The sequence below is a fragment of the Scyliorhinus torazame genome, chromosome 25, assembly GCF_047496885.1.
Source record: "Scyliorhinus torazame isolate Kashiwa2021f chromosome 25, sScyTor2.1, whole genome shotgun sequence".
In the NCBI taxonomy this organism is placed as follows: domain Eukaryota; kingdom Metazoa; phylum Chordata; class Chondrichthyes; order Carcharhiniformes; family Scyliorhinidae; genus Scyliorhinus; species Scyliorhinus torazame.
In genome coordinates, this window is record NC_092731.1 from 43,929,634 (window position 1) to 44,072,638 (window position 143,005).

General features: G+C 45.3%; 37 non-coding genes across 37 annotated transcripts; all 37 read right to left on the reverse strand.

Moving 5' to 3' along the window:
* Positions 1-13,064: 13,064 nt before the first annotated feature.
* Positions 13,065-13,136, reverse strand: trnad-guc (transfer RNA aspartic acid (anticodon GUC)). Its single transcript has one exon. It is a non-coding gene; the product is annotated as a tRNA-Asp (tRNA).
* A 3,981-nt stretch (positions 13,137-17,117) lies between these two features.
* trnad-guc (transfer RNA aspartic acid (anticodon GUC)) lies at positions 17,118-17,191 on the reverse strand. The gene has a single exon. It is a non-coding gene; the product is annotated as a tRNA-Asp (tRNA).
* A 1,292-nt stretch (positions 17,192-18,483) lies between these two features.
* On the reverse strand, positions 18,484-18,555 carry trnad-guc (transfer RNA aspartic acid (anticodon GUC)). The gene has a single exon. It is a non-coding gene; the product is annotated as a tRNA-Asp (tRNA).
* Positions 18,556-19,848: 1,293 nt separating this feature from the next.
* Positions 19,849-19,920, reverse strand: trnad-guc (transfer RNA aspartic acid (anticodon GUC)). Its single transcript has one exon. It is a non-coding gene; the product is annotated as a tRNA-Asp (tRNA).
* Positions 19,921-21,210: 1,290 nt separating this feature from the next.
* Positions 21,211-21,284, reverse strand: trnad-guc (transfer RNA aspartic acid (anticodon GUC)). Its single transcript has one exon. It is a non-coding gene; the product is annotated as a tRNA-Asp (tRNA).
* A 2,639-nt stretch (positions 21,285-23,923) lies between these two features.
* trnad-guc (transfer RNA aspartic acid (anticodon GUC)) lies at positions 23,924-23,995 on the reverse strand. Its single transcript has one exon. It is a non-coding gene; the product is annotated as a tRNA-Asp (tRNA).
* Positions 23,996-25,286: 1,291 nt separating this feature from the next.
* trnad-guc (transfer RNA aspartic acid (anticodon GUC)) lies at positions 25,287-25,358 on the reverse strand. The gene has a single exon. It is a non-coding gene; the product is annotated as a tRNA-Asp (tRNA).
* Positions 25,359-28,009: 2,651 nt separating this feature from the next.
* On the reverse strand, positions 28,010-28,081 carry trnad-guc (transfer RNA aspartic acid (anticodon GUC)). The gene has a single exon. It is a non-coding gene; the product is annotated as a tRNA-Asp (tRNA).
* Positions 28,082-29,373: 1,292 nt separating this feature from the next.
* trnad-guc (transfer RNA aspartic acid (anticodon GUC)) lies at positions 29,374-29,445 on the reverse strand. Its single transcript has one exon. It is a non-coding gene; the product is annotated as a tRNA-Asp (tRNA).
* A 1,291-nt stretch (positions 29,446-30,736) lies between these two features.
* trnad-guc (transfer RNA aspartic acid (anticodon GUC)) lies at positions 30,737-30,808 on the reverse strand. The gene has a single exon. It is a non-coding gene; the product is annotated as a tRNA-Asp (tRNA).
* Positions 30,809-32,100: 1,292 nt separating this feature from the next.
* Positions 32,101-32,172, reverse strand: trnad-guc (transfer RNA aspartic acid (anticodon GUC)). The gene has a single exon. It is a non-coding gene; the product is annotated as a tRNA-Asp (tRNA).
* A 20,420-nt stretch (positions 32,173-52,592) lies between these two features.
* On the reverse strand, positions 52,593-52,664 carry trnad-guc (transfer RNA aspartic acid (anticodon GUC)). The gene has a single exon. It is a non-coding gene; the product is annotated as a tRNA-Asp (tRNA).
* Positions 52,665-56,255: 3,591 nt separating this feature from the next.
* trnad-guc (transfer RNA aspartic acid (anticodon GUC)) lies at positions 56,256-56,327 on the reverse strand. Its single transcript has one exon. It is a non-coding gene; the product is annotated as a tRNA-Asp (tRNA).
* Positions 56,328-57,619: 1,292 nt separating this feature from the next.
* trnad-guc (transfer RNA aspartic acid (anticodon GUC)) lies at positions 57,620-57,691 on the reverse strand. The gene has a single exon. It is a non-coding gene; the product is annotated as a tRNA-Asp (tRNA).
* Positions 57,692-58,983: 1,292 nt separating this feature from the next.
* Positions 58,984-59,055, reverse strand: trnad-auc (transfer RNA aspartic acid (anticodon AUC)). Its single transcript has one exon. It is a non-coding gene; the product is annotated as a tRNA-Asp (tRNA).
* A 1,292-nt stretch (positions 59,056-60,347) lies between these two features.
* On the reverse strand, positions 60,348-60,419 carry trnad-guc (transfer RNA aspartic acid (anticodon GUC)). Its single transcript has one exon. It is a non-coding gene; the product is annotated as a tRNA-Asp (tRNA).
* Positions 60,420-61,064: 645 nt separating this feature from the next.
* trnad-guc (transfer RNA aspartic acid (anticodon GUC)) lies at positions 61,065-61,136 on the reverse strand. Its single transcript has one exon. It is a non-coding gene; the product is annotated as a tRNA-Asp (tRNA).
* Positions 61,137-62,429: 1,293 nt separating this feature from the next.
* trnad-guc (transfer RNA aspartic acid (anticodon GUC)) lies at positions 62,430-62,501 on the reverse strand. Its single transcript has one exon. It is a non-coding gene; the product is annotated as a tRNA-Asp (tRNA).
* Positions 62,502-65,148: 2,647 nt separating this feature from the next.
* On the reverse strand, positions 65,149-65,220 carry trnad-guc (transfer RNA aspartic acid (anticodon GUC)). Its single transcript has one exon. It is a non-coding gene; the product is annotated as a tRNA-Asp (tRNA).
* A 1,292-nt stretch (positions 65,221-66,512) lies between these two features.
* trnad-guc (transfer RNA aspartic acid (anticodon GUC)) lies at positions 66,513-66,584 on the reverse strand. Its single transcript has one exon. It is a non-coding gene; the product is annotated as a tRNA-Asp (tRNA).
* Positions 66,585-70,535: 3,951 nt separating this feature from the next.
* trnad-guc (transfer RNA aspartic acid (anticodon GUC)) lies at positions 70,536-70,607 on the reverse strand. Its single transcript has one exon. It is a non-coding gene; the product is annotated as a tRNA-Asp (tRNA).
* Positions 70,608-71,580: 973 nt separating this feature from the next.
* trnad-guc (transfer RNA aspartic acid (anticodon GUC)) lies at positions 71,581-71,652 on the reverse strand. The gene has a single exon. It is a non-coding gene; the product is annotated as a tRNA-Asp (tRNA).
* A 1,290-nt stretch (positions 71,653-72,942) lies between these two features.
* On the reverse strand, positions 72,943-73,014 carry trnad-guc (transfer RNA aspartic acid (anticodon GUC)). The gene has a single exon. It is a non-coding gene; the product is annotated as a tRNA-Asp (tRNA).
* A 2,335-nt stretch (positions 73,015-75,349) lies between these two features.
* Positions 75,350-75,421, reverse strand: trnad-guc (transfer RNA aspartic acid (anticodon GUC)). Its single transcript has one exon. It is a non-coding gene; the product is annotated as a tRNA-Asp (tRNA).
* A 1,292-nt stretch (positions 75,422-76,713) lies between these two features.
* On the reverse strand, positions 76,714-76,785 carry trnad-guc (transfer RNA aspartic acid (anticodon GUC)). Its single transcript has one exon. It is a non-coding gene; the product is annotated as a tRNA-Asp (tRNA).
* A 1,291-nt stretch (positions 76,786-78,076) lies between these two features.
* Positions 78,077-78,148, reverse strand: trnad-guc (transfer RNA aspartic acid (anticodon GUC)). Its single transcript has one exon. It is a non-coding gene; the product is annotated as a tRNA-Asp (tRNA).
* Positions 78,149-80,804: 2,656 nt separating this feature from the next.
* trnad-guc (transfer RNA aspartic acid (anticodon GUC)) lies at positions 80,805-80,876 on the reverse strand. The gene has a single exon. It is a non-coding gene; the product is annotated as a tRNA-Asp (tRNA).
* A 1,292-nt stretch (positions 80,877-82,168) lies between these two features.
* trnad-guc (transfer RNA aspartic acid (anticodon GUC)) lies at positions 82,169-82,240 on the reverse strand. The gene has a single exon. It is a non-coding gene; the product is annotated as a tRNA-Asp (tRNA).
* A 4,956-nt stretch (positions 82,241-87,196) lies between these two features.
* On the reverse strand, positions 87,197-87,268 carry trnad-guc (transfer RNA aspartic acid (anticodon GUC)). Its single transcript has one exon. It is a non-coding gene; the product is annotated as a tRNA-Asp (tRNA).
* A 2,637-nt stretch (positions 87,269-89,905) lies between these two features.
* On the reverse strand, positions 89,906-89,977 carry trnad-guc (transfer RNA aspartic acid (anticodon GUC)). Its single transcript has one exon. It is a non-coding gene; the product is annotated as a tRNA-Asp (tRNA).
* A 1,291-nt stretch (positions 89,978-91,268) lies between these two features.
* trnad-guc (transfer RNA aspartic acid (anticodon GUC)) lies at positions 91,269-91,340 on the reverse strand. Its single transcript has one exon. It is a non-coding gene; the product is annotated as a tRNA-Asp (tRNA).
* A 2,478-nt stretch (positions 91,341-93,818) lies between these two features.
* Positions 93,819-93,890, reverse strand: trnad-guc (transfer RNA aspartic acid (anticodon GUC)). Its single transcript has one exon. It is a non-coding gene; the product is annotated as a tRNA-Asp (tRNA).
* Positions 93,891-111,235: 17,345 nt separating this feature from the next.
* On the reverse strand, positions 111,236-111,307 carry trnad-guc (transfer RNA aspartic acid (anticodon GUC)). Its single transcript has one exon. It is a non-coding gene; the product is annotated as a tRNA-Asp (tRNA).
* Positions 111,308-112,580: 1,273 nt separating this feature from the next.
* trnad-guc (transfer RNA aspartic acid (anticodon GUC)) lies at positions 112,581-112,652 on the reverse strand. Its single transcript has one exon. It is a non-coding gene; the product is annotated as a tRNA-Asp (tRNA).
* Positions 112,653-115,272: 2,620 nt separating this feature from the next.
* Positions 115,273-115,344, reverse strand: trnad-guc (transfer RNA aspartic acid (anticodon GUC)). Its single transcript has one exon. It is a non-coding gene; the product is annotated as a tRNA-Asp (tRNA).
* Positions 115,345-140,054: 24,710 nt separating this feature from the next.
* On the reverse strand, positions 140,055-140,126 carry trnad-guc (transfer RNA aspartic acid (anticodon GUC)). Its single transcript has one exon. It is a non-coding gene; the product is annotated as a tRNA-Asp (tRNA).
* A 1,273-nt stretch (positions 140,127-141,399) lies between these two features.
* On the reverse strand, positions 141,400-141,471 carry trnad-guc (transfer RNA aspartic acid (anticodon GUC)). The gene has a single exon. It is a non-coding gene; the product is annotated as a tRNA-Asp (tRNA).
* Between the last annotated feature and the right edge of the window lie 1,534 nt (positions 141,472-143,005).

Sequence of the window (143,005 nt, forward strand, 5' to 3'; positions counted from 1 at the left end):
TCAGAACCATTTTTCTCTGGGTTGGAGATTAAGATGAAAGAAGAGGAAACAGCAGCATTAGAAAGTGTTGCCGTTTTGTTCAATTGGGGGTGATTAAAGCTTGTCAACTGCGGACATCACCATATCCAAGCGGAGTCTCTGATTGTTTGGGATTTCAGTTAGTCAGTGTTCTGAACTTGCCGATTGGCTCAGGGGGCATCATTCTGTGGTTGGACCTCCTGATTGGCTGAAAGGCTGTCCGGCAGCGGCTGGAGATCCTGATTGGCTGAGGGGCTGTAGGTCAGTTTTATTTATTGGTTAATTTGATAATTGTTGTAACCGGATATTTCACCGCGATCTTGATCTGCTCCCTGAACCTGGACTGAGTCACCACATAAATAAATGTGTTTGTGCAGCAATTTAAATCCCGCATCATAAATCCGACTTCTTGTAAATTATATTGTGGAATGGTGAGGTAATATAATCCTCTCAAATCAATATAGAAAAATTTAATAACAAACACAGTCCAGAGGAGAATGAAAGCTCCGGAGATGCTGAAGAGTAAAATCATTGACTTCCTTCTGCTCTCCATCTCTGGGTCTTTACGATTGTCTCCCTGACTCTGAGCCCTCAGTGCCTTCCGGCTTCGACTTGTGATTAAAATGTGTCTGACTGTCAGAGTGTTGATCAACAGGATTAAAAAGAATGGGATCAATGGAGTTAAAATCTGATCAAACCAGTTGTATACAACCCATCCGGGATCAGTGTAATAGCTGCTCTTTGTCTGACAGAACCACGGCACATTGTCGATTATCTGTACAGGTTTATTTGTAAAGTACCGTGGGATGTTTTTTATACAGAGCAAGAGGCCGCTTGTTGACAGGACCACAGCCGCTGTTTTCCCGGTGCAATAGTGTCTTTTCAGTTTCTGGCAGCGAATGGCCACAAATCGATCAAAGGAGAATGTGAGGGTGAACCAGACAGAACAGTCCGCGGCTGCAGGCATCAGGACACCGTTAACACGGCACACATAAGTAAGGTCCAGGAAATTCCAGGGGAAATAATAGCGATTGATCTTGTTCAGTATGGGACGAGTGATCATAAACATCAGATCTGCCGCCGCCATGGCCACCAGGTAGCGAGTGGTGCAGGTAGCGAGGCCACACTTGCCCCGACTCAGAATCGCAATTCCCAGTAAATTCGCTGTCAGAGAGAAGGAAGAAGTGTCTGGAAATTACTGATGAAACATTCTCTGTGTCTGAACCGGGACAGGATTTCAGTTTCAATATAATGGGCAGTGGGTGGGTGGGAGTGTTGGCAGCGGAGTGGGCACAGAGATTAACATTGCAGAGAGGGAAGTAACAGCAAATGTACCCCGAGTGTTTAAGACATGGGACGGGGAAAAATGTGAGTTGCCACCCTGTCAGATTGATGGCAGTGGGAGGAAAATGCTCAGAATTCAAATAGCTTTGGAAGAGGTTACATTTCTCATTTATTCTGAAATATATGATTAACTCAGACTGAGCGGGTTTCCAAAATCGGACACAAATATATCAGAGATTGTCATCCCTCCTCACTCCCAATTATTGCAACACACCCTGATTCGACTGTTCCCTGTGCTAAATTCCTGAAGTAGTTTGACACCACTCCTGGATTATTGCAATCCTCCACGATCAATCGAAAAAATTAAACCAGCGCAGGTCCTCCCTCGTTTATAATTATGAGACGCATAAAGATTGTTCAGTGTCCAGGAAATTCGCCCGGCAAACCCTTTCCATGCTCAGTCGTTGGTAATGCACCCTCTCCCAGGAATACTCCATTGTCATGTTCCAAACACCCACAGATCACATTATTCTCAGGGGTGCATGCTCTCCCGGTTTGGAAAGAATTCCGGACAAGCATTTCTCAGGAATTTTCCCTCTCTGCCATTGGACATTGCCCAGGATTCACTTGCCAGAAATATAATCTCTCCAGACTGCATTTGCTTAAAAAGATGGATTCAAAAGTTCCACGTCTAAAGTTGCTGAGCTTTAAGTTGAGGCCTGAGGGCCGTAACATCCTAATTGGAAGATGCGATGCTGCTCCTGCAGCTTGCGTTGTGCTTCACTGGATCCTTGCAGCAGGCCATGGACAAACATGTGGATATGATGGCAAGGTGCTGAGTTAAAATGGCCGCAACAGAAAGGCTGGGGTCATGCTTGTGGTCAGAGTAAAGGTGTCCTGCAAAACGGTCTCCCAGTCTATGTTTAGACTCCCGAATGTAGTGGAGACGGTATTGGGCGCAGTGAAGTCTGCAGACCAAATTGAAGAAACACAAGTGAAAAGCTGCTTCACCAGAAAGGACAGTTTGCTGCCAAGAATTATGAGACGGGAGGACGTAAAGCGACAAATATTTCACGCTCTGTGAATGCAAAGGTAGGTGCCGTAGGGAGAACATAGAACATAGAGGGCAGAAGGAGGTCATTCGGCCCATCGAGACTGCACTGACCCACTTAAGCTATCACTTCCAACCTATCCCCGGAACGCAATAACCCCTCCTAACCTTAACCTTGGTCACTAAGGGCAATTTAGCATGGCCAATCCACGTAACCTGCACATCTTTGGACTGTGGGAGGAAACCGGAGCACCCGGAGGAAACCCACGCAGATACGGGGAGAACGTGCAGACTCCACACAGACAGTGACCCAGCGGGGAATCGAAGCTGGGACCCTAGCGCTGTGAAGCCACAGTGCTATCCACTTGTGCTACCGGCTGTAAGAGGATGGGGTGTTGTTGTGATGGAGAAGTGGACAACGGTGACAAAGAGGGAGCAGTATCTGAGGAATGCAAAACAATGTCGTGTTGGCGAGAGAACAAGAACAAAGAACAATCCAGCACAAGGAACTGGCCCTTCTGCCTTCCAAGCAGTACCAACTTTTGCCAAAACCCTTAGCACTTCCTTGTGCCGTATCCCTCTATACCCATTCTATCCATGTGTTTCTCAAGATGCCTTTTGAACACCATTAATATATCTGCTTCCACTACCTTCCCTGGCAACGCATTCCAGGCACTCACTATCCTCAGCGTAAACAAACCTGCCTCGCACATATCCTCTAAACGTTGCCCCACGGACTTTAAACTATGCCCCCTGGTGACTGGCCCCTCCACCCTGGGAAAGAATGCCTACCCATCCACTATATCCAAGCCCCACATAATTATGTAGACCTCTATCAGGTCACCCCTCAACCTCCGTCTTTCAAATGACAACAGTCCAGGTCTATTCAGTCTCTCCACATAGCTAACACCCTCCAGGCCAGGCAACATCCTGGTAAATGTCCTCTGCGCCCTCTCCAAAGATTCCACATCCTTCTGGTGGTGTGGCGACCAAGATTGTGCGCAATATTCCAAGTGCGGCCTTGCCAAGGTTCTATACAACTGCAGCATAACATGCCAGTTTTTGTGCTCGATTTCCAGTCCAATGAAGGCAAGCATTCTGCATGCTTTATTGACTACCTTGTCCACTTGTGCTGCCACCTTCAAAGATCTGTGGACCTGCACGACCAGATCTCTCTGACTTTATATATTCCTGACAGTTTTATCATTTACCATATATTTCGACTCACCAAAATGCATTTCCTCACATTGGTCCGGATTAAACTCCTGTTGCCATTTTGCTGCCCAAGTCTCCAACCAATCAATGTTCTGTTGTATCTTCTGACAATCCTCATCACTAGTTGCCACTCCACCAACCCTGGTATCATTCGCGAAATTACGAATCAAACCGGCTACATTTTCCTCCAAATCGTTTATGTACATCACAAACAACAGAGGCCCAAGCAAAGAGCCCTACGGAACACCACTAGTCACAACCTTCCATTCAAAAAACTCCCGTCTCCTGCTACTCTTTGCCTTCTGTGACTGAGCCAGTTCAGTATCCATCTTACCATCTCACCTCTGATCCCGTGTGACTCCACCTTTCGTACCAGTCTGCCATGAGGCATCTTGTCAAATGCTTTACTAAAGTCCATGTAAACAACATCCACCGCCCCCCCCTAATGAATCATCTTCTTTACCTCCTCAAAAATCTTGATCAAGTAATTGAGGCACGACATTCCCTTCGCAAAACCACGCCGTCTATCGTTTATGAATCCACTTGTTTCTAAATGGGTATCAAGCCTGTCCCTGAGAATTCTCTGCAATAATTTACCTGCTACCGACGTGAGGCTCACCGGCCTATATTTTCCAGGATTATCCCTGCTTCCCTTCTAAAACAGGGTACCGCATTAGTTATTCTACAGTCATCTGGGATCTCACCTGGGGTAAACATGTGTTTTGTGGCAGCATCATGCTGGAGGTTGCACAACCGGTGGAGTTTGGTCCTTTGAATGCGGAGGCCGATGGTGTGGAAGGTGAGGATAGGGGAATCCAGTTATATTTCCGGGAGAGAAGGGAATGTGTGAGGGGGCATAGGTGCCAGAAATGAAGTGAATACGGTTGAGAGTCCTGGTATTGGAAAAGGAAGACATGCCGGAAGGGTTACTTTCAAACATGGCATCGTGAGAACGATGGAGAGACTGCGGGAATGGGATTCCGTATCAGAGGAGGCTACAAGGTAACTTCGGATTCGGTGGGCTTTCCTTATTTGTTCTTGAAATGTGTCTGCTGCTGCATGAGTCAGCATTTGTTACTCATCCCTAATTGCCCTTGATCTTAGTGGTTCCTCAGATCGTTTCCGAGGGGGGTGGGGGAGCAGTTACGAGTTACATTCTTCGCGGTATGTTTCTGCAGTCATGCAGGCCATTGCTTGATGGGTGATCCAGACCGGCTTTTACTTTTGATTTCAATTGTCACCATCTGCCATGGGGAGATTCGAACCCAGGACACTATCATTACTCTGGGTCACTGGATTGCTATTCTCATGACAATACCGCTACTCCACCGCCTACCCTAATTGCGTCATAAGAAATAGTCAGGTGAAGAAAGGCTTGGGAATTGTCGGAAATGGACCCTGTAAAGGTGAAAGAGGGTTGCAAATTGGAAGGAAAGTCGAATTATAATTGCACAGTTTGCAGACTAAAACAAATTGGAGTGACAGTGAATACAGAGAAAGAATACAACCTTGCAAAGTGGGTATTTTTATGTGAATTTAATTTCCCTACAGCTCATAGAACATAGAACATAGAAAATACAGCACAGAACAGGCCCTTCGGCCCACAATGTTGTGCCGAACCGTTGTCCTAGATTAATCATAGATTATCATTGAATTTACGGTGCAGAAGGAGGCCATTCGGCCCCCTGAGTCTGCACCGGCTCTTGGAAAGAGCACCCTACCCAAACTCAACACCTCCACCCAACACCAAGGGCAATTTTGGACACTAAGGGCAATTTATCATGGCCAATCCACCTACCCTGCACATCTTTGGAATTCAAGCTCACTGTCCGTTGCTGGAATTTCAACAGACATTCTTGGAAAACAAGTGTTTAAAACAACTGGTGGGGTGTCTGTGTTCAGTTAACATGTTCACAATTGTTTGTAACAGGAACACTTTAAAAACAGCCAGAAAAATTGAACAAACATTGGATTTCATATCAGGATTAATACAAATGCGAGAAATGTCACACGATGGCACAATAGTTAGCACTGTGCCATCACAGCTCCAGGGTTCCAGGTTCGCTTCCCGGCTTGGGTCACTGTCTGTGCGTAGTCTGCACGTCCTCCCCGTGTCTGCGTGAGTTTCATCCGGGTTCACCAGTTTCCTCCCACAGTCCAAAGATGTGCAGGTTAGGTGGATTGGCCATGTTACATTTACCCTTAGTGACCAAAAGGTTTAGGAGGGGTTACTGTGTTACGGGGAAAGGGTGCTTAAGTGGGATGGTCTTTCCAGGGGTTGGTGCAGACTTGATGGGCCAAATGGCCTCCTTCTGCACTGTAAATTTCTCTGTTTCTACCTATTAGAATACTGTACTGTTCTGGGTTTAAAGAAATGTCAGACGTTGGGTGATATCTGTTTCTGTTGGAACAGTTCAATGGAAAACAGAGATATCGAGATATTTCACTTCACACAATAGATATCAAACATTTTCAACGCACAGCTAAACTATTCCTGCCTTTAATCTATTCCAACGATATAATCGTGAGAGAGAGAGAGAGTTCCATAGAATGAAGCGAGTACTCAACACCACAATACATTATTTCAAAATAGAATCACCTTATTTCAGTCAAGTACCTGTCCCAATACAATCCGACTCGTATAGGTAGTCCTAGTAATAGATGGATAATTGGATCAAATATCACACTCTGGTGAGAGACCCACATTCAGTACAATTCTACACTGACAGATACTTCCAACAATCCTTGTTCACTCTCTCATATTCCACTGCGGTTAGAGACCCTCATTCAGTGTGATTTCTTTCTGACTCCCATTAAATCCTCCTTCAGAGAGATTGTATTCACTGAGATCCAATCCAACATTATACAAGATTCCACTGAATGTAATAACTGTATTGATCGGAGTTACAAACAGAGGTTTAGTGTTAGATGAATAATGAGTTGGAAACCATAGACATTTGCCTTATCCTTCATCAGTTGACTGTAGAATAGTGAGCACGAGATCAGCATTACACTTTTTCAATCTGTTTAATATCACAGAGCCACTCACACACAAATTAGGACAACAATGGAGATCATAACTTACCGTTAACGCCAACAATTGTTAGAATTGGGTAGAATATTTTCTCAGATGTATCAATTGGAAGAACCATATTCAATGTGAAGTCACCTGCTCCTTCGTGCTGTTGACAGTCTCTCTGTCTTAAACTCTGAAGTCATATATTTCCAAAGCCTTTAATTTATACCATGAGGGACTACCTCAGGGATATTGAGGTTGCAACATCGTTTAACTTATTGAATTAATATAGAGGAGCAAACAGATTACGACATTGAGTTCAGTGAAAGGAAATATTACTTTTGGAGTGAATGACCTCTTTCCAAACACTGGACTATGTTGATCACATTGATCAACAAATAATAACAGAAAGGAGGGAGTCCACTCATACACCAACAGTCCCCTCTCCAGATCTCAGATTGTTTCAGTGATATTCGTCACTCGACTGTGACCACTGGGTGCTTCAGTTCCAATTGTCAGTGTGTTTCTCTGGGTGGTCCCACTGCACTCTGGGGTGTAGCTCCTTCTTTAACTGTGACATAAACATAGAACTTACAGTGCAGAGGGTGGCCATTGGACCCATCGAATCTGCACTGGCCCTTGGAATGAGCATCCTAACTAAGCCCACACCCTCACCCTGTCCCCAGTAACCCCACCAAACGTAAGGGCAATTTACCATGGCCAATCTACCTAACCTACACATGTTTGGACTGTGGGAGGAAACCGGAGCACCCAGAGGAAACCCACGCAGACACTGGGAGAACGGGTAGACTGCGCAAAGGCAATGAGCCAAGTCGGGAATTGTACCTCGGACCCTGGAGCTGTGACGCAAATGTGCTAGCCATTGTGCTACCATGACCATTCAATGATTCAGCTGCAATTTCCAGCGTGCTTCTCTGAGTGGTTCTAGTGCACTCAGGAATGCCGCTAGATGTAAGAAGTCTTAAAACACCAGGGTAAAGTCCTGATGTGGAGATGCCGGCTTTGGACTGGGGTGAGAACAGTAAGAAGTCTTACAACACCAGGTTAATGCCCAATAGGTTTGTTTTGAATCACTAGCTTTCGGAGCACCTGAGGAAGGAGCAGTGCTCCGAAAGCTAGTGATTCGAAACAAACCTGTTTGACTTTAACCTGGGGTTGTAAGACTTCTTACTGAGGTTAAAGTCCAACAGGTTTGTTTCGAATCACTAGCTTTCTGAGCACTGCTCCTTCCTCCGGCGGCATCTCCATATCATCACTAACTGTGACCATTCAGTGAATCAGTCCCAATACTCAGTGTGTTTTTCTGGGTGGTTCCATTACACTCTGGGGTTAGCTGCACCTTTAACTGTGACCACCCAGTGATTCAGTTTCAATTGTTATTTTGTTTCTCCGGATGGGTTTCGACTGCACTCTTGGTGTAGGTGCACTTTAACTGTGACGGTTCTGTTCCAATTGTTAGTGTGTTTCCAACGTTGTTCCACTGCAAACTGAGGTCTTGCTGCCTCTTTAACTGCAACCATTCAGTGATTCAATTCCAATTGTTAATTTGTTTATCTGGGTAGGTCTACTGCACTGTGGGCTGCAGCAGCCTCTCTAACTTCGAACAATTCCTTTATTTGATTATAGTGTGTTCATAAAGTGCGCATTCCAGTGAATTAAATATCCAAACTGTTTAAACGCCAAAGAAAATTATTGCAACAGTAAATTTAATGCAGCTCCTCAAACCGAGACAATGAATTGCAACATTGGAACACATCAGAAGAGTGAGAGCCTGCAGCTGATGCAAAAAACAACACGTTGTCGAGCAGCAAAAGCAAATCAAGCGATGAAAACTAATACAGCGCCTCGAACGGATGCTGCCCCTCCAGCTGACAACACACTAAAACTATGATGTGCTGGCACAAGAAAGGGCGTACCAACCTCCCCGAACAGGCGCCGGAATGTGGCGACTAGGGGCTTTTCACAGTAACTTCATTTGAAGCCTACTTGTGACAATAAGCGATTTTCATTATTTTTCATTTCAGATAAATGTCATTAGAGAAAGAGAGAGTGGAATATGAAGAGGGCGAAAGAGAAAGTGGGTGGAGTAACAGAGCATGAGAGAAAAGATGGTGAGAGAGAAAGAGTGTGAGGAGAAAGATGATGAGAGAGCAATAACGAGGTAAAGAGAGAGTGTGAGAGGAAGAGGACAAGAGAGAATGAGGGTAAGGGCGTAAAGGGGTGGTAAAGAAATAGGGCGAGAGATAGAGAAATTGAGAGAGAATGAGGCTGAGACCGAAAGGGGATGAGCGCGAAAGAGAATGAGAGAGTAAGAGCGTGAGAGAAAGTGAGTGAGAGACAAAGAGGGTGGGGGAGAAAGAGGATGGAGAAATAAAGAGTAAAACGACAGAAGGAGTTTCATTTTTTCTCTCTCTCTCTTTCTGTACCTATCTATCTACCCTATCCATTTATCTATCATCTATTTATCTATCTATCTATCTGTCCACCTATCTATCTATCTGTCTGTCTGTCTGTCTGTCTATCTACCTATCTATCATCTATTTCTCTCTCTCTCTCTCTCTCTCCCAGTCATAGTAGCTTTGTGATTGGAAAATCATGTGTCACGAATTTGATTCAGTATTTTGAAGGGGTAACCAAGAAGGTAGATGAGGGCAGTGCATTCGACGTTATCTGTATGGATTTTAGCAAGGCCTTTAACAAGATACTGTATGGTAGGTTGTTGCAAAAGTTTAAATCGCACGGTATCCAGTGTGGGGTAGCCAATAGGGTGAAACGCTTGGCTTGACGATAGAAGACAAAGGGTGGTTGTAGAGGGTTGTTTTTCAAACTGGATGTCTGTAACCAGCGGTGTGCCTCATGCATCAGTGCTGGGCCTGCTGTTATTTGCTTCTTTTATTAAGTATTTGGATCAGTGCTGGGTCTACTGTTATTTGTTTGTTTTATTAAGTATTTGGATGAGGATTTAGGACGCATGGTTCGTAGGTTTTCAGATGACATTAATATTGGTGACATAGTGGAGAGTGAAGAAGGTTATCTAGTATTGTAACGTGGTATAGACCAATGGGCCAGTGGGCCAATGAATGGCAGATGGAGTTTAATTTAGAAATATGTGAAGTGATGCATTTTGGTTGATCGAATCGGGGCGGGATCTACTCAGTTAATGATAGAGTGCCTTGAAGAAGACATGAAAGACAAATTCAGGAACCACGGTTCAGAAGGGTCCACTATGCGTCACTTTACAAGACATTTCTTGGAATGAGGCTGATGCGTGTTGAGAGATGATCCGGTTCATCAAATTTATACATTTTGTGTACAGTTTCTGCATTTTCATCGCGGTTCGAAGGCCGTTGTTTAATATCGCGGGGTGCAGGTCATCTGTATCGGCGAATCTGTTCCTAACCAATAGCTGCGAGTCACTGTCCGATCCTGCTTGATTGTCTTATTATTCACGAGTTGGTTGAGTTGACCGTTGGAGAAATCTCTTTGAATTGTATCGTTTTTGCGAGTGCATATCGTGTGCGACAAATGGCGCACGTTGAAGGCAGCGTATTTCTTTTACAGGGGCAAATGTGGGAAATGAAGAAGGTATGTGTCCGGTTCGCTGACCCACGCGTTGCACAAAAATATTGGCGTGGGCGGTTTTGATGAGCGGTCTCAATTCCGCCCTGTTGATTGCATCTCTGGGGCGCTGTGCCTTGGCGGTTTCGACAGGCGATGTACCAATTGTAAAAAAGGATTTCCAATTTTTTTCTGGTAAGCTACAAACTCTCCCCGGTCTCCCGCGTGACAGGCGGGGATACGAACCACTATACTAACGAGGAAATTAGGTTTGATGAGCCACGATTGGCCAACTGAGGGTTTCTACACCTCTGAAATCACTCCATTTACTGAAGATGCTCTATTTGTCTGTGAAATCAGTAAAATAACGGCAACTCAATACCATGTGGAAAGGAAGATCGTCCCATGTTAATTTTGGAAGACTGGATGCAGGATCACCCAAACTCTTCCGCGTGTATTGAGCTGTAAATATTGAGGCGGGTGTTCACTTCAGACCCTGACATCTGCAGGCGGGCTAATGGCAGCAATATCCACGCGATCAGTTCCAGTGGCATGAGATTCCGCAGAAATTTGATCGGAAATTATATTTGGCTCCATGTAAATTAAAAACTATTTCAATTAACCAGTTGCCTAAAGAGGGCCACAACTTATATAGTCTGCAAGCAACATTATACATCAGACTTTTGTGCAAATCAGGAGATGTGTATTTTTGCTTTTCCCAGAAAACACATTGAATTCAACTGTCTTGTTCACCATCACGACACAGTATGAAGAGAGATGGGATCGGCAGGTTCCAAAATCACGAATCACGTCGACGGTGGTTACATTCGTGTCAGAAGTGTGTCGGCCAAGGGCACAGTGTTTGCGGGACTGGGTCTGCGTGGGGCAATTATGATATTCAGTACACTGTCAATGAGATTTCGCCTCCCTTTACTTCGTAATAATAGACAGAGTAGTGAAGCAAAGAAGACATGAAAGACAAATTCAGGAACCACGGTTCAGAAGGGTCCACTATGCGTCACTTTACAAGACATTTCTTGGAATGAGGCTGATGCGTGTTGAGAGATGATCCGGTTCATCAAATTTATACATTTTGCGTACAGTTTTTGCATTTTCATCGCGGTTCGAAGGCCGTTGTTTAATATCGCGGGGTGCAGGTCATCTGTATCGGCGAATCTGTTCCTAACCAGTAGCTGCGAGTCACTGTCCGATCCTGCCTGACTTGGTTGAGTTGAGCGTTGGAGAAATCTCTTTGAATTGTATCGTTTTTGCGAGTGCATATCGTGTGCGACAAATGGCGCATGTTGAAGGCAGCGTTTTTCTTTTACTGGGGCAAATGAGGGAAATGAAGAAGGTAATGTGTCCGTTTCGCTGACCCACGCATTGCACAGAAATATTGGTGCGGGCGGTTTTGATGAGCGGTCTCAATTCCGCACTGTTGATTGCATCTCTGGGGCGGTATGCCTTGGCGGATTCGACAGCTGATGTACCAATTCTAAAAAAAAATGACCACTTTATTTCTGGCAAAGAACAAGCTCTCCTCCTCGGGGAATTGAACCCCGGTCTCCCGCGTGACAGGTGGGGATACTAACCACTATACTAACGAGGAACTTTGAGTTTGTGAGCCCCGCTTGGCCAACTGAGGGTTTCTGCGCCTCTGAAATCACTCCATTGACTGAAGATGCTCGATTTGTCTGTGAAATCAGTAAAATCGCGTCAGCTCAATACCATGTGGAAAGGAAGATCGTCCCATGTTAATTTTGGAAGACTGGTTGCAGGATCACCCAAACTCTTCCGCGTGTATTGAGCTGTACATATTGAGGCGGTTCTTCACTTCAGACCCTGACATCTGCAGGCGGGCTAATGGCAGCAATATTCACGCGATCAGTTCCAGTGGCATGAGATTCCGTAAAAATTATATCGAAAATTATGTTTGGCTCCATGTAAAGTAAAAACGATTTCAATTAACCAGTTGCCTAAACAGGGCCACTACTTATATAGTCAGCAAGCAACATTATACATCAGACTTTTGTGCAAATCAGGAGATGCGTATTTTTGCTTTTCCCAGAAAACACATTGAATTAAACTGTCTTGTTCACCATCACGACACAGTATGAAGAGAGATGGGATCGGCAGATTCCAAAATCACGAATCACGTCGACGCTGGTTACATTCGTGTCAGAAGTGTGTCGGCCCAGGGCACAGTGTCTGAGGGACTGGGTCTTCGTGGGGCAATTATGATATTCAGTACACTGCCAATGAGATTTTGTTCCCCTTTACTTCGTAATAATAGACAGAGTAGTGAAGAAAAGAAGACATGAAAGACAAATTCAGGAACCACGGTTCAGAAGGGTCCACTATGCGTCACTTTACAAGACATTTCTTGGAATGAGGCTGATGCGTGTTGAGAGATGATCCGGTTCATCAAATTTATACATTTTGTGTCCCGTTTTTGCATTTTCATCGCGGTTCGAAGGCCGTTGTTTAATATCGCGGGGTGCAGGTCATCTGTATCGGCGAATCTGTTCCTAACCAGTAGCTGCGAGTCACTGTCCGATCCTGCTTGATTGTCTTATTATTCACGAGTTGGTTGAGTTGACCGTTGGAGAAATCTCTTTGAATTGTATCGTTTTTGCGAGTGCATATCGTGTGCGACAAATGGCGCATGTTGAAGGCAGCGTTTTTCTTTTACAGGGGCAAATATGGGAAATGAAGAAGGTAATGTGTCCGTTTCGCTGACCCACGCATTGCACAGAAATATTGGTGCGGGCGGTTTTGATGAGCGGTCTCAATTCCGCCCTGTTGATTGCATCTTTGGGGCGGTGTGCCTTGGCGGATTCGACAGCCGATGTACCAATTCTAAAAAATTGTTCCCAATTTTTCTCTGGTAAGGTACAAACACTCCCCGTTGGGGAATTGAACCCCAGTCTCCCGCGTGACAGGCGGGGATACTAACCACTATACTAACAAGGAACTTCAATTTTGCGACCCCCGCTTGGCCAACTGAGGGTTTCTGCGCCTCTGAATTCACTCCATTTACTGAAGATGCTCTATTTGTCTGTGAAATCAGTAAAATCGCGGCAAATCAATACCATGTGGAAAGGAAGATCGTCCCATGTTAATTTTGGAAGACTGGATGCAGGATCACCCAAACACTTCCGCGTGTATTGATCTGTAAATATTGAGGCGGTTGTTCACTTCAGACCCTGACATCTGCAGGCGGGCTAATGGCAGCAATATTCACGCGATCAGTTCCAGTGGCATGAGATTCCGCAAAAATTATATCGGAAATTATGTTTGGCTCCATGTAAAGTAAAAACGATTTCAATTAACCAGTTGCCTAAACAGGGCCACTACTTATATAGTCAGCAAGCAACATTATACATCAGACTTTTGTGCAAATGAGGAGATGTGTATTTTTGCTTTTCCCAGAAAACACATTGAATTAAAATGTCTTGTTCACCATCAGGACACAGTATGAAGAGAGATGGGATCGGCAGGTTCCAAAATCACGAATCACGTCGACGCTGGTTACATTCGTGTCAGAAGTGTGTCGGCCCAGGGCACAGTGTCTGAGGGACTGGGTCTGCGTGGGGCAATTATGATATTCAGTACACTGTCAATGAGATTTTGTTCCCCTTTACTTCGTAATAATAGACAGAGTAGTGAAGCAAAGAAGACATGAAAGACAAATTCAGGAACCACGGTTCAGAAGGGTCCACTATGCGTCACTTTACAAGACATTTCTTGGAATGAGGCTGATGCGTGTTGAGGGATGATCCCGTTCGTCAAATTTATACATTTTGTGTCCAGTTTTTGCATTTTCATCGCGGTTCGAAGGCCGTTGTTTAATATCGCGGGGTGCAGGTCATCTGTATCGGCGAATCTGTTCCTAACCAGTAGCTGCGAGTCACTGTCCGATCCTGCTTGATTGTCTTATTATTCACGAGTTGGTTGAGTTGACCGTTGGAGAAATCTCTTTGAATTGTATCGTTTTTGCGAGTGCATATCGTGTGCGACAAATGGCGCACGTTGAAGGCAGCGTATTTCTTTTACAGGGGCAAATGTGGGAAATGAAGAAGGTATGTGTCCGGTTCGCTGACCCACGCGTTGCACAAAAATATTGGCGTGGGCGGTTTTGATGAGCGGTCTCAATTCCGCCCTGTTGATTGCATCTCTGGGGCGCTGTGCCTTGGCGGTTTCGACAGGCGATGTACCAATTGTAAAAAAGGATTTCCAATTTTTTTCTGGTAAGCTACAAACTCTCCCCGGTCTCCCGCGTGACAGGCGGGGATACGAACCACTATACTAACGAGGAAATTAGGTTTGATGAGCCACGCTTGGCCAACTGAGGGTTTCTGCACCTCTGAAATCACTCCATTGACTGAAGATGCTCTATTTGTCTGTGAAATCAGTAAAATAACGGCAACTCAATGCCATGTGGAAAGGAAGATCGTCCCATGTTAATTTTGGAAGACTGGATGCAGGATCACCCAAACTCTTCCGCGTGTATTGAGCTGTAAATATTGAGGCGGGTGTTCACTTCAGACCCTGACATCTGCAGGCGGGCTAATGGCAGCAATATCCACGCGATCAGTTCCAGTGGCATGAGATTCCGCAGAAATTTGATCGGAAATTATATTTGGCTCCATGTAAATTAAAAACTATTTCAATTAACCAGTTGCCTAAAGAGGGCCACAACTTATATAGTCTGCAAGCAACATTATACATCAGACTTTTGTGCAAATCAGGAGATGTGTATTTTTGCTTTTCGCAGAAAACACATTGAATTAAACTGTCTTGTTCACCATCACGACACAGCATGAAGAGAGGTGGGATCGGCAGGTTCCAAAATCACGAATCACGTCGACGGTGGTTACATTCGTGTCAGAAGTGTGTCGGCCCAGGGCACAGTGTTTGCGGGACTGGGTCTGCGTGGGGCAATTATGATATTCAGTACACTGTCAATGAGATTTCGCCTCCCTTTACTTCGTAATAATAGACAGAGTAGTGAAGCAAAGAAGACATGAAAGACAAATTCAGGAACCACGGTTCAGAAGGGTCCATTATGCGTCACTTTACAAGACATTTCTTGGAATGAGGCTGATGCGTGTTGAGAGATGATCCGGTTCATCAAATTTATACATTTTGCGTACAGTTTTTGCATTTTCATCGCGGTTCGAAGGCCGTTGTTTAATATCGCGGGGTGCAGGTCATCTGTATCGGCGAATCTGTTCCTAACCAGTAGCTGCGAGTCACTGTCCGATCCTGCCTGAGTTGGTTGAGTTGAGCGTTGGAGAAATCTCTTTGAATTGTATCGCTTTTGCGAGTGCATATCGTGTGCGACAAATGGCGCATGTTGAAGGCAGTGTTTTTCTTTTACTGGGGCAAATGAGGGAAATGAAGAAGGTAATGTGTCCGTTTCGCTGACCCACGCATTGCACAGAAATATTGGTGCGGGCGGTTTTGATGAGCGGTCTCAATTCCGCACTGTTGATTGCATCTCTGGGGCGGTGTGCCTTGGCGGATTCGACAGCCGATGTACCAATTCTAAAAAAAAATGACCAATTTATTTCTGGCAAAGAACAAACTCTCCTCCTCGGGGAATTGAATCCCGGTCTCCCGCGTGACAGGTGGGGATACTAACCACTATACTAACGAGGAACTTTGAATTTGTGAGCCCCGCTTGGCCAACTGAGGGTTTCTGCGTCTCTGAAATCACTCCATTGACTGAAGATGCTCGATTTGTCTGTGAAATCAGTAAAATCGCGGCAACTCAATACCATGTGGAAAGGAAGATCGTCCCATGTTAATTTTGGAAGACTGGTTGCAGGATCACCCAAACTCTTCCGCGTGTATTGAGCTGTACATATTGAGGCGGTTCTTCACTTCAGACCCTGACATCTGCAGGCGGGCTAATGGCAGCAATATTCACGCGATCAGTTCCAGTGGCATGAGATTCCGTAAAAATTATATCGAAAATTATGTTTGGCTCCATGTAAAGTAAAAACGATTTCAATTAACCAGTTGCCTAAACAGGGCCACTACTTATATAGTCAGCAAGCAACATTATACATCAGACTTTTGTGCAAATCAGGAGATGTGTATTGTTGCTTTTCCCAGAAAACACATTGAATTAAACTGTCTTGTTCACCATCACGACACAGTATGAAGAGAGATGGGATCGGCAGGTTCCAAAATCACGAATCACGTCGACGCTGGTTACATTCGTGTCAGAAGTGTGTCGGCCAAGGGCACAGTGTCTGAGGGAATGGGTCTGCGTGGGGCAATTATGATATTCAGTACACTGTCAATGAGATTTCGTTCCCCTTCACTTCGTAATAATAGACAGAGTAGTGAAGCAAAGAAGACATGAAAGACAAATTCAGGAACCACGGTTCAGAAGGGTCCACTATGCGTCACTTTACAAGACATTTCTTGGAATGAGGCTGATGCGTGTTGGGAGATGATCCGGTTCATCAAATTTATACATTTTGTGTCCAGTTTTTGCATTTTCATCGCGATTCGAAGGCCGTTGTTTAATATCGCGGGGTGCAGGTCATCTGTATCGGCGAATCTGTTCCTAACCAGTAGCTGAGAGTCACTGTCCGATCCTGCTTGATTGTCTTATTATTCACGAGTTGGTTGAGTTGACCGTTGGCGAAATCTCTTTTAATTGTATCATTTTTGCGAGTGCATATCGTGTGCGACAAATGGCGCATGTTGAAGGCAGCGTTTTTCTTTTACAGGGGCAAATATGGGAAATGAAGAAGGTAATGTGTCCGTTTCGCTGACCCATGCATTGCACAGATATATTGGTGCGGGCGGTTTTGATGAGCGGTCTCAATTCCGCACTGTTGATTGCATCTCTGGGGCGGTGTGTCTTGGCGGATTCGACAGCCGATGTACCAATTCTAAAAAATCATTCCCAATTTTTTTCTGGTAAGGGACAAACTCTGCCCGTCGGGGAATTGAACCCCGGTCTCCCGCGTGACAGGCGGGGATACTAACCACTATACTAACGAGGAACTTCAGTTTGGTGAGACATGCTTGGCCAACTGAGGGTTTCTGCGCTTCTGAAATCACTCCATTTACTGAAGATGCTTGATTTGTCTGTGAAATCAGTAAAATCACGGCAACTCAATACCATGTGGAAAGGAAGATCGTCCCATGTTAATTTTGGAAGACTGGATGCAGGATCACCCAAACACTTCCGCGTGTATTGAGCTGTAAATATTGAGGCGGTTGTTCACTTCAGACCCTGACATCTGCAGGCGGGCTAATGGCAGCAATATTCACGCGATCAGTTCCAGTGGCATGAGATTCCGCAAAAATTATATCGGAAATTATGTTTGGCTCCATGTAAAGTAAAAACGATTTCAATTAACCAGTTGCCTAAACAGGGCCACTACTTATATAGTCAGCAAGCAACATTATACATCAGACTTTTGTGCAAATCAGGAGATGTGATTTTTGCTTTTCCCAGAAAACACATTGAATTAAACTGTCTTGTTCACCATCACGACACAGTATGAAGAGAGATGGGATCGGCAGGTTCCAAAATCACGAATCACGTCGACGATGGTTACATTCGTGTCAGAAGTGTGTCGGCCCAGCGCACAGTGTCTGAGGGACTGGGTCTGCGTGGGGCAATTATGATATTCAGTACACTGTCAATGAGATTTCGTTCCCCTTTACTTCGGAATAATAGACAAGAGTAGTGAAGCAAAGAAGACATGAAAGACAAATCCAGGAACCACGGTTCAGAAGGGTCCACTATGCGTCACTTTACAAGACATTTCTTGGAATGAGGCTGATGCGTGTTGAGAGATGATCCGGTTCATCAAATTTATACATTTTGTGTCCAGTTTTTGCATTTTCATCGCGGTTCGAAGGCCGTTGTTTAATATCGCGGGGTGCAGGTCATCTGTATCGGCGAATCTGTTCCTAACCAGTAGCTGCGAGTCACTGTCCGATCCTGCTTGATTGTCTTATTATTCACGAGTTGGTTGAGTTGACCGTTGGAGAAATCTCTTTGGATTGTATCGTTTTTGCGAGTGCATATCGTGTGCGACAAATGGCGCCTGTTGAAGGCAGCGTTTTTCTTTTACAGGGGCAAATATGGGAAATGAAGAAGGTAATGTGTACGTTTCGCTGACCCACGCATTGCACAGAAATATTGATGTGGGCGGTTTTGATGAGCGGTCTCAATTCCGCACTGTTGATTGCATCTCTGGGGCGGTGTGTCTTGGCGGATTCGACAGCCGATGTTCCAATTCTAAAAAATCACTCGCAATTTTTTTCTGGTAAGGTACAAACTCTCCCAGTCGGGGAATTGAACCCCGGACTCCCGCGTGACAGGCGGGGATACTAACCACTATACTAACGAGGAACTACGGTTTGGCGGGACACGCTTGGCCAACTGAGGGTTTCTGCGCTTCTGAAATCACTCCATTTACTGAAGATGCTCGATTTGTCTGTGAAATCAGTAAAATCACGGCAACTCAATACCATGTGGAAAGGAAGATCGTCCCATGTTAATTTTGGAAGACTGATTGCAGGATCACCCAAACACTTCCGCGTGTATTGAGCTGTAAATATTGAGGCGGTTGTTCACTTCAGACCCTGACATCTGCAGGCGGGCTAATGGCAGCAATATTCACGCGATCAGTTCTTAGTGGCATGAGATTCCGCAAAAATTATATCGGAAATTATGTTTGGCTCCATGTAAAGTAAAAACGATTTCAATTAACCAGTTGCCTAAACAAGGCCACTACTTATATAGTCAGCAAGCAACATTATACATCAGACTTTTGTGCAAATCCGGAGATGTGTATTGTTGCTTTTCCCAGAAAACACATTGAATTAAACTGTCTTGTTCACCATCACGACACAGTATGAAGAGAGATGGGATCGGCAGGTTCCAAAATCACGAATCACGTCGACGCTGGTTACATTCGTGTCAGAAGTGTGTCGGCCAAGGGCACAGTGTCTGAGGGACTGGGTCTGCGTGGGGCAATTATGATATTCAGTACACTGTCAATGAGATTTCGTTCCCCTTCACTTCGTAATAATAGACAGAGTAGTGAAGCAAAGAAGACATGAAAGACAAATTCAGGAACCACGGTTCAGAAGGGTCCACTATGCGTCACTTTACAAGACATTTCTTGGAATGAGGCTGATGCGAGTTGGGAGATGATCCGGTTCATCAAATTTATACATTTTGTGTTCAGTTTTTGCATTTTCATCGCGGTTCGAAGGCCGTTGTTTAATATCGCGGGGTGCAGGTCATCTGTATCGGCGAATCTGTTCCTAACCAGTCGCTGAGAGTCACTGTCCGATCCTGCTTGATTGTCTTATTATTCACGAGTTGGTTGAGTTGACCGTTGGAGAAATCTCTTTTAATTGTATCATTTTTGCGAGTGCATATCGTGTGCGACAAATGGCGCATGTTGAAGGCAGCGTTTTTCTTTTACAGGGGCAAATATGGGAAATGAAGAAGGTAATGTGTCCGTTTCGCTGACCCATGCATTGCACAGAAATATTGGTGCAGGCGGTTTTGATGAGCGGTCTCAATTCCGCACTGTTGATTGCATCTCTGGGGCGGTGTGTCTTGGCGGATTCGACAGCCGATGTTCCAATTCTAAAAAATCACTCCCAATTTTTTTCTGGTAAGGTATAAACTCTCCCCGTCGGGGAATTGAACCCCGGACTCCCGCGTGACAGGCGGGGATACTAACCACTATACTAACGAGGAACTTCAGTTTGGCGGGACAAGCTTGGCCAACTGAGGGTTTCTGCGCTTCTGAAATCACTCCATTTACTGAAGATGCTCGATTTGTCTGTGAAATCAGTAAAATCACGGCAACTCAATACCATGTGGAAAGGAAGATCGTCCCATGTTAATTTTGGAAGACTGGATGCAGGATCACCCAAACTCTTCCGCGTGTATTGAGCTGTAAATATTGAGGCGGTTCTTCACTTCAGACCCTGACATCTGCAGGCGGGCTAATGGCAGCAATATTCACGCGATCAGTTCCAGTGGCATGAGATTCCGCAAAAATTATATCGGAAATTATGTTTGGCTCCATGTAAAGTAAAAACGATTTCAATTAACCAGTTGCCTAAACAAGGCCACTACTTATATAGTCAGCAAGCAACATTATACATCAGACTTTTGTGCAAATCCGGAGATGTGTATTGTTGCTTTTCCCAGAAAACACATTGAATTAAACTGTCTTGTTCACCATCACGACACAGTATGAAGAGAGATGGGATCGGCAGGTTCCAAAATCACGAATCACGTCGACGCTGGTTACATTCGTGTCAGAAGTGTGTCGGCCAAGGGCACAGTGTCTGAGGGAATGGGTCTGCGTGGGGCAATTATGATATTCAGTACACTGTCAATGAGATTTCGTTCCCCTTCACTTCGTAATAATAGACAGAGTAGTGAAGCAAAGAAGACATGAAAGACAAATTCAGGAACCACGGTTCAGAAGGGTCCACTATGCGCCACTTTACAAGACATTTCTTGGAATGAGGCTGATGCGAGTTGGGAGATGATCCGGTTCATCAAATTTATACATTTTGTGTCCAGTTTTTGCATTTTCATCGCGATTCGAAGGCCGTTGTTTAATATCGCGGGGTGCAGGTCATCTGTATCGGCGAATCTGTTCCTAACCAGTCGCTGAGAGTCACTGTCCGATCCTGCTTGATTGTCTTATTATTCACGAGTTGGTTGAGTTGACCGTTGGAGAAATCTCTTTTAATTGTATCATTTTTGCGAGTGCATATCGTGTGCGACAAATGGCGCCTGTTGAAGGCAGCGTTTTTCTTTTACAGGGGCAAATATGGGAAATGAAGAAGGTAATGTGTACGTTTCGCTGACCCACGCATTGCACAGAAATATTGGTGCAGGCGGTTTTGATGAGCGGTCTCAATTCCGCACTGTTGATTGCATCTCTGGGGCGGTGTGTCTTGGCGGATTCGACCGCCGATGTACCAATTCTAAAAAATCATTCCCAATTTTTTTCTGGTAAGGGACAAACTCTACCCGTCGGGGAATTGAACCCCGGTCTCCCGCGTGACAGGCGGGGATACTAACCACTATACTAACGAGGAACTTCGGTTTGCTGGGACACGCTTTGCCAACTGAGGGTTTCTGCGCTTCTGAAATCACTCCATTTACTGAAGATGCTTGATTTGTCTGTGAAATCAGTAAAATCACGGCAACTCAATACCATGTGGAAAGGAAGATCGTCCCATGTTAATTTTGGAAGACTGGATGCAGGATCACCCAAACACTTCCGCGTGTATTGAGCTGTAAATATTGAGGCGGTTCTTCACTTCAGACCCTGACATCTGCAGGCGGGCTAATGGCAGCAATATTCACGCGATCAGTTCCAGTGGCATGAGATTCCGCAAAAATTATATCGGAAATTATGTTTGGCTCCATGTAAAGTAAAAATGATTTCAATTAACCAGTTGCCTAAACAGGGCCACTACTTATATAGTCAGCAAGCAACATTATACATCAGACTTTTGTGCAAATCAGGAGATGTGTATTTTTGCTTTTCCCAGAAAACACATTGAATTAAACTGTCTTGTTCACGATCACGACACAGTATGAAGAGAGATGGGATTTGGCAGGTTCCAAAATCACGAATCACGTCGACGATGGTTACATTCGTGTCAGAAGTGTGTCAGCCCAGGGCACAGTGTCTGAGGGACTGGGTCTGCGTGGGGCAATTATGATATTCAGTACACTGTCAATGAGATTTCGTTCCCCTTGACTTCGTAATAATAGACAGAGTAGTGAAGCAAAGAAGACATGAAAGACAAATTCAGGAACCACGGTTCAGAAGGGTCCACTATGCGTCACTTTACAAGACATTTCTTGGAATGAGGCTGATGCGTGTTGGGAGATGATCCGGTTCATCAAATTTATACATTTTGTGTCCAGTTTTTATATTTTCATCGCGGTTCGAAGGCCGTTGTTTAATATCGCCGCGTGCAGGTCATCTGTATCGGCAATCTGTTCTTAACCAGTAGCTGCGAGTCACTGTCCGATCCTGCCTGAGTTGGTTGAGTTGACCGTTGGAGAAATCTCTTTGAATTGTATCGTTTATGCGAGTGCATATCGTGTGCGACAAATGGCGCATGTTGAAGGCAGCGTTTTTCTTTCACGGGGGCAAATGTGGGAAATGAAGAAGGTAATGTGTCCGTTTCGCTGACCCACGCATTGCACAGAAATATTGGTGCGGGCGGTTTTGACGAGCGGTCTCAATTCCGCCCTGTTGATTGCATCTCTGGGGCGCTGTGCCTTGGCGGATTTGACAGCCGATGTACCAATTCTAAAAAAGCATTCCCAATTTTTTTTCTGTTAAGGTACAAACTCTCCCCGTCGTGGAATTGAACCCCGGTCTCCCGCGTGACAGGCGGGGATACTAACCACTATACTAATGAGGAACTTCGGTTTGGTGAGCCACGCTTGGCCAACTGAGGGTTTCTGCGCCTCTGAAATCACTCCATTTACTGAAGATGCTCGATTTGTCTGTGAAATCAGTAAAATCGCGGCAACTCAATAACATGTGGAAAGGAAGATCGTCCCATGTTAATTTTGGAAGACTGGATGCAGGATGACCCAAACACTTCCACGTGTATTGAGCTGTAAATATTGAGGCGGTTGTTCACTTCAGACCATGACATCTGCAGGCGGGCTAATGGCAGCAATATTCACGCGATCAGTTCCAGTGGCATGAGATTCCGCAAAAATTAGATCGGAAATTATGTTTGGCTCCATGTAAAGTAAAAACGATTTCAATTAACCAGTTGCCTAAAGAGGGCCGCTACTTATATAGTCAGCAAGCAACATTATACATCAGACTTTTGTGCAAATCAGGAGATGTGTATTTTTGCTTTTCCCAGAAAACACATTGAATTAAACTGTCTTGTTCACCATCAAGACACAGTATGAAGAGAGATGGGATCGGCAGGTTCCAAAATCACGAATCACGTCGACGATGGTTACATTCGTGTCAGAAGTGTGTCGGCCCAGGGCACAGTGTCTGAGGGACTGGGTCTGCGTGGGGCAATTATGATATTCAGTACACTGTCAATGAGATTTCGTTCCCCTTTACTTCGTAATAATAGACAGAGTAGTGAAGCAAAGAAGACATGAAAGACAAATTCAGGAACCACGGTTCAGAAGGGTCCACTATGCGTCACTTTACAAGACATTTCTTGGAATGAGGCTGATGCGTGTTGGGAGATGATCCGGTTCATCAAATTTATACATTTTGTGTCCAGTTTTTGCATTTTCATCGCGGTTCGAAGGCCGTTGTTTAATATCGCGGGGTGCAGGTCATCTGTATCGGCGAATCTGTTCCCAACCAGTAGCTGCGAGTCACTGTCCGATCCTGCTTGATTGTCTTACTATTCACGAGTTGGTTGAGTTGACCGTTGGAGAAATCTCTTTGAATTGCATCGTTTATGCGAGTGCATATCGTGTGCGACAAATGGCGCATGTTGAAGGCAGCGTTTTTCTTTTACAGGGGCAAATGTGGGAAATGAAGAAGGTAATATGTCCGTTTCGCAGACCCACGCATTGCACAGAAATATTGGTGCGGGCGGTTTTGATGAGCGGTCTCAATTCCACACTGTTGATTGCATCTCTGGGGCGGTGTGCCTTGGCGGATTCGACAGCCGATGGACCAATTCTAAAAAATCATTCCCTATTTTTTCCTGGTAAGGTACAAACTCTCCCCGTCGGGGAATTGAACCCCGGTCTCCCGCGTGACAGGCGGGGATACTAACCACTATACTAACGAGGAACTTCAATTTGGTGAGCCACGCTTGGCCAACTGAGGGTTTCTGCGCCTCTGAAATCACTCCATTTACTGAAGATGCTCGATTTGTCTGTGAAATCAGTAAAATCGCGGCAACTCAATACCATGTGGAAAGGAAGATCGTCCCATGTTAATTTTGGAAGACTGGATGCAGGATCACCCAAACACTTCCGCGTGTATTGAGCTGTAAATATTGAGGCGGTTGTTCACTTCAGACCCTGACATCTGCAGGCGGGCTAATGGCAGCAATATTCACGCGATCAGTTCCAGTGGCATGAGATTCCGCAAAAATTATATCGGAAATTATGTTTGGCTCCATGTAAAGTAAAAACGATTTCAATTAACCAGTTGCCTAAACAGGGCCACTACTTATATAGTCAGCAAGCAACATTATACATCAGACTTTTGTGCAAATCAGGAGATGTGATTTTTGCTTTTCCCAGAAAACACATTGAATTCAACTGTCTTGTTCACCATCACGACACAGTATGAAGAGAGATGGGATCGGCAGGTTCCAAAATCACGAATCACGTCGACGGTGGTTACATTCGTGTCAGAAGTGTGTCGGCCCAGGGCACAGTGTCTGAGGGACTGGGTCTGCGTGGGGCAATTATGATATTCAGTACACTGTCAATGAGATTTTGTTCCCCTTTTCTTCGTAATAATAGACAGAGTAGTGAAGCAAAGAAGACATGAAAGACAAATTCAGGAACCACGGTTCAGAAGGGTCCACTATGCGTCACTTTACAAGACATTTCTTGGAATGAGGCTGATGCGTGTTGAGAGATGATCCGGTTCATCAAATTTATACATTTTGTGTCCAGTTTTTGCATTTTCATCGCGGTTCGAAGGCCGTTGTTTAATATCGCGGGGTGCAGGTCATCTGTATCGGCGAATCTGTTCCTAACCAGTAGCTGCGAGTCACTGTCCGATCCTGCTTGATTGTCTTATTATTCACGAGTTGGTTGAGTTGACCGTTGGAGAAATCTCTTTGAATTGTATCGTTTTTGCGAGTGCATATCGTGTGCGACAAACGGCGCCTGTTGAAGGCAGCGTTTTTCTTTTACAGGGGCAAATATGGGAAATGAAGAAGGTAATGTGTACGTTTCGCTGACCCACGCATTGCACAGAAATATTGATGTGGGCGGTTTTGATGAGCAGTCTCAATTCCGCACTGTTGATTGCATCTCTGGGGCGGTGTGCCTTGGCGGATTCGACAGCCGATGTACCAATTCTAAAAAACCATTCCCAATTTTGTTCTGGTAAGGTACAAACTCTCCCCGTCGGGGAATTGAACCCCGGTCTCCCACGTGACAGGCGGGGATACTAACCACTATACTAACGAGGAACTACGGTTTGGTGAGCCACGCTTGGCCAACTGAGGGTTTCTGCGCCTCTGAAATCACTCCATTTACTGAAGATGCTCGATTTGTCTGTGAAATCAGTAAAATCGCGGCAACTCAATACCATGTGGAAAGGAAGATCGTCCCATGTTAATTTTGGAAGACTGGATGCAGGATCACCCAAACACTTCCACGTGTATTGAGCTGTAAATATTGAGGCTGTTGTTCACTTCAGACCCTGACATCTGCAGGTGGGCTAATGGCAGCAATATTCACGCGATCAGTTCCAGTGGCATGAGATTCCGCAAAAATTAGATCGGAAAATATGTTCGGCTCCATGTAAAGTAAAAACGATTTCAATTAACCTGTTGCCTAAACAGGGCCACTACTTATATACTCAGCAAGCAACATTATACATCAGACTTTTGTGCAAATGAGGAGATGTGTATTTTTGCTTTTCCCAGAAAACACATTGAATTAAACTGTCTTGTTCACCATCACGACACAGTATGAAGAGAGATGGGATCGGCAGGTTCCAAAATCACGAATCACGTCGACGGTGGTTACATTCGTGTCAGAAGTGTGTCGGCCAAGGGCACAGTGTCTGAGGGACTGGGTCTGCCTGGGGCAATTATGATATTCAGTACACTGTCAATGAGACTTTGTTCCCCTTTACTTCGTAATAATAGACAGAGTAGTGAAGCAAAGAAGACATGAAAGACAAATTCAGGAACCACGGTTCAGAAGGGTCCACTATGCGTCACTTTACAAGACATTTCTTGGAATGAGGCTGATGCGTGTTGAGAGATGATCCGGTTCATCAGATTTATACATTTTTTGTCCAGTTTCTGCATTTTCATCGCGGTTCGAAGGCCGTTGTTTAATATCGCGGGGTGCAGGTCATCTGTATCGGCGAATCTGTTCCTAACCAGTAGCTGCGAGTCACTCTCCGATCCTGCTTGATTGTCTTATTGTTCACGAGTTGGTTGAGTTGACCGTTGGAGAAATCTCTTTGAATTGTATCGTTTTTGCAAGTGCATATCGTGTGCGACAAATGACGCATGTTGAAGGCAGCGTTTTTCTTTTACCGGGGCAAATAAGGGAAATGAAGAAGGTAATGTGTCTGTTTCGCTGACCCACGCATTGCACAGAAATATTTGTGCGGGCGGTTTTGATGAGCGGTCTCAATTCCGCACTGTTCATTTCATCTCTGGGGCGGTGTGCCTTGGCGGATTCGACAGCCGATGTACCAATTCTAAAAAATCATCCCTAATTTTTTTCTAGTAAGGTACAAACTCTCCCCGTCGGGGAATTGAATATCTCCCGCGTGACAGGCGGGGATACTAACCACTATACTAACGAGGAAGTTCGGTTTGGTGAGCCACGCTGGGCCAACTGAGGGTTTCTGCGCCTCTGAAATCACTCCATTTACTGAAGATGCTCGATTTGTCTGTGAAATCAGTAAAATCGCGGCAACTCAATACCATGTGGAAAGGAAGATCGTCCCATGTTAATTTTGGAAGACTGGATGCAGGATCACCCAAACTCTTCCGCGTGTATTGAGCTGTAAATATTGAGGCGGTTCTTCACTTCAGACCCTGACATCTGCAGGCGGGCTAATGGCAGTAATATTCACGCGATCGGTTCCAGTGGCATGAGATTCCGCAAAAATTATATCAGAAATTATGTTTGGCTCCATGTAAAGTAAAAATATTTCAATTAACCAGTTGCATAAACAGGGCCACTTCTTATATAGTCAGCAAGCAACATTATACATCAGACTTTTGTGCAAATCAGGAGATGTGTATTTTTGCTTTTCCCAGAAAACACATTGAATTAAACTGTCTTGTTAACCATCACGACACAGTATGAAGAGAGATGGGATCGGCAGGTTCCAAAATCACGAATCACGTCGACGCTGGTTACATTCGTGTCAGAAGTGTGTCGGCCAAGGGCACAGTGTCTGAGGGAATGGGTCTGCGTGGGGCAATTATGATATTCAGTACACTGTCAATGAGATTTCGTTCCCCTTCACTTCGTAATAATAGACAGAGTAGTGAAGCAAAGAAGACATGAAAGACAAATTCAGGAACCACGGTTCAGAAGGGTCCACTATGCGTCACTTTACAAGACATTTCTTGGAATGAGGCTGATGCGAGTTGGGAGATGATCCGGTTCATCAAATTTATACATTTTGTGTCCAGTTTTTGCATTTTCATCGCGATTCGAAGGCCGTTGTTTAATATCGCGGGGTGCAGGTCATCTGTATCGGCGAATCTGTTCCTAACCAGTCGCTGAGAGTCACTGTCCGATCCTGCTTGATTGTCTTATTATTCACGAGTTGGTTGAGTTGACCGTTGGAGAAATCTCTTTTAATTGTATCATTTTTGCGAGTGCATATCGTGTGCGACAAATGGCGCCTGTTGAAGGCAGCGTTTTTCTTTTACAGGGGCAAATATGGGAAATGAAGAAGGTAATGTGTACGTTTCGCTGACCCACGCATTGCACAGAAATATTGGTGCAGGCGGTTTTGATGAGCGGTCTCAATTCCGCACTGTTGATTGCATCTCTGGGGCGGTGTGTCTTGGCGGATTCGACCGCCGATGTACCAATTCTAAAAAATCATTCCCAATTTTTTTCTGGTAAGGGACAGACTCTCCCCGTCGGGGAATTGAACCCCGGTCTCCCGCGTGACAGGCGGGGATACTAACCACTATACTAACGAGGAACTTCGGTTTGCTTGGACACGCTTGGCCAACTGAGGGTTTCTGCGCTTCTGAAATCACTCCATTTACTGAAGATGCTTGATTTGTCTGTGAAATCAGTAAAATCACGGCAACTCAATACCATGTGGAAAGGAAGATCGTCCCATGTTAATTTTGGAAGACTGGATGCAGGATCACCCAAACACTTCCGCGTGTATTGAGCTGTAAATATTGAGGCGGTTCTTCACTTCAGACCCTGACATCTGCAGGCGGGCTAATGGCAGCAATATTCACGCGATCAGTTCCAGTGGCATGAGATTCCGCAAAAATTATATCGGAAATTATGTTTGGCTCCATGTAAAGTAAAAATGATTTCAATTAACCAGTTGCCTAAACAGGGCCACTACTTATATAGTCAGCAAGCAACATTATACATCAGACTTTTGTGCAAATCAGGAGATGTGTATTTTTGCTTTTCCCAGAAAACACATTGAATTAAACTGTCTTGTTCACCATCAAGACACAGTATGAAGAGAGATGGGATCGGCAGGTTCCAAAATCACGAATCACGTCGACGATGGTTACATTCGTGTCAGAAGTGTGTCGGCCCAGGGCACAGTGTCTGAGGGACTGGGTCTGCGTGGGGCAATTATGATATTCAGTACACTGTCAATGAGATTTCGTTCCCCTTTACTTCGTAATAATAGACAGAGTAGTGAAGCAAAGAAGACATGAAAGACAAATTCAGGAACCACGGTTCAGAAGGGTCCACTATGCGTCACTTTACAAGACATTTCTTGGAATGAGGCTGATGCGTGTTGGGAGATGATCCGGTTCATCAAATTTATACATTTTGTGTCCAGTTTTTGCATTTTCATCGCGGTTCGAAGGCCGTTGTTTAATATCGCGGGGTGCAGGTCATCTGTATCGGCGAATCTGTTCCCAACCAGTAGCTGCGAGTCACTGTCCGATCCTGCTTGATTGTCTTACTATTCACGAGTTGGTTGAGTTGACCGTTGGAGAAATCTCTTTGAATTGCATCGTTTATGCGAGTGCATATCGTGTGCGACAAATGGCGCATGTTGAAGGCAGCGTTTTTCTTTTACAGGGGCAAATGTGGGAAATGAAGAAGGTAATATGTCCGTTTCGCAGACCCACGCATTGCACAGAAATATTGGTGCGGGCGGTTTTGATGAGCGGTCTCAATTCCACACTGTTGATTGCATCTCTGGGGCGGTGTGCCTTGGCGGATTCGACAGCCGATGGACCAATTCTAAAAAATCATTCCCTATTTTTTCCTGGTAAGGTACAAACTCTCCCCGTCGGGGAATTGAACCCCGGTCTCCCGCGTGACAGGCGGGGATACTAACCACTATACTAACGAGGAACTTCAATTTGGTGAGCCACGCTTGGCCAACTGAGGGTTTCTGCGCCTCTGAAATCACTCCATTTACTGAAGATGCTCGATTTGTCTGTGAAATCAGTAAAATCGCGGCAACTCAATACCATGTGGAAAGGAAGATCGTCCCATGTTAATTTTGGAAGACTGGATGCAGGATCACCCAAACACTTCCGCGTGTATTGAGCTGTAAATATTGAGGCGGTTGTTCACTTCAGACCCTGACATCTGCAGGCGGGCTAATGGCAGCAATATTCACGCGATCAGTTCCAGTGGCATGAGATTCCGCAAAAATTATATCGGAAATTATGTTTGGCTCCATGTAAAGTAAAAACGATTTCAATTAACCAGTTGCCTAAACAGGGCCACTACTTATATAGTCAGCAAGCAACATTATACATCAGACTTTTGTGCAAATCAGGAGATGTGATTTTTGCTTTTCCCAGAAAACACATTGAATTCAACTGTCTTGTTCACCATCACGACACAGTATGAAGAGAGATGGGATCGGCAGGTTCCAAAATCACGAATCACGTCGACGGTGGTTACATTCGTGTCAGAAGTGTGTCGGCCCAGGGCACAGTGTCTGAGGGACTGGGTCTGCGTGGGGCAATTATGATATTCAGTACACTGTCAATGAGATTTCGTTCCCCTTTTCTTCGTAATAATAGACAGAGTAGTGAAGCAAAGAAGACATGAAAGACAAATTCAGGAACCACGGTTCAGAAGGGTCCACTATGCGTCACTTTACAAGACATTTCTTGGAATGAGGCTGATGCGTGTTGAGAGATGATCCGGTTCATCAAATTTATACATTTTGTGTCCAGTTTTTGCATTTTCATCGCGGTTCGAAGGCCGTTGTTTAATATCGCGGGGTGCAGGTCATCTGTATCGGCGAATCTGTTCCTAACCAGTAGCTGCGAGTCACTGTCCGATCCTGCTTGATTGTCTTATTATTCACGAGTTGGTTGAGTTGACCGTTGGAGAAATCTCTTTGAATTGTATCGTTTTTGCGAGTGCATATCGTGTGCGACAAACGGCGCCTGTTGAAGGCAGCGTTTTTCTTTTACAGGGGCAAATATGGGAAATGAAGAAGGTAATGTGTACGTTTCGCTGACCCACGCATTGCACAGAAATATTGATGTGGGCGGTTTTGATGAGCAGTCTCAATTCCGCACTGTTGATTGCATCTCTGGGGCGGTGTGCCTTGGCGGATTCGACAGCCGATGTACCAATTCTAAAAAACCATTCCCAATTTTGTTCTGGTAAGGTACAAACTCTCCCCGTCGGGGAATTGAACCCCGGTCTCCCACGTGACAGGCGGGGATACTAACCACTATACTAACGAGGAACTACGGTTTGGTGAGCCACGCTTGGCCAACTGAGGGTTTCTGCGCCTCTGAAATCACTCCATTTACTGAAGATGCTCGATTTGTCTGTGAAATCAGTAAAATCGCGGCAACTCAATACCATGTGGAAAGGAAGATCGTCCCATGTTAATTTTGGAAGACTGGATGCAGGATCACCCAAACACTTCCACGTGTATTGAGCTGTAAATATTGAGGCTGTTGTTCACTTCAGACCCTGACATCTGCAGGTGGGCTAATGGCAGCAATATTCACGCGATCAGTTCCAGTGGCATGAGATTCCGCAAAAATTATGTCGGAAATTATGTTTGGCTCCATGTAAAGTAAAAACAATTTCAATTAACCAGTTGCCTAAACAAGGCCACTACTTATATAGTCAGCAAGCAACATTATACATCAGACTTTTGTGCAAATCAGGAGATGTGTATTTTTGCTTTTCCCAGAAAACACATTGAATTAAACTGTCTTGTTCACCATCACGACACAGTATGAAGAGAGATGGGATCGGCAGGTTCCAAAATCACGAATCACGTCGACGCTGGTTACATTCGTGTCAGAAGTGTGTCGGCCAAGGGCACAGTGTCTGAGGGACTGGGTCTGCCTGGGGCAATTATGATATTCAGTACACTGTCAATGAGACTTTGTTCCCCTTTACTTCGTAATAATAGACAGAGTAGTGAAGCAAAGAAGACATGAAAGACAAATTCAGGAACCACGGTTCAGAAGGGTCCACTATGCGTCACTTTACAAGACATTTCTTGGAATGAGGCTGATGCGTGTTGAGAGATGATCCGGTTCATCAGATTTATACATTTTTTGTCCAGTTTCTGCATTTTCATCGCGGTTCGAAGGCCGTTGTTTAATATCGCGGGGTGCAGGTCATCTGTATCGGCGAATCTGTTCCTAACCAGTAGCTGCGAGTCACTGTCCGCTCCTGCTTGATTGTCTTATTGTTCACGAGTTGGTTGAGTTGACCGTTGGTGAAATCTCTTTGAATTGTATCGTTTTTGCGAGTGCATAACGTGTGCGACAAATGGCGCATGTTGAAGGCAGCGTTTTTCTTTTACAGGGGCAAATAAGGGAAATGAAGAAGGTAATGTGTCTGTTTCGCCGACCCACGCATTGCACAGAAATATTGGTGCGGGCGGTTTTGAAGAGCGGTCTCAATTCCGCACTGTTGATTGCATCTCTGGGGCGGTGTGCCTTGGCGGATTCGACAGCCGATGTACCAATTCTAAAAAATCACTCCCAATTTCTTTCTGGTAAGGTATAAACTCTCCCCGTCGGGGAATTGAACCCCGGTCACCCGCGTGACAGGCGGGGATACTAACCACTATACTAACGAGGAACTTCGATTTGGCGAGCCACGCTTGGCCAACTGAGGGTTTCTGCGCATCTGAAATCACTCCATTTACTGAAGATGCTCGATTTGTCTGTGAAATCAGTAAAATCGCGGCAACTCAATACCATGTGGAAAGGAAGATCGTCCCATGTTAATTTTGGAAGACTGGATGCAGGATCACCCAAACACTTCCGCGTGTATTGAGCTGTAAATATTGAGGCGGTTCTTCACTTCAGACCCTGACATCTGCAGGCGGGCTAATGGCAGCAATATTCACGCGATCAGTTCCAGTGGCATGAGATTCCGCAAAAATTATATCGGAAATTATTTTTGGCTCCATGTAAAGTAAAAACGATTTCAATTAACCAGTTGCCTAAACAGGGCCACTACTTATATAGTCAGCAAGCAACATGATACATCAGACTTTTGTGCAAATCAGGAGATGTGTATTTTTGCTTTTCCCAGAAAACACATTGAATTAAACGGTCTTGTTCACCATCACGACACAGTATGAAGAGAGATGGGATTGGCAGGTTCCAAAATCACGAATCACGTCGACGATGGTTACATTCGTGTCAGAAGTGTGTCAGCCCAGGGCACAGTGTCTGAGGGACTGGGTCTGCGTGGGGCAATTATGATATTCAGTACACTGTCAATGAGATTTCGTTCCCCTTTACTTCGTAATAATAGACAGAGTAGTGAAGCAAAGAAGTCATGAAAGACAAATTCAGGAACCACGGTTCAGAAGGGTCCACTATGCGTCACTTTACAAGACATTTCTTGGAATGAGGCTGATGCGTGTTGAGAGATGATCCGGTTCATCAAATTTATACATTTTGTGTTCAGTTTTTATATTTTCATCGCGGTTCGAAGGCCGTTGTTTAATATCGCGGGGTGCAGGTCATCTGTATCGGCGAATCTGTTCCTAACCAGTAGCTGCGAGTCACTGTCCGATCCTGCTTGATTGTCTTACTATTCACGAGTTGGTTGAGTTGACCGTTGGAGAGATCTCTTTGAATTGCATCGTTTATGCGAGTGCATATCGTGTGCGACAAATGGCGCATGTTTAAGGCAGCGTTTTTCTTTTACAGGGGCAAATGTGGGAAATGAAGAAGGTAATGTGTCCGTTTCGCAGACCCACGCATTGCACAGAAATATTGGTGCGGGCGGTTTTGATGAGCGGTCTCAATTCCACACTGTTGATTGCATCTCTGGGGCGGTGTGCCTTGGCGGATTCGACAGCCGATGGACCAATTCTAAAAAATCATTCCCAATTTTTTCCTGGTAAGGTACAAACTCTACCCGTCGGGGAATTGAACCCCGGTCTCCCGCGTGACAGGCGGGGATACTAACCACTATACTAATGAGGAACTTTGGTTTGGCGAGACACGCTTGGCCAACTGAGGGTTTCTGCGCATCTGAAATCACTCCATTTACTGAAGATGCTCGATTTGTCTGTGAAATCAGTAAAATCGCGGCAACGCAATACCATGTGGAAAGGAAGATCGTCCCATGTTAATTTTGGAAGACTGGATGCAGGATCCCCCAAACTCTTCCGCGTGTATTGAGCTGTAAATATTGAGGCGGTTGTTCACTTCAGAATTTGACATCTGCAGGCGGGCTAATGGCAGCAATATTCACGCGATCAGTTCCAGTGGCATGAGATTCCGCAAAAATTATATCGAATTTATGTTTGGCTCCATGTAAAGTAAAAACGATTTCAATTAACCAGTTGCCTAAAGAGGGCCACTACTTATATAGTCAGCAAGCAACATTATACATCTGACTTTAGTGCAAATCAGGAGATGTGTATTTTTGCTTTTCCCAGAAAACACATTGAATTAAACTGTCTTGTTCACCATCAAGACACAGTATGAAGAGAGATGGGATCGGCAGGTTCCAAAATCACGAATCACGTTGACGATGGTTACATTCGTATCAGAAGTGTGTCGGCCCAGGGCACAGTGTTTGAGGGACTGGGTCTGCGTGGGGCAATTATGATATTCAGGACACTGTCAATGAGATTTCGTTCCCCTTTACTTCGTAATAATAGACAGAGTAGTGAAGCAAAGAAGACATGAAAGACAAATTCAGGAACCACGGTTCAGAAGGGTCCACTATGCGTCACTTTACAAGACATTTCTTGGAATGAGGCTGATGCGTGTTGGGAGATGATCCGGTTCATCAAATTTATACATTTTGTGTCCAGTTTTTGCATTTTCATCGCGGTTCGAAGGCCGTTGTTTAATATCGCGGGGTGCAGGTCATCTGTATCGTCGAATCTGTTCCTAACCAGTAGCTGCGAGTCACTGTCCGATCCTGCCTGAGTTGGTTGAGTTGACCGTTGGAGAAATCTCTTTGAATTGTATCGTTTTTGCGAGTGCATATCGTGTGCGACAAATGGCGCATGTTGAAGGCAGCGTTTTTCTTTTACGGGGCAAATATGGGAAATGAAGAAGGTAATGTGTCCATTTCGCTGACCCACGCATTGCACAGAAATATTGGTGCGGGCGGTTTTGATGAGCGGTCTCAATTCCGCACTGTTGATTGCATCTCTGGGGCGGTGTGCCTTGGCGGATTCGACAGCCGATGTACCAATTCTAAAAAATCATTCACAACTTTTTTCTGGTAAGGTACAAACTCTCCCCGTCGGGGAATTGAACCCCGGTCTCTGGCGTGACAGGCGGGGATACTAACCACTATACTAACGAGGAACTTCGGTTTGGCGAGACACGCTTGGCCAACTGAGGGTTTCTGCGCCTCTGAAATCACTCCATTTACTGAAGATGCTCGATTTGTCTGTGAAATCAGTAAAATCGCGGCAACTCAATACCATGTGGAAAGGAAGATCGTCCCATGTTAATTTTGGAAGACTGGATGCAGGATCACCCAAACACTTCCGCGTGTATTGAGCTGTAAATATTGAGGCGGTTCTTCACTTCAGACCCTGACATCTGCAGGCGGGCTAATGGCAGCAATATTCACGCGATCAGTTCCAGTGGCATGAGATTCCTCAAAAATTATATCGGAAATTATGTTTGGCTCCATGTAAAGTAAAAACAATTTCAATTAACCTGTTGCCTAAACAGGGCCGCTACTTATATAGTCAGCAAGCAACATTATACATCAGACTTTTGTACAAATCAGGAGATGTGTATTTTTGCTTTTCCCAGAAAACACATTGAATTCAACTGTATTGTTCACCATCACGACACAGTATGAAGAGAGATGGGATCGGCAGGTTCCAAAATCACGAATCACGTCGACGGTGGTTACATTCGTGTCAGAAGTGTGTCGGCCCAGGGCACAGTGTCTGAGGGACTGGGTCTGCGTGGGGCAATTATGATATTCAGTACACTGTCAATGAGATTTTGTTCCCCTTTACTTCGTAATAATAGACAGAGTAGTGAAGCAAAGAAGACATGAAAGACAAATTCAGGAACCACGGTTCAGAAGGGTCCACTATGCGTCACTTTACAAGACATTTCTTGGAATGAGGCTGATGCGAGTTGAGAGATGATCCGGTTCATCAAATTTATACATTTTATGTCCAGTTTTTGCATTTTCATCGCGTTTCGAAGGCCGTTGTTTAATATCGCGGGGTGCAGGTCATCTGTATCGGCGAATCTGTTCCTAACCAGTAGCTGCGAGTCACTGTCCGATCCTGCTTGATTGTCTTATTATTCACGAGTTGGTTGAGTTGACCGTTGGAGAAATCTCTTTGAATTGCATCGTTTTTGCGAGTGCATATCGTGTGCGACAAATGGCGCATGTTGAAGGCAGCGTTTTTCTTTTACAGGTGCAAATGTGGGAAATGAAGAAGGTAATGTGTCCGTTTCGCTGACCCACGCATTGCACAGAAATATTGGTGCAGGCGTTTTTGATGAGCGGTCTCAATTCCGCACTGTTGATTGCATCTCTGGGGCGCTGTGCCTTGGTGGATTCGACAGCCGATGTACCAATTCTAAAAAATCACTACCAATTTTTTTCTGGTAAGGTACAAACTCTCCCTGTCGGGGAATTGAACCCCGGTCGCCCGCGTGACAGGTGGGGATACTAACCACTATACTAACGAGGAACTTCTGTTTGGCGAGACACGCTTGGCCAACTGAGGGTTTCTGCGCCTCTGAAATCACTCCATTTACTGAAGATGCTCGATTTGTCTGTGAAATCAGTAAAATCGCGGCAACTCAATACCATGTGGAAAGGAAGATCGTCCCATGTTAATTTTGGAAGACTGGATGCAGGATCACCCAAACACTTCCGCGTGTATTGAGCTGTAAATATTGAGGCGGTTGTTCACTTCAGACCCTGACATCTGCAGGCGGGCTAATGGCAGCAATATTCATGCGATCAGTTCCAGTGGCATGAGATTCCGCAAAAATTATATCGGAAATTATGTTTGGCTCCATGTAAAGTAAAAACAATTTCAATTAACCAGTTGCCTAAACAGGGCCACTACTTATATAGTCAGCAAGCAACATTAGACTTTAGTGCAAATCAGGAGATGCGTATTTTTGCTTTTCCCAGAAAACACATTGAATTAACCTGTCTTGTTCACCATCACGACACAGTATGAAGAGAGATGGGACCGGCAGGCTCCAAAATCACGAATCACGTCGACGGTGGTTACATTCGTGTCAGAAGTGTGTCGGCCCAGGGCGCAGTGTCTGCGGGACTGGGTCTGCGTGGGGCAATTATGATATTCAGTACACTGTCAATGAGATTTCGTTCCCCTTTACTTCGTAACAATAGACAGAGTAGTGAAGCAAAGAAGACATGAAAGACAAATTCAGGAACCACGGTTCAGAAGGGTCCACTATGCGTCACTTTACAAGACATTTCTTGGAATGAGGCTGATGCGTGTTGGGAGATGATCCGGTTCATCAAATTTATACATTTTGTGTCCAGTTTTTGCATTTTCATCGCGGTTCGAAGGCCGTTGTTTAATATCGCGGGGTGCAGGTCATCTGTATCGGCGAATCTGTTCCTAACCAGTAGCTGCGAGTCACTGTCCGATCCTGCCTGAGTTGGTTGAGTTGACCGTTGGAGAAATCTCTTTGAATTGTATCGTTTTTGCGAGTACATATCGTGTGCGACAAATGGCGCATGTTGAAGGCAGCGTTTTTCTTTTACAGGGGCAAATGTGGGAAATGAAGAAGGTAATGTGTCCGTTTCGCTGACCCACGCATTGCACAGAAATATTGGTGTGGGCGGTTTTGATGAGCGGTCTCAATTCCGCACTGTTGATTGCATCTCTGGGGTGGTGTGCCTTGGCGGATTCGACAGCCGATGTACCAATTCTAAAAAGTCATTCCCAATTTTATTCTGGTAAGGTATAAACTCTGCCCATCGGGGAATTGAACCCCTGTCTCCCACATGACAGGCAGGGATGCTAACCACTATACTAATGAGGAACTTTGGTTTGGCGAGACACGCTTGGCCAACTGAGGGTTTCTGCGCATCTGAAATCACTCCATTTACTGAAGATGCTCGATTTGTCTGTGAAATCAGTAAAATCGCGGCAACGCAATACCATGTGGAAAGGAAGATCGTCCCATGTTAATTTTGGAAGACTGGATGCAGGATCACCCAAACTCTTCCGCGTGTATTGAGCTGTAAATATTGAGGCGGTTGTTCACTTCAGACCCTGACATCTGCAGGCGGGCTAATGGCAGCAATATTCACGCGATCAGTTCCAGTGGCATGAGATTCCGCAAAAATTATATCGGAATTTATGTTTGGCTCCATGTAAAGTAAAAACGATTTCAATTAACCAGTTGCCTAAAGAGGGCCACTACTTATATAGTCAGCAAGCAACATTATACATCTGACTTTAGTGCAAAATCAGGAGATGTGTATTTTTGCTTTTCCCAGAAAACACATTGAATTAAACTGTCTTGTTCACCATCAAGACACAGTATGAAGAGAGATGGGATCGGCAGTTTCCAAAATCACGAATCACGTTGACGATGGTTACATTCGTATCAGAAGTGTGTCGGCCCAGGGCACAGTGTTTGAGGGACTGGGTCTGCGTGGGGCAATTATGATATTCAGTACACTGTCAATGAGATTTCGTTCCCCTTTACTTCGTAATAATAGACAGAATATTGAAGCAAAGAAGACATGAAAGACAAATTCAGGAACCACGGTTCAGAAGGGTCCACTATGCGTCAGTTTACAAGACATTTCTTGGAATGAGGTGATGCGTGTTGAGAGATGATCCGGTTCATCAAATTTCTACATTTTGTGTCCAGTTTTTGCATTTTCATCGCGGTTCGAAGGCCGTTGTTTAATATCGCGGGGTGCAGGTCATCTGTATCGGCGAATCTGTTCCTAACCAGTAGCTGCGAGTCACTGTCCGATCCTGCCTGAGTTGGTTGAGTTGACCGTTGGAGAAATCTCTTTGAATTGTATCGTTTTTGCGAGTGCATATCGTGTGCGACAAATGGCGCATGTTGAAGGCAGCGTTTTTCTTTTACGGGGCAAATATGGGAAATGAAGAAGGTAATGTGTCCGTTTCGCTGACCCACGCATTGCACAGAAATATTGGTGCGGGCGGTTTTGATGAGCGGTCTCAATTCCGCACTGTTGATTGCATCTCTGGGGCGGTGTGCCTTGGCGGATTCGACAGCCGATGTACCAATTCTAAAAAATCATTCACAACTTTTTTCTGGTAAGGTACAAACTCTCCCCGTCGGGGAATTGAACCCCGGTCTCTGGCGTGACAGGCGGGGATACTAACCACTATACTAACGAGGCACTTCGGTTTGGCGAGACACGCTTGGCCAACTGAGGGTTTCTGCGCCTCTGAAATCACTCCATTTACTGAAGATGCTCGATTTGTCTGTGAAATCAGTAAAATCGCGGCAACTCAATACCATGTAGAAAGGAAGATCGTCCCATGTTAATTTTGGAAGACTGGATGCAGGATCACCCAAACACTTCCGCGTGTATTGAGCTGTAAATATTGAGGCGGTTCTTCACTTCAGACCCTGACATCTGCAGGCGGGCTAATGGCAGCAATATTCACGCGATCAGTTCCAGTGGCATGAGATTCCTCAAAAATTATATCGGAAATTATGTTTGGCTCCATGTAAAGTAAAAACAATTTCAATTAACCTGTTGCCTAAACAGGGCCGCTACTTATATAGTCAGCAAGCAACATTATACATCAGACTTTTGTACAAATCAGGAGATGTGTATTTTTGCTTTTCCCAGAAAACACATTGAATTCAACTGTCTTGTTCACCATCACGACACAGTATGAAGAGAGATGGGATCGGCAGGTTCCAAAATCACGAATCACGTCGACGGTGGTTACATTCGTGTCAGAAGTGTGTCGGCCCAGGGCACAGTGTCTGAGGGACTGGGTCTGCGTGGGGCAATTATGATATTCAGTACACTGTCAATGAGATTTTGTTCCCCTTTACTTCGTAATAATAGACAGAGTAGTGAAGCAAAGAAGACATGAAAGACAAATTCAGGAACCACGGTTCAGAAGGGTCCACTATGCGTCACTTTACAAGACATTTCTTGGAATGAGGCTGATGCGTGTTGAGAGATGATCCGGTTCATCAAATTTATACATTTTGTGCCCAGTTTTTGCATTTTCATCGCGGTTCGAAGACCGTTGTTTAATATCGCGGGGTGCAGGTCATCTGTATCGGCGAATCTGTTCCTAACCAGTAGCTGAGAGTCACTGTCCGATCCTGCTTCATTGTCTTATTATTCACGAGTTGGTTGAGTTGACCGTTGGAGAAATCTCTTTGAATTGTATCGTTTTTGCGAGTGCATATCGTGTGCGACAAATGGCGCATGTTGAAGGCAGCGTTTTTCTTTTACGGGGCAAATATGGGAAATGAAGAAGGTAATGTGTCCGTTTCGCTGACCCACGCATTGCACAGAAATATTGGTGCTGGCGGTTTTGATGAGCGGTCTCAATTCCGCACTGTTGATTGCATCTCTGGGGCGGTGTGTCTTGGCGGATTCGACAGCCGATGTACCTATTCTAAAAAATCATTCCCCATTTTTTCCTGGTAAGGTACAAACTCTCCACGTCGTGGAATTGAACCCCGGTCTCCCGCGTGACAGGCGGGGATACTAACCACTATACTAACGAGGAACTTCGGTTTGGCCAGACACGCTTGGCCAACTGAGGGTTTCTGCGCCTCTGAAATCACTCCATTTACTGAAGATGCTCGATTTGTCTGTGAAATCAGTAAAATCGCGGCAACTCAATACCATGTGGAAAGGAAGATCGTCCCGTGTTAATTTTGGAAGACTGGACGCAGGATCACCCAAACACTTCCGCGTGTATTGAGCTGTAAATATTGAGGCGGTTCTTCACTTCAGACCCTGACATCTGCAGGCGGGCTAATGGCAGCAATATTCACGCGATCAGTTCCAGTAGCATGAGATTCCGCAAAAATTAGATCGCAAATTATGTTTGGCTCCATGTAAAGTAAAAACAATTTCAATTAACCAGTTGCCTAAACAGGGCCACTACTTAGACAGTCAGCAAGCAACATCATACATCAGACTTTTGTGCAAATCAGGAGATGTGTATTTTTGCTTTTCCCAGAAAACACTTTGAGTTAAACTGTCTTGTTCACCATCACGACACAGTATGAAGAGAGATGGGATCGGCAGGTTCCAAAATCACGAATCACGTCGACGATGGTTACATTCGTGTCAGAAGTGTGTCGGCCCAGCGCACAGTGTCTGAGGGACTGGGTCTGCGTGGGGCAATTATGATATTCAGTACACTGTCAATGAGATTTCGTTCCCCTTTACTTCGTAATAATAGACAGAGTAGTGAAGCAAAGAAGACATGAAAGACAAATTCAGGAACCACGGTTCAGAAGGGTCCACTATGCGTCACTTTACAAGACATTTCTTGGAATGAGGCTGATGCGTGTTGAGAGATGATCCGGTTCATCAAATTTATACATTTTATGTCCAGTTTTTGCATTTTCATTGCGGTTCGAAGGCCATTGTTTAATATCGCGGGGTGCAGGTCATCTGTATCGGCGAATCTGTTCCTAACCAGTAGCTGCGAGTCACTGTCCGATCCTGCCTGAGTTGGTTGAGTTGACCGTTGGAGAAATCTCTTTGAATTGTATCGTTTTTGCGAGTACATATCGTGTGCGACAAATGGCGCATGTTGAAGGCAGCGTTTTTCTTTTACAGGGGCAAATGTGGGAAATGAAGAAGGTAATGTGTCCGTTTCGCTGACCCACGCATTGCACAGAAATATTGGTGTGGGCGGTTTTGCTGAGCGGTCTCAATTCCGCACTGTTGATTGCATCTCTGGGGTGGTGTGCCTTGGCGGATTCGACAGCCGATGTACCAATTCTAAAAAGTCATTCCCAATTTTATTCTGGTAAGGTATAAACTCTGCCCATCGGGGAATTAAACCCCGGTCTCCCACATGACAGGCAGGGATACTAACCACTATACTAATGAGGAACTTTGGTTTGGCGAGACACGCTTGGCCAACTGAGGGTTTCTGCGCATCTGAAATCACTCCATTTACTGAAGATGCTCGATTTGTCTGTGAAATCAGTAAAATCGCGGCAACGCAATACCATGTGGAAAGGAAGATCGTCCCATGTTAATTTTGGAAGACTGGATGCAGGATCACCCAAACTCTTCCGCGTGTATTGAGCTGTAAATATTGAGGCGGTTGTTCACTTCAGACCCTGACATCTGCAGGCGGGCTAATGGCAGCAATATTCACGCGATCAGTTCCAGTGGCATGAGATTCCGCAAAAATTATATCGGAATTTATGTTTGGCTCCATGTAAAGTAAAAACGATTTCAATTAACCAGTTGCCTAAAGAGGGCCACTACTTATATAGTCAGCAAGCAACATTATACATCTGACTTTAGTGCAAATCAGGAGATGTGTATTTTTGCTTTTCCCAGAAAACACATTGAATTAAACTGTCTTGTTCACCATCAAGACACAGTATGAAGAGTGATGGGATCGGCAGGTTCCAAAATCACGAATCACGTTGACGATGGTTACATTCGTATCAGAAGTGTGTCGGCCCAGGGCACAGTGTTTGAGGGACTGGGTCTGCGTGGGGCAATTATGATATTCAGTACACTGTCAATGAGATTTCGTTCCCCTTTACTTCGTAATAATAGACAGAATATTGAAGCAAAGAAGACATGAAAGACAAATTCAGGAACCACGGTTCAGAAGGGTCCACTATGCGTCAGTTTACAAGACATTTCTTGGAATGAGGTGATGCGTGTTGAGAGATGATCCGGTTCATCAAATTTCTACATTTTGTGTCCAGTTTTTGCATTTTCATCGCGGTTCGAAGGCCGTTGTTTAATATCGCGGGGTGCAGGTCATCTGTATCGGCGAATCTGTTCCTAACCAGTAGCTGCGAGTCACTGTCCGATCCTGCCTGAGTTGGTTGAGTTGACCGTTGGAGAAATCTCTTTGAATTGTATCGTTTTTGCGAGTGCATATCGTGTGCGACAAATGGCGCATGTTGAAGGCAGCGTTTTTCTTTTACGGGGCAAATATGGGAAATGAAGAAGGTAATGTGTCCGTTTCGCTGACCCACGCATTGCACAGAAATATTGGTGCGGGCGGTTTTGATGAGCGGTCTCAATTCCGCACTGTTGATTGCATCTTTGGGGCGGTGTGCCTTGGCGGATTCGACAGCCGATGTACCTATTCTAAAAAATCATTCCCCATTTTTTCCTGGTAAGGTACAAACTCTCCACGTCGTGGAATTGAACCCCGGTCTCCCGCGTGACAGGCGGGGATACTAACCACTATACTAACGAGGAACTTCGGTTTGGCCAGACACGCTTGGCCAACTGAGGGTTTCTGCGCCTCTGAAATCACTCCATTTACTGAAGATGCTCGATTTGTCTGTGAAATCAGTAAAATCGCGGCAACTCAATACCATGTGGAAAGGAAGATCGTCCCGTGTTAATTTTGGAAGACTGGACGCAGGATCACCCAAACACTTCCGCGTGTATTGAGCTGTAAATATTGAGGCGGTTCTTCACTTCAGACCCTGACATCTGCAGGCGGGCTAATGGCAGCAATATTCACGCGATCAGTTCCAGTAGCATGAGATTCCGCAAAAATTAGATCGCAAATTATGTTTGGCTCCATGTAAAGTAAAAACAATTTCAATTAACCAGTTGCCTAAAAAGGGCCACTACTTAGACAGTCAGCAAGCAACATCATACATCAGACTTTTGTGCAAATCAGGAGATGTGTATTTTTGCTTTTCCCAGAAAACACTTTGAGTTAAACTGTCTTGTTCACCATCACGACACAGTATGAAGAGAGATGGGATCGGCAGGTTCCAAAATCACGAATCACGTCGACGATGGTTACATTCGTGTCAGAAGTGTGTCGGCCCAGGGCACAGTGTCTGCGGGACTGGGTCTGCGTGGGGCAATTATGATATTCAGCACACTGTCAATGAGATTTCGTTCCCCTTTACTTCGTAATAATAGACAGAGTAGTGAAGCAAAGAAGACATGAAAGACAAATTCAGGAACCACGGTTCAGAAGGGTCCACTATGCGTCACTTTACAAGACATTTCTTGGAATGAGGCTGATGCGTGTTGAGAGATGATCCGGTTCATCAAATTTATACATTTTATGTCCAGTTTTTGCATTTTCATTGCGGTTCGAAGGCCATTGTTTAATATCGCGGGGTGCAGGTCATCTGTATCGGCGAATCTGTTCCTAACCAGTAGCTGCGAGTCACTGTCCGATCCTGCTTGATTGTCTTATTATTCACGAGTTGGTTGAGTTGACCGTTGGAGAAATCTCTTTGAATTGCATCGTTTTTGCGAGTGCATATCGTGTGCGACAAATGGCGCATGTTGAAGGCAGCGTTTTTCTTTTACAGGTGCAAATGTGGGAAATGAAGAAGGTAATGTGTCCGTTTCGCTGACCCACGCATTGCACAGAAATATTGGTGCAGGCGGTTTTGATGAGCGGTCTCAATTCCGCACTGTTGATTGCATCTCTGGGGCGCTGTGCCTTGGTGGATTCGACAGCCGATGTACCAATTCTAAAAAATCACTACCAATTTTTTTCTGGTAAGGTACAAACTCTCCCTGTCGGGGAATTGAACCCCGGTCGCCCGCGTGACAGGTGGGGATACTAACCACTATACTAACGAGGAACTTCTGTTTGGCGAGACACGCTTGGCCAACTGAGGGTTTCTGCGCCTCTGAAATCACTCCATTTACTGAAGATGCTCGATTTGTCTGTGAAATCAGTAAAATCGCGGCAACTCAATACCATGTGGAAAGGAAGATCGTCCCATGTTAATTTTGGAAGACTGGATGCAGGATCACCCAAACACTTCCGCGTGTATTGAGCTGTAAATATTGAGGCGGTTGTTCACTTCAGACCCTGACATCTGCAGGGGGGCTAATGGCAGCAATATTCATGCGATCAGTTCCAGTGGCATGAGATTCCGTAAAAATTATATCGGAAATTATGTTTGGCTCCATGTAAAGTAAAAACAATTTCAATTAACCAGTTGCCTAAACAGGGCCACTACTTATATAGTCAGCAAGCAACATTAGACTTTAGTGCAAATCAGGAGATGCGTATTTTTGCTTTTCCCAGAAAACACATTGAATTAAACTGTCTTGTTCACCATCACGACACAGTATGAAGAGAGATGGGACCGGCAGGCTCCAAAATCACGAATCACGTCGACGGTGGTTACATTCGTGTCAGAAGTGTGTCGGCCCAGGGCGCAGTGTCTGCGGGACTGGGTCTGCGTGGGGCAATTATGATATTCAGTACACTGTCAATGAGATTTCGTTCCCCTTTACTTCGTAACAATAGACAGAGTAGTGAAGCAAAGAAGACATGAAAGACAAATTCAGGAACCACGGTTCAGAAGGGTCCACTATGCGTCACTTTACAAGACATTTCTTGGAATGAGGCTGATGCGTGTTGAGAGATGATCCGGTTCATCAAATTTATACATTTTGTGTCCAGTTTTTGCATTTTCATCGCGGTTCGAAGGCCGTTGTTTAATATCGCGGGGTGCAGGTCATCTGTATCGGCGAATCTGTTCCTAACCAGTAGCTGCGAGTCACTGTCCGATCCTGCCTGAGTTGGTTGAGTTGACCGTTGGAGAAATCTCTTTGAATTGTATCGTTTTTGCGAGTACATATCGTGTGCGACAAATGGCGCATGTTGAAGGCAGCGTTTTTCTTTTACAGGGGCAAATGTGGGAAATGAAGAAGGTAATGTGTCCGTTTCGCTGACCCACGCATTGCACAGAAATATTGGTGTGGGCGGTTTTGATGAGCGGTCTCAATTCCGCACTGTTGATTGCATCTCTGGGGTGGTGTGCCTTGGCGGATTCGACAGCCGATGTACCAATTCTAAAAAGTCATTCCCAATTTTATTCTGGTAAGGTATAAACTCTGCCCATCGGGGAATTGAATCCCGGTCTCCCGCATGACAGGCAGGGATACTAACCACTATACTAATGAGGAACTTTGGTTTGGCGAGACACGCTTGGCCAACTGAGGGTTTCTGCGCATCTGAAATCACTCCATTTACTGAAGATGCTCGATTTGTCTGTGAAATCAGTAAAATCGCGGCAACGCAATACCATGTGGAAAGGAAGATCGTCCCATGTTAATTTTGGAAGACTGGATGCAGGATCACCCAAACTCTTCCGCGTGTATTGAGCTGTAAATATTGAGGCGGTTGTTCACTTCAGACCCTGACATCTGCAGGCGGGCTAATGGCAGCAATATTCACGCGATCAGTTCCAGTGGCATGAGATTCCGCAAAAATTATATCGGAATTTATGTTTGGCTCCATGTAAAGTAAAAACGATTTCAATTAACCAGTTGCCTAAAGAGGGCCACTACTTATATAGTCAGCAAGCAACATTATACATCTGACTTTAGTGCAAATCAGGAGATGTGTATTTTTGCTTTTCCCAGAAAACACATTGAATTAAACTGTCTTGTTCACCATCAAGACACAGTATGAAGAGAGATGGGATCGGCAGGTTCCAAAATCACGAATCACGTCGACGATGGTTACATTCGTATCAGAAGTGTGTCGGCCCAGGGCACAGTGTTTGAGGGACTGGGTCTGCGTGGAGCAATTATGATATTCAGTACACTGTCAATGAGATTTCGTTCCCCTTTACTTCGTAATAATAGACAGAATATTGAAGCAAAGAAGACATGAAAGACAAATTCAGGAACCACGGTTCAGAAGGGTCCACTATGCGTCACTTTACAAGACATTTCTTGGAATGAGGTGATGCGTGTTGAGAGATGATCCGGTTCATCAAATTTATACATTTTGTGTCCAGTTTTTGCATTTTCATCGCGGTTCGAAGGCCGTTGTTTAATATCGCGGGGTGCAGGTCATCTGTATCGGCGAATCTGTTCCTAACCAGTAGCTGCGAGTCACTGTCTGATCCTGCCTGAGTTGGTTGAGTTGACCGTTGGAGAAATCTCTTTGAATTGTATCGTTTTTGCGAGTGCATATCGTGTGCGACAAATGGCGCATGTTGAAGGCAGCGTTTTTCTTTTACGGGGCAAATATGGGAAATGAAGAAGGTAATGTGTCCGTTTCGCTGACCCACGCATTGCACAGAAATATTGGTGCGGGCGGTTTTGATGAGCGGTCTCAATTCCGCACTGTTGATTGCATCTCTGGGGCGGTGTGCCTTGGCGGATTCGACAGCCGATGTCCCAATTCTAAAAAATCATTCACAACTTTTTTCTGGTAAGGTACAAACTCTCCCCGTCGGGGAATTGAACCCCGGTCTCTGGCGTGACAGGCGGGGATACTAACCACTATACTAACGAGGCACTTCGGTTTGGCGAGACACGCTTGGCCAACTGAGGGTTTCTGCGCCTCTGAAATCACTCCATTTACTGAAGATGCTCGATTTGTCTGTGAAATCAGTAAAATCGCGGCAACTCAATACCATGTAGAAAGGAAGATCGTCCCATGTTAATTTTGGAAGACTGGATGCAGGATCACCCAAACACTTCCGCGTGTATTGAGCTGTAAATATTGAGGCGGTTCTTCACTTCAGACCCTGACATCTGCAGGCGGGCTAATGGCAGCAATATTCACGCGATCAGTTCCAGTGGCATGAGATTCCGCAAAAATTATATCGGAAATTATGTTTGGCTCCATGTAAAGTAAAAACAATTTCAATTAACCAGTTGCCTAAACAGGGCCGCTACTTATATAGTCAGCAAGCAACATTATACATCAGACTTTTGTACAAATCAGGAGATGTGTATTTTTGCTTTTCCCAGAAAACACATTGAATTCAACTGTCTTGTTCACCATCACGACACAGTATGAAGAGAGATGGGATCGGCAGGTTCCAAAATCACGAATCACGTCGACGGTGGTTACATTCGTGTCAGAAGTGTGTCGGCCCAGGGCACAGTGTCTGAGGGACTGGGTCTGCGTGGGGCAATTATGATATTCAGTACACTGTCAATGAGATTTTGTTCCCCTTTACTTCGTAATAATAGACAGAGTAGTGAAGCAAAGAAGACATGAAAGACAAATTCAGGAACCACGGTTCAGAAGGGTCCACTATGCGTCACTTTACAAGACATTTCTTGGAATGAGGCTGATGCGTGTTGAGAGATGATCCGGTTCATCAAATTTATACATTTTGTGTCCAGTTTTTGCATTTTCATCGCGGTTCGAAGGCCGTTGTTTAATATCGCGGGGTGCAGGTCATCTGTATCGGCGAATCTGTTCCTAACCAGTAGCTGCGAGTCACTGTCCGATCCTGCTTCATTGTCTTATTATTCACGAGTTGGTTGAGTTGACCGTTGGAGAAATCTCTTTGAATTGTATCGTTTTTGCGAGTGCATATCGTGTGCGACAAATGGCGCATGTTGAAGGCAGCGTTTTTCTTTTACGGGGCAAATATGGGAAATGAAGAAGGTAATGTGTCCGTTTCGCTGACCCACGCATTGCACAGAAATATTGGTGCGGGCGGTTTTGATGAGCGGTCTCAATTCCGCACTGTTGATTGCATCTCTGGGGCGGTGTGCCTTGGCGGATTCGACAGCCGATGTACCTATTCTAAAAAATCATTCCCCATTTTTTCCTGGTAAGGTACAAACTCTCCACGTCGTGGAATTGAACCCCGGTCTCCCGCGTGACAGGCGGGGATACTAACCACTATACTAACGAGGAACTTTGGTTTGGCCAGACACGCTTGGCCAACTGAGGGTTTCTGCGCCTCTGAAATCACTCCATTTACTGAAGATGCTCGATTTGTCTGTGAAATCAGTAAAATCGCGGCAACTCAATACCATGTGGAAAGGAAGATCGTCCCGTGTTAATTTTGGAAGACTGGACGCAGGATCACCCAAACACTTCCGCGTGTATTGAGCTGTAAATATTGAGGCGGTTGTTCACTTCAGACCCTGACATCTTCAGGCGGGCTAATGGCAGCAATATTCACGCGATCAGTTCCAGTGCCATGAGATTCCGCAAAAATTATATCGCAAATTATGTTTGGCTCCATGTAAAGTAAAAACCATTTCAATTAACCAGTTGCCTAAACAGGGCCACTACTTAGACAGTCAGCAAGCAACATCATACATCAGACTTTTGTGCAAATCAGGAGATGTGATTCATGCGATTATTCATGCGATCAGTTCCAGTGGCATGAGATTCCGCAAAAATTATATCGGAAATTATGTTTGGCTCCATGTAAAGGAAAAACGATTTCAATTAACCACTTGCCTAAACAGGGCCCCTACTTATATAGTCAGCAAGCAACATTAGACTTTAGTTCAAATTAGGAGATGCGTATTTTTGCTTTTCCCAGAAAACACATTGAATTAAACTGTCTTGTTCACCATCACGACACAGTATGAAGAGAGATGGGATCGTCAGGTTCCAAAATCACGAATCACGTCGACGGTGGTTACATTCGTGTCAGAAGTGTGTCGGCCCAGGGCACAGTGTCTGTGGGACTGGGTCTGCGTGGGGCAATTATGATATTCAGTACACTGTCAATGAGATTACGTTCCCCTTCACTTCGTAATAATAGACAGAGTAGTGAAGCAAAGAAGACATGAAAGACAAATTCAGGAACCACGGTTCAGAAGGGTCCACTATGCGTCACTTTACAAGACATTTCTTGGAATGAGGCTGATGCGTGTTGAGAGATGATCCGGTTCATCAAATTTATACATTTTGCGTACAGTTTTTGCATTTTCATCGCGGTTCGAAGGCCGTTGTTTAATATCGCGGGGTGCAGGTCATCTGTATCGGCGAATCTGTTCCTAACCAGTAGCTGCGAGTCACTGTCCGATCCTGCTTGATTGTCTTATTATTCACGAGTTGGTTGAGTTGACCGTTGGAGAAATCTCTTTTAATTGTATCGTTTTTGCGAGTGCATATCGTGTGCGACAAATAGCGCATGTTGAAGGCAGCGTTTTTCTTTTACAGGGGCAAATATGGGAAATGAAGAAGGTAATGTGTCCGTTTCACTGACCCACGCATTGCAGAGAAATATTGGTGCGGACGGTTTTAATGAGCGGTCTCAATTCCGCACTGTTGATTGCATCTCTGGGGCGGTGTGCCTTGGCTGATTCGACAGCCGATGTACCAATTCGAAAAAATCATTCCCAATTTTTTTCTGGTAAGGTACAAACTCTCCCCGTCGGGGAATTGAACCCTGGTCTCCCGCGTGACAAGCGGGGATACTAACCACTAAAATAACGAGGAACTTCAGTATTGCGAGACACGCTTGGCCAACTGAGGGTTTCTGCGCCTCTGAAATCACTCCATTTACTGAAGATGCTCGATTTGTCTGTGAAATCAGTAAAATCGCGGCAACTCTATGCCATGTGGAAAGGAAGATCGTCCCATGTTAATTTTGGAAGACTGGATGCAGGATCACCCAAACACTTCCGCGTGTATTGAGCTGTAAATATTGAGGTGGTTGTTCACTTCAGACCCTGACATCTGCAGGCGGGCTAATGGCAGCAATATTCACGCGATCAGTTCCAGTGGCATGAGATTCCGCAAAAATTAGATCCGGAATTATGTTTGGCTCCATATAAAGTAAAAACGATTTCAATTAACCAGTTGCCTAAACAGGGCCACTACTTATATAGTCAGCTAGCAACATTATACATCAGACTTTTGTGCAAATCAGGAGATGTGTATTTTTGCTTTTCCCAGAAAACACATTGAATTAAACGGTCTTGTTCACCATCACGACACAGTATGAAGAGAGATGGGATCGGCAGTTTCCAAAATCACGAATCACGTCGACGCTGGTTACATTCGTGTCAGAAGTGTGTCGGCCCAGGGCACAGTGTCTGAGGGACTGGGTCTGCGTGGGGCAATTATGATATTCAGTACACTGTCAATGAGATTTCGTTCCCCTTTACTTCGTAATAATAGACAGAGTAGTGAAGCAAAGAAGACATGAAAGACAAATTCAGGAACCACGGTTCAGAAGGGTCCACTATGCGTCACTTTACAAGACATTTCTTGGAATGAGGCTGATGCGTGTTGAGAGATGATCCGGTTCAGCAAATTTATACATTTTGTGTACAGTTTTTGCATTTTCATCGCGGTTCGAAGGCCGTTGTTTAATATCGCGGGGTGCAGGTCATCTGTATCGGCGAATGTGTTCCTAACCAGTAGCTGAGAATCACTGTCCGATCCTGCTTGATTGTCTTATTATTCACGAGTTGGTTGAGTTGACCGTTGGAGAAATCTCTTTGAATTGTATCATTTTTGCGAGTGCATATCGTGTGCGACAAATGGCGCATGTTGAAGGCAGCGTTTTTCTTTTACAGGGGCAAATATGGGAAATGAAGAAGGTAATGTGTCCGCTTCGCTGACCCATGCATTGCACAGAAATATTGGTGCAGGCGGTTTTGATGAGCGGTCTCAATTCCGCACTGTTGATTGCATCTCTGGGGCGGTGTGTCTTGGCGGATTCGACAGCCGATGTACCAATTCTAAAAAATCATTCCCAATTTTTTTCTGGTAAGGTACAAACCCTCCCCGTCGGGGAATTGAACCCCGGTCTCCCACGTGACAGGCGGGGATACTAACCACTATACTAACGACGAACTTCGGTTTGGCCAGATACGCTTGGCCAACTGAGGGTTTCTGCGCTTCTGAAATCACTCCATTTACTGAAGATGCTCGATTTGTCTGTGAAATCAGTAAAATCGCGGCAACTCAATACCATGTGGAAAGGAAGATCGTCCCATGTTAATTTTGGAAGACTGGATGCAGGATCACCCAAACACTTCCGCGTGTATTGAGCTGTAAATATTGAGGCGGTTGTTCACTTCAGACCCTGACATCTGCAGGCGGGCTAATGGCAGCAATATTCACGCGATCAGTTCCAGTGGCATGAGATTCCGCAAAAATTATATCGGAAATTATGTTTGACTCCATGTAAAGTAAAAACGATTTCAATTAACCAGTTGCCTAAACAGGGCCACTACTTATATTGTCAGCAAGCAACATTATACATCAGACTTTTGTGCAAATCAGGAGATGTGTATTTTTGCTTTTCCCAGAAAACACATTGAATGAAACTGTCTTGTTCACCATCACGACACAGTATGAAGAGAGATGGGATCGGCAGGTTCCAAAATCACGAATCACGTCGACGATGGTTACATTCGTGTCAGAAGTGTGTCGGCCCAGCGCACAGTGTCTGAGGGGCTGGGTCTGCGTGGGGCAATTATGATATTCAGTACACTGTCAATGAGATTTCGTACCCCTTTACTTCGTAATAATGGACAGAGTAGTGAAGCAAAGAAGACATGAAAGACAAATTCAGGAACCACGGTTCAGAAGGGTCCACTATGCGTCACTTTACAAGACATTTCTTGGAATGAGGCTGATGCGAGTTGGGAGATGATCCAGTTCATCAAATTTATACATTTTGTGTCCAGTTTTTGCATTTTCATCGCGGTTCGAAGGCCGTTGTTTAATATCTCGGGGTGCAGGTCATCTGTATCGGCGAATCTGTTCCTAACCAGTAGCTGCGAGTCACTGTCCGATCCTGCTTGATTGTCTTATCATTCACGAGTTGGTTGAGTTGACCGTTGGAGAAATCTCTTTGAATTGTATCGTTTTTGCGAGTGCATATCGTGTGCGACAAACGGCGCATGTTGAAGGCAGCGTTTTTCTTTTACAGGGGCAAATATGGGAAATGAAGAAGGTAATGCGTGCGTTTCACTGACCCACGCATTGCACAGAAATATTGATGCGGGCGGTTTTGATGAGCGGTCTCAATTCCGCACTTTTGATTGCATCTCTGGGGCGGTGTGCCTTGGCGGATTCGACAGCCGATGTACCAATTCTAAAAAACCATTTTCAATTTTGTTCTGGTAAGGTACAAACTCTCCCCGTCGGGGAATTGAACCCCGGTCTCCCACGTGACAGGCGGGGATACTAACCACTATACTAACGAGGAACTCCGATTCGGTGTGCCATGCTTGGCCAACTGAGGGTTTCTGCGCCTCTGAAATCACTCCATTTACTGAAGATGCTCGATTTGTCTGTGAAATCAGTAAAATCGCGGCAACTCAATACCATGTGGAAAGGAAGATCGTCCCATGTTAATTTTGGAAGACTGGATGCAGGATCACCCAAACACTTCCACGTGTATTGAGCTGTAAATATTGAGGCTGTTGTTCACTTCAGACCCTGACATCTGCAGGTGGGCTAATGGCAGCAATATTCACACGATCAGTTCCAGTGGCATGAAATTTGGCAAAAATTAGATCGGAAATTATGTTTGGCTCCATATAAAGTAAAAACGATTTCAATTAACCTGTTGCCTAAACAGGGCCACTACTTATATAGTCAGCAAGCAACATTATACATCAGACTTTTGTGCAAATGAGGAGATGTGTATTTTTGCTTTTCCCAGAAAACACATTGAATTAAACTGTCTTGTTCACGATCACGACACAGTATGAAGAGAGATGGGATCGGCAGGTTCCAAAATCACGAATCACGTCGACGCTGGTTACATTCGTATCAGAAGTGTGTCGGCCCAGGGCACAGTGTCTGAGGGACTGGGTCTGCGTGGGGCAATTATGATATTCAGTACACTGTCAATGAGATTTTGTTCCCCTTTACTTCGTAATAATAGACAGAGTAGTGAAGCAAAGAAGACATAGAACATAGAACAATACAGCGCAGTACAGGCCCTTCGGCCCACGATGTTGCACCGAAACAAAAGCCATCCAACCTACACTATGCCATTATCATCCATATGTTTATCCAATAAACTTTTAAATGCCCTCAATGTTGGCGAGTTCACCACTGTAGCAGGTAGGGCATTCCACGGCCTCACTACTCTTTGCGTAAAGAACCTACCTCTGACCTCTGTCCTATATCTATTACCCCTCAGTTTAAAGTTATGTCCCCTCGTGCCAGCCATATCCATCCGCGGGATAAGGCTCTCACTGTCCACCCTATCCAACCCCCTGATCATTTTGTATGCCTCTATTAAGTCTCCTCTCAACCTTCTTCTCTCCAACGAAAACAACCTCAAGTCCATCAGCCTTTCCTCATAAGATTTTCCCTCCATACCAGGCAACATCCTGGTAAATCTCCTCTGCACCCGCTACAAAGCCTCCACGTCCTTCCTATAATGCGGTGACCAGAACTGTACGCAATACTCCAAATGCGGCCGTACCAGAGTTCTGTACAGCTGCAACATGACCTCCCGACTCCGGAACTCAATCCCTCTACCAATAAAGGCCAACACTCCATAGGCCTTCTTCAAAACCCTATCAACCTGGGTGGCAACTTTCAGGGATCTATGTACATGGACACCTAGATCCCTCTGCTCATCCACACTTTCAAGAACTTTACCATTAGCCAAATATTCCGCATTCCTGTTATTCCTTCCAAAGTGAATCACCTCACACTTCTCTACATTAAACTCCATTTGCCACCTCTCGGCCCAGCTCTGCAGCTTATCTATATCCCTCTGTAATCTGCTACATCCTTCCACACTATCGACAACACCACCGACTTTAGTATCGTCTGCAAATTTACTCACCCACCCTTCTGCGCCTTCCTCTAGGTCATTGATAAAAATGACAAACAGCAACGGCCCCAGAACAGATCCTTGTGGTACTCCACTTGTGACTGTACTCCATTCTGAACATTTCCCATCAACCACCATCCTCTGTCTTCTTTCAGCTAGCCAATTTCTGATCCACATCTCTAAATCACCCTCAATCCCCAGCCTCCGTATTTTTTGCAATAGCCTACCGTGGGGAACCTTATCAAACGCTTTGCTGAAATCCATATACACCACATCAACTGCTCTACCCTCGTCTACCTGTTCAGTCACCTTCTCAAAGAACTCAATAAGGTTTGTGAGGCATGACCTACCCTTCACAAAGCCATGCTGACTATCCCTGATCATATTATTCCTATCTAGATGATTATAAATCTTGTCTCTTATAATCCCCTCCAAGACTTTACCCACTACAGACGTGAGGCTCACCGGCCTATAGTTGCCGGGGTTGTCTCTGCTCCCCTTTTTGAACAAAGGGACCACATTTGCTGTCCTCCAGTCCTCTGGCACTATTCCTGTAGCCAATGATGACATAAAAATCAAAGCCAAAGGTCCAGCAATCTCTTCCCTGGCCTCCCATAGAATCCTAGGATAAATCCCATCAGGTCCCGGGGACTTATCTATTTTCAGCCTGTCCAGAATTGCCAACACCTCTTCCCTACGTACCTCAATGCCTATTATTATTCTATTCGCCTGGGGCTCAGCATTCTCCTCCACAACATTATCTTTTTCCTGAGTGAATACTGACGAAAAATATTCATTTAGTATCTCGCCTATCTCTTCAGAGTCCACACACAATTTCCCATCCCTGTCCTTGACTGGTCCTACTCTTTCCCTAGTCATTCGCTTATTCCTGACATACCTATAGAAAGCTTTTGGGTTTTCCTTGATCCTTCCTGCCAAATACTTCTCATGTCCCCTCCTTGCTCGTCTTAGCTCTCTCTTTAGATCCTTCCTCGCTACCTTGTAACTATCCATCGCCCCAACCGAAACTTCACACTTCATCTTCACATAGGCCTCCTTCTTCCTCTTAACAAGAGATTCCACTTCCTTGGTAAACCACGGTTCCCTCGCTCGACGCCTTCCTCCCTGTCTGACCGGTACATACTTATCAAGAACACGCAGTAGCTGATCCTTGAACAAGCCCCACTTATCCAGTGTGCCCAACACTTGCAGCCTACTTCTCCACCTTATCCCCCCCAAGTCACGTCTAATGGCATCATAATTGCCCTTCCCCCAGCTATAACTCTTGCCCTGCGGTGTATACTTATCCCTTCCCATCATTAACGTAAACGTCACCGAATTGTGGTCACTGTCTCCAAAGTGCTCTCCTACCTCCAAATCCAACACCTGGCCTGGTTCATTACCCAAAACCAAATCCATGAAAGACAAATTCAGGAACCACGGTTCAGAAGGGTCCACTATGCGTCACTTTACAAGACATTTCTTGGAATGAGGCTGATGCGTGTTGGGAGATGATCCGGTTCATCAAATTTATACATTTTGTGTCCAGTTTTTGCATTTTCATCGCGGTTCGAAGGCCGTTGTTTAATATCGCGGGGTGCAGGTCATCTGTATCGGCGAATGTGTTCCTAACCAGTAGCTGAGAGTCACTGTCCGATCCTGCTTGATTGTCTTATTATTCACGAGTTGGTTGAGTTTACCGTTGGAGAAATCTCTTTGAATTGTATCATTTTTGCGAGTGCATATCGTGTGCGACAAATGGCGCATGTTGAAGGCAGCGTTTTTCTTTTACAGGGGCAAATATGGGAAATGAAGAAGGTAATGTGTCCGTTTCGCTGACCCATGCATTGCACAGAAATATTGGTGCAGGCGGTTTTGATGAGCGGTCTCAATTCCGCACTGTTGATTGCATCTCTGGGGCGGTGTGTCTTGGCGGATTCGACAGCCGATGTACCAATTCTAAAAAATCATACCCAATTTTTTTCTGGTAAGGTACAAACTCTCCCCGTCGGGGAATTGAACCCCGGTCTCCCGCGTGACAGGCGGGTATACTAACCACTATACTAACGAGGAACGTCGGTTTGGCGAGACACGCTTGGCCAACTGAGGGTTTCTGCGCCTCTGAAATCACTCCATTTACTGAAGATGCTCGATTTGTCTGTGAAATCAGTAAAATCGCGGCAACTCAATACCATGTGGAAAGGAAGATCGTCCCATGTTAATTTTGGAAGACTGGATGCAGGATCACCCAAACACTTCCGCGTGTATAGAGCTGTAAATATTGAGGCGGTTGTTCACTTCAGACCCTGACATCTGCAGGCGGGCGAATGGCAGCAATATTCACGCGATCAGTTCCAGTGGCATGAGATTCCGCAAAAATTATATCGGAAATTATGTTTGGCTCCATGTAAAGTAAAAACAATTTCAATTAACCAGTTGCCTAAACAGGGCCACTACTTATATAGTCAGCAAGCAACATTATACATCAGACTTTTGTGCAAAACAGGAGATGTGTATTTTTGCTTTTCCCAGAAAACACATTGAATTAAACTGTCTTGTTCACCATCACGACACAGTATGAAGAGAGATGGGATCGGCAGGTTCCAAAATCACGAATCACGTCGACGGTGGTTACATTCGTGTCAGAAGTGTGTCGGCCCAGGGCACAGTGTCTGAGGGACTGGGTCTGCGTGGGGCAATTATGATATTCAGTCCACTGTCAATGAGATTTCGTTCCCCTTTACTTCGTAATAATAGACAGAGTAGTGAAGCAAAGAAGACATGAAAGACAAATTCAGGAACCACGGTTCAGAAGGGTCCACTATGCGTCACTTTACAAGACATTTCTTGGAATGAGGCTGATGCGTGTTGGGAGATGATCCGGTTCATCAAATTTATACATTTTGTGTCCAGTTTTTGCATTTTCATCGCGGTTCGAAGGCCGTTGTTTAATATCGCGGGGTGCAGGTCATCTGTATCGGCGAATGTGTTCCTAACCAGTAGCTGAGAGTCACTGCCCGATCCTGCTTGATTGTCTTATTATTCACGAGTTGGTTGAGTTGACCGGTGGAGAAATCTCTTTGAATTGTATCATTTTTGCGAGTGCATATCGTGTGCGACAAATGGCGAATGTTGAAGGCAGCGTTTTTCTTTTACAGGGGCAAATATGGGAAATGAAGAAGGTAATGTGTCCGCTTCGCTGACCCATGCATTGCACAGAAATATTGGTGCAGGCGGTTTTGATGAGCGGTCTCAATTCCGCACTGTTGATTGCATCTCTGGGGCGATGTGTCTTGGCGGATTCGACAGCCGATGTACCAATTCTAAAAAATCATTCCCAATTTTTTTCTGGTAAGGTACAAACTCTCCCCGTCGGGGAATTGAACCCCGGTCTCCCGCGTGACAGGCGGGGATACTAACCACTATACTAACGAGGAACTTCGGTTTGGCACGATACGCTTGGCCAACTGAGGGTTTCTGCGCTTCTGAAATCACTCCATTTACTGAAGATGCTCGATTTGTCTGTGAAATCAGTAAAATCGCGGCAACTCAATACCATGTGGAAAGGAAGATCGTCCCATGTTAATTTTGGAAGACTGGATGCAGGATCACCCAAACACTTCCGCGTGTATTGAGCTGTAAATATTGAGGCGGTTGTTCACTTCAGACCCTGACATCTGCAGGCGGGCTAATGGCAGCAATATTCACGCGATCAGTTCCAGTGGCATGAGATTCCGCAAAAATTATATCGGAAATTATGTTTGGCTCCATGTAAAGTAAAAACGATTTCAATTAACCAGTTGCCTAAACAGGGCCACTACTTATATAGTCAGCAAGCAACATTATACATCAGACTTTTGTGCAAATCAGGAGATGTGTATTTTTGCTTTTCCCAGAAAACACATTGAATTAAACTGTCTTGTTCACCATCCCGACACAGTATGAAGAGAGATGGGATCGGCAGGTTCCAAAATCACGAATCACGTCGACGATGGTTACATTCGTGTCAGAAGAGTGTCGGCCCAGCGCACAGTGTCTGAGGGACTGGGTCTGCGTGGGGCAATTATGATATTCAGTACACTGTCAATGAGATTTCGTTCCCCTTTACTTCGTATTAATAGATAGAGTAGTGAAGCAAAGAAGACATGAAAGACAAATTCAGGAACCACGGTTCAGAAGGGTCCACTATGCGTCACTTTACAAGACATTTCTTGGAATGAGGCTGATGCGTGTTGGGAGATGATCCGGTTCATCAAATTTATACATTTTGTGTCCAGTTTTTGCATTTTCATCGCGGTTCGAAGGCCGTTGTTTAATATCGCGGGGTGCAGGTCATCTGTATCGGCGAATGTGTTCCTAACCAGTAGCTGAGAGTCACTGTCCGATCCTGCTTGATTGTCTTATTATTCACGAGTTGGTTGAGTTGACCGGTGGAGAAATCTCTTTGAATTGTATCATTTTTGCGAGTGCATATCGTGTGCGACAAATGGCGCATGTTGAAGGCAGCGTTTTTCTTTTACAGGGGCAACTATGGGAAATGAAGAAGGTAATGTGTCCGCTTCGCTGACCCATGCATTGCACAGAAATATTGGTGCGGGCGGTTTTGATGAGCGGTCTCAATTCCACACTGTTGATTGCATCTCTGGGGCGATGTGTCTTGGCGGATTCGACAGCCGATGTACCAATTCTAAAAAATCGTCCCCAATTTTTTTCTGGTAAGGTACAAACTCTCCCCGTCGGGGAATTGAACCCCGGTCTCCCGCATGATAGGCGGGGATACTAACCACTATACTAACGAGGAACTTCGGTTTGGCACGATACGCTTGGCCAACTGAGGGTTTCTGCGCTTCTGAAATCACTCCATTTACTGAAGATGCTCGATTTGTCTGTGAAATCAGTAAAATCGCGGCAACTCAATACCATGTGGAAAGGAAGATCGTCCCATGTTAATTTTGGAAGACTGGATGCAGGATCACCCAAACACTTCCACGTGTATTGAGCTGTAAATATTGAGGCGGTTGTTCACTTCAGACCCTGACATCTGCAGGCGGGCTAATGGCAGCAATATTCACGCGATCAGTTCCAGTGGCATGAGATTCCGCAAAAATTATATCGGAAATTATGTTTGGCTCCATGTAAAGTAAAAACGATTTCAATTAACCAGTTGCCTAAACAGGGCCACTACTTATATAGTCAGCAAGCAACATTATACATCAGACTTTTGTGCAAATCAGGAGATGTGTATTTTTGCTTTTTCCAGAAAACACATTGAATTAAACTGTCTTGTTCACCATCACGACACAGTATGAAGAGAGGTGGGATCGGCAGGTTCCAAAATCACGAACCACGTCGACGGTGGTTACATTCGTGTCGGAAGTGTGTCGGCCCAGGGCACAGTGTCTGAGGGACTGGGTCTGCCTGGGGCAATTATGATATTCAGTACACTGTCAATGAGATTTCGTTCCCCTTTACTTCGTAATAATAGACAGAGTAGTGAAGCAAAGAAGACATGAAAGACAAATTCAGGAACCACGGTTCAGAAGGGTCCACTATGCGTCACTTTACAAGACATTTCTTGGAATGAGGCTGATGCGTGTTGGGAGATGATCCGGTTCATCAAATTTATACATTTTGTGTCCAGTTTTTGCATTTTCATCGCGATTCGAAGGTCGTTGTTTAATATCGCGGGGTGCAGGTCATCTGTATCGGCGAATGTGTTCCTAACCAGTAGCTGCGAGTCACTGTCCGATCCTGCTTGATTGTCTTATTATTCACGAGTTGGTTGAGTTGACCGGTGGAGAAATCTCTTTGAATTGTATCATTTTTGCGAGTGCATATCGTGTGCGACAAATGGCGCATGTTGAAGGCAGCGTTTTTCTTTTACAGGGGCAAATATGGGAAATGAAGAAGGTAATGTGTCCGCTTCGCTGACCCACGCATTGCACAGAAATATTGGTGCAGGCGGTTTTGATGAGCGGTCTCAATTCCGCACTGTTGATTGCATCTCTGGGGCGATGTGTCTTGGCGGATTCGACAGCCGATGTACCAATTCTAAAAAATCATTCCCAATTTTTTTCTGGTAAGGTACAAACTCTCCCCGTCGGGGAATTGAACCCCGGTCTCCCGCGTGACAGGCGGGGATACTAACCACTATACTAACAAGGAACTTCGGTTTGGCACGATACGCTTGGCCAACTGAGGGTTTCTGCGCTTCTGAAATCACTCCATTTACTGAAGATGCTCGATTTGTCTGTGAAATCAGTAAAATCGCGGCAACTCAATACCATGTGGAAAGGAAGATCGTCCCATGTTAATTTTGGAAGACTGGATGCAGGATCACCCAAACACTTCCGCGTGTATTGAGCTGTAAATATTGAGGCGGTTGTTCACTTCAGACCCTGACATCTGCAGGCGGGCTAATGGCAGCAATATTCACGCGATCAGTTCCAGTGGCATGAGATGGCGTTTGTTTCGGTGCAACTTATTATTCATGAGTTGGTTGAGTTGACCGGTGGAGAAATCTCTTTGAATTGTATCATTTTTGCGAGTGCATATCGTGTGCGACAAATGGCGCATGTTGAAGGCAGCGTTTTTCTTTTACAGGGGCAAATATGGGAAATGAAGAAGGTAATGTGTCCGCTTCGCTGACCCATGCATTGCACAGAAATATTGGTGCAGGCGGTTTTGATGAGCGGTCTCAATTCCGCACTGTTGATTGCATCTCTGGGGCGATGTGTCTTGGCGGATTCGACAGCCGATGTACCAATTCTAAAAAATCATTCCCAATTTTTTTCTGGTAAGGTACAAACTCTCCCCGTCGGGGAATTGAACCCCGGTCTCCCGCGTGACAGGCGGGGATACTAACCACTATACTAACGAGGAACTTCGGTTTGGCACGATACGCTTGGCCAACTGAGGGTTTCTGCGCTTCTGAAAACACTCCATTTACTGAAGATGCTCGATTTGTCTGTGAAATCAGTAAAATCGCGGCAACTCAATACCATGTGGAAAGGAAGATCGTCCCATTATAAATTTTGGAAGACTGGATGCAGGATCACCCAAACACTTCCGCGTGTATTGAGCTGTAAATATTGAGGCGGTTGTTCACTTCAGACCCTGACATCTGCAGGCGGGCTAATGGCAGCAATATTCACGCGATCAGTTCCAGTGGCATGAGATTCCGCAAAAATTATATCGGAAATTATGTTTGGCTCCATGTAAAGTAAAAACGATTTCAATTAACCAGTTGCCTAAACAGGGCCACTACTTATATAGTCAGCAAGCAACATTATACATCAGACTTTTGTGCAAATCAGGAGATGTGTATTTTTGCTTTTCCCAGAAAACACATTGAATTAAACTGTCTTGTTCACCATCACGACACAGTATGAAGAGAGATGGGATCGGCAGGTTCCAAAATCACGAATCACGTCGACGATGGTTACATTCGTGTCAGAAGTGTGTCGGCCCAGCGCACAGTGTCTGAGGGACTGGGTCTGCGTGGGGCAATTATGATATTCAGTCCACTGTCAATGAGATTTCGTTCCCCTTTACTTCGTATTAATAGATAGAGTAGTAAAGCAAAGAAGACATGAAAGACAAATTCAGGAACCACGGTTCAGAAGGGTCCACTATGCGTCACTTTACAAGACATTTCTTGGAATGAGGCTGATGCGTGTTGAGAGATGATCCGGTTCATCAAATTTATACATTTTGTGTCCAGTTTTTGCATTTTCATCGCGGTTCGAAGGCCGTTGTTTAATATCGCGGGGTGCAGGTCATCTGTATCGGCGAATGTGTTCCTAACCAGTAGCTGAGAGTCACTGTCCGATCCTGCTTGATTGTCTTATTATTCACGAGTTGGTTGAGTTGACCGTTGGAGAAATCTCTTTGAATTGTATCATTTTTGCGAGTGCATATCGTGTGCGACAAATGGCGCATGTTGAAGACAGCGTTTTTCTTTTACAGGGGCAAATATGGGAAATGAAGAAGGCAATGTGTCCGCTTCGCTGACCCATGCATTGCACAGAAATATTGGTGCAGGCGGTTTTGATGAGCGGTCTCAATTCCGCACTGTTGATTGCATCTCTGGGGCGATGTGTCTTGGCGGATTCGACAGCCGATGTACCAATTCTAAAAAACCATTCCCAATTCTTTTCTGGTAAGGTACAAACTCTCCCCGTCGGGGAATTGAACCCCGGTCTCCCACGTGACAGGCGGGGATACTAACCACTATACTAACGAGGAACTCCGATTTGGTGAGCCACGCTTGGCCAACTGAGGGTTTCTGCGCCTCTGAAATCACTCCATTTACTGAAGATGCACGATTTGTCTGTGAAATCAGTAAAATCGCGGCAACTCAATACCATGTGGAAAGGAAGATCGTCCCATGTTAATTTTGGAAGACTGGATGCAGGATCACCCAAACACTTCCACGCTTATTGAGCTGTAAATATTGAGGCTGTTGTTCACTTCAGACCCTGACATCTGCAGGTGGGCCAATGGCAGCAATATTCACACGAGCAGTTCCAGTGGCATGAAATTTGGCAAAAATTAGATCGGAAATTATGTTTGGCTCCATGTAAAGTAAAAACGATTTCAATTAACCTGTTGCCTAAACAGGGCCACTACTGAGATAGTCAGCAAGCAACATTATACATCAGACTTTTGTGCAAATGAGGAGATGTGTATTTTTGCTTTTCCCAGAAAACACATTGAATTAAACTGTCTTGTTCACCATCACGACACAGTATGAAGAGAGATGGGATCGGCAGGTTCCAAAATCACGAATCACGTCGACGATGGTTACATTCGTGTCAGAAGTGTGTCGGCCAAGGGCACAGTGTCTGAGGGACTGGGTCTGCCTGGGGCAATTATGATATTCAGTACACTGTCAATGAGATTTCGTTCCCCTTTACTTCGTAATAATAGACAGAGTAGTGAAGCAAAGAAGACATGAAAGACAAATTCAGGAACCACGGTTCAGAAGGGTCCACTATGCGTCACTTTACAAGACATTTCTTGGAATGAGGCTGATGCGTGTTGGGAGATGATCCGGTTCATCAAATTTATACATTTTGTGTCCAGTTTTTGCATTTTCATCGCGGTTCGAAGGCCGTTGTTTAATATCGCGGGGTGCAGGTCATCTGTATCGGCGAATCTGTTCCTAACCAGGAGCTGCGAGTCACTGTCCGATCCTGCTTGATTGTCTTATTATTCACGAGTTGGTTGAGTTGACCGTTGGAGAAATCTCTTTGAATTGTATCATTTTTGCGAGTGCATATCGTGTGCGACAAACGGCGCATGTTGAAGGCAGCGTTTTTCTTTTACAGGGGCAAATATGGGAAATGAAGAAGGTAATGTGTGCGTTTCGCTGACCCACGCATTGCACAGAAATATTGATGCGGGCGGTTTTGATGAGCGGTCTCAATTCCGCACTTTTGATTGCATCTCTGGGGCGGTGTGCCTTGGCGGATTCGACAGCCGATGTACCAATTCTAAAAAACCATTCCCAATTTTGTTCTGGTAAGGTACAAACTATCCCCGTTGGGGAATTGAACCCCGGTCTCCCACGTGACAGGCGGAGATACTAACCACTATACTAACGAGGAACTCCGGTTTGGTTAGCCACGCTTGGCCAACTGAGGGTTTCTGCGCCTCTGAAATCACTCCATTTACTGAAGATGCTCGATTTGTCTGTGAAATCAGTAAAATCGCGGCAACTCAATACCATGTGGAAAGGAAGATCGTCCCATGTTAATTTTGGAAGACTGGATGCAGGATCACCCAAACACTTCCACGTGTATTGAGCTGTAAATATTGAGGCTGTTGTTCACTTCAGACCCTGACATCTGCAGGCGGGCTAATGGCAGCAATATTCACACGATCAGTTCCAGTGGCATGAGATTCTGCAGAAATTAGATCGGAAATTATGTTTGGCTCCATGTAAAGTAAAAACGATTTCAATTAACCTGTTGCCTAAACAGGGCCACTACTTATATAGTCAGCAAGCAACATTATACATCAGACTTTTGTGCAAATGAGGAGATGTGTATTTTTGCTTTTCCCAGAAAACACATTGAATTAAACTGTCTTGTTCACGATCACGACACAGTATGAAGAGAGATGGGATCGGCAGGTTCCAAAATCACGAATCACGTCGACGCTGGTTACAGAAGTGTGTCGGCCAAGGGCACAGTGTCTGAGGGACTGGGTCTGCCTGGGGCAATTATGATATTCAGTACACTGTGAATGAGATTTTGTTCCCCTTTACTTCGTATTAATAGACAGAGTAGTGAAGCAAAGAAGACATGAAAGACAAATTCAGGAACCACGGTTCAGAAGGGTCCACTATGCGTCACTTTACAAGACATTTCTTGGAATGAGGCTGATGCGTGTTGGGAGATGATCCGGTTCATCAAATTTATACATTTTGTGTCCAGTTTTTGCATTTTCATCGCGATTCGAAGGTCGTTGTTTAATATCGCGGGGTGCAGGTCATCTGTATCGGCGAATCTGTTCCTAACCAGTAGCTGCGAGTCACTGTCCGATCCTGCTTGATTGTCTTATTATTCACGAGTTGGTTGAGTTGACCGTTGGAGAAATCTCTTTGAATTGTATCGTTTTTGCGAGTGCATATCGTGTGCGACAAACGGCGCATGTTGAAGGCAGCGTTTTTCTTTTACAGGGGCAAATATGGGAAATGAAGAAGGTAATGTGTACGTTTCGCTGAACCACGCATTGCACAGAAATATTGATGCGGGCGGTTTTGATGAGCGGTCTCAATTCCGCACTGTTGATTGCATCTCTGGGGCGGTGTGCCTTGGCGGATTCGACAGCCGATGTACCAATTCTAAAAAATCATTCCCAATTTTGTTCTGGTAAGGTACAAACTCTCCCCGTCGGGGAATTGAACCCCGGTCTCCCACGTGACAGGCGGAGATACTAACCACTATACTAACGAGGAACTCCGGTTTGGTGAGCCACGCTTGGCCAACTGAGGGTTTCTGCGCCTCTGAAATCACTCCATTTACTGAAGATGCTCGATTTGGCTGTGAAATCAGTAAAATCGCGGCAACTCAATACCATGTGGAAAGGAAGATCGTCCCATGTTAATTTTGGAAGACTGGATGCAGGATCACCCAAACACTTCCACGTGTATTGAGCTGTAAATATTGAGGCTGTTGTTCACTTCAGACCCTGACATCTGCAGGTGGGCTAATGGCAGCAATATTCACACGATCAGTTCCAGTGGCATGAAATTTGGCAAAAATTAGATCGGAAATTATGTATGGCTCCATATAAAGAAAAAACGATTTCAATTAACCTGTTGTCTAAACAGGGCCACTACTTATATAGTCAGCAAGCAACATTATACATCAGACTTTTGTGCAAATGAGGAGATGCGTATTTTTGCTTTTCCCAGAAAACACATTGAATTAAACTGTCTTGTTCACGATCACGACACAGTATGAAGAGAGATGGGATCGGCAGGTTCCAAAATCACGAATCACGTCGACGCTGGTTACATTCGTGTCAGAAGTGTGTCGGCCAAGGGCACAGTGTCTGAGGGATTGGGTCTGCCTGGGGCAATTATGATATTCAGTACACTGTCAATGAGATTTCGTTCCCCTTTACTTCGTAATAACAGACAGAGTAGTGAAGCAAAGAAGACATGAAAGACAAATTCAGGAACCACGGTTCAGAAGGGTCCACTATGCGTCACTTTACAAGACATTTCTTGGAATGAGGCTGATGCGTGTTGAGAGATGATCCGGGTCATCAAATTTATACATTTTGTGTCCAGTTTTTGCATTTTCATCGCGGTTCGAAGGCCGTTGTTTAATATCGCGGGGTGCAGGTCATCTGTATCGGCGAATGTGTTCCTAACCAGTAGCTGAGAGTCACTGTCCGATCCTGCTTGATTGTCTTATTATTCACGAGTTGGTTGAGTTGACCGTTGGAGAAATCTCTTTGAATTGTATCATTTTTGCGAGTGCATATCGTGTGCGACAAATGGCGCATGTTGAAGGCAGCGTTTTTCTTTTACAGGGGCAAATATGGGAAATGAAGAAGGTAATGTGTCCGTTTCGCTGACCCACGCATTGCACAGAAATATTGGTGCGAGCGGTTTTGATGAGCGGTCTCAATTCCGCACTGTTGATTGCATCTCTGGGGCGGTGTTTCTTGGCGGATTCGACAGCCAATGTACCAATTCTAAAAAATCATTTCCAATTTTTTTCTGGGAAGGTACAAACTCTCCCCGTCGGGGAATTGAACCCCGGTCTCCCGCGTGACAAGCAGGGATACTAACCACTATACTAACGAGGAACTTTGGTTGGGCTAGCCACGCTTGGCCAACTGAGGGTTTCTGCGCCTCTGAAATCACTCCATTTACTGAAGATGCTCGATTTGTCTGTGAAATCAGTAAAATCGCGGCAACTCAATACCATGTGGAAAGGAAGATCGTCCCATGTTAATTTTTGAAGACTGGATGCAGGATCACCCAAACACTTCCACGTGTATTGAGCTGTAAATATTGAGGCTGTTGTTCACTTCAGACCCTGACATCTGCAGGTGGGCTAATGGCAGCAATATTCACGCGATCAGTTCCAGTGGCATGAGATTCCGCAAAAATTAGATCGGAAATTATGTTTGGCTCCATGTAAAGTAAAAACGATTTCAATTAACCTGTTGCCTAAACAGGGCCATTACTTATATAGTCAGCAAGCAACATTATACATCAGACTTTTGTGCAAATAAGGAGATGTGTATTTTTGCTTTTCCCAGAAAACACATTGAATTAAACTGTCTTGTTCACCATCACGACACAGTATGAAGAGAGATGGGATCGGCAGGTTCCAAAATCACGAATCACGTCGACGGTGGTTACATTCGTGTCAGAAGTGTGTCGGCCCAGGGCACAGTGTCTGAGGGACTGGGTCTGCGTGGGGCAATTATGATATTCAGTACACTGTCAATGAGATTTCGTTCCCCTTTACTTCGTAATAATAGACAGAGTAGTGAAGCAAAGAAGACATGAAAGACAAATTCAGGAACCACGGTTCAGAAGGGTCCACTATGCGTCACTTTACAAGACATTTCTTGGAATGAGGCTGATGCGTGTTGAGAGATGATCCGGTTCATCAAATTTATACATTTTGTGTCCAGTTTTTGCATTTTCATCGCGGTTCGAAGGTCGTTGTTTAATAATAATGTGGCGCTGCTAGTCAAGAGCAGTATTACGGTGGCGGAGAGGATGCTAGATGGGGACTCTTCTGCCGAGGTAGTATGGGCTGAAGTTAGAAACAGGAAAGGAGAGGTCACCCTGTTGGGAGTTTTTTATAGGCCTCCTAATAGTTCTAGTGATGTAGAGGAAAGGATGGCGAAGATGATTCTGGATATGAGCGAAAGTAACAGGGTAGTTATTATGGGAGATTTTAACTTTCCAAATATTGACTGGAAAAGATATAGTTCGAGTACAATAGATGGGTCGTTTTTTGTACAGTGTGTGCAGGAGGGTTTCCTGAAACAATATGTTGACAGGCCAACAAGAGGCGAGGCCACGTTGGATTTGGTTTTGGGTAATGAACCAGGCCAGGTGTTGGATTTGGAGGTAGGAGAGCACTTTGGGGACAGTGACCACAATTCGGTGACGTTTACGTTAATGATGGAAAGGGATAAGTATACACCGCAGGGCAAGAGTTATAGCTGGGGGAAGGGCAATTATGATGCCATTAGACGTGACTTGGGGGGATAAGGTGGAGAAGTAGGCTGCAAGTGTTGGGCACACTGGATAAGTGGGGCTTGTTCAAGGAACAGCTACTGCGTGTTCTTGATAAGTATGTACCGGTCAGACAGGGAGGAAGGCGTCGAGCGAGGGAACCGTGGTTTACCAAGGAAGTGGAATCTCTTGTTAAGAGGAAGAAGGAGGCCTATGTGAAGATGAAGTGTGAAGTTTCGGTTGGGGCGATGGATAGTTACAAGGTAGCGAGGAAGGATCTAAAGAGAGAGCTAAGACGAGCAAGGAGGGGACATGAGAAGTATTTGGCAGGAAGGATCAAGGAAAACCCAAAAGCTTTCTATAGGTATGTCAGGAATAAGCGAATGACTAGGGAAAGAGTAGGACCAGTCAAGGACAGGGATGGGAAATTGTGTGTGGAGTCTGAAGAGATAGGCGAGATACTAAATGAATATTTTTCGTCAGTATTCACTCAGGAAAAAGATAATGTTGTGGAGGAGAATGCTGAGCCACAGGCTAATAGAATAGATGGCATTGAGGTACGTAGGGAAGAGGTGTTGGCAATTCTGGACAGGCTGAAAATAGATAAGTCCCCGGGACCTGATGGGATTTATCCTAGGATTCTATCGGAGGCCAGGGAAGAGATTGCTGGACCTTTGGCTTTGATTTTTATGTCATCATTGTCTACAGGAATAGTGCCAGAGGACTGGAGGACAGCAAATGTAGTCCCTTTGTTCAAAAAGGGGAGCAGAGACAACCCCGGCAACTATAGGCCGGTGAGCCTCACGTCTGTAGTGGGTAAAGTCTTGGAGGGGATTATAAGAGACAAGATTTATAATCATCTAGATAGGAATAATATGATCAGGGATAGTCAGTATGGCTTTGTGAAGGGTAGGTCATGCCTCACAAACCTTATTGAGTTCTTTGAGAAGGTGACTGAACAGGTAGATGAGGGTAGAGCAGTTGATGTGGTGTATATGGATTTCAGCAAAGTGTTTGATAAGGTTCCCCACGGTAGGCTATTGCAAAAAATACGGAGGCTGGGGATTGAGGGTGATTTAGAGATGTGGATCAGAAATTGGCTAGCTGAAAGAAGACAGAGGGTGGTGGTTGATGGGAAATGTTCAGAATGGAGTACAGTCACAAGTGGAGTACCACAAGGATCTGTTCTGGGGCCGTTGCTGTTTGTCATTTTTATCAATGACCTAGAGGAAGGCGCAGAAGGGTGGGTGAGTAAATTTGCAGACGATACTAAAGTCGGTGGTGTTGTCGATAGTGTGGAAGGATGTAGCAGATTACAGAGGGATATAGATAAGCTGCAGAGCTGGGCCGAGAGGTGGCAAATGGAGTTTAATGGAGAGAAGTGTGAGGTGATTCACTTTGGAAGGAATAACAGGAATGCGGAATATTTGGCTAATGGTAAAGTTCTTGAAAGTGTGGCTGAGCAGAGGGATCTAGGTGTCCCTGTACATAGATCCCTGAAAGTTGCCACCCAGGTTGATAGGGTTGTGCAGAAGGCCTATGGAGTGTTGGCCTTTATTGGTAGAGGGATTGAGTTCCGGAGTCGGGAGGTCATGTTGCAGCTGTACAGAACTCTGGTACGGCCGCATTTGGAGTATTGCGTACAGTTCTGGTCACCGCATTATAGGAAGGACGTGGAGGCTTTGGAGCGGGTGCAGAGGAGATTTACCAGGATGTTGCCTGGTATGGAGGGAAAATCTTATGAGGAAAGGCTGATGGACTTGAGGTTGTTTTCGTTGGAGAGAAGAAGGTTAAGAGGAGACTTAATAGAGGCATACAAAATGATCAGGGGGTTGGATAGGGTGGACAGTGAGAGCCTTCTCCCGCGGATGGATATGGCTGGCACGAGGGGACATAACATTAAACTGAGGGGTAATAGATATAGGACAGAGGTCAGAGGTAGGTTCTTTACGCAAAGAGTAGTGAGGCTGTGGAATGCCCTACCTGCTACAGTGGTGAACTCGTCAACATTGAGGGAATTTAAAAGTTTATTGGATAAACATATGGATGATAATGGCATAGTGTAGGTTGGATGGCTTTTGTTTCGGTGCAACATCGTGGGCCGAAGGGCCTGTACTGCGCTGTATTGTTCTATGTTCTATGTTCTATCGCGGGGTGCAGGTCATCTGTATCGGCGAATCTGTTCCTAACCAGTAGCTGCGAGTCACTGTCCGATCCTGCTTGATTGTCTTATTATTCACGAGTTGGTTGAGTTGACCGTTGGAGAAATCTCTTTGAATTGTATCGTTTTTGCGAGTGAATATCGTGTGCGACAAACGGCGCATGTTGAAGGCAGCGTTTTTCTTTTACAGGGGCAAATATGGGAAATGAAGAAGGTAATGTGTACGTTTCGCTGACCCACGCATTGCACAGAAATATTGATGCGGGCGGTTTTGATGAGCGGTCTCAATTCCGCACTGTTGATTGCATCTCTGGGGCGGTGTGTCTTGGCGGATTCGACAGCCGATGTTCCAAATCTAAAAAATCATACCCAATTTTTTTCTGTTAAGGTACAAACTCTCCCCGTCGGGGAATTGAACCCCGGTCTCTCGCGTGACAGGCGGGGATACTAACCACTATACTAACGAGGAACTTCGGTTTAGTGAGACACGCTTGGCCAACTGAGGGTTTCTGCGCTTCTGAAATCACTCCATTTACTGAAGATGCTCGATTTGTCTGTGAAATCAGTAAAATCGCGGCAACTCAATACCATGTGGAAAGGAAGATCGTCCCATGTTAATTTTGGAAGACTGGGTGCAGGATCACCCAAACACTTCCGCGTGTATTGAGCTGTAAATATTGAGGCGGTTGTTCACTTCAGACCCTGACATCTGCAGGTGGGCTAATGGCAGCAATATTCACGCGATCAGTTCCAGTGGCATGAGATTCCGTAAAAATTATATCGGAAATTATGTTTGGCTCCATGTAAAGTAAAAACGATTTCAATTAACCAGTTGCCTAAAGAGGGCCACTACTTATATAGTTAGCAAGCAACATTATACATCAGACTTTTGTGCAAATCAGGAGATGTGTATTTTTGCTTTTCCCAGAAAATACATTGAATTAAACTGTCTTGTTCACGATCACGACACAGTATGAAGAGAGATGGGATCGGCAGGCTCCAAAATCACGAATCACGTCGACGCCGGTTACATTCGTGTCAGAAGTGTGTCGGCCCAGGGCACAGTGTCTGTGGGACTGGGTCTGCGTGGGGCAATTATGATATTCAGTACACTGTCAATGAGATTACGTTCCCCTTTACCGTTGGAGAAATCTCTTTGAATTGTATCGTTTTTGCGAGTGCATATCGTGTGCGACAAATGGCGCATGTTGAAGGCAGCGTTTTTCTTTTACAGGGGCAAATGTGGGAAATGAAGAAGGTAATGTGTCCGATTCGCTGACCCTACGCATTGCACAGAAATATTGGTGTGGGCGGTTTTGATAAGCGGTCTCAATTCCGCACTTTTGATTGCATCTCTGGGGCGGTGTGCCTTGGCGGATTCGACAGCCGATGTACCAATTCTAAAAAAACATTCCCAATTTTTTTCTGTTAAGGTACAAACTCTCCCCGTCGGGGAATTGAACCCCGGTCTCCCGCATGACAGGCGGAGATACTAACCACTATACTAACGAGGAACTTAGGTTTGACAAGACACGCTTGGCCAACTGAGGGTTTCTGCGCCTCTGAAATCACTCCATTTACTGAAGATGCTCGATTTGTCTGTGAAATCAGTAAAATCGCGGCAACTCAATACCATGTGGAAAGGAAGATCGTCCCATGTTAATTTTGGAAGGCTGGATGCAGGATCGCCCAAACACTTCCGCGTGTATTGAGCTGTAAATATTGAGGCGGTTCTTCACTTCAGACCCTGACATCTGCAGGCGGGCTAATGGCAGCAATATTCACGCGATCAGTTCCAGTGGCATAAGATTCCTCAAAAATTATATCGGAAATTATGTTTGGCTCCATGTAAAGTAAAAACGATTTCAATTAACCAGTTGCCTAAACAGGGCCACTACTTATATAGTCAGCAAGCAACATTATACATCAGACTTTTGTGCAAATCAGGAGATGTGTATTTTTGCTTTTCCCAGAAAACACATTGAATTAAACTGTCTTGTTCACCATCACGACACAGCATGAAGAGCGATGGGATCGGCAGGTTCCAAAATCCCGAATCACGTCGACGGTGGTTACATTCGTGTCAGAAGTGTGTCGGCCCAGGGCACAGTGTCTGAGGGACTGGGTCTGCGTGGGGCAATTATGATATTCAGTACACTGTCAATGAGATTTCGTTCCCCTTTACTTCGTATTAATAGATAGAGTAGTGAAGCAAAGAAGACATGAAAGACAAATTCAGGAACCACGGTTCAGAAGGGTCCACTATGCGTCACTTTACAAGACATTTCTTGGAATGAGGCTGATGCGTGTTGGGAGATGATCCGGTTCATCAAATTTATACATTTTGTGTCCAGTTTTTGCATTTTCATCGCGGTTCGAAGGTCGTTGTTTAATATCGCGGGGTGCAGGTCATCTGTATCGGCGAATCTGTTCCTAACCAGTAGCTGCGAGTCACTGTCCGATCCTGCTTGATTGTCTTATTATTCACGAGCTGGTTGAGTTGACCGTTGGAGAAATCTCTTTGAATTGTATCGTTTTTGCGAGTGCATATCGTGTGCGACAAATGGCGCATGTTGAAGGCAGCGTTTTTCATTTAAGGGGCAAATGTGGGAAATGAAGAAGGTATGTGTCCGGTTCGCTGACCCACGCATTGCACAGAAATATTGGTGCGGGCGGTTTTGATGAGCGGTCTCAATTCCGCCCTGTTGATTGCATCTCTGGGGCGGAGTGCCTTGGCTGATTCGACAGCCGATGTACCAATTCTAAAAAATAATTCCCAATTTTTTTCTGGTAAGGTACAAACTCTCCCCGTCAGGGAATTGAACCCTGGTCTCCCGCGTGACAGGCGGGGATACTAACCACTATACTAACGAGAAACTTCAATTTGGGGAGCCACGCTTGGCCAACTGAGGGTTTCTGCGCGTCTGAAATCACTCCATTTACTGAAGATGCTCGATTTGTCTGTGAAATCAGTAAAATCGCGGCAACTCAATACCATGTGGAAAGGCAGATCGTCCCATGTTAATTTTGGAAGACAGGATGCAGGATCACCCAAACACTTCCACGTGTATTGAGCTGTAAATATTGAGGCTGTTGTTCACTTCAGACCCTGACATCTGCAGGTGGGCTAATGGCAGCAATATTCATGCGATCAGTTGCAGTGGCACGAGATTCCGCAAAAATTATATCGGAAATTATGTTTGGCTCCATGTAAAGTAAAAACGATTTCAATTAACCAGTTGCCTAAACAGGGCCACTACTTATATAGTCAGCAAGCAACATTATACATCAGACTTTTGTGCAAATCAGGAGATGTGTATTTTTGCTTTTCCCAGAAAATACATTGAATTAAACTGTCTTGTTCACCATCACGACACAGTATGAAGAGAGATGGGATCGGCAGGTTCCAAAATCACGAATCACGTTGACGATGGTTACATTCGTGTCAGAAGTGTGTCGGCCCAGCGCACAGTTTCTGAGGGATTGGGTCTGCGTGGGGCAATTATGATATTCAGTCCACTGTCAATGAGATTTCGTCCCCTTTACTTCGTAATAATAGACAGAGTAGTGAAGCAAAGAAGACATGAAAGACAAATTCAGGAACCACGGTTCAGAAGGGTCCACTATGCGTCACTTTACAAGACATTTCTTGGAATGAGGCTGATGCGTGTTGGGAGATGATCCGGTTCATCAAATTTATACATTTTGTGTCCAGTTTTTGCATTTTCATCGCGATTCGAAGGTCGTTGTTTAATATCGCGGGGTGCAGGTCATCTGTATCGGCGAATCTGTTCCTAACCAGTAGCTGCGAGTCACTGTCCGATCCTGCTTGATTGTCTTATTATTCACGAGTTGGTTGAGTTGACCGTTGGAGAAATCTCTTTGAATTGTATCGTTTTTGCGAGTGCATATCGTGTGCGACAAACGGCGCATGTTGAAGGCAGCGTTTTTCTTTTACAGGGGCAAATATGGGAAATGAAGAAGGTAATGTGTACGTTTCGCTGACCCACGCATTGCACAGAAATATTGATGCGGGCGGTTTTGATGAGCGGTCTCAATTCCGCACTTTTGATTGCATCTCTGGGGCGGTGTGCCTTGGCGGATTCGACAGCCGATGTACCAATTCTAAAAAACCATTCCCAATTTTGTTCTGGTAAGGTACAAACTCTCCCCGGCGGGGAATTGAACCCCGGTCTCCCACGTGACAGGCGGGGATACTAACCACTATACTAACGAGGAACTCCTATTTGGTGAGCCACGCTTGGCCAACTGAGGGTTCCTGCGCCTCTGAAATCACTCCATTTACTGAAGATGCACGATTTGTCTGTGAAATCAGTAAAATCGCGGCAACTCAATACCATGTGGAAAGGAAGATCGTCCCATGTTAATTTTGGAAGGCTGGATGCAGGATCACCCAAACACTTCCACGTGTATTGAGCTGTAAATATTGAGGCTGTTGTTCACTTCAGACCCTGACATCTGCAGGTGGGCTAATGGCAGCAATATTCATGCGATCAGTTGCAGTGGCACGAGATTCCGCAAAAATTAGATCGGAAATTATGTTTGGCTCCATGTAAAGTAAAAACGATTTCAATTAACCTGTTGCCTAAACAGGGCCACTACTTATATAGTCAGCAAGCAACATTATACATCAGACTTTTGTGCAAATGAGGAGATGTGTATTTTTGCTTTTCCCAGAAAACACATTGAATTAAACTGTCTTGTTCACCATCACGACACAGTATGAAGAGAGATGGGATCGGCAGGTTCCAAAATCACGAATCACGTCGACGCCGGTTACATTCGTGTCAGAAGTGTGTCGGCCCAGGGCACAGTGTCTGTGGGACTGGGTCTGCGTGGGGCAATTATGATATTCAGTACACTGTCAATGAGATTTCGTTCCCCTTTACCGGTGGAGAAATCTCTTTGAATTGTATCATTTTTGCGAGTGCATATCGTGTGCGACAAATGGCGCATGTTGAAGGCAGCGTTTTTCTTTTCCAGGGGCAAATATGGGAAATGAAGAAGGTAATGTGTCCGCTTCGCTGACCCATGCATTGCACAGAAATATTGGTGCAGGCGGTTTTGATGAGCGGTCTCAATTCCGCACTGTTGATTGCATCTCTGGGGCGGTGTGTCTTGGCAGATTCGACAGCCGATGTACCAATTCTAAAAAATCATTCCCAATTTTTTTCTGGTAAGGTACAAACTCTCCCCGTCGGGGAATTGAACCCCGGTCTCCCGCGTGACAGGCGGGGATACTAACCACTATACTAACGAGGAACTTCGGTTTGGCGAGATACGCTTGGCCAACTGAGGGTTTCTGCGCTTCTGAAATCACTCCATTTACTGAAGATGCTCGATTTGTCTGTGAAATCAGTAAAATCACGGCAACTCAATACCATGTGGAAAGGAAGATCGTCCCATGTTAATTTTGGAAGACTGGATGCAGGATCACCCAAACACTTCCGCGTGTATTGATCTGTAAATATTGAGGCGGTTGTTCACTTCAGACCCTGACATCTGCAGGCGGGCTAATGGCAGCAATATTCACGCGATCAGTTCCAGTGGCATGAGATTCCGCAAAAATTATATCGGAAATTATGTTTGGCTCCATGTAAAGTAAAAACGATTTCAATTAACCAGTTGCCTAAACAGGGCCACTACTTATATTGTCAGCAAGCAACATTATACATCAGACTGTTGTGCAAATCAGGAGATGTGTATTTTTGCTTTTCCCAGAAAACACATTGAATTAAACTGTCTTGTTCACCATCACGACACAGTATGAAGAGAGATGGGATCGGCAGGTTCCAAAATCACGAATCACGTCGACGATGGTTACATTCGTGTCAGAAGTGTGTCGGCCCAGCGCACAGTGTCTGAGGGACCGGGTCTGCGTAGGGCAATTATGATATTCAGTACACTGTCAATGAGATTTTGTTCCCCTTTACTTCGTAATAATAGACAGAGTAGTGAAGCAAAGAAGACATGAAAGACAAATTCAGGAACCACGGTTCAGAAGGGTCCACTATGCGTCACTTTACAAGACATTTCTTGGAATGAGGCTGATGCGTGTTGGGAGATGATCCGGTTCATCAAATTTATAGATTTTGTGTACAGTTTTTGCATTTTCATCGCGGTTCGAAGGCCGTTGTTTAATATCGCGGGGTGCCGGTCATCTGTATCGGCGAATGTGTTCCTAACCAGTAGCTGAGAGTCACTGTCCGATCCTGCTTGATTGTCTTATTATTCACGAGTTGGTTGAGTTGACCGTTGGAGAAATCTCTTTGAATTGTATCATTTTTGCGAGTGCATATCGTGTGCGACAAATGGCGCATGTTGAAGGCAGCGTTTTTCTTTTACAGGGGCAAATATGGGAAATGAAGAAGGTAATGTGTCCGCTTCGCTGACCCATGCATTGCACAGAAATATTGGTGCAGGCGCTTTTGATGAGCGGTCTCAATTCCGCACTGTTGATTGCATCTCTGGGGCGGTGTGTCTTGGCGGATTCGACAGCCGATGTACCAATTCTAAAAAATCATTCCCAATTTTTTTCTGGTAAGGTACAAACTTTCCCCATCGGGGAATTGAACCCCGGTCTCCCGCGTGACAGGCGGGGCTACTAACCACTATACTAACGAGGAACTTCGGTTTGGCACGATACGCTTGGCCAACTGAGGGTTTCTGCGCTTCTGAAATCACTCCATTTACTGAAGGTGCTCGATTTGTCTGTGAAATCAGTAAAATCGCGGCAACTCAATACCATGTGGAAAGGAAGATCGTCCCATGTTAATTTTGGAACACTGGATGCAATTCACCCAAACACTTCCGCGTGTATTGAGCTGTAAATATTGAGGCGGTTGTTCACTTCAGACCCTGACATCTGCAGGCGGGCTAATGGCAGCAATATTCACGCGATCAGTTCCAGTGGCATGAGATTCCGCAAAAATTATATCGGAAATTATGTTTGGCTCCATGTAAAGTAAAAACGATTTCAATTAACCACTTGCCTAAACAGGGCCACTACTTATATAGTCAGCAAGCAACATTATACATCAGACTTTTGTGCAAATCAGGAGATGTGTATTTTTGCTTTTCCCAGAAAACACATTGAATTAAACTGTCTTGTTCACGATCACGACACAGTATGAAGAGAGATGGGATCGGCAGGTTCCAAAATCACGAATCACGTCGACGCTGGTTACATTCGTGTCAGAAGTGTGTCGGCCAAGGGCACAGTGTCTGAGGGACTGGGTCTGCCTGGGGCAATTATGATATTCAGTACACTGTCAATGAGATTTCGTTCCCCTTTACTTCGTAATAATAGACAGAGTAGTGAAGCAAAGAAGACATGAAAGACAAATTCAGGAACCACGGTTCAGAAGGGTCCACTATGCATCACTTTACAAGACATTTCTTGGAATGAGGCTGATGCGTGTTGAGAGATGATCCGGTTCATCAAATTTATACATTTTGCGTACAGTTTTTGCATTTTCATCGCGGTTCGAAGGCCGTTGTTTAATATCGCGGGGTGCAGGTCATCTGTATCGGCGAATCTGTTCCTAACCAGTAGCTGCGAGTCACTGTCCGATCCTGCTTGATTGTCTTATTATTCACGAGTTGGTTGAGTTGACCGTTGGAGAAATCTCTTTGAATTGTATCATTTTTGCGAGTGCACATCTTGTGCGACAAATGGCGCATGTTGAAGGCAGCGTTTTTCTTTTACAGGGGCAAATATGGGAAATGAAGAAGGTAATGTGTCCGCTTCGCTGACCCATGCATTGCACAGAAATATTGGTGCAGGCGGTTTTGATGAGCGGTCTCAATTCCGCACTGTTGATTGCATCTCTGGGGCGGTGTGTCTTGGCGGATTCGACAACCGATGTACCAATTCTAAAAAATCATTCCCAATTTTTTTCTGGTAAGGTACAAACTCTCCCCGTCGGGGAATTGAACCCCGGTCTCCCGCGTGACAGGCGGGGATACTAACCACTATACTAACGAGGAACTTCTTCTTGGCAAGATACGCTTGGCCAACTGAGGGTTTCTGCGCTTCTGAAATCACTCCATTTACTGAAGATGCTCGATTTGTCTGTGAAATCAGTAAAATCGCGGCAACTCAATACCATGTGGAAAGGAAGATCGTCCCATGTTAATTTTGGAAGACTGGATGCAGGATCACCCAAACACTTCCGCGTGTATTGATCTGTAAATATTGAGGCGGTTGTTCACTTCAGACCCTGACATCTGCAGGCGGGCTAATGGCAGCAATATTCACGCGATCAGTTCCAGTGGCATGAGATTCCGCAAAAATTATATCGGAAATTATGTTTGGCTCCATGTAAAGTAAAAACGATTTCAATTAACCAGTTGCCTAAACAGGGCCACTACTTATATAGTCAGCAAGCAACATTATACATCAGACTTTTGTGCAAATCAGGAGATGTGTATTTTTGCTTTTCCCAGAAAACACATTGAATTAAACTCTCTTGTTCAACATCACGACACAGTATGAAGAGAGATGGGATCGGCAGGTTCCAAAATCACGAATCACGTCGACGATGGTTACATTCGTGTCAGAAGTGTGTCGGCCCAGCGCACAGTGTCTGAGGGACTGGGTCTGCGTGGGGCAATTATGATATTCAGTCCACTGTCAATGAGATTTTGTTCCCCTTTACTTCGTAATAATAGATAGAGTAGTGAAGCAAAGAAGACATGAAAGACAAATTCAGGAACCACGGTTCAGAAGGGTCCACTATGCGTCACTTTACAAGACATTTCTTGGAATGAGGCTGATGCGTGTTGAGAGATGATCCGGTTCGTCAAATTTATACATTTTGTGTCCAGTTTTTGCATTTTCATCGCGGTTCGAAGGTCGTTGTTTAATATCGCGGGGTGCAGGTCATCTGTATCGGCGAATCTGTTCCTAACCAGTAGCTGCGAGTCACTGTCCGATCCTGCTTGATTGTCTTATTATTCACGAGTTGGTTGAGTTGACCGTTGGAGAAATCTCTTTGAATTGTATCGTTTTTGCGAGTGCATATCGTGTGCGACAAATGGCGCATGTTGAAGGCAGCGTTTTTCTTTTACAGGGGCAAATATGGAAAATGAAGAAGGTAATGTGTGCTTTTCGCTGACCCACGCATTGCACAGAAATATTGATGCGGGCGGTTTTGATGAGCGGTCTCAATTCCGCACTTTTGATTGCATCTCTGGGGCGGTGTGCCTTGGCGGATTCGACAGCCGATGTACCAATTCTAAAAAACCATTCCCAATTTTGTTCCGGTAAGGTACAAACTATCCCCGTCGGGGAATTGAACCCCGGTCTCCGACGTGACAAGCGGAGATACAAACCACTATACTAACGAAGAACTCCGGTTTGGTGAGCCACGCTTGGCCAACTGAGGGTTTCTGCGCCTCTGAAATCACTCCATTTACTGAAGATGCTCGATTTGTCTGTGAAATCAGTAAAATCGCGGCAACTCAATACCATGTGGAAAGGAAGATCGTCCCATGTTAATTTTGGAAGACTGGATGCAGGATCACCCAAACACTTCCACGTGTATTGAGCTGTAAATATTGAGGCTGTTGTTCACTTCAGACCCTGACACCTGCAGGTGGGCTAATGGCAGCAATATTCACACGATCAGTTCCAGTGGCATGAAATTTGGCAAAAATTAGATCGGAAATTATGTTTGGCTCCATATAAAGTAAAAACGATTTCAATTAACCTGTTGCCTAAACAGGGCCACTACTTATATAGTCAGCAAGCAACATTATACATCAGACTTTTGTGCAAATGAGGAGATGTGTATTTTTGCTTTTCCCAGAAAACACATTGAATTAAACTGTCTTGTTCACGATCACGACACAGTATGAAGAGAGATGGGATCGGCAGGTTCCAAAATCACGAATCACGTCGACGCTGGTTACATTCGTGTCAGAAGTGTGTCGGCCAAGGGCACAGTGTCTGAGGGACTGGGTCTGCCTGGGGCAATTATGATATTCAGTACACTGTCAATGAGATTTTGTTCCCCTTTACTTCGTAATAATAGACAGAGTAGTGAAGCAAAGAAGACATGAAAGACAAATTCAGGAACCACGGTTCAGAAGGGTCCACTATGCGTCACTTTACAAGACATTTCTTGGAATGAGGCTGATGCGTGTTGAGAGATGATCCGGTTCATCAAATTTATACATTTTGTGTCCAGTTTTTGCATTTTCATCGCGATTCGAAGGTCGTTGTTTAATATCGCGGGGTGCAGGTCATCTGTATCGGCGAATCTGTTCCTAACCAGTAGCTGCGAGTCACTGTCCGATCCTGCTTGATTGTCTTATTATTCACGAGTTGGTTGAGTTGACCGTTGGAGAAATCTCTTTGAATTGTATCGTTTTTGCGAGTGCATATCGTGTGCGACAAACGGCGCATGTTGAAGGCAGCGTTTTCTTTTACAGGGGCAAATATGGGAAATGAAGAAGGTAATGTGTAACGTTTCGCTGACCCACGCATTGCACAGAAATATTGATGCGGGCGGTTTTGATGAGCGGTCTTAATTCCGCACTTTTGATTGCATCTCTGGGGCGGTGTGCCTTGGCGGATTCGACAGCCGATGTACCAATTCTAAAAAACCATTCCCAATTTTGTTCTGGTAAGGTACAAACTTTCCCCGTCAGGGAATTGAACCCCGGTCTCCCACGTGACAGGCGGGGATACTAACCACTATACTAACGAGGATCTCCGATTTGGTGAGCCACGCTTGGCCAACTGAGGGTTTCTGCGCCTCTGAAATCACTCCATTTACTGAAGATGCTCGATTTGTCTGTGAAATCAGTAAAATCGCGGCAACTCAATACCATGTGGAAAGGAAGATCGTCCCATGTTAATTTTGGAAGGCTGGATGCAGGATCACCCAAACACTTCCACGCATATTGAGCTGTAAATATTGAGGCTGTTGTTCACTTCAGGCCCTGACATCTGCAGGAGGGCTAATGGCAGCAATATTCACACGAGCAGTTCCAGTGGCATGAAATTTGGCAAAAATTAGATCGGAAATTATGTTTGGCTCCATATAAAGTAAAAACGATTTCAATTAACCTGTTGCCTAAACAGGGCCACTACTTATATAGTCAGCAAGCAACATTATACATCAGACTTTTGTGCAAATGAGGAGATGTGTATTTTTGCTTTTCCCAGAGAACACATTGAATTAAACTGTCTTGTTCACGATCACGACACAGTATGAAGAGAGATGGGATCGGCAGGTTCCAAAATCACGAATCACGTCGACGATGGTTACATTCGTGTCAGAAGTGTGTCGGCCCAGGGCACAGTGTCTGTGGGACTGGGTCTGCGTGGGGCAATTATGATATTCAGTACACTGTCAATGAGATTTTGTTCCCCTTTACTTCGTAATAATAGACAGAGTAGTGAAGCAAAGAAGACATGAAAGACAAATTCAGGAACCACGGTTCAGAAGGGTCCACTATGCGTCACTTTACAAGACATTTCTTGGAATGAGGCTGATGCGTGTTGGGAGATGATCCGGTTCATCAAATTTATACATTTTGTGTCCAGTTTTTGCATTTTCATCGCGGTTCGAAGGCCGTTGTTTAATATCGCGGGGTGCAGGTCATCTGTATAGGCGAATGTGTTCCTAACCAGTAGCTGAGAGTCACTGTCCGATCCTGCTTGATTGTCTTATTATTCACGAGTTGGTTGAGTTGACCGTTGGAGAAATCTCTTTGAATTGTATCATTTTTGCGAGTGCATATCGTGTGCGACAAATGGCGCATGTTGAAGGCAGCGTTTTTCTTTTACAGGGGCAAATATGGGAAATGAAGAAGGTAATGTGTCCGCTTCGCTGACCCATGCATTGCACAGAAATATTGGTGCAGGCGGTTTTGATGAGCGGTCTCAATTCCGCACTGTTGATTGCATCTCTGGGGCGGTGTGTCTTGGCGGATTCGACAGCCGATGTACCAATTCTAAAAAATCATTCCCAATTTTTTTCTGGTAAGGTACAAACTCTCCCCGTCGGGGAATTGAACCCCGGTCTCCCGCGTGACAGGCGGGGATACTAACCACTATACTAACGAGGAACTTCGGTTTGGCACGATACGCTTGGCCAACTGAGGGTTTCTGCGCTTCTGAAATCACTCCATTTACTGAAGATGCTCGATTTGTCTGTGAAATCAGTAAAATCGCGGCAACTCAATACCATGTGGAAAGGAAGATCGTCCCATGTTAATTTTGGAAGACTGGATGCAGGATCACCCAAACACTTCCACGTGTATTGAGCTGTAAATATTGAGGCTGTTGTTCACTTCAGACCCTGACATCTGCAGGTGGGCTAATGGCAGCAATATTCACACGATCAGTTCCAGTGGCATGAAATTTGGCAAAAATTAGATCGGAAATTATGTTTGGCTCCATATAAAGTAAAAACGATTTCAATTAACCTGTTGCCTAAACAGGGCCACTACTTATATAGTCAGCAAGCAACATTATACATCAGACTTTTGTGCAAATGAGGAGATGTGTATTTTTGCTTTTCCCAGAAAACACATTGAAGTAAACTGTCTTGTTCACGATCACGACACAGTATGAAGAGAGATGGGATCGGCAGGTTCCAAAATCACGAATCACGTCGACGCTGGTTACATTCGTGTCAGAAGTGTGTCGGCCCAGGGCACAGTGTCTGAGGGACTGGGTCTGCCTGGGGCAATTATGATATTCAGTACACTGTCAATGAGATTTTGTTCCCCTTTACTTCGTAATAATAGACAGAGTAGTGAAGCAAAGAAGACATAGAACATAGAACATAGAACAATACAGCGCAGTACAGGCCCTTCGGCCCACGATGTTGCACCGAAACAAAAGCCATCCAACCTACACAATGCCATTATCATCCATATGTTTATCCAATAAACTTTTAAATGCCCTCAATGTTGGCGAGTTCACCACTGTAGCAGGTAGGGCATTCCACGGCCTCACTACTCTTTGCGTAAAGAACCTACCTCTGACCTCTGTCCTATATCTATTACCCCTCAGTTTAAAGTTATGTCCCCTCGTGCCAGCCATATCCATCCGCGGGAGAAGGCTCTGTCCACCCTATCCAACCCCCTGATCATTTTGTATGCCTCTATTAAGTCTCCTCTCAACCTTCTTCTCTCCAACGAAAACAACCTCAAGTCCATCAGCCTTTCCTCATAAGATTTTCCCTCCATACCAGGCAACATCCTGGTAAATCTCCTCTGCACCCGCTCCAAAGCCTCCACGTCCTTCCTATAATGCGGTGACCAGAACTGTACGCAATACTCCAAATGCGGCCGTACCAGAGTTCTGTACAGCTGCAACATGACCTCCCGACTCCGGAACTCAATCCCTCTACCAATAAAGGCCAACACTCCATAGGCCTTCTTCACAACCCTATCAACCTGGGTGGCAACTTTCAGGGATCTATGTACATGGACACCTAGATCCCTCTGCTCATCCACACTTTCAAGAACTTTACCATTAGCCAAATATTCCGCATTCCTGTTATTCCTTCCAAAGTGAATCACCTCACACTTCTCTACATTAAACTCCATTTGCCACCTCTCGGCCCAGCTCTGCAGCTTATCTATATCCCTCTGTAATCTACTACATCCTTCCACACTATCGACAACACCACCGACTTTAGTATCGTCTGCAAATTTACTCACCCACCCTTCTGCGCCTTCCTCTAGGTCATTGATAAAAATGACAAACAGCAACGGCCCCAGAACAGATCCTTGTGGTACTCCACTTGTGACTGTACTCCATTCTGAACATTTCCCATCAACCACCATCCTCTGTCTTCTTTCAGCTAGCCAATTTCTGATCCACATCTCTAAATCACCCTCAATCCCCAGCCTCCGTATTTTTTGCAATAGCCTACCGTGGGGAACCTTATCAAACGCTTTGCTGAAATCCATATACACCACATCAACTGCTCTACCCTCGTCTACCTGTTCAGTCACCTTCTCAAAGAACTCAATAAGGTTTGTGAGGCATGACCTACCCTTCACAAAGCCATGCTGACTATCCCTGATCATATTATTCCTATCTAGATGATTATCAATCTTGTCTCTTATAATCCCCTCCAAGACTTTACCCACTACAGACGTGAGGCTCACCGGCCTATAGTTGCCGGGGTTGTCTCTGCTCCCCTTTTTGAACAAAGGGACCACATTTGCTGTCCTCCAGTCCTCTGGCACTATTCCTGTAGCCAATGATGACATAAAAATCAAAGACAAAGGTCCAGCAATCTCTTCCCTGGCCTCCCATAGAATCCTAGGATAAATCCCATCAGGTCCCGGGGACTTATCTATTTTCAGCCTGTCCAGAATTGCCAACACCTCTTCCCTACGTACCTCAATGCCATCTATTCTATTAGCCTGGGGCTCAGCATTCTCCTCCACAACATTATCTTTTTCCTGAGTGAATACTGACGAAAAATATTCATTTAGTATCTCGCCTATCTCTTCAGAGTCCACACACAATTTCCCATCCCTGTCCTTGACTGGTCCTACTCTTTCCCTCGTCATTCGCTTATTCCTGACATACCTATAGAAAGCTTTTGGGTTTTCCTTGATCCTTCCTGCCAAATACTTCTCATGTCCCCTCCTTGCTCGTCTTAGCTCTCTCTTTAGATCCTTCCTCGCTACCTTGTAACTATCCATCGCCCCAACCGAAACTTCACACTTCATCTTCACATAGGCCTCCTTCTTCCTCTTAACAAGAGATTCCACTTCCTTGGTAAACCACGGTTCCCTCGCTCGACGCCTTCCTCCCTGTCTGACCGGTACATACTTATCAAGAACACGCAGTAGCTGATCCTTGAACAAGCCCCACTTATCCAGTGTGCCCAACACTTGCAGCCTACATCTCCACCTTATCCCCCCCAAGTCACGTCTAATGGCATCATAATTGCCCTTCCCCCAGCTATAACTCTTGCCCTGCGGTGTATACTTATCCCTTTCCATCATTAACGTAAACGTCACCAAATTGTGGTCACTGTCTCCAAAGTGCTCTCCTACCTCCAAATCCAACACCTGGCCTGGTTCATTACCCAAAACCAAATCCATGAAAGACAAATTCAGGAACCACGGTTCAGAAGGGTCCACTATGCGTCACTTTACAAGACATTTCTTGGAATGAGGCTGATGCGTGTTGAGAGATGATCCGGTTCATCAAATTTATACATTTTGTGTCCAGTTTTTGCATTTTCATCGCGGTTCGAAGGCCGTTGTTTAATATCGCGGGGTGCAGGTCATCTGTATCGGCGAATGTGTTCCTAACCAGTAGCTGAGAGTCACTGTCCGATCCTGCTTGATTGTCTTATTATTCACGAGTTGGTTGAGTTGACCGTTGGAGAAATCTCTTTGAATTGTATCATTTTTGCGAGTGCATATCGTGTGCGACAAATGGCGCATGTTGAAGGCAGCGTTTTTCTTTTACAGGGGCAAATATGGGAAATGAAGAAGGTAATGTGTCCGTTTCGCTGACCCATGCATTGCACAGAAATATTGGTGCAGGCGGTTTTGATGAGCGGTCTCAATTCCGCACTGTTGATTGCATCTCTGGGGCGCTGTGCCTTGGCGGATTCGACAGCCGATGTACCAATTCTAAAAAATCATTCCCAATTTTTTTCTGGTAAGGTACAAACTCTCCCCGTCGGGGAATTGAACCGCGGTCTCCCGCGTGACAGGCGGGGATACTAACCACTATACTAACGAGGAACTTCAGTTTGGCAAGATACGCTTGGCCAACTGAGGGTTTCTGCGCTTCTGAAATCACTCCATTTACTGAAGATGCTCGATTTGTCTGTGAAATCAGTAAAATCACGGCAACTCAATACCATGTGGAAAGGAAGATCGTCCCATGTTAATTTTGGAAGACTGGATGCAGGATCACCCAAACACTTCCGCGTGTATTGAGCTGTAAATATTGAGGCGGTTGTTCACTTCAGACCCTGACATCTGCAGGCGGGCTAATGGCAGCAATATTCACGCGATCAGTTCCAGTGGCATGAGATTCCGCAAAAATTATATCGGAAATTATGTTTGGCTCCATGTAAAGTAAAAACGATTTCAATTAACCAGTTGCCTAAACAGGGCCACGACTTATATAGTCAGCAAGCAACATTATACATCAGACTTTTGTGCAAATCAGGAGATGTGTATTTTTGCTTTTCCCAGAAAACACATTGAATTAAAATGTCTTGTTCACCATCACGACACAGTATTAAGAGAGATGGGATCGGCAGGTTCCAAAATCACGAATCACGTCGACGGTGGTTACATTCGTGTCAGAAGTGTGTCGGCCCAGCGCACAGTGTCTGAGGGACTGGGTCTGCGTGGGGCAATTATGATATTCAGTACACTGTCAATGAGATTTTGTTCCCCTTTACTTCGTAATAATGGACAGAGTAGTGAAGCAAAGAAGACATGAAAGACAAATTCAGGAACCACGGTTCAGAAGGGTCCACTATGCGTCACTTTACAAGACATTTCTTGGAATGAGGCTGATGCGTGTTGGGAGATGATCCGGTTCATCAAATTTATACATTTTGTGTCCAGTTTTTGCATTTTCATCGCGATTCGAAGGTCGTTGTTTAATATCGCGGGGTGCAGGTCATCTGTATCGGCGAATCTGTTCCTAACCAGTAGCTGCGAGTCACTGTCCGATCCTGCTTGATTGTCTTATTATTCACGAGTTGGTTGAGTTGACCGTTGGAGAAATCTCTTTGAATTGTATCGTTTTTGCGAGTGCATATCGTGTGCGACAAACGGCGCATGTTGAAGGCAGCGTTTTTCTTTTACAGGGGCAAATATGGGAAATGAAGAAGGTAATGTGTACGTTTCGCTGACCCACGCATTGCACAGAAATATTGATGCGGGCGGTTTTGATGAGCGGTCTCAATTCCGCACTGTTGATTGCATCTCTGGGGCGGTGTGTCTTGGCGGATTCGACAGCCGATGTACCAATTCTAAAAAATCAGACCCAATTTTTTTTCTGGTAAGGGACAAACTCTCCCCGTCGGGGAATTGAACACCGGTCTCCCGCGTGACAGGCGGGGATACTAACCACTATACTAACGAGGAACTTCAGTTTGACGAGACACGCTTGGCCAACTGAGGGTTTCTGCGCTTCTGAAATCACTCCATTTACTGAAGATGCTCGATTTGTCTGTGAAATCAGTAAAATCACGGCAACTCAATACCATGTGGAAAGGAAGATCGTCCCATGTTAATTTTGGAAGACTGGATGCAGGATCACCCAAACACTTCCGCGTGTATTGAGCTGTAAATATTGAGGCGGTTGTTCACTTCAGACCCTGACATCTGCAGGCGGGCTAATGGCAGCAATATTCACGCGATCAGTTCCAGTAGCATGAGATTCCGCAAAAATTATATCGGAAATTATGTTTGGCTCCATGTAAAGTAAAAGCAATTTCAATTAACCAGTTGCCTAAACAGGGCCACTACTTATATAGTCAGCAAGCAACATTATACATCAGACTTTTGTGCAAATCAGGAGATGTGTATTTTTGCTTTTCCCAGAAAACACATTGAATTAAACTGTCTTGTTCACCATCACGACACAGTATGAAGAGAGATGGGATCGGCAGGTTCCAAAATCACGAATCACGTCGACGATGGTTACATTCGTGTCAGAAGTGTGTCGGCCAAGGGCACAGTGTCTGAGGGACTGGGTCTGCGTGGGGCAATTATGATATTCAGTACACTGTCAATGAGATTTTGTTCCCCTTTACTTCGTAATAATAGACAGAGTAGTGAAGCAAAGAAGACATGAAAGACAAATTCAGGAACCACGGTTCAGAAGGGTCCACTATGCGTCACTTTACAAGACATTTCTTGGAATGAGGCTGATGCGTGTTGAGAGATGATCCGGTTCATCAAATTTATACATTTTGTGTCCAGTTTTTGCATTTTCATCGCGGTTCGAAGGCCGTTGTTTAATATCGCGGGGTGCAGGTCATCTGTATCGGCGAATCTGTTCCTAAACAGTATCTGCGAGTCACAGTCCGATCCTGCCTGAGTTGGTTGAGTTGACCGTTGGAGAAATCTCTTTGAATTGAATCGTTTTTGCGAGTGCATATCGTGTGCGACAAATGGCGCATGTTGAAGGCAGCGTTTTTCTTTCACAGGGGCAAATGTGGGAAATGAAGAAGGTAATGTGTCCGTTTCGCTGACCCACGCATTGCACAGAAATATTGGTGCAGGCGGTTTAGATGAGCTGTCTCAATTCCGCCCTGTTGATTGCATCTCTGTGGCGGTGTGCGTTGGCGGATTCGACAGCCGATGTACCAATTCTAAAAAACCATTACCAATTTTTTTCTGTCAAGGTACAAACTCTCCCCGTCTGGGAATTGAACCCCGGTCTCCCACGTGACAGGCGGGGATACTAACTACTATACTAACGAGGAACTTCGATTTGGCGAGCCACGCTTGGCCAACTGAGGGTTTCTGCGCATCTGAAATCACTCCATTTACTGAAGATGCTCGATTTGTCTGTGAAATCAGTAAAATCGCGGCAACTCAATACCATGTGGAAAGGCAGATCGTCCCATGTTAATTTTGGAAGATTGGATGCAGGATCACCCAAACACTTCCACGTGTATAGAGCTGTAAATATTGAGGCTGTTGTTCACTTCAGACCCTGACATCTGCAGGTGGGCTAATGGCAGCAATATTCACGCGATCAGTTGCAGTGGCACGAGATTCCGCAAAAATTAGATCGGAAATTATGTTTGGCTCCATATAAAGTAAAAACGATTTCAATTAACCAGTTGCCTAAACAGGGCCACTACTTATATAGTCAGCAAGCAACATTATACATCAGACTTTTGTGCAAATGAGGAGATGTGTATTTTTGCTTTTCCCAGAAAACACATTGAATTAAACTGTCTTGTTAACCATCACGACACAGTATGAAGACAGATGGGATCGGCAGGTTCCAAAATCACGAATCACGTCGACGCTGGTTACATTCGTGTGAGAAGTGTGTCGGCCAAGGGCACAGTGTCTGAGGGACTGGGTCTGCGTGGGGCAATTATGATATTCAGTACACTGTCAATGAGATTTCGTTCCCCTTTACTTCGTAATAATAGACAGAGTAGTGAAGCAAAGAAGACATGAAAGACAAATTCAGGAACCACGGTTCAGAAGGGTCCACTATGCGTCACTTTACAAGACATTTCTTGGAATGAGGCTGATGCGAGTTGGGAGATGATCCGGTTCATCAAATTTATACATTTTGTGTCCAGTTTTTGCATTTTCATCGCGGTTCGAAGGCCGTTGTTTATATCGCGGGGTGCAGGTCATCTGTATCAGCGAATGTGTTCCTAACCAGTAGCTGAGAGTCACTGTCCGATCCTGCTTGATTGTCTTATTATTCACGAGTTGGTTGAGTTGACCGTTGGAGAAATCTCTTTGAATTGTATCATTTTTGCGAGTGCATATCGTGTGCGACAAATGGCGCATGTTGAAGGCAGTGTTTTTCTTTTACAGGGGCAAATGTGGGAAATGAAGAAGGTAATGTGTCCGTTTCGCTGACCCATGCATTGCACAGAAATATTGGTGCAGGCGGTTTTGATGAGCGGTCTCAATTCCGCACTGTTGATTGCATCTCTGGGGCGGTGTGCTTTGGCGGATTCGACAGCCGATGTACCAATTCTAAAAAATCATTCCCAATTTTTTTCTGGTAAGGTACAAACTATCCCCGTCGGGGAATTGAACCCCGGTCTCCCGCGTGACAGGCGGGGATACTAACCACTATACTAACGAGGAACTTCCGTTCGGCAAGACACGCTTGGCCAACTGAGGGTTTCTGCTCTTCTGAAATCACTCCATTTACTGAAGATGCTCGATTTGTCTGTGAAATCAGTAAAATCGCGGCAACTCAATACCATGTGGAAAGGAAGATCGTCCCATGTTAATTTTGGAAGACTGGATGCAGGATCACCCAAACACTTCCGCGTGTATTGAGCTGTAAATATTGAGGCGGTTGTTCACTTCAGACCCTGACATCTGCAGGCGGGCTAATGGCAGTAATATTCACGCGATCAGTTCCAGTGGCATGAGATTCCAAAAAATTAGATCGGAAATTATGTTTGGCTCCATGTAAAGTAAAAACGATTTCAATTAACCAGTTGCCTAAACAGGGCCACTACTTATATAGTCAGCAAGCAACATTATACATCAGACTTTTGTGCAAATGAGGAGATGTGTATTTTTGCTTTTCCCAGAAAACACATTGAATTAAACTGTCTTGTTCACCATCACGACACAGTATGAAGAGAGATGGGATCGGCAAGTTCCAAAATCACGAATCACGTCGACGCTGGTTACATTCGTGTCAGAAGTGTGTCGGCCCAGCGCACAGTGTCTGAGGGACTGGGTCTGCGTGGGGCAATTATGATATTCAGTCCACTGTCAATGAGATTTCGTTCCCCTTTACTTCGTATTAATAGATAGAGTAGTGAAGCAAAGAAGACATGAAAGACAAATTCAGGAACCACGGTTCAGAAGGGTCCACTATGCGTCACTTTACAAGACATTTCTTGGAATGAGGCTGATGCGTGTTGAGAGATGATCCGGTTCATCAAATTTATACATTTTGTGTCCAGTTTTTGCATTTTCATCGCGGTTCGAAGGCCGTTGTTTAATATCGCGGGGTGCAGGTCATCTTTATCGGCGAATCTGTTCCTAACCAGTAGCTGCGAGTCACTGTCCGATCCTGCTTGATTGTCTTATTATTCACGAGTTGGTTGAGTTGACCGTTGGAGAAATCTCTTTGAATTGTATCGTTTTTGCGACTGCATATCGGGTGCGACAAATGGCGCATGTTGAAGGCAGCGTTTTTCTTTCACAGGGGCAAATGTGGGAAATGAAGAAGGTAATGTGTCCGTTTCGCTGACCCACGCATTGCACAGAAATATTGGTGCGGGCGGTTTTGATGAGCGGTCTCAATTCCGCCCTGTTGATTGCATCTCTGGGGCGGTGTGTCTTGGCGGATTCGACAGCCGATGTACCAATTCTAAAAAATCATTCCCAATTTTTTTCTGTTAAAGTACAAACTCTCCCCGTCGGGGAATTGAACCCCGGTCTCCCGCGTGACAAGCGGGGATACTAACCACTATACTAACGAGGAACTTCGGTTTGGCGAGACACGCTTGGCCAACTGAGGGTTTCTGCTCTTCTGAAATCACTCCATTTACTGAAGATGCTCGATTTGTCTGTGAAATCAGTAAAATCGCGGCAACTCAATACCATGTGGAAAGGAAGATCGTCCCATGTTAATTTTGGAAGACGTGTGAAGTTTCGGTTGGGGCGATGGATAGTTACAAGGTAGCGAGGAAGGATCTAAAGAGAGAGCTAAGACGAGCAAGGAGGGGACATGAGAAGTATTTGGCAGGAAGGATCAAGGAAAACCCAAAAGCTTTCTATAGGTATGTCAGGAATAAGCGAATGACTAGGGAAAGATTAGGACCAGTCAAGGACAGGGATGGGAAATTGTGTGTGGAGTCTGAAGAGATAGGCGAGATACTAAATGAATATTTTTCGTCAGTATTCACTCAGGAAAAAGATAATGTTGTGGAGGAGAATGCTGAGCCACAGGCTAATAGAATAGATGGCATTGAGGTACGTAGGGAAGAGGTGTTGGCAATTCTGGACAGGCTGAAAATAGATAAGTCCCCGGGACCTGATGGGATTTATCCTAGGATTCTATCGGAGGCCAGGGAAGAGATTGCTGGACCTTTGGCTTTGATTTTTATGTCATCATTGTCTACAGGAATAGTGCCAGAGGACTGGAGGACAGCAAATGTAGTCCCTTTGTTCAAAAAGGGGAGCAGAGACAACCCCGGCAACTATAGGCCGGTGAGCCTCACGTCTGTAGTGGGTAAAGTCTTGGAGGGGATTATAAGAGACAAGATTTATAATCATCTAGATAGGAATAATATGATCAGGGATAGTCAGTATGGCTTTGTGAAGGGTAGGTCATGCCTCACAAACCTTATTGAGTTCTTTGAGAAGGTGACTGAACAGGTAGACGAGGGTAGAGCAGTTGATGTGGTGTATATGGATTTCAGCAAAGCGTTTGATAAGGTTCCCCACGATAGGCTATTGCAAAAAATACGGAGGCTCGGGATTGAGGGTGATTTAGAGATGTGGATCAGAAATTGGCTAGCTGAAAGAAGACAGAGGGTGGTGGTTGATGGGAAATGTTCAGAATGGAGTACAGTCACAAGTGGAGTACCACAAGGATCTGTTCTGGGGCCGTTGCTGTTTGTCATTTTTATCAATGACCTAGAGGAAGGCGCAGAAGGGTGGGTGAGTAAATTTGCAGACGATACTAAAGTCGGTGGTGTTGTCGATAGTATGGAAGGATGTAGCAGATTACAGAGGGATATAGATAAGCTGCAGAGCTGGGCCGAGAGGTGGCAAATGGAGTTTAATGTAGAGAAGTGTGAGGTGATTCACTTTGGAAGGAATAACAGGAATGCGGAATATTTGGCTAATGGTAAAGTTCTTGAAAGTGTGGATGAGCAGAGGGATCTAGGTATCCATGTACATAGATCCCTGAAAGTTGCCACCCAGGTTGATAGGGTTGTGAAGAAGGCCTATGGAGTGTTGGCCTTTATTGGTAGAGGGATTGAGTTCCGGAGTCGGGAGGTCATGTTGCAGCTGTACAGAACTCTGGTACGGCCGCATTTGGAGTATTGCGTACAGTTCTGGTCACCGCATTATAGGAAGGACGTGGAGGCTTTGGAGCGGGTGCAGAGGAGATTTACCAGGATGTTGCTTGGTATGGAGGGAAAATCTTATGAGAAAAGGCTGATGGACTTGAGGTTGTTTTCGTTGGAGAGAAGAAGGTTAAGAGGAGACTTAATAGAGGCATACAAAATGATCAGGGGGTTGGATAGGGTGGACAGTGAGAGCCTTCTCCCGCGGATGGATATGGCTGGCACGAGGGGACATAACTTTAAACTGAGGGATAATAGATATAGGACAGAGGTCGGTTCTTTACGCAAAGAGTAGTGAGGCCGTGGAATGCCCTACCTGCTACAGTGGTGAACTCGCCAACATTGAGGGCATTTAAAAGTTTATTGGATAAACATATGGATGATAATGGCATAGTGTAGGTTGGATGGCTTTTGTTTCGGTGCAACAACGTGGGCCGAAGGGCCTGTACTGCGCTGTATTGTTCTATGTTCTATGGCGGGGTGCAGGTCATCTGTATCGGCGAATCTGTTCCTAACCAGTAGCTGCGAGTTACTGTCCGATCCTGCTTGATTGTCTTATTATTCACGAGTTGGTTGAGTTGACCGTTGGAGAAATCTCTTTGAATTGTGTCGTTTTTGCGAGTGCATATCGTGTGCGACAAACGGCGCATGTTGAAGGCAGCGCTTTTCTTTTACAGGTGGAAATATGGGAAATGAAGAAGGTCATGTGTCCGTTTCGCTGACCCACGCATTGCACAGAAATATTGGTGTGGGCGGTTTTGATGAGCGGTCTCAATTCCGCACTGCTAATTGCATCTCTGGGGCGGTGTGCCTTGGCGGATTCGACAGCCGATGTACCAATTCTAAAAAACCATTCCCAATTTTTTTCTGGTCAGGTACAAACTCTCCCCGTCGGGGAATTGAACCCCGGTCTCCCACGTGACAGGCGGGGATACTAACCACTATACTAACGAGGAACTTCAATTTGGTGAGCCACGCTTGGCCAACTGAGGGTTTCTGCGCCTCTGAAATCACTCCATTTACTGAAGATGCTCGATTTGTCTGTGAAAACAGCAAAATCGCGGCAACTCAATACCATGTGGAAAGGAAGATCGTCCCATGTTAATTTTGGAAGACTGGATGCAGGATCACCCAAACACTTCCACGTGTATTGAGCTGTAAATATTGAGGCTGTTGTTCACTTCAGACCCTGACATCTGCAGGTGGGCTAATGGCAGCAATATTCACGCGATCAGTTCCAGTGGCATGAGATTCCGCAAAAATTAGATCGGAAATTATGTTTGGCTCCATATAAAGTAAAAACGATTTCAATTAACCTGTTGCCTAAACAGGGCCACTACTTATATAGTCAGCAAGCAACATTATACATCAGACTTTTGTGCAAATGAGGAGATGTGTATTTTTGCTTTTTCCAGAAAACACATTGAATTAAACTGTCTTGTTCACCATCACGACACAGTATGAAGAGAGATGGGATCGGCAGGTTCCAAAATCACGAATCACGTCGACGCTGGTTACATTCGTGTCAGAAGTGTGTCGGCCAAGGGCACAGTGTCTGAGGGACTGGGTCTGCGTGGGGCAATTATGATATTCAGTACACTGTCAATGAGATTTTGTTCCCCTTTACTTCGTAATAATAGACAGAGTAGTGAAGTAAAGAAGACATGAAAGACAAATTCAGGAACCACGGTTCAGAAGGGTCCACTATGCGTCACTTTACAAGACATTTCTTGGAATGAGGCTGATGCGTGTTGAGAGATGATCCGGTTCATCAAATTTATACATTTTGTGTACAGTTTTTGCATTTTCATCACGATTCGAAGGTCGTTGTTTAATATCACGGGGTGCAGGTCATCTGTATCGGCGAATCTGTTCCTAACCAGTAGCTGAGAGTCACTGTCCGATCCTGCTTGATTGTCTTATTATTCACAAGTTGGTTGAGTTGACCGTTGGAGAAATCTCTTTGAATTGTATCGTTTTTGCGAGTGCATATCGTGTGCGACAAACGGCGCATGTTGAAGGCAGCGTTTTTCTTTTACAGGTGCAAATACGGGAAATGAAGAAGGTAATGTGTCTGTTTCGCCGACCCACGCATTGCACAGAAATATTGGTGCGGGCGGTTTTGAAGAGCGATCTCAATTCCGCACTGTTGATTGCATCTCTGGGGCGGTATTCCTTGGCGGATTCGACAGCCGATGTACCGATTCTAAAAAATCTCTCCCAATTTTTTTCTGGTAAGGTACAAACTCTCCCCGTCGGGGAATTAAACCCCGGTCTCCCGCGTGACAGGCGGGGTTACTAACCACTATACTAACGAGGAACTTCGGTTTAACGCGACACGCTTGTTCAACTGAGGGTTTCTGCGCCTCTGAAATCACTCCATTTACTGAAGATGCTCGATTTGTCTGTGAAATCAGTAAAATCGCGGCAACTCAATACCATGTGGAAAGGAAGATCGTCCCATGTTAATTTTGGAAGACTGGATGCAGGATCACCCAAACACTTCCACGTGTATTGAGCTGTAAATATTGAGGCGGTTGTTCACTTCAGACCCTGACATCTGCAGGCGGGCTAATGGCAGCAATATTCACGTGATCAGTTCCAGTGGCATGAGATTCCGCAAAAATTATGTCGGAAATTATGTTTGGCTCCATGTAAAGTAAAAACGATTTCAATTAACCAGTTGCCTAAACAGGGCCACTACTTATATAGTCAACAAGCAACATTATACATCAGACTTTTGTGCAAATCAGGAGATGTGTATTTTTGCTTTTCCCAGAAAACACATTGAATTAAACTGTCTTGTTCACCATCACGACACAGTATGAAGAGAGATGGGATCGGCAGGTTCCAAAATCACGAATCACGTCGACGATGGTTACATTCGTGTCAGAAGTGTGTCGGCCCAGCGCACAGTGTCTGAGGGACTGGGTCTGCTTGGGGCAATTATGATATTCATCACACTGTCAATGAGATTTTGTTCCCCTTTACTTCGTAATAATAGACAGAGTAGTGAAGCAAAGAAGACATGAAAGACAAATTCAGGAACCACGGTTCAGAAGGATCCACTATGCGTCACTTTACAAGACATTTCTTGGAATGAGGCTGATGCGTGTTGAGAGATGATCCGGTTCATCAAATTTATACATTTTGTGTCCAGTTTTTGCATTTTCATCGCGGTTCGAAGGCCGTTGTTTAATATCGCGGGGTGCAGGTCATCTGTATCGGCGAATCTGTTCCTAACCAGGAGCTGCGAGTCACTGTCCGATCCTGCTTGATTGTCTTACTATTCACGAGTTGGTTGAGTTGACCGTTGGAGAAATCTCTTTGAATTGTATCGTTTTTGCGAGTGCATATCGTGTGCGACAAATGGCGCATGTTGAAGGCAGCGTTTTTCTTTTACAGGGGCAAATATGGGAAATGAAGAAGGTAATGTGTCTGTTTCGCTGACCCACGCATTGCACAGAAATATTGCTGCAGGCGGTTTTGATGAGCGGTCACAATTCCGCACTGTTGATTGCATCTCTGGGGCGGTGTGTCTTGGCGGATTCGACAGCCGATGTATCAATTCTAAAAAATCATCCGCAATTTTTTTCTGGTAAGGTACAAACTCTATCTGTCGGGGAATTGAACCCCGGTCGCCCGCGTGACAGGCAGGGATACTAACCACTATACTATAAAATGAGGCCCATTATCAGAACTTAACTGCGCTGGTATACCGTACCGGGGTATGATTTCCCTCATCAAGACTTTAACCACAGGATCAGCTTTACTATAGATAGTCGGATACGCCTCGACCCATCTGCTGATCACATCCACAATGACCAAAACATATTTGTAACATTGACACCTTTCCAACTCAATTTAATCCATTTGGAGCGTCTCAAAGGGACCACTGGGCAACGGGGTTTGCCCCTTCCCACAAGGGATACCTTTTCCGGTGTTATATTGCTGACAAATCAAACACCGATTACTGATACTTTGGGCCAACCCCTGCATTTTAGGGTGCCACCAAGTGTCCAGCAACAAATCACTAGTCCCTCGAGCCCCACAATGAGTTGCAAAGTGTACACATTCAATGACCCATAAAGCCAGCGCATCAGACATACAAGTCTGATGTGCAGGCGTGGTCCATAAAGAGGAAACAGAATCATATATACAACCTAACCGTTTCCACATTTGTTTATCACTCTCAGGAGCGTCCTCCTGTAACCTTATGACGTCTTGGATGGTTGGCATTGGCTTGTCAGAAGCAGACATATTCATAGTAGATCGTTTAGTCTGACTTAACATTTTAGGCACCATCACTTGCTGAATTTGTGCGGCTGTGCGCGCTGCACGATCTGCTCGTTCATTACCAACGTCAACTGGGGTTGTACCATTCGTGTGGGCAGCGCATTTAATAACGGAAATCTGCGCGGGCATAAGGAGGGCCTGCAGTAGGTCATTAACTAAACCCCGGTGGGATATTTGACCACACATAATCATGTCAGGTTGTTCTGACGAAATGTCACTCAAATCGCCCCTTATTGTGGTAGTTTCCTGAATCAAGGCTAAACAGTCGTGGCCAGGTGCGTCTTCATGGACAGGGGGACCACTAAGAAAACAGGCTGGATTGATAGTGGTACAGTATTTAAATGTCAGACGTGGATTGTTCAAAAGGTATATCTCATACCTATTCTGACGAGCTGCGGTAAGATGCTGACCATTCGCCCCATATCCCTGGCATGGTACTGGTCATGGACCTGACGTGTAATATGAGGGCTTACCGAAGCTGACTGTGGCCATAAATGTGGTGATATTGTACCAAAATCGGCTGTACCTTCTTTTCCCGTGACTGTGGCTGTAACCTTGACTGGCCATTCGGTCTCAAGTAATGGCCGGTATTTGTCCTCCAACTCCCTGTTTCGTCCAGTTCTGTCATAGGCCAGGGTAACGTGATGCAGTGACTGTTCAACGTCTAACGTCCACCACTGGGGGGGTGATAGAAATATAGCACTGTTGTCTCATCCTCCTCTTCGCTGATCCACCCACCCAAAGTCACTATATTGGAGCTCCTGCTGGTAAACTACCATTTCTGCCGCTTGTTGGGGTCGCAGATCATCCTTTTTCATTACATACTCAGTCTTAACCTTTGTAACTGAGCCTCCTTCTTGGCCTACACCCTCCTTCCATTAAAATCTGACTGCCCTTGCCATCTGGGAAGGGTCGTTCTCTATCCAATTCATGTTATTACATTTCACAGCAGTAACCACAGAAGGTGGTAGGCAATGCATTAACATAGCACAGTATTGAGGGGAATTCTGACCATTTTGATACAGCAAATCGCCTGACTGCCCCCGGTGGATTTCATTAAAACGCTCCAGAAATTCCTCTGGCTCGTCGATCTTCCTAGGTTTTAGGTCTAAGATAACAGAAAGATTTATGGGCCTTTGAAATGTGCTATTCAACGCATTCAAGATCTGTGTCCTTCTTTTCTCTATTTGCTCTCTTTTTTTTTAAAACTTAAAAATGTTTGAAAATTCAAATTGAATTACTGCAACTTGCAAGCTTAGCTCTGATCTCAACTCAGAACTAAATTTACAATTTGCTTAACACAAACTTGTATAACATTTACAACTTAATTATTTCTTTATCTTCACAATTTTTCTTTGAACAAGTTTTTTTTTTCTTTTACATACACATAAGTATTAGCAAAATCAACTATCATCTCCAGATTGACACTTTTTAAAATGGTGTCCATGACCTTCTTTAAGTTTCTATTAATCTCCAGATAAAATGAGATAAACCTTATTTCAAGTAAGTAAAACTTAAGATTCTGGCAATTTCAATCAATTGCTTTCGAAAATAATAACTTTTATCAAAGAGGTGGAGAAACCCACTGGTTTCCTTTAATTAATTCAAAACGTAACTTTGCTGGTGTTCACTGACTCAAAGGAAAGGTATCCGATTACACTACGGCTGCTGCTGTTATCTCAAAGCCTGAGTGAGAAGCACTGTCTGTTTTCAACTCCGCCTGCTGCTGTTAACCCTTTGAGAGACTTCTGCTTCAACCAATATGCAGCATTCCTCACAATCTCAACTAGACCTTGGAACTTTACAGTCCAAGGAGACAATTTTAGCTTAATCAACTATATATTTTAAAACACTCACACATAGAGTTGAACCATCTTCAGATTTAAAAACAGTTATACTGGACTGAACCTTCATTAATGAAGTCACATCAGCCTCTGAACCCATATAATAGACTGAACTTTCATTATTAAAGTCCCATCAGCCCAAAACCCTAACCCAAGCCGAAACAACAATATGAAATCCCATCAATTAAAGTGCTAATCCCCAGACTGACCTGTGATTTCGTCGAGGCGGTCTTTCTGTGCCAACCGCGAGTGACCAGACTAATCAGACGATAAGAAGAGGGGAACAATCAATGCGCGGTCGTTTTCCAGTTCTACATTGAGGGCCCTTTGTTCCCCATCCTCCTGTTCATAATCAGTCTAATTCTGATTTCGCAGTTGGATCAGGATCGCCCAGAGAAATCCCGGTTTTCGGCACCAAATGTAGATCCGCAAATTTCTTTATCTGTCAGTCTGGCCTCAATAAAAGTTGAGATGGATTCGCACGTAAAAAGAAGTTATTTATTTAGCTTGCAAGCTTGAATCATCTTACAGAAACGTAAGAGACATCCAGCCTCTTACACCCCAGAAAACGACTGAACTAAAAGACAAAGGGATCTCTGCAAAATCAATTCAAATGGTATCAAGTTTCACATACTCGACGGACATAGGTCAGCCTATGTCCCTCCTGACCTGTTCGATCTATTCTGATTGGCTCACTTCCAATCCCCTTCTCTGGCCCCTATCAATGCAGCATCACTCTCATAGACACACCTCTTCCTGCTTTTTCCATGCGGTCTCAAACCCCTTTGTCCCTAACTGCCAGAATCAAAGTGGCTTATTTCTACATACATTAACTAGTAACTCTAAAGTAACTATTTTATATCACATTCGTCAATTATACATCAGACTTTAGTGCAAATCAGGAGATGTGTATTTTTGCTTTTCCCAGAAAACACATTGAATTAAACTGTCTTGTTCACCATCACGACACAGTATGAAGAGAGATGGGATCGACAGGCTCCAAAATCACGAATCACGTCGACGGTGGTTACATTCGTGTCAGAAGTGTGTCGGCCCAGGGCACAGTGTCTGAGGGACTGGGTCTGCTTGGGGCAATTATGATATTCAGTACACTGTCAATGAGATTTCGTTCCCCTTTACTTCGTAATAATAGACAGAGTAGTGAAGCAAAGAAGACATGAAAGACAAATTCAGGAACCACGGTTCAGAAGGGTCCACTATGCGTCACTTTACAAGACATTTCTTGGAATGAGGCTGATGCGTGTTGAGAGATGATCCGGTTCATCAAATTTATACATTTTGTGTACAGTTTTTGCATTTTCATCGCGGTTCGAAGGCCGTTGTTTAATATCGCGGGGTGCAGGTCATCTGTATCGGCGAATCTGTTCCTAACCAGGAGCTGCGAGTCACTGTCCGATCCTGCTTGATTGTCTTATTATTCACGAGTTGGTTGAGTTGACCGTTGGAGAAATCTCTTTGAATTGTATCGTTTTTGCGAGTGCATATCGTGTGCGACAAATGGCGCATGTTGAAGGCAGCGTTTTTCTTTTACAGGGGCAAATGTGGAAATGAAGAAGGTAATGTGCCCGTTTCGCTGACCCACGCATTGCACAGAAATATTGGTGCCAGCGGTTTTGATGAGCGGCCTCAATTCCGCCCTGTTGATTGCATCCCTGGGGCGGTGTGCCTTGGCGGATTCGACAGCCGATGTACCAATTCTAAAAAATAATTCCCAAATTTTTTCTGTTGAAGTACAAACTCTTCCCATCGGGGAATTGAACCCCGGTCTCCCACGTGACAGGCGGGGATACGAACCACTATACTAACGAGGAACTTCAAATTTGTGAGCCCCGCTTGGCCAACTGAGGGTTTCTGCGCCTCTGAAATCACTCCATTTACTGAAGATGCTCGATTTGTCTGTGAAATCAGTAAAATCGCGGCAACTCAATACCATGTGGAAAGGAAGATCGTCCCATGTTAATTTTGGAAGACTGGATGCAGGATCACCCAAACTCTTCCGCGTGTATTGAGCTGTAAATATTGAGGCGGTTCTTCACTTCAGACCCTGACATCTGCAGGCGGGCTAATGGCAGCAATATTCACGCGATCAGTTCCAGTGGCATGAGATTCCGCAGAAATTAGATTGGAAATTATATTTCGCTCCATGTAAAGTAAAAACGATTTCAATTAACCAGTTGCCTAAAGAGGGCCACTACTTATATAGTCAGCAAGCAACATCATACATCAGTCTTTTGTGCAAATCAGGAGATGCGTATTTTTGCTTTTCCCAGAAAACACATTGAATTAAACTGTCTTGTTCACCATCACGACACAGTATGAAGAGAGATGGGATCGGCAGGTTCCAAAATCACGAATCACGTCGACGGTGGTTACATTCGTGTCAGAAGTGTGTCGGCCCAGCGCACAGTGTCTGAGGGACTGGGTCTGCGTGGGGCAATTATGATATTCAGTACACTGTCAATGAGATTTCGTTCCCCTTTTCTTCGTAATAATAGACAGAGTAGTGAAGCAAAGAAGACATGAAAGACAAATTCAGGAACCACGGTTCAGAAGGGTCCACTATGCGTCACTTTACAAGACATTTCTTGGAATGAGGCTGATGCGTGTTGAGAGATGATCCGGTTCATCAAATTTATACATTTTATGTCCAGTTTTTGCATTTTCATCGCGGTTCGAAGGCCGTTGTTTAATATCGCGGGGTGCAGGTCATCTGTATCGGCGAATCTGTTCCTAACCAGTAGCTGCGAGTCACTGTCCGATCTTGCTTGATTGTCTTATTATTCACGAGTTGGTTGAGTTGACCGTTGGAGAAATCTCTTTGAATTGTATCGTTTTAGCGAGTGCATATCGTGTGCGACAAACGGCGCATGTTGAAGGCAGCGTTTTTCTTTTACAGGGGCAAATGTGGGAAATGAAGAAGGTAATGTGCCCGTTTCGCTGACCCACGCATTGCACAGAAATATTGGTGTGGGCGGTTTTGATGAGCGGTCTCAATTCCGCCCTGTTGATTGCATCTCTGGGGCGGTGTGCCTTGGCGGATTTGACAGCCGATGTACCAATTCTAAAAACTAATTCCCATTTTTTTTCTGGTAAGGTACAAGCTCTCCCCATCAAGGAATAGAACCCCGGTCGCCCGCGTGACAGGCAGGGTACTAACCACTATACTAACGAGGAACTTTGATTTTGTGAGCCCCGCTTGGCCAACTGAGGGTTTCTGCGCCTCTGAAATCACTCAATTAACTGAAGATGCTCGATTTGTCTGTGAAATCAGTAAAATCGCGGCAACTCAATACAATGTGGAAAGGAAGATCGTCCCATGTTAATTTTGGAAGGCTGGATGCAGGATCATCCAAACACTTCCGCGTGTATTGAGCTGTAAATATTGAGGCGGTTGTTCACTTCAGACCCTGACATCTGCAGGCGGGCTAATGGCAGCAATATTCACGCGATCAGTTGCAGTGGCATGAGATTCCGCAGAAATTAGATCGGAAATTATATTTGGCTCCATGTAAAGTAAAAACGATTTCAATTAACCAGTTGCCTAAAGAGGGCCACTACTTATATAGTCAGCAAGCAACATGATACATCAGACTTTTGTGCAAATCAGGAGATGTGTATTTTTGCTTTTCCCAGAAAACACATTGAATTAAACTGTCTTGTTCACCATCACGACACAGTATGAAGAGAGATGGGATCGGCAGGTTCCAAAATCACGAATCACGTCGACGGTGGTTACATTCGTGTCAGAAGTGTGTCGGCCCAGGGCACAGTGTCTGAGGGACTGGGTCTGCGTGGGGCAATTATGATATTCAGTACACTGTCAATGAGATTTTGTTCCCCTTTACTTCGTAATAATAGACAGAGTAGTGAAGCAAAGAAGACATGAAAGACAAATTCAGGAACCACGGTTCAGAAGGGTCCACTATGCGTCACTTTACAAGACATTTCTTGGAATGAGGCTGATGCGTGTTGGGAGATGATCCGGTTCATCAAATTTATACATTTTGTGTCCAGTTTTTGCATTTTCATCGCGGTTCGAAGGCCGTTGTTTAATATCGCGGGGTGCAGGTCATCTGTATCGGCAAATCTGTTCCTAACCAGTAGCTGCGGGTCACTGTCCGATCCTGCCTGAGTTGGTTGAGTTGACCGTTGGAGAAATCTCTCTGAATTGTATCATTTTTGCGAGTGCATATCGTGTGCGACAAATGGCGCATGTTGTAGGCAGCGTTTTTCTTTTACAGGGGCAAATGTGGGAAATGAAGAAGGTAATGTGTCCGTTTCGCTGACCCACGCATTGCACAGAAATTTTGGTGCGGGCGGTTGTAGCGCACAAAGACTCCGTGAGACGAATAGAGGGAAATCGATGAGGCTTTATTAAGCGTGTCTGTTCCCCCGCAGCTCGATAGTAGAATGGCCTGCGGGGGAGGACTCCGGCTTCTTATACTCCGCCTTCAGGGCGGAGCTAGATGTCAACGGCCAACCAGGACCCAAGATCTGTCAGCCAATAACATTAGGGCTTCCAGTGCCACATGACCCCCAATACATACTACCACATTCACCCCTTGTCAAAAATGAACCCGGCGGGGTGATGCTTCGTATGGTGGTAAGGGTTTACAGGGCTGGTCCTGGGAGGAAAAAAAAACATTCACATGGTAATACAGTATGTACACTTTTGTCCTGTTTGAACTATTTACAGAGGGTATAGGGAGAAAAGCAAAATGTTCTTGTGAAAATTCTATATTTTGATTTAGATCGACGCCACGAGTCGGTCGGGCGGTCTGGTCGTCCGTGTCGATCGCCTCGGCCCCCGTGGTGGTGGTGGTGCTTGTACCGGTGTTGTCGTCTCCGGGAGCCTTACGGTTTCAGCTTGGGCTTTATTCTTGGTCGGGCCTGAGGGGAGGGGAACCGATCCTCCTGGGAAGGGGGCGGTCGTGGGGTGCGGCGGTGGCAGGAAGAGGGGGGGTTGGGTGAATGGTGTCGGGGGGGTGTGTGTGTTGCCGGCGGGCGCCAGATCCCGCAGGGAGACCGTGTCCTGTCGGCCGTCGGGGACTCCACGTTAGCGTACTGCGGGTTCGCGTGGAGGAGGTGAACCCTTTCAACCAACGGGTCCGCCTTATGTGCCCGCACATGCTTTCGGAGCAAGATGGGTCCTGGGGCCGCCAGCCAGGTCGGCAGCGACGTTCCAGAGGAGGACCTCCTAGGGAAGACAAGGAGACGCTCATGAGGCATTTGATTAGTGCTCGTACATAATAACGACCGGATGGAATGGAGAGCGTCCGGGAGGACCTCCTGCCACCGTGAAACTGGGAGGTCCCTGGACCGTAGGGCCAGTAGGACGGTCTTCCAGACCGTGCCGTTCTCCCTCTCTACTTGCCTGTTCCCCCGGGGGTTGTAGCTGGTCGTCCTGCTTGAGGCTATGCCCTTACTGAGCAGGAACTGGCGCAGCTCGTCACTCATGAAAGAGTGGACGTATGCGGGGCAACCGAACAGTGTGAAGATGGTGTTCAGGGCTTTAATGACTGTGGCCGCGGTCATGTCAGAGCAGGGAATGGCGAATGGGAAGCGGGAGTATTAGTCCATCACATTAAGAAAATATGTGTTGCGGTCGGTGGAGGGGAGGGGCCCTTTGAAATCGAGACTAAGGCGTTCAAAGGGGCGGGAAGCCTTAATCAGGTGCGCACCATCCGGCCTGAAAAAATGCGGTTTGCATTCCGCCCAGATGTGGCAGTCCCTTGTGACTGTACGGACCTCCTCTAAAGAGTATGGGAGGTTGCGGGACTTGATGAAGTGGAAAAACCGAGTGACCCCCGGGTGGCAGAGGTCCTCGTGGAGGGTTTGGAGGCGGTTAATTTGTGTGTTGGCACATGTGCCGCGGGATAGGGCATCGGACGGCTCATTCAGCTTTCCGGGACGATACAAAATCTCGTAGTTGAAGGTGGAGAGCTCGATCCTCCATCTTAAGATCTTGTCGTTTTTGATTTTGCCCTGCAGTGCATTATCGAACATGAAGGCTACCGACCGTTGGTCAGTGAGGAGAGTGAATCTCCTGCCGGCCAGGTAATGCCTCCAATGTCGCACAGCTTCCACTATGGCTTGGGCTTCCTTTTCCACTGAGGAGTGGCGGATTTCTGAGGCGCGGAGGGTCCGGGAGAAAAAGGCCACGGGTCTGCCCGCTTGGTTAAGGGTGGCCGCTAGAGCTACGTCGGAGGCGTCGCTCTCGACCTGGAAGGGGAGGGACTCGTCGATGGCGCGCATCGTGGCCTTTGCGATATCCGCTTTGATGCGGCTGAAGGCCTGGCAAGCCTCTGTCGACAGAGGGAAGGTCGTGGTCTGTATTAGGGGGCTGGCCTTGTCTGCGTACTGGGGGACCCACTGGGCGTAGTATGAAAAGAACCCCAGGCAGCGTTTCAGGGCTTTTGGGCAGTGCGGGAGGGGGAATTCCATGAGGGCGCGCATACGTTTGGGGTCGGGGCCTATTATCCCATTGCGCACTACGTAGCCCAGAATGGCTAGCCGATTGGTGCTAAAAACGCACTTGTCCTCGTTGTACGTGAGGTTCAAGGCTTTGGCGGTCTGGAGGAATTTTTGGAGGTTGGCGTCGTGGTCCTGCTGGTCGTGGCCGCAGATGGTTACATTGTCGAGATACGGGAATGTGGCCCGCAACCCGTGTTGGTCAACCATTCGGTCCATCTCCCGTTGGAAGACCGAGACCCCGTTTGTGACGCCAAATGGGACCCTTAGGAAATGGTATAATCGCCCGTCTGCCTAAAAGGCTGTGTACTTGCGGTCACTTGGGTGGATAGGGAGCTGATGGTAGGCGGACTTGAGGTCCACGGTGGAGAAGACTTTATATTGGGCAATCCGATTGACCATGTCGGATATGCGGGGGAGAGGGTACGCGTCTAGTTGTGTGTACCTATTGATGGTCTGGCTATAGTCTATGACCATCCTTTGTTTCTCCCCTGTCTTCACTACTACCACCTGCGCTCTCCAGGGACTATTGCTGGCCTGGATTATGCCCTCCTTTAGTAGCCGCTGGACTTCGGACCGAATGAAGGTCTGGTCCTGGGCGCTGTACCGTCTGCTCCTAGTGGCGACGGGTTTGCAATCCGGGGTGAGGTTCGCAAACAAGGACGGGGGTTGCACCTTGAGGGTTGCGAGGCCGCAGATAGTGAGTGGGGGTATTTGGCAGCCGAATTTGAACGTAAGGCTCTGTAGATTGCATTGGAAATCTAATCCCAGTAAGGTGGGGGCGCAGAGTTGGGGAAGGACGTTTAGTTTGTAGTTTTTGAACTCCCTCCCCTGCACCGTTAGGGTAACTATGCAGAATCCTTGGATCTGTACGGAGTGGGATCCTGCAGCTAGGGAAATCTTTTGTGCGCTGGGGTAGGTGGTCAAGGAACAGCGTCTTAACGTGTCGGGGTGGATAAAGCTCTCCGTGCTCCCGGAGTCGACTAGGCATGGTGTCTCGTGGCCGTTTATTAGCACCGTTGTGGTCGTCGTCTGGAGTGTCCGGGGCCGAGCTTGATCGAGCGTAATTGAAGCGAGACGTGGTTGTAGTAGTGGAGTGGGGTCCGTTGTTGCCGTCCAAGATGGCGTCGGGGATGAAACATGGGACACATGTTGCTGCGAACGCCGTCTGGAAATCCTCCGAGTCTTCGATGACGGAGAAGATCTCCGTGCTCACCCTCGAGTGCAGGACCTGTAGTTTTTGGTCTTCTGTGACCTGGCCGGTGGCCGTTCTGAGGTAGGCCTCGAAGCAAGTCTGCCAGTGCTTGAAGGCTGCTGCCACATTCACTGCGTGGGGGCTGATCCTCAGGCATTCCGGAATGATCCTGAGCTCCATAGTCCTTTTTAGGCACGCTTAATAAATTGTAGCGCACAAAGACTCCGTGGGACGAATAGAGTGAAGTCGATGAGGCTTTATTAAGCGTGTCTGTTCCCCCGCAGCTCGATAGTAGAATGGCCTGCGGTATACATACTACCACAGCGGTTTTGATGAGCGGTCTCAATTCCGCACTGTTGATTGCATCTCTGGGGCGGTGTGCCTTGGCGGATTCGACAGCCGATGTACCAATTCTAAAAAATCATTCCCAATTTTTTTCTGGTAAGGTACAAGCTCTCCCCGTCGGGGAATTGAACCCCGGTTACCGCGTGACAGGCGGGGATATTAACCACTATACTAACAAGGAACTTCACAAGGAGCGAAATCACTCCATTTACTGAAGATGCTCGATTTGTCTGTGAAATCAGTACAATCGCGGCAACGCAATACCATGTGGAAATGAAGATCGACCCATGTTAACTTTGGAAGACTGGATGCAGGATCACCCAAACTCTTCCGCGTGTATTAAGCTGTAAATATTGAGGCGGTTCTTCACTTCAGACCCTGGCATCTGCAGGTGGGCTAATGGCAGCAATATTCACGCGATCAGTTCCAGTGGCATGAGATTCCGCAGAAATTAGATCGGAAATTATATTTGGCTCCATGTAAAGTAAAAACGATTTCAATTAACCCGTTGCCTAAACAGGGCCACTACTGATATAGTCAGCAAGCAACATTATACATCAGACTTTTGTGCAAATCAGGAGATGCGTATTTTTGCTTTTCCCAGAAAACACATTGAATTAAACTGTCTTGTTCACCATCAGGACACAGTATGAAGAGAGGTGGGATCGGCAGGTTCCAAAATCACGAATCACGTCGACGGTGGTTACATTCGTGTCAGAAGTGTGTCGGCCCAGGGCACAGTGTCTGAGGGACTGGGTCTGCGTGGGGCAATTATGATATTCAGTACACTGTCAATGAGATTTTGTTCCCCTTTACTTCGTAATAATAGACAGAGTAGTGAAGCAAAGAAGACATGAAAGACAAATTCAGGAACCACGGTTCAGAAGGGTCCACTATGCGTCACTTTACAAGACATTTCTTGGAATGAGGCTGATGCGAGTTGAGAGATGATCCGGTTCATCAAATTTATACATTTTGTGTCCAGTTTTTGCATTTTCATCGCGGTTCGAAGGCCGTTGTTTAATATCGCGGGGTGCAGGTCATCTGCATCGGCGAATCTGTTCCTAACCAGTAGCTGCGAATCACTGTCGGATCCTGCCTGAGTTGGTTGAGTTGACCGTTGGAGAAATCTCTTTGTATTGTATCGTTTTTGCGAGTGCATATCGTGTGCGACAAATGGCGCATGTTGAAGGCAGCGTTTTTCTTTTACGGGGCAAGTGTGGGAAATGAAGAAGGTAATGTGTCCGTTTCGCTGACCCACGCATTGCACAGAAATATTGGTGCGGGCGGTTTTGATGAGCGGTCTCAATTCCGCACTGTTGATTGCATCTCTGGGGCGGTGTGCCTTGGCGGATTCGACAGCCGATGTACCAATTCTAAAAAATCATTCCACATTTTTTTCTGGTAAGGTACACACTCTCCCCGTCGGGGAATTGAACCCCGGTCTCCCGCGGGACAGGCAGGGATACTAACCACGATACTAACGAGGAACTTCGATTTGGCGAGCCACGCTTGGCCAACTGAGGGTTTCTGCGCATCTGAAATCACTCCATTTACTGAAGATGCTCGATTTGTCTGTGAAATCAGTAAAATCGCGGCAACTCAATACCATGTGGAAAGGAAGATCGTCCCATGTTAATTTTGGAAGACTGGATGCAGGATCATCCAAACACTTCCGCGTGTATTGAGCTGTAAATATTGAGGCGGTTCTTCACTTCAGACCCTGACATCTGCAGGCGGGCTAATGGCAGCAATATTCACGCGATCAGTTCCAGTGGCATGATATTCCGCAAAAATTATATCGGAAATTATGTTTGGCTCCATGTAAAGTAAAAATGATTTCAATTAACCAGTTGCCTAAACAGGGCCACTACTTATATAGTCAGCAAGCAACATGATACATCAGACTTTTGTGCAAATCAGGAGATGTGTATTTTTGCTTTTCCCAGAAAACACATTGAATTAAACTGTCTTGTTCACCATCACGACACAGTATGAAGAGAGATGGGATCGGCAGGTTCCAAAATCACGAATCACGTCGACGATGGTTACATTCGTGTCAGAAGTGTATCGGCCCAGGGCACAGTGTCTGAGGGACTGGGTCTGCGTGGGGCAATTATGATATTCAGTACACTGTCAATGAGATTTCGTTCCCCTTTACTTCGTAATAATAGACAGAGTAGTGAAGCAAAGAAGACATGAAAGACAAATTCAGGAACCACGGTTCAGAAGGGTCCACTATGCGTCACTTTACAAGACATTTCTTGGAATGAGGCTGATGCGTGTTGAGAGATGATCCGGTTCATCAAATTTATACATTTTGTGTTCAGTTTTTATATTTTCATCGCGGTTCGAAGGCCGTTGTTTAATATCGCCGCGTGCAGGTCATCTGTATCGGCGAATCTGTTCTTAACCAGTAGCTGCGAGTCACTGTCCGATCCTGCCTGAGTTGGTTGAGTTGACCGTTGGAGAAATGTCTTTGAATTGTATCGTTTATGCGAGTGCATATCGTGTGCGACAAATGGCGCATGTTGAAGGCAGCGTTTTTCTTTTACAGGGTCAAATGTGGGAAATGAAGAAGGTAATGTGCCCGTTTAGCTGACCCTACGCATTGCACAGAAATATTGGTGCGGGCGGTTTTGACGACCGGTCTCAATTCCGCCCTGTTGATTGCATCTCTGGGGCGGTGTGCCTTGGCGGATTTGACAGCCGATGTACCAATTCTAAAAAATAATCCCCAATTTTTTTCTGTTAATGTACACACTCACCCCGTCGGGGAATTGAACCCCGGTCTCCCGCGTGACAGGCAGGGATACTAACCACTATACTAACGAGAAACTTCCAATTGGTGAGCCACGCTTGGCCAACTGAGGGTTTCTGCGCCTCTGAAATCACTCCATTTACTGAAGATGCTCGATTTGTCTGTGAAATCAGTAAAATCGCGGCAACTCAATACCATGTGGAAAGGAAGATCGTCCCATGTTAATTTTGGAAGACTGGATGCAGGATCACCCAAACACTTCCGCGTGTTTTGAGCTGTAAATATTGAGGCGGTTGTTCACTTCAGACCCTGACATCTGCAGGCGGGCTAATGGCAGCAATATTCACGCGATCAGTTCCAGTAGCATGAGATTCCGCAAAAATTATATCGGAAAGTATGTTTGGCTCCATGTAAAGTAAAAGCAATTTCAATTAACCAGTTGCCTAAACAGGGCCACTACTTATATAGTCAGCAAGCAACATTATACATCAGACTTTTGTGCAAATCAGGAGATGTGTTTTTTTGCTTTTCCCAGAAAACACATTGAATTAAACTGTCTTGTTCACCATCACGACACAGTATGAAGAGAGATGGGATCGGCAGGTTCCAAAATCACGAATCACGTCGACGGTGGTTACATTCGTGTCAGACGTGTGTCGGCCAAGGGCACATTGTCTGAGGGACTGGGCCTGCGTGGGGCAATTATGATATTCAGTACACTGTCAATGAGATTTTGTTCCCCTTTTCTTCGTAATAATAGACAGAGTAGTGAAGCAAAGAAGACATGAAAGACAAATTCAGGAACCACGGTTCAGAAGGGTCCACTATGCGTCATTTTACAAGACATTTCTTGGAATGAGGCTGATGCGTGTTGGGAGATGATCCGGTTCATCAAATTTATACATTTTGTGTCCAGTTTTTGCATTTTCATCGCGGTTCGAAGGCCGTTGTTTAATATCGCCGGGTGCAGGTCATCTGTATCGTCGAATCTGTTCCCAACCAGTAGCTGCGAGTCACTGTCCGATCTTGCTTGATTGTCTTATTATTCACGAGTTGGTTGAGTTGACCGTTGGAGAAATCTCTTTGAATTGTATCGTTTTTGCGAGTGCATACTGTGTGCGACAAATGGCGCATGTTGAAGGCAGCGTTTTTCTTTTACAGGGGCAAATATGGGAAATGAAGAAGGTAATGCGTCTGTTTCGATGACCCACGCATTGCACAGAAATATTTGTGCGGGCGGTTTTGATGAGCGGTCTAAATTCCGCACTGTTGATTGCATCTCTGGGGCGGTGTGCCTTGGCGGATTCGACAGCCGATGTACCAATTCTAAAAAATCATTCCCAATTTTTTTCTGGTAAGGTGCAAACTCTCCCCATCGGGGAATTGAACCCCGGTCTCCCGCGTGACAGGCGGGGATACTAACTACTATACTAATGAGGAACTTCGGTTTGGTGAGACACGCTTGGCCAACTGAGGGTTTCTGCGCATCTTAAATCACTCCATTTACTGAAGATGCTCGATTTGTCTGTGAAATCAGTAAAATCGCGGTAACTCAATACCATGTGGAAAGGAAGATCGTCCCATGTTAATTTTGGAAGACTGGATGCAGGATCACCCAAACTCTTCCGCGTGTATTGAGCTGTAAATATTGAGGCGGTTCTTCACTTCAGACCCTGACATCTGCAGGCGGGCTAATGGCAGCAATATTCACGCGATCAGTTCCAGTGGCATGAGATTCCGCAAAAATTATATCGGAATTTATGTTTGGCTCCATGTAAAGTAAAAACGATTTCAATTAACCAGTTGCCTAAAGAGGGCCACTACTTATATAGTCAGCAAGCAACATTATACATCAGACTTTTGTGCAAATCAGGAGATGTGTATTTTTGCTTTTCCCAGAAAATACATTGAATTAAACTGTCTTGTTCACCATCAAGACACAGTATGAAGAGAGATGGGATCGGCAGGTTCCAAAATCACGAATCACGTCGACGATGGTTACATTCGTGTCAGAAGTGTGTCGGCCCAGGGCACAGTGTCTGAGGGACTGGGTCTGCGTGGGGCAATTATGATATTCAGTACACTGTCAATGAGATTTTGTTCCCCTTTACTTCGTAATAATAGACAGAGTAGTGAAGCAAAGGAGACATGAAAGACAAATTCAGGAACCACGGTTCAGAAGGGTCCACTATGCGTCACTTTACAAGACATTTCTTGGAATGAGGCTGATGCGTGTTGAGAGATGATCCGGTTCATCAAATTTATACATTTTGTGTCCAGTTTTTGCATTTTCATCGCGGTTCGAAGGCCGTTGTTTAATATCGCGTGGTGCAGGTCATCTGTATCGGCGAATCTGTTCCTAACCAGTAGCTGCGAATCACTGTCGGATCCTGCCTGAGTTGGTTGAGTTGACCGTTGGAGAAATCTCTTTGTATTGTATCGTTTTTGCGAGTGCATATCGTGTGCGACAAATGGCGCATGTTGAAGGCAGCGTTTTTCTTTTACGGGGCAAGTGTGGGAAATGAAGAAGGTAATGTGTCCGTTTCGCTGACCCACGCATTGCACAGAAATATTGGTGCGGGCGGTTTTGATGAGCGGTCTCAATTCCGCACTGTTGATTGCATCTCTGGGGCGGTGTGCCTTGGCGGATTCGACAGCCGATGTACCAATTCTAAAAAATCATTCCACATTTTTTTCTGGTAAGGTACACACTCTCCCCGTCGGGGAATTGAACCCCGGTCTCCCGCGGGACAGGCAGGGATACTAACCACTATACTAACGAGGAACTTCGATTTGGCGAGCCACGCTTGGCCAACAGAGGGTTTCTGCGCATCTGAAATCACTCCATTTACTGAAGATGCTCGATTTGTCTGTGAAATCAGTAAAATCGCGGCAACTCAATACCATGTGGAAAGGAAGATCGTCCCATGTTAATTTTGGAAGACTGGATGCAGGATCATCCAAACACTTCCGCGTGTATTGAGCTGTAAATATTGAGGCGGTTCTTCACTTCAGACCCTGACATCTGCAGGCGGGCTAATGGCAGCAATATTCACGCGATCAGTTCCAGTGGCATGAGATTCCGCAAAAATTATATCGGAAATTATGTTTGGCTCCATGTAAAGTAAAAATGATTTCAATTAACCAGTTTCCTAAACAGGGCCACTACTTATATAGTCAGCAAGCAACATGATACATCAGACTTTTGTGCAAATCAGGAGATGTGTATTTTTGCTTTTCCCAGAAAACACATTGAATTAAACTGTCTTGTTCACCATCACGACACAGTATGAAGAGAGATGGGATCGGTAGGTTCCAAAATCACGAATCACGTCGACGGTGGTTACATTCGTGTCAGAAGTGTGTCGGCCCAGGGCACAGTGTCTGAGGGACTGGGTCTGCGTGGGGCAATTATGATATTCAGTACACTGTCAATGAGATTTCGTTCCCCTTTACTTCGTAATAATAGACAGAGTAGTGAAGCAAAGAAGTCATGAAAGACAAATTCAGGAACCACGGTTCAGAAGGGTCCACTATGCGTCACTTTACAAGACATTTCTTGGAATGAGGCTGATGCGTGTTGAGAGATGATCCGGTTCATCAAATTTATACATTTTGTGTTCAGTTTTTATATTTTCATCGCGGTTCGAAGGCCGTTGTTTAATATCGCCGCGTGCAGGTCATCTGTATCGGCGAATCTGTTCTTAACCAGTAGCTGCGAGTCACTGTCCGATCCTGCCTGAGTTGGTTGAGTTGACCGTTGGAGAAATCTCTTTGAATTGTATCGTTTATGCGAGTGCATATCGTGTGCGACAAATGGCGCATGTTGAAGGCAGCGTTTTTCTTTTACAGGGTCAAATGTGGGAAATGAAGAAGGTAATGTGTCCGTTTAGCTGACCCTACGCATTGCACAGAAATATTGGTGCGGGCGGTTTTGACGACCGGTCTCAATTCCGCCCTGTTGATTGCATCTCTGGGGCGGTGTGCCTTGGCGGATTTGACAGCCGATGTACCAATTCTAAAAAAAAATCCCCAATTTTTTTCTGTTAAGGTACACACTCACCCCGTCGGGGAATTGAACCCCGGTCTCCCGCGTGACAGGCAGGGATACTAACCACTATACTAACGAGAAACTTCAATTTGGTGAGCCACGCTTGGCCAACTGAGGGTTTCTGCGCCTCTGAAATCACTCCATTTACTGAAGATGCTCGATTTGTCTGTGAAATCAGTAAAACCGCGGCAACTCAATACCATGTGGAAAGGAAGATCGTCCCATGTTAATTTTGGAAGACTGGATGCAGGATCACCCAAACACTTCCACGTGTATTGAGCTGTAAATATTGAGGCGGTTCTTCACTTCAGACCCTGACATCTGCAGGCGGGCTAATGGCAGCAATATTCACGCGATCAGTTCCAGTGGCATGAGATTCCACAAAAATTAGATCGGAAATTATGTTTGGCTCCATGTAAAGTAAAAACGATTTCAATTAACCAGTTGCCTAAACAGGGCCACTACTTATATAGTCAGCAAGCAACATTATACATCAGACTTTTGTGCAAATGAGGAGATGCGTATTTTTGCTTTTCCCAGAAAACACATTGAATTAAACTGTCTTGTTCACCATCACGACACAGTATGAAGAGAGATGGGATCGGCAGGCTCCAAAATCACGAATCACGTCGACGGTGGTTACATTCGTGTCAGATGTGTGTCGGCCCAGGGCACAGTGTCTGAGGGACTGGGTCTGCCTGGGGCAATTATGATATTCAGTACACTGTCAATGAGATTTTGTTCCCCTTTTCTTCGTAATAATAGACAGAGTAGTGAAGCAAAGAAGACATGAAAGACAAATTCAGGAACCACGGTTCAGAAGGATCCACTATGCGTCACTTTACAAGACATTTCTTGGAATGAGGCTGATGCGTGTTGAGAGATGATCCGGTTCATCAAATTTATACATTTTGTGTCCAGTTTTTGCATTTTCATCACGGTTCGAAGGCCGTTGTTTAATATCGCGGCGTGCAGGTCATCTGTATCGGCGAATCTGTTCCTAACCAGTAGCTGCGAGTCACTGTCGGATCCTGCCTGAGTTGGTTGAGTTGACCGTTGGAGAAATCTCTTTGTATTGTATCGTTTTTGCGAGTGCATATCGTGTGCGACAAATGGCGCATGTTGAAGGCAGCGTTTTTCTTTTACGGGGCAAGTGTGGGAAATGAAGAAGGTAATGTGTCCGTTTCGCTGACCCACGCATTGCACAGAAATTTTGGTGCGGGCGGTTTTGATGAGCGGTCTCAATTCCGCACTGTTGATTGCATCTCTGGGGCGGTGTGCCTTGGCGGATTCGACAGCCGATGTACCAATTCTAAAAAATCATTCCACATTTTTTTCTGGTAAGGTACACACTCTCCCCGTCGGGGAATTGAACCCCGGTCTCCCGCGGGACAGGCAGGGATACTAACCACTATACTAACGAGGAACTTCAATTTGGCGAGCCACGCTTGGCCAACTGAGGGTTTCTGCGCATCTGAAATCACTCCATTTACTGAAGATGCTCGATTTGTCTGTGAAATCAGTAAAATCGCGGCAACTCAATACCATGTGGAAAGGAAGATCGTCCCATGTTAATTTTGGAAGACTGGATGCAGGATCACCCAAACACTTCCGCGTGTATTGAGCTGTAAATATTGAGGCGGTTCTTCACTTCAGACCCTGACATCTGCAGGCGGGCTAATGGCAGCAATATTCACGCGATCAGTTCCAGTGGCATGAGATTCCGCAAAAATTATATCGGAAATTATGTTTGGCTCCATGTAAAGTAAAAATGATTTCAATTAACCAGTTGCCTAAACAGGGCCACTACTTATATAGTCAGCAAGCAACATGATACATCAGACTTTTGTGCAAATCAGGAGATGTGTATTTTTGCTTTTCCCAGAAAACACATTGAATTAAACTGTCTTGTTCACCATCACGACACAGTATGAAGAGAGATGGGATCGGCAGGTTCCAAAATCACGAATCACGTCGACGATGGTTACATTCGTGTCAGAAGTGTATCGGCCCAGGGCACAGTGTCTGAGGGACTGGGTCTGCGTGGGGCAATTATGATATTCAGTACACTGTCAATGAGATTTCGTTCCCCTTTACTTCGTAATAATAGACAGAGTAGTGAAGCAAAGAAGTCATGAAAGACAAATTCAGGAACCACGGTTCAGAAGGGTCCACTATGCGTCACTTTACAAGACATTTCTTGGAATGAGGCTGATGCGTGTTGAGAGATGATCCGGTTCATCAAATTTATACATTTTGTGTTCAGTTTTTATATTTTCATCGCGGTTCGAAGGCCGTTGTTTAATATCGCCGCGTGCAGGTCATCTGTATCGGCGAAACTGTTCCTAACCAGGAGCTGCGAGTCACTGTCCGATCCTGCCTGTGTTGGTTGAGTTGACCGTTGGAAAAATCTCTTTGAATTGTATCGTTTATGCGAGTGCATATCGTGTGCGACAAATGGCGCATGTTGAAGGCAGCGTTTTTCTTTTACAGGGGCAAATGTGGGAAATGAAGAAGGTAATGTGTCCGTTTAGCTGACCCTACGCATTGCACAGAAATATTGGTGCGGGCGGTTTTGACGAGCGGTCTCAATTCCGCCCTGTTGATTGCATCTCTGGGGCGGTGTGCCTTGGCGGATTTGACAGCCGATGTACCAATTCTAAAAAATAATCCCCAATTTTTTTCTGTTAAGGTACAAACTCACCCCGTCGGGGAATTGAACCCCGGTCTCTGGCGTGACAGGCGGTGATACTAACCACTATACTAACGAGAAACTTCAATTTGGTGAGCCACGCTTGGCCAACTGAGGGTTTCTGCGCCTCTGAAATCACTCCATTTACTGAAGATGCTCGATTTGTCTGTGAAATCAGTAAAATCGCGGCAACTCAATACCATGTGGAAAGGAAGATCGTCCCATGTTAATTTTGGAAGACTGGATGCAGGATCACCCAAACACTTCCACGTGTATTGAGCTGTAAATATTGAGGCGGTTCTTCACTTCAGACCCTGACATCTGCAGGTGGGCTAATGGCAGCAATATTCACGCGATCAGTTCCAGTGGCATGAGATTCCACAAAAATTAGATCGGAAATTATGTTTGGCTCCATGTAAAGTAAAAACGATTTCAATTAACCAGTTGCCTAAACAGGGCCACTACTTATATAGTCAGCAAGCAACATTATACATCAGACTTTTGTGCAAATGAGGAGATGTGTATTTTTGCTTTTCCCAGAAAACACATTGAATTAAACTGTCTTGTTCACCATCAGGACACAGTCTGAAGAGAGGTGGGATCGGCAGGTTCCAAAATCACGAATCACGTCGACGGTGGTTACATTCGTGTCAGATGTGTGTCGGCCCAGGGCACAGTGTCTGAGGGACTGGGTCTGCATGGGGCAATTATGATATTCAGTACACTGTCAATGAGATTTTGTTCCCCTTTTCTTCGTAATAATAGACAGAGTAGTGAAGCAAAGAAGACATGAAAGACAAATTCAGGAACCACGGTTCAGAAGGGTCCACTATGCGTCACTTTACAAGACATTTCTTGGAATGAGGCTGATGCGTGTTGAGAGATGATCCGGTTCATCAAATTTATACATTTTGTGTCCAGTTTTTGCATTTTCATCGCGGTTCGAAGGCCGTTGTTTAATATCGCGGGGTGCAGGTCATCTGTATCGGCGAATCTGTTCCTAACCAGTAGCTGCGAGTCACTGTCCGATCCTGCTTGATTGTCTTATTATTCACGAGTTGGTTGAGTTGACCGTTGGAGAAATCTCTTTGAATTGTATCGTTTTTGCGAGTACATATCGTGTGCGACAAATGGCGCATGTTGAAGGCAGCGTTTTTCTTTTACAGGGGCAAATGTGGGAAATGAAGAAGGTAATGTGTCAGTTTCGCTGACCCACGCATTGCACAGAAATATTGGTGTGGGCGGTTTTGATGAGCGGTCTCAATTCCGCACTGTTGATTGCATCTCTGGGGCGGTGTGCCTTGGCGGATTCGACAGCCGATGTACCAATTCTAAAAAATCATTCACAACTTTTTTCTGGTAAGGTACAAACTCTCCCCGTCGGGGAATTGAACCCCGGTCTCCCGCGTGACAGGCGGGGATACTAACTACTATACTAATGAGGAACTTCGGTTTGGTGAGACACGCTTGGCCAACTGAGGGTTTCTGCGCATCTTAAATCACTCCATTTACTGAAGATGCTCGATTTGTCTGTGAAATCAGTAAAATCGCGGCAACTCAATACCATGTGGAAAGGAAGATCGTCCCATGTTAATTTTGGAAGACTGGATGCAGGATCACCCAAACTCTTCCGCGTGTATTGAGCTGTAAATATTGAGGCGGTTCTTCACTTCAGACCCTGACATCTGCAGGCGGGCTAATGGCAGCAATATTCACGCGATCAGTTCCAGTGGCATGAGATTCCGCAAAAATTATATCGGAATTTATGTTTGGCTCCATGTAAAGTAAAAACGATTTCAATTAACCAGTTGCCTAAAGAGGGCCACTACTTATATAGTCAGCAAGCAACATTATACATCAGACTTTTGTGCAAATCAGGAGATGTGTATTTTTGCTTTTCCCAGAAAACACATTGAATTAAACTGTCTTGTTCACCATCACGACACAGTATGAAGAGAGATGGGATCGGCAGGTTCCAAAATCACGAATCACGTCGACGATGGTTACATTCGTGTCAGAAGTGTGTCGGCCCAGGGCACAGTGTCTGAGGGACTGGGTCTGCGTGGGGCAATTATGATATTCAGTACACTGTCAATGAGATTTTGTTCCCCTTTACTTCGTAATAATAGACAGAGTAGTGAAGCAAAGAAGACATGAAAGACAAATTCAGGAACCACGGTTCAGAAGGGTCCACTATGCGTCACTTTACAAGACATTTCTTGGAATGAGGCTGATGCGTGTTGAGAGATGATCCGGTTCATCAAATTTATACATTTTGTGTACAGTTTTTGCATTTTCATCGCGGTTCGAAGGCCGTTGTTTAATATCGCGGGGTGCAGGTCATCTGTATCGGCGAATCTGTTCCTAACCAGTAGCTGAGAGTCACTGTCCGATCCTGCTTGATTGTCTTATTATTCACGAGTTGGTTGAGTTGACCTTGGAGAAATCTCTTTGAATTGTATCGTTTTTGCGAGTGCATATCGTGTGCGACAAATGGCGCATGTTGAAGGCAGCGTTTTTCTTTTACAGGGGCAAATATGGGAAATGAAGAAGGTATGCGTCCGTTTCGCTGATCCACGCATTGCACAGAAATATTGGTGCGGGCGGTTTTGATGAGCGGTCTCAATTCCGCACTGTTCATTGCATCTCTGGGGCGGTGTGCCTTGGCGGATTCGACAGCCGATGTACCAATTCTAAAAAATCATTCTCAATTTTTTTCTTGTAAGGTAAAACTCTCCCCGTCGGGGAATTGAACCCCAGTCTCCCACGTGACAGGCAGGGATGCTAACCACTATACTAACGAGGAACTTTGCTTTCGCTAGACACGCTTGGCCAACTGAGGGTTTCTGCGCCTTTGAAATCACTCCATTTACTGAAGATTCTCGATTTGTCTGTGAAATCAGTAAAATCGCGGCAACTCAATACCATGTGGAAAGGAAGATCGTCCCATGATAATTTTGGAAGACTGGATGCAGGATCACCCAAACACTTCCGCGTGTAGTGAGCTGTAAATATTGAGGCGGTTGTTCACTACAGACCCTGACATCTGCAGGTGGGCTAATGGCAGCAATATTCACGCGATCAGTTCCAGTGGCATGAGATTCCGCAGAAATTATATCGGAAATTATGTTTGGCTCCATGTAAAGTAAAAACAATTTCATTTAACCAGTTGCCTAAACAGGGCCACTACTTATATAGTCAGCAAGCAACATTATACATCAGACTTTTGTGCAAATCAGGAGATGTGTATTTTTGCTTTTCCCAGAAAACACATTGAATTAAACTGTCTTGTTCACCATCACGACACAGTATGAAGAGAGATGGGATCGGCAGGCTTTAAAATCACGAATCACGTCGACGGTGGTTACATTCGTGTCAGACGTGTGTCGGCCCAGGGCACAGTGTCTGAGGGACTGGGTCTGCGTGGGGCAATTATGATATTCAGGACACTGTCAATGAGATTTCGTTCCCCTTTACTTCGTAATAATAGACAGAGTAGTGAAGCAAAGAAGACATGAAAGACAATTTCAGGAACCACGGTTCAGAAGGGTCCACTATGCGTCACTTTACAAGACATTTCTTGGAATGAGGCTGATGCGTGTTGAGAGATGATCCGGTTCATCAAATTTATACATTTTGTGTCCAGTTTTTGCATTTTCATCGCGGTTCGAAGGTCGTTGTTTAATATCGCGGGGTGCAGGTCATCTGTATCGGCGAATCTGGTCCTAACCAGTAGCTGCGAGTCACTGTCCGATCCTGCTTGATTGTCTTATTATTCACGAGTTGTTTGAGTTGACCATTGGAGAAATCTCTTTGAATTGTATCGTTTTTGCGTGTGCATATCGTGTGCGACAAATGGCGCATGTTGAAGGCAGCGTTTTTCTTTTACAGGGTCAAATATGGGAAATGAAGAAGGTAATGTGTCCGGTTCGCTGACCCACGCATTGCACAGAAATATTGGTGCGGGCGGTTTTGATGAGCAGTCTCAATTCCGCCCTGTTGATTGCATCTCTGGGGCGATGTGCCTTGGCGGATTCGACAGCCGATGTACCAATTCTAAAAAATAATTCGCAATATTTTTCTGGGAAGGTACAAACTCTCCCAGTCGGGAATTTGAACCCTGGTCTCCCACGTGACAGGCAGGGATACTAACCACTATACTAACGAGTAAATGCTATTTTGTGAGCCCCGCTTGGCCAACTGAGGGTTTCTGTGCCTCTGAAATCACTCCATTTACTGAAGATGCTCGATTTGTCTGTGAAATCAGTACAATCGCGGCAACTCAATACCATGTGGAAATGAAGATCGTCCCGTGTTAACTTTGGAAGACTGGATGCAGGATCACCCAAACTCTTCCGCGTGTATTAAGCTGTAAATATTGAGGCGGTTGTTCACTTCAGACCCTGAAATCTGCAGGCGGGCTCATGGCAGCAATATTCACGCGATCAGTTCCAGTGGCATGAGATTCCGCAGAAATTAGATCGGAAATTATATTTGGCTCCATGTAAAGTAAAAACGATTTCAATTAACCCGTTGCCGAACAGGGCCACTACTTATATAGTCAGCAAGCAACATTATACATCAGACTTTTGTGCAAATCAGGAGATGCGTATTTTTGCTTTTCCCAGAAAACACATTGAATTAAACTGTCTTGTTCACCATCAGGACACAGTATGAAGAGAGGTGGGATCGGCAGGTTCCAAAATCACGAATCACGTCGACGCTGGTTACATTCGTGTCAGAAGTGTGTCGGCCCAGGGCACAGTGTCTGCGGGACTGGGTCTGCGTGGGGCAATTATGATATTCAGTACACTGTCAATGAGCTTTCCTTCCCCTTTTGCTACCCTCTTGCTATTTATGTACGTGTAAAAAGCCTTGGGATTTTCCTTCACCCTATTTTCCAATGACGTATCATGACCCCTTCTAGCCCTCCTGACTCCTTGCTTAAGTTCCTTCCTACTTTCCTTATATTCCACACAGGCTTCATCTGTTCCCAGCCTTTTAGCCCTGACAAATGCCTCCTTTTTCTTTTTGACGAGGCCTACAATATCTCTCGTTAACCAAGATTCCCGAAAATTGCAGTATATATCCTTCATCCTCACAGGAACATGCCGGTCCTGAATTCCTTTCAACTGACACTTGAAAGCCTCCCACATGTCAGATGTTGATTTGCCCTCAAACATCTGCCCCCAATCTAGGTTCTTCAGTTCCCGCCTAATATTGTTATAATTAGCCTTCCTCCTATTTAGCACATTCATCCTAGGACCACTCTTATCCTTGTCCACCAGTACTTTAAAACTTACTGAATTGTGGTCACTGTTACCGAAATGCTCCCCTACTGAAACATCTACCACCTGGCCGGGCTCATTCCCCAATACCAGGTCCAGTACCGTCCCTTCCCTAGTTGGACTGTCTACATATTGTTTTAAGAAGTCTTCCTGGATGCTCCTTACAAACTCCGCCCCGTCTAGGCCCCTGGCACTAAGTGAGTCCCAGTCAATATTGGTGAAGTTGAAGTCTCCCATCACCACACCCCTGTTGTTTTTACTCTTTTCCAAAATCTGTCTACCTATCTGCTCCTCTATCTCCCGCTGGCTGTTGGGACGCCTGTAGGAACCCCCCCAACATTGTAACTGCACCCTTCTTATTCCTGATCTCTACCCATATAGCCTCACTGCCCTCTGAGGTGTCCTCCCGCAGTACAGCTGTGATATTCTCCCTAACCAGTAGCACAACTCCGCCTCCCCTTTTACATCCCCCTCTATCCCGCCTGAAACATCTAAATCCTGGAACGTTTAGCTGCCACACATACACAGTCACAGATTTTTCAGAGACAAACGATCTCTCCCTCAGGCACGCGCTTAGCATAAACTATTTCCAAAACACATTCTCTTTTTCTGTCTCCCTCTCACACATATGCACATATTCTCTGATACACACGCACTCCCTCTAGCTCTCTGCCTCAGACACACAGACACAAATTGCTTCTGAGTTTGCCTATCTCTCTGTGTCTCTCTTTCACACACACACACACACAGACAGACAAGGACCGTTCTGTCACACGCTCTCTCTCTCTCAAACGCACACACACAAACTCTTTCTGGCTCTCTCTCGCTGTCCTTATCTCTCTCTCTACCTCGCTATATCTCTTTCAATCTCTCTCTCACATACACACTGTCACAGACTCTCAAAAACGTTTTTCTGACACAAACACTCTCACTCTCTCTCTCCTCCACACACTCTTTCTGGCACATTCTACCTCTCTATCTCTCTCTGCCTCTGCCTCTGTCTCCATCACTATCTCTATCTCTCCCCAGTTCGGCCTACTCCCATTTTTGTCTGGTCTCGTCCAGTGGAGTTCTAGCTCCATCCAGTAGCTATCCGAATATTTTGACATAAACATCCACCCCGTCTCGCTGCTGGTGCCTCTCAGGTCCTCCAGTCGTGTGTTTTCTGGGGGCCCGGGGTACCCTACAGTCTCTTTGCGGAGGAGGTGTTTTATTTGGAAGTGTCTCAATTCCTGTCCTTTTCCTAGTGTCCACTTCCTCATCACTTCGCCCAGTGTCGCCAATGGGCTCGTTGTGCATCTTGCTGAGGAGCATAGGAGTGCTGATGACACACAGACTACTTTAGACGCACGCACACACTCGCTCGCATACACAGACTAGTTTTGACGCACGCACACACTCGCTCACACACACAGACTACTTTTAATGCATGCGCACACACAGGCTACTTTTGACACGCACACGCACTCTCTGGCACACACAGACTACTTTTGACGCTCGCACGCACAGACTACTTTTGACGCACACGTTCATTCTCTCGCACACACTCGCACACACACATGCATATACTACTTTGGACGTGCACGTTCACACTTTCATGCACACACACGCATGCACAGACTACTTTTGACGTACAGGTTCACTCTCTTGCGCACACACAGATAGACTATTTCTGACGCACATCTCGCTCTTGCACACACACAGACTATTTCTGACGCACAACTCTCTCTCGCACACACACTTGCGCTCAGACACACAGACTAACTTTGAGTCACAGGTTCATTCTCTCGCACAGAAACACACAGAGAGACTACCTTTGACGCACACATCTCTCTCGCACGCACACACAGACTATTTCTGACACACATGCTCTCCCTCTTGCATACGCACGCAGACTATTTCTGATGCACATCTCGCTCTCCCGCACACACACTTGCACACACACAGACTACTTTTGACTCACAAATTCACTCTCTCGCACACACACTCGCACACACAGACTATTTCTGATGCACAATCTCTCCCTCTCTCGCAAACGCACAGACTATTTCTGACGCACATCTCTCTCTCCCGCACACACACTTGCACACACACAGACTACTTTTGACTCACAAATTCACTCTCTCGCACACACAGACTATTTCTGACGCACATCTCTCTCGCCCGCGCACACACTTGGACACACACACAAACAGACCACTTTTGACGCACATCTCTCTCTCTTGCACATAAACACAGACGATTTCTGACGGACATCTCTCTCTCTCTCGCACACAGACACAGACTATGTCTGATGCACATCTCTCTCTCCTGCACACACAGACTATTCCTGACGCAAATGCTCGCCCCCTCGCACACACACACACTCTATTTCTGACACACATGCTCTCCCTCTCGCAGACACACAATTTCTGACACAATGCTCTCCGTCTCTCTTACTCTCTCTCTCACAGACACAGACACAGACTCTTTCTGGCACACATCGTCTCTCTCCAGCGCAAACCCACGCACACAAACTCTTTCTGACACACACTCACTCTCTCTTAATCCCTCTCACACACAGGCACAGACTCTTTCTGACACACTCTCTTGCTCTCTTCCCCCCTCTCTCTCCCTCTCACACAAACACACTCACACACAGACGCTTTCTGAAATATACAATCACTCTTTCTCGCGCACACGCACTCATACTTACACAGAGACTCTTTCTGACACACCCGATCTCCCCCTACCTCCCTCCCTCTCTCGCCCACACACACAAACACTTTCTGACTCCCTCTATCTTTCAATCTTTCTCCCTCTCATACACACAGACAGTCATCCACTCTTTCTGACGCAGACACACTCCATCTCTCGCTCTCTCTTAATGAAGTTTCATCAGATTTGCTCCAGGAATATTTTGAGTGTCCTATCAAGATAGATGGAAGAAGCTAGGCCGGTATTTTGCACAGTTTATTTCTGACAAACACACTCTCTCTCACTCTCTCTCTCCCGCTCCCTCTTATTTTGAGCAGTAAGGTGATAAGATTGAGAAATATAAAATACTTATAAGGGTAGACAGCTTAGCTGCAGGTAAAATGTTAACCATTGTTTGTGAGTTTGGAACCGGTGGGACAATAGCAAAAGCAAAAAGCAGCAACCCATTTAGTAGAAAGGTGACGATATTTACTCAAAAGATTGTTGAATAATCAAAATTTTCTATGCCAGAGGACCATGGGAGCTCAGCAATTGAGTGGTATTGTGATTGAATACAGCTGTTTATCGGAAGTATATTTGCATAGAGCAGATGTGTTATCATCACCATCCAACTTACTCCCTCAATGCCACTCAATATATATTGAAGGAAATGGAGCAGATTGGTATGAAGAAAATGGAGACCACATGTTTATTTGGAACAAAAGAGCTTAGATGAATGAATGGAGAAAAGCATTTTCAGAGCATAATATAGAAAAAAGCAAACAGCGTTCAAGCCAATATATGTCGATCAAGCCTAATAAAGCCCAAAACATTATAAATATGATTCTCGGGGGATAACAATGGCAAGCATTGAAGATGAACATTGATCAGCACTTTCGTATGACGTGCTTGAAAAGGTGGGTACGTTGTTTGAGTGCTCCGTCTCCTTATAACAATACCACTAATAGCACTACTGATTATACTTTAATAACAGGAGTAGCAATAATGCAAATGCATTGGCTGAGGTGCAAACGAAATCCACAAACACAATTTCAGATGTGAGGCAGCGCATTTCATGAAGTGTAAACGGTGAAAAGGGAAGGACAGGGGTAATCTGATGACAGTGTTCGCATGCCGCACAATTTCTAGGGAAGAGCTCCAGATATTCCCAATTGTAGTCAGACTAAATCTAGATAAGAAAACAAGATGAGAGTAAAACTAATAATTTCCTCTCGAAATACAGCAGCATGTTTATCACCACTTACTAAACAGAATGTGGAACTTCCCTCCAGTTTGCTGAATTGATCAGAATATCTCAGAACCATTTTTCTTTGGGTTGGAAATTAAGACGAAAGAAGAGGAAACAGCAGCATTAGAAAGTGTTGCCGTTTTGTTCAATTGGGGGTGATTAAAGCTTGTCAACTGCGGACATCACCATATCCAAGCGGAGTCTCTGATTGTTTGGGATTTCAGTTAGTCAGTGTTCTGAACTTGCCGATTGGCTCAGGGGGCATCATTCTGTGGTTGGACCTCCTGATTGGCTGAAAGGCTGTCCGGCAGCGGCTGGAGATCCTGATTGGCTGAGGGGCTGTAGGTCAGTTTTATTTATTGGTTAATTTGATAATTGTTGTAACCGGATATTTCACCGCGATCTTGATCTGCTCCCTGAACCTGGACTGAGTCACCACATAAATAAATGTGTTTGTGCAGCAATTTAAATCCCGCATCATAAATCCGACTTCTTGTAAATTATATTGTGGAATGGTGAGGTAATATAATCCTCTCAAATCAATATAGAAAAATTTAATAACAAACACAGTCCAGAGGAGAATGAAAGCTCCGGAGATGCTGAAGAGTAAAATCATTGACTTCCTTCTGCTCTCCATCTCTGGGTCTTTACGATTGTCTCCCTGACTCTGAGCCCTCAGTGCCTTCCGGCTTCGACTTGTGATTAAAATGTGTCTGACTGTCAGAGTGTTGATCAACAGGATTAAAAAGAATGGGATCAATGGGGTTAAAATCTGATCAAACCAGTTGTATACAACCCATCCGGGATCAGTGTAATAGCTGCTCATTGTCTGACAGAACCACGGCACATTGTCGATTATCTGTACAGGTTAATTTGTAAAGTACCGTGGGATGTTTTTTATACAGAGCAAGAGGCCGCTCATTGACAGGACCACAGCCGCTGTTTTCCCGGTGCAATAGTGTCTTTTCAGTTTCTGGCAGCGAATGGCCACAAATCGATCAAAGGAGAATGTGAGGGTGAACCAGACAGAACAGTCCGCGGCTGCAGGCATCAGAACACCGTTAACACGGCACACATAAGTAAGGTCCAGGAAATTCCAGGGGAAATAATAGCGATTGATCTTGTTCAGTATGGGACGAGTGATCATAAACATCAGATCTGCCGCCGCCATGGCCACCAGGTAGCGAGTGGTGCAGGTAGCGAGGCCACACTTGCCCCGACTCAGAATCGCAATTCCCAGTAAATTCGCTGTCAGAGAGAAGGAAGAAGTGTCTGGAAATTACTGATGAAACATTCTCTGTGTCTGAACCGGGACAGGATTTCAGTGTCAATATAATGGGCAGTGGGTGGGTGGGAGTGTTGGCAGCGGAGTGGGCACAGAGATTAACATTGCAGAGAGGGAAGTAACAGCAAATGTACCCCGAGTGTTTAAGACATGGGACGGGGAAAAATGTGAGTTGCCACCCTGTCAGATTGATGGCAGTGGGAGGAAAATGCTCAGAATTCAAATAGCTTTGGAAGAGGTTACATTTCTCATTTATTCTGAAATATATGATTAACTCAGACTGAGCGGGTTTCCAAAATCGGACACAAATATATCAGAGATTGTCATCCCTCCTCACTCCCAATTATTGCAACACACCCTGATTCGACTGTTCCCTGTGCTAAATTCCTGAAGTAGTTTGACACCACTCCTGGATTATTGCAATCCTCCACGATCAATCGAAAAAATTAAACCAGCGCAGGTCCTCCCTCGTTTATAATTATGAGACGCATAAAGATTGTTCAGTGTCCAGGAAATTCGCCCGGCAAACCCTTTCCATGCTCAGTCGTTGGTAATGCACCCTCTCCCAGGAATACTCCATTGTCATGTTCCAAACACCCACAGATCACATTATTCTCAGGGGTGCATGCTCTCCCGGTTTGGAAAGAATTCCGGACAAGCATTTCTCAGGAATTTTCCCTCTCTGCCATTGGACATTGCCCAGGATTCACTTGCCAGAAATATAATCTCTCCAGACTGCATTTGCTTAAAAAGATGGATTCAAAAGTTCCACGTCTCAAGTTGCTGAGCTTTAAGTTGAGGCCTGAGGGCCGTAACATCCTAATTGGAAGATGCGATGCTGCTCCTGCAGCTTGCGTTGTGCTTCACTGGATCCTTGCAGCAGGCCAAGGACAAACATGTGGATATGATGGCAAGGTGCTGAGTTAAAATGGCCGCAACAGAAAGGCTGGGGTCATGCTTGTGGTCAGAGTAAAGGTGTCCTGCAAAACGGTCTCCCAGTCTATGTTTAGACTCCCGAATGTAGTGGAGACGGTATTGGGCGCAGTGAAGTCAGCAGACCAAATTGAAGAAACACAAGTGAAAAGCTGCTTCACCAGAAAGGACAGTTTGCTGCCAAGAATTATGAGACGGGAGGAGGTAAAGCGACAAATATTTCACGCTCTGTGAATGCAAAGGTAGGTGCCGTAGGGAGAACATAGAACATAGAGGGCAGAAGGAGGTCATTCGGCCCATTGAGACTGCACTGACCCACTTAAGCTATCACTTACAACCTATCCCCGGAACCCAATAACCCCTCCTAACCTTAACCTTGGTCACTAAGGGCAATTTATCATGGCCAATCCACGTAACCTGCACATCTTTGGACTGTGGGAGGAAACCGGAGCACCCGGAGGAAACCCACGCAGATACGGGGAGAACGTGCAGACTCCACACAGACAGTGACCCAGCGGGGAATCGAAGCTGGGACCCTAGCGCTGTGAAGCCACAGTGCTATCCACTTGTGCTACCGGCTGTAAGAGGATGGGGTGTTGTTGTGATGGAGAAGTGGACAACGGTGACAAAGAGGGAGCAGTATCTGAGGAATGCAAAACAATGTCGTGTTGGCGAGAGAACAAGAACAAAGAACAATCCAGCACAAGGAACTGGCCCTTCTGCCTTCCAAGCAGCACCAACTTTTGCCAAAACCCTCAGCACTTCCTTGTGCCGTATCCCTCGATACCCATCCTATCCATGTGTTTCTCAAGATGCCTTTTGAACACCATTAATATATCTGCTTCCACTACCTTCCCTGGCAACGCATTCCAGGCACTCGCTATCCTCAGCGTAAACAAACCTGCCTCGCACATATCCTCTAAACGCTGCCCCACGGACTTTAGACTATGCCCCCTGGTGACTGGCCCCTCCACCCTGGGAAAGAATGCCTACCCATCCACTATATCCAAGCCCCACATAATTCTGTAGACCTCTATCAGGTCACCCCTCAACCTCCGTCTTTCAAATGACAACAGTCCAGGTCTATTCAGTCTCTCCACATAGCTAACACCCTCCAGGCCAGGCAACATCCTGGTATACGTCCTCTGCGCCCTCTCCAAAGATTCCACATCCTTCTGGTGGTGTGGCGACCAAGATTGTGCGCAATATTCCAAGTGCGGCCTTGCCAAGGTTCTATACAACTGCAGCATAACATGCCAGTTTTTGTGCTCGATTTCCAGTCCAATGAAGGCAAGCATTCGGCATGCTTTATTGACTACCTTGTCCACTTGTGCTGCCACCTTCAAAGATCTGTGGACCTGCACGCCCAGATCTCTCTGACTTTCTATATTCCTGACAGTTTATCATTTACCATATATTTAGACTTACCAAAATGCATTTCCTCACATTGGTCCGGATTAAACTCCTGTTGCCATTTTGCTGCCCAAGTCTCCAACCAATCAATGTCCTGTTGTATCTTCTGACAATCCTCATCACTAGTTGCCACTCCACCAACCCTGGTATCATTTGTGAAATTACGAATCAAACCGGCTACATATTCCTCCAAATCGTTTATGTACATCACAAACAACAGAGGCCCAAGCAAAGAGCCCTACGGAACACCACTAGTCACAACCTTCCATTCAAAAAACTCCCGTCTCTTGTTAATCTTTGCCTTCTGTGACTGAGCCAGTTCAGTATCCATCTTACCATCTCACCTCTGATCCCGTGTGACTCCACCTTTCGTACCAGTCTGCCATGAGGTATCTTGTCAAATGCTTTACTAAAGTCCATGTAAACAACATCCACCGCCCCACCCCCCACTCATGAATCATCTTCTTTACCTCCTCAAAAATCTTGATCAAGTAATTGAGGCACGACATTCCCTTCGCAAAACCACGCCGTCTATCGTTTATGAATCCACTTGTTTCTAAATGGGTATCAAGCCTGTCCCTGAGAATTCTCTGCAATAATTTACCTGCTACCGACGTGAGGCTCACCGGCCTATATTTTCCAGGATTATCCCTGCTTCCCTTCTAAAACAGGGTACCGCATTAGTTATTCTACAGTCATCTGGGATCTCACCTGGGGTAAATATGTGTTTTGTGGCAGCATCATGCTGGAGGTTGCACAACCGGTGGAGTATGATCCTTTGAATGCGGAGGCCGATGGTGTGGAAGGTGAGGATAGGGGAATCCAGTTATATTTCCGGGAGAGAAGGGAATGTGTGAGGGGGCATAGGTGCCAGAAATGAAGTGAATACGGTTGAGAGTCCTGGTATTGGAAAAGGAAGACATGCCGGAAGGGTTACTTTCGAACATGGCATCGTGAGAACGATGGAGAGACTGCGGGAATGGGATTCCGTATCAGAGGAGGCTACAAGGTAACTTCGGATTCGGTGGGCTTTCCTTATTTGTTCTTGAAATGTGTCTGCTGCTGCATGAGTCAGCATTTGTTACTCATCCCTAATTGCCCTTGATCTTAGTGGTTTATTAGATCGTTTCCGAGGGGGGTGGAGAACCAGTTACGAGTTACATTCTTCGTGGTATGTTTCTGCAGTCATGCAGGCTATTGTTTGATGAGTGATCCAGATCAGCTTTTACTTTTGATTTCAATTGTCACCATCTGCCATGGGGAGATTCGAACCCAGGACACTATCATTACTCTGGGTCACTGGATTGCTATTCTCATGACAATACCGCTACTCCACCGCCCACCCTAATTGCGTCACAAGAAATAGTCAGGTGAAGAAAGGCTTGGGAATTGTCGGAAATGGACCCTGTAAAGGTGAAAGAGGGTTGCAAATTGGAAGGAAAGTCGAATTATAATTGCACAGTTTGCAGACTAAAACAAATTGGAGTGACAGTGAATACAGAGAAAGAATACAACCTTGCAAAGTGGGTATTTTTATGTGAATTTAATTTCCCTCCAGCTCACTGTCCGTTGCTGGAATTTCAACAGACATTCTTGGAAGACAAGTGTTTAAAACAACTGGTGGGGTGTCTGGGTTCAGTTAACATGTTCACAATTGTTTGAAACAGGAACACTTTAAAATCAGCCAGACAAATTGAACAAACATTGGATTTCATATCAGGATTAATACAAATGCGAGAAATGTCACAAGATGGCACAATAGTTAGCACTGTGCCATCACAGCTCCAGGGTTCCAGGTTCGCTTCCCGGCTTGGGTCACTGTCTGTGCGGAGTCTGCACGTTCTCCCCGTGTCTGCGTGAGTTTCCTCCGGGTGCTCCAGTTTCCTCCCACAGTCCAAAGATGTGCAGGTTAGGTGGATTGGCCATGTTACATTTACCCTTAGTGACCAAAAGGTTTAGGAGGGGTTACTGCGTTACGGGGAAAGGGTGCTTAAGTGGGATGGTCTTTCCAGGGGTTGGTGCAGACTTGATGGGCCAAATGGCCTCCTTCTGCACTGTAAATTTCTCTGTTTCTACCTATTAGAATACTGTACTGTTCTGGGTTTAAAGAAATGTCAGATGTTGGGTGATATCTGTTTCTGTTGGAACAGTTCAATGGAAAACAGAGATATCGAGATATTTCACTTCACACAATAGATATCAAACATTTTCAACGCACAGCTAAACTATTCCTGCCTTTAATCTATTCCAACGATATAATCGTGAGAGAGAGAGAGAGTTCCATAGAATGAAGCGAGTACTCAACACCACAATACATTATTTCAAAATAGAATCACCTTATTTCAGTCAAGTACCTGACCCAATACAATCCGACTCGTATAGGTAGTCCTGGTAATAGATGGATAATTGGATCAAATATCACACTCTGGTGAGAGACCCACATTCAGTACAATTCTACACTGACAGATACTTCCAACAATCCTTGTTCACTCTCTCATATTCCACTGCGGTTAGAGACCCTCATTCAGTGTGATTTCATTCTGACTCCCATTAAATCCTCCTTCAGAGAGATTGTATTCACTGAGATCCAATCCAACATTATACAAGATTCCACTGAATGTAATAACTGTATTGATCGGAGTTACAAACAGAGGTTTATTGTTAGATGAATAATGAGTTGGAAACCATAGACATTTGCCTTATCCTTGATCAGTTGACTGTAGAATAGTGAGCACGAGATCAGCATTACACTTTTTCAATCTGTTTAATATCACGGAGCCACTCACACACAAATTAGGACAACAATGGAGATCATAACTTACCGTTAACGCCAACAATTGTTAGAATTGGGTAGAATATTTTCTCAGATGTATCAATTGGAAGAACCATATTCAATGTGAAGTCACCTGCTCCTTCGTGCTGTTGACAGTCTCTCTGTCTTAAACTCTGAAGTCATATATTTCCAAAGCCTTTAATTTATACCATGAGGGACTACCTCAGGGATATTGAGGTTGCAACATCGTTTAACTTATTGAATTAATATAGAGGAGCAAACAGATTACGACATTGAGTTCAGTGAAAGGAAATATTACTTTTGGAGTGAATGACCTCTTTCCAAACACTGGACTAGGTTCATCACATTGATCAACAAATAATAACAGAAAGGAGGGTGTCCACTCATACACAAACAGTCCCCTCTCCAGATCTCAGATTGTTTCAGTGATATTCGTCACTCGACTGTGACCACTGGGTGCTTCAGTTCCAATTGTCAGTGTGTTTCTCTGGGTGGTCCCACTGCACTCTGGGGTGTAGCTTCTTCTTTAACTGTGACATAAACATAGAACTTACAGTGCAGAGGGTGGCCATTGGACCCATCGAATCTGCACTGGCCCTTGGAATGAGCATCCTAACTAAGCCCACACCCTCACCCTGTCCCCAGTAACCCCACCAAACGTAAGGGCAATTTACCATGGCCAATCTACCTAACCTACACATGTTTGGACTGTGGGAGGAAACCGGAGCACCCAGAGGAAACCCACGCAGACACTGGGAGAACGGGTAGACTGCGCAAAGGCAATGAGCCAAGTCGGGAATTGTACCTCGGACCCTGGAGCTGTGACGCAAATGTGCTAGCCATTGTGCTACCATGACCATTCAATGATTCAGCTGCAATTTCCAGCGTGCTTCTCTGAGTGGTTCTAGTGCACTCAGGAATGCCGCTAGATGTAAGAAGTCTTAAAACACCAGGGTAAAGTCCTGATGTGGAGATGCCGGCTTTGGACTGGGGTGAGAACAGTAAGAAGTCTTACAACACCAGGTTAATGCCCAATAGGTTTGTTTTGAATCACTAGCTTTCGGAGCACCTGAGGAAGGAGCAGTGCTCCGAAAGCTAGTGATTCGAAACAAACCTGTTTGACTTTAACCTGGGGTTGTAAGACTTCTTACTGAGGTTAAAGTCCAACAGGTTTGTTTCGAATCACTAGTTTTCTGAGCACTGCTCCTTCCTCCGGCGGCATCTCCATATCATCACTAACTGTGACCATTCAGTGAATCAGTCCCAATACTCAGTGTGTTTTTCTGGGTGGTTCCATTACACTCTGGGGTTAGCTGCACCTTTAACTGTGACCACCCAGTGATTCAGTTTCAATTGTTATTTTGTTTCTCCGGATGGGTTTCGACTGCACTCTTGGTGTAGGTGCACTTTAACTGTGACGGTTCTGTTCCAATTGTTAGTGTGTTTCCAACGTTGTTCCACTGCAAACTGAGGTCTTGCTGCCTCTTTAACTGCAACCATTCAGTGATTCAATTCCAATTGTTAATTTGTTTATCTGGGTAGGTCTACTGCACTGTGGGCTGCAGCAGCCTCTCTAACTTCGAACAATTCCTTTATTTGATTATAGTGTGTTCATAAAGTGCGCATTCCAGTGAATTAAATATCCAAACTGTTTAAACGCCAAAGAAAATTATTGCAACAGTAAATTTAATGCAGCTCCTCAAACCGAGACAATGAATTGCAACATTGGAACACATCAGAAGAGTGAGAGCCTGCAGCTGATGCAAAAAACAACACGTTGTCGAGCAGCAAAAGCAAATCAAGCGATGAAAACTAATACAGCGCCTCGAACGGATGCTGCCCCTCCAGCTGACAACACACTAAAACTATGATGTGCTGGCACAAGAAAGGGCGTACCAACCTCCCCGAACAGGCGCCGGAATGTGGCGACTAGGGGCTTTTCACAGTAACTTCATTTGAAGCCTACTTGTGACAATAAGCGATTTTCATTATTTTTCATTTCAGATAAATGTCATTAGAGAAAGAGAGAGTGGAATATGAAGAGGGCGAAAGAGAAAGTGGGTGGAGTAACAGAGCATGAGAGAAAAGATGGTGAGAGAGAAAGAGTGTGAGGAGAAAGATGATGAGAGAGCAATAACAAGGTAAAGAGAGAGTGTGAGAGGAAGAGGACAAGAGAGAATGAGGGTAAGGGCGTAAAGGGGTGGTAAAGAAATAGGGCGAGAGATAGAGAAATTGAGAGAGAATGAGGCTGAGACCGAAAGGGGATGAGCGCGAAAGAGAATGAGAGAGTAAGAGCGTGAGAGAAAGTGAGTGAGAGACAAAGAGGGTGGGGGAGAAAGAGGGGAAAGAGGATGGAGAAATAAAGAGTAAAACGACAGAAGGAGTTTCATTTTTTCTCTCTCTCTCTTTCTGTACCTATCTATCTACCCTATCCATTTATCTATCATCTATTTATCTATCTATCTATCTGTCCACCTATCTATCTATCTGTCTGTCTGTCTGTCTATCTACCTATCTATCATCTATTTCTCTCTCTCGCTCTCTCTCTCCCAGTCATAGTAGCTTTGTGATTGGAAAATCATGTGTCACGAATTTGATTCAGTATTTTGAAGGGGTAACCAAGAAGGTAGATGAGGGCAGTGCATTCGACGTTATCTGTATGGATTTTAGCAAGGCCTTTAACAAGATACTGTATGGTAGGTTGTTGCAAAAGTTTAAATCGCACGGTATCCAGTGTGGGGTAGCCAATAGGGTGAAACGCTTGGCTTGACGATAGAAGACAAAGGGTGGTTGTAGAGGGTTGTTTTTCAAACTGGATGTCTGTAACCAGCGGTGTGCCTCATGCATCAGTGCTGGGCCTGCTGTTATTTGCTTGTTTTATTAAGTATTTGGATCAGTGCTGGGTCTACTGTTATTTGTTTGTTTTATTAAGTATTTGGATGAGGATTTAGGACGCATGGTTCGTAGGTTTTCAGATGACATTAATATTGGTGGCATAGTGGAGAGTGAAGAAGGTTATCTAGTATTGTAAAGTGGTATAGATCAATGGGCCAGTGGGCCAATGAATGGCAGATGGAGTTTAATTTAGAAATATGTGAAGTGATGCATTTTGGTTGATCGAATCGGGGCGGGATCTACTCAGTTAATGATAGAGTGCCTTGAAGAAGACATGAAAGACAAATTCAGGAACCACGGTTCAGAAGGGTCCACTATGCGTCACTTTACAAGACATTTCTTGGAATGAGGCTGATGCGTGTTGAGAGATGATCCGGTTCATCAAATTTATACATTTTGTGTCCAGTTTTTGCATTTTCATCGCGGTTCGAAGGCCGTTGTTTAATATCGCGGGGTGCAGGTCATCTGTATCGGCGAATCTGTTCCTAACCAGTAGCTGCGAGTCACTGTCCGATCCTGCTTGATTGTCTTATTATTCACGAGTTGGTTGAGTTGACCGTTGGAGAAATCTCTTTGAATTGTATCGTTTTTGCGAATGCATATCGTGTGCGACAAATGGCGCATGTTGAAGGCAGCGTTTTTCTTTTACAGGGGCAAATGTGGGAAATGAAGAAGGTAATGTGTCCGTTTCGCTGACCCACGCATTGCACAGAAATATTGGGGCGGGCGGTTTTGATGAGCGGTCTCAATTCCGCACTGTTGATTGCATCTCTGGGCGGTGTGCCTTGGCGGATTCGACAGCCGATGTACCAATTCTAAAAAATCATTCCCAATTTTTCTCTGATCAGGTACAAACTCTCCCCGTCGGGGAATTGAACCCCGGTTTCGCGCGTGACAAGCGGGGATACGAACCACTATACTAACGAGGAAATTAGGTTTGATGAGCCACGCTTGGCCAACTGAGGGTTTCTGCACCTCTGAAATCACTCCATTGACTGAAGATGCTCTATTTGTCTGTGAAATCAGTAAAATAAAGGCAACTCAATACCATGTGGAAAGGAAGATCGTCCCATGTTAATTTTGGAAGACTGGATGCAGGATCACCCAAACTCTTCCGCGTGTATTGAGCTGTAAATATTGAGGCGGGTGTTCACTTCAGACCCTGACATCTGCAGGCGGGCTAATGGCAGCAATATTCACGCGATCAGTTCCAGTGGCATGAGATTCCGCAGAAATTTGATCGGAAATTATATTTGGCTCCATGTAAATTAAAAACTATTTCAATTAACCAGTTGCCTAAAGAGGGCCACAACTTATATAGTCAGCAAGCAACATTATACATCAGACTTTTGTGCAAATCAGGAGATGTGTATTTTTGCTTTTCCCAGAAAACACATTGAATTAAACTGTCTTGTTCACCATTACGACACAGTATGAAGAGAGGTGGGATCGGCAGGTTCCAAAATCACGAATCACGTCGACGGTGGTTACATTCGTGTCAGAAGTGTGTCGGCCCAGGGCACAGTGTTTGCGGGACTGGGTCTGCGTGGGGCAATTATGATATTCAGTACACTGTCAATGAGATTTCGCCTCCCTTTACTTCGTAATAATAGACAGAGTAGTGAAGCAAAGAAGACATGAAAGACAAATTCAGGAACCACGGTTCAGAAGGGTCCACTATGCGTCACTTTACAAGACATTTCTTGGAATGAGGCTGATGCGTGTTGAGAGATGATCCGGTTCATCAAATTTATACATTTTGTGTCCAGTTTTTGCATTTTCATCGCGGTTCGAAGGCCGTTGTTTAATATCGCGGGGTGCAGGTCATCTGTATCGGCGAATCTGTTCCTAACCAGTATCTACGATTCACTGTCCGATCCTGCCTGAGTTGGTTGAGTTGAGCGTTGGAGAAATCTCTTTGAATTGTATCGTTTTTGCGAGTGCATATCGTGTGCGACAAATGGCGCATGTTGAAGGCAGCGTTTTTCTTTTACTGGGGCAAATGAGGGAAATTAAGAAGGTAATGTGTCCGTTTCGCTGACCCACGCATTGCACAGAAATATTGGTGCGGGCGGTTTTGATGAGCGGTCTCAATTCCGCACTGTTGATTGCATCTCTGGGGCGGTGTGCCTTGGCGGATTCGACAGCCGATGTACCAATTCTAAAAAAAAATGACCAATTTATTTTTTGCAAAGAACAAACTCTCCTCCTCGGGGAATTGAACCCCGGTCTCCCACGTGACAGGTGGGGATACTAACCACTATACTAACGAGGAACTTTGAGCTTGTGAGCCCCGCTTGGCCAACTCAGGGTTTCTGCGCCTCTGAAATCACTCCATTTCCTGAAGATGCTCGATTTGTCTGTGAAATCAGTAAAATCGCGTCAGCTCAATACCATGTGGAAAGGAAGATCGTCCCATGTTAATTTTGGAAGACTGGATGCAGGATCACCCAAACTCTTCCGCGTGTATTGAGCTGTACATATTGAGGCGGTTCTTCACTTCAGACCCTGACATCTGCAGGCGGGCTAATGGCAGCAATATTCACGCGATCAGTTCCAGTGGCATGAGATTCCGCAAAAATTAGATCGGAAATTATGTTTGGCTCCATGTAAAGTAAAAACGATTTCAATTAACCAGTTGCCTAAACAGGGCCACTACTTATATAGTCAGCAAGCAACATTATACATCAGACTTTTGTGCAAATGAGGAGATGTGTATTTTTGCTTTTCCCAGAAAACACATTGAATTAAACTGTCTTGTTCACCATCACGACACAGTATGAAGAGAGATGGGATCGGCAGGTTCCAAAATCACGAATCACGTCGACGCTGGTTACATTCGTGTCAGAAGTGTGTCGGCCCAGGGCACAGTGTCTGAGGGACTGGGTCTGCGTGGGGCAATTATGATATTCAGTACACTGTCAATGAGATTTTGTTCCCCTTTACTTCGTAATAATAGACAGAGTAGTGAAGCAAAGAAGACATGAAAGACAAATTCAGGAACCAAGGTTCAGAAGGGTCCACTATGCGTCACTTTACAAGACATTTCTTGGAATGAGGCTGATGCGTGTTGGGAGATGATCCGGTTCATCAAATTTATACATTTTGTGTCCAGTTTTTGCATTTTCATCGCGGTTCGAAGGCCGTTGTTTAATATCGCGGGGTGCAGGTCATCTGTATCGGCGAATCTGTTCCTAACCAGTAGCTGCGAGTCACTGTCCGATCCTGCTTGATTGTCTTATTATTCATGAGTTGGTTGAGTTGACCGTTGGAGAAATCTCTTTGAATTGTATCGTTTTTGCGAGTGCATATCGTGTGCGACAAATGGCGCATGTTGAAGGCAGCGTTTTTCTTTTACGGGGCAAATATGGGAAATGAAGAAGGTAATGTGTCTGTTTCGCTGACCCACGCATTGCACAGAAATATTGGTGCGGGCGGTTTTGATGAGCGGTCTCAATTCCGCCCTATTGATTGCATCTCTGGGGCGGTGTGCCTTGGCGGATTCGACAGCCGATGTACCAATTCTAAAAAATCAATCCCAATTTTTTTCTGGTAAGGTACAAACTCTCCCCGTCGGGGAATTGAACCCCTGTCTCCCGCGTGACAGGCGGGGATACTAACTACTATACTAACGAGGAACTTCGGTTCGGCGAGACACGCTTGGCCAACTGAGGGTTTCTGCGCCTCTGAAATCACTCCATTTACTGAAGATGCTCGATTTGTCTGTGAAATCAGTAAAATCGCGGCAACTCAATACCATGTGGAAAGGAAGATCGTACCATGTTAATTTTGGAAGACTGGATGGAGGATCACCCAAACACTTCCGCGTGTATTGATCTGTAAATATTGAGGCGGTTGTTCACTTCAGACCCTGACATCTGCAGGCGGGCTAATGGCAGCAATATTCACGCGATCAGTCCAGTGGCATGAGATTCCGCAAAAATTAGATCGGAAATAATGTTTGGCTCCATGTAAAGTAAAAACAATTTCAATTAACCAGTTGCCTAAACAGGGCCACTACTTATATAGTCAGCAAGCAACATTATACATCAGACTTTTGTGCAAATCAGGAGATGTGTATTTTTGCTTTTCCCAGAAAAAACATTGAATTAAACTGTCTTGTTCACCATCACGACACAGTATGAAGAGAGATGGGATCGGCAGGTTCCAAAATCACGAATCACGTCGACGTTGGTTACATTCGTGTCAGAAATGTGTCTGCCCAGGGCTCAGTGTCTGAGGGACTGGGTCTGCGTGGGGCAATTATGATATTCAGTACACTGTCAATGAGATTTTGTTCCCCTTTACTTCGTAATAATAGACAGAGTAGTGAAGCAAAGAAGACATGAAAGACAAATTCAGGAACCACGGTTCAGAAGGGTCCACTATGCGTCACTTTACAAGACATTTCTTGGAATGAGGCTGGTGCGTGTTGAGAGATGATCCGGTTCATCAGATTTATACATTTTCTGTCCAGTTTTTGCATTTTCATCGCGGTTCGAAGGCCGTTGTTTAATATCGCGGGGTGCAGGTCATTTGTATCGGTGAATCTGTTCCTAACCAGTAGCTGCGAGTCACTGTCCGATCCTGCCTGAGTTGGTTGAGTTGACCGTTGGAGAAATCTCTTTGAATTGTATCGTTTTTGCGAGTGCATATCGTGTGCGACAAATGGCGCATGTTGAAGGCAGCGTTTTTCTTTTACAGGGGCAAATGTGGGAAATGAAGAAGGTAATGTGTCCGGTTCGCTGACCCACGCATTGCACAGAAATATTGGTGCGGGCGGTTTTGATGAGCGGTCTCAATTCCGCACTGTTGATTGCATCTCTGGGGCGGTGTGCCTTGGCGGATTCGACAGCCGATGTACCAATTGTAAAAAATCATTCCCAATTTTTTTCTGGTCAGGTACAAACTCTCCCCGTCGGGGAATTGAACCCCGGTCTCCCGCGTGACAGGCGGGGATACTAACCACTATACTAACGAGGAACTTCGATTTGGCGAGCCACGCTTGGCCAACTGAGGGTTTCTGCGCCTCTGAAATCACTCCATTTACTGAAGATGCTCGATTTGTCTGTGAAATCAGTAAAATCGCGGCAACTCAATACCATGTGGAAAGGAAGATCGTCCCATGTTAATTTTGGAAGACTGGATGCAGGATCACCCAAACACTTCCACGTGTATTGAGCTGTAAATATTGAGGCGGTTGTTCACTTCAGACCCTGACATCTGCAGGTGGGCTAATGGCAGCAATATTCACGCGATCAGTTCCAGTGGCATGAGATTCCGCAAAAATTAGATCGGAAATTATGTTTGGCTCCATGTAAAGTAAAAACGATTTCAATTAACCAGTTGCCGAAACAGGGCCACTACTTATATAGTCAGCAAGCAACATTATACATCAGACTTCAGTGCAAATCAGGAGATGTGTATTTTTGCTTTTCCCAGAAAACACATTGAATTAAAATGTCTTGTTCACCATCACGACACAGTATTAAGAGAGATGGGATCGGCAGGTTCCAAAATCACGAATCACATCGACGATGGTTACATTCGTGTCAGAAGTGTGTCGGCCCAGGGCACAGTGTCTGAGGGACTGGGTCTGCGTGGGGCAATTATGATATTCAGTACACTGTCAATGAGATTTCGTTCCCCTTTACTTCGTAATAATAGGCAGAGTAGTGAAGCAAAGAAGACATGAAAGACAAATTCAGGAACCACGGTTCAGAAGGGTCCACTATGCGTCACTTTACAAGACATTTCTTGGAATGAGGCTGATGCGTGTTGAGAGATGATCCGGTTCATCAAATTTATACATTTTGTGTCCAGTTTTTGCATTTTCATCGCGGTTCGAAGGCCGTTGTTTAATATCGCGGGGTGCAGGTCATCTGTATCGGCGAATCTGTTCCTAACCAGTAGCTGCGAGTCACTGTCCGATCCTGCCTGAGTTGGTTGAGTTGACCGTTGGAGAAATCTCTTTGAATTGTATCGTTTTTGCGAGTGCATATCGTGTGCGACAAATGGCGCATGTTGAAGGCAGCGTTTTTCTTTTACAGGGGCAAATGTGGGAAATGAAGAAGGTATGTGTCCGCTTCGCTGACCCACGCATTGCACAGAAATATTGGTGCGGGCGGTTTTGATGAGCGGTCTCAATTCCGCACTGTTGATTGCATCTCTGGGGCGGTGTGCCTTGGCGGATTCGACAGCCGATGTACCAATTGTAAAAAATCATTCCCAATTTTTTTCTGGTCAGGTACAAACTCTCCCCGTCGGGGAATTGAACCACGGTCTCCCGCGTGACAGGCGGGGATACTAACCACTATACTAACGAGGAACTTCGATTTGGCGAGCCACGCTTGGCCAACTGAGGGTTTCTGCGCCTCTGAAATCACTCCATTTACTGAAGATGCTCGATTTGTCTGTGAAATCAGTAAAATCGCGGCAACTCAATACCATGTGGAAAGGAAGATCGTCCCATGTTAATTTTGGAAGACTGGATGCAGGATCGCCCAAACAATTCCGCGTGTATAGAGCTGTAAATATTGAGGCGGTTGTTCACTTCAGACCCTGACATCTGCAGGCGGGCTAATGGCAGCAATATTCACGCGATCAGTTCCAGTGGCATGAGATTCCGCAAAAATTAGACCGGAAATTATGTTTGGCTCCATGTAAAGTAAAAACAATTTCAATTAACCAGTTGCCTAAATAGGGCCACTACTTATATAGTCAGCTAGCAACATTATACATCAGACTTTTGTGCAAATCAGGAGATGTGTCTTTTTACTTTTCCCAGAAAACACATTGAATTAAACTGTCTTGTTCACCATCACGACACAGTATGAAGAGAGATGGGATCGGCAGGTTCCAAAATCACGAATCACGTCGACGCTGGTTACATTCGTGTCAGAAGTGTGTCGGCCCAGCGCACAGTGTCTGAGGGACTGGGTCTGCGTGGGGCAATTATGATATTCAGTACACTGTCAATGAGATTTTGTTCCCCTTTACTTCGTAATAATAGACAGAGTAGTGAAGCAAAGAAGACATGAAAGACAAATTCAGGAACCACGGTTCAGAAGGGTCCACTATGCGTCACTTTACAAGACATTTCTTGGAATGAGGCTGATGCGTGTTGAGAGATGATCCGGTTCATCAAATTTAGACATTTTGCGTACAGTTTTTGCATTTTCATCGCGGTTCGAAGGTCGTTGTTTAATATCGCGGGGTGCAGGTCATCTGTATCGGCGAATCTGTTCCTAACCAGTAGCTGCGAGTCACTGTCCGATCCTGCTTGATTGTCTTATTATTCACGAGTTGGTTGAGTTGACCGTTGGAGAAATCTCTTTGAATTGTATCGTTTTTGCGAGTGCATATCGTGTGCGACAAATGGCGCATGTTGAAGGCAGCGTTTTTCTTTTACAGGGGCAAATATGGGAAATGAAGAAGGTAATGTGTCCGTTTCGCTGACCCACGCATTGCACAGAAATATTGGTGTGGGCGGTTTTGATGAGCAGTCTCAATTCCGCACTGTTGATTGCATCTCTGGGGCGTTGTGCCTTGGCGGATTTGACAGCCGATGTACCAATTCTAAAAAACGATTCCCAATTTTTTTCTGGTAAAGTACAAACTCTCCCCGTCGGGGAATTGAACCCCGGTCTCCCACGTGACAGGCTGGGATACTAACGACTATACTAACGGGGAACTTCGATTTTGTGAGCCACGCTTGGCCAACTGAGGGTTTCTGCGCCTCTGAAATCACTCCATTCACTGAAGATGCTCGATTTGTCTGTGAAATCAGTAAAATCGCGGCAACTCAATACCATGTGGAAAGGAAGATCGTCCCATGTTAATTTTGGAAGACTGGATGCAGG